At 42.9% G+C, this 144,179-nt stretch overlaps 1 protein-coding gene and 1 long non-coding RNA gene across 3 annotated transcripts; one reads left to right on the top strand and one right to left on the bottom strand.

Moving 5' to 3' along the window:
- The first annotated feature begins 56,308 nt into the window (after positions 1-56,308).
- Positions 56,309-104,368, top strand: LOC101160340 (polypeptide N-acetylgalactosaminyltransferase 10). Of its 2 annotated transcripts, none has more exons than XM_020709176.2 (14): positions 56,309-56,575; positions 66,870-66,966; positions 68,965-69,103; positions 70,461-70,627; positions 85,319-85,504; positions 88,230-88,413; positions 92,259-92,376; positions 97,262-97,369; positions 97,587-97,808; positions 99,710-99,826; positions 100,412-100,561; positions 101,187-101,401; positions 103,539-103,696; positions 103,796-104,368. In XM_020709176.2, the coding sequence occupies exons 1-12, from the start codon at positions 56,417-56,419 to the stop codon at positions 101,349-101,351; spliced, it is 1,812 nt and encodes a 603-aa protein (XP_020564835.1). In that variant the 5' UTR covers positions 56,309-56,416; the 3' UTR covers positions 101,352-101,401; positions 103,539-103,696; positions 103,796-104,368. The 2 variants fall into 2 exon arrangements, with proteins under 2 accessions (XP_020564835.1, XP_011482285.1); XM_011483983.3 differs by having other exon boundaries at positions 56,310-56,575; positions 101,187-101,417.
- A 5,932-nt stretch (positions 104,369-110,300) lies between these two features.
- Positions 110,301-125,201, bottom strand: LOC110016434. The gene is made up of 3 exons (XR_002291751.2): positions 123,971-125,201; positions 119,143-119,317; positions 110,301-113,861 (listed from the first exon to the last, which is right to left on the bottom strand). It is a non-coding gene; the product is annotated as an uncharacterized LOC110016434 (long non-coding RNA).
- Between the last annotated feature and the right edge of the window lie 18,978 nt (positions 125,202-144,179).

The raw sequence follows: 144,179 nt of genomic DNA, 5'->3' as shown, positions 1-144,179 counted from the left end.
ACAGTTTTTGCAGCTAAAAATTGTTATTTTAGCAACTTTAGGCACTGAATAGATATGAGAAGAACCATTTGCTGCAGTAAATACAAACTAATGATGGACTTACTGATGATTTGAGCTCTTACAGCTGAATTATTTGGAACAATGTGATGGTCTGAAGGTCAAAACCAGATCATTTACCCTACCTCCATAAACCTGCCATGACCGCTTTCCTCTTTGACACAAGGACATCTGATGTCAGAGGAATGGGGCACATATGTGTGAAATACGTCATTTGGCCTGCAGATTTCACTTCACTTTTTTTTTTAACATGGAATCATTCAAATTTAGCTTTCTGAGCACTCCAGCAACAATAAAGCTTTAATAAAGGTATGTAGATTTTTTTGTAAAACCCATAAAAAACACGGATGTGGAAGCCATGAACACGTGACGCAGTGAGCAAATGACTGAACTTCCGCTCGATTACCAAAAGTTGCCCAACACTTTCTGCCTGAAGCAGCAAAAACACGGAAAAACACCTAAAAGAGGAGCAACTGAACCTGTTCGCACCCGATTACACCCTCCCCTAAACACAAAAAAAGACAAAATACTTAAGATACTTAACTTACCAAGGTGACAACCCCCCGGACTATGTGGCGCCATCCAACTGCCTGGGAATTTAAAAAACACTGGATAGTGGAAACCGAGCAGCAAAAGAGCCTTGGCAGTCCAGGTTTAGAGATTTGACTGAATCGCCAACATGTAGAGCAGCTCTTTGTAAATGAAGGATAAAGTCTGCAGCTCGTATTTCAAACGGCGGTAAGTATCCCGCGGATGGAAAGCCCACAGGTCCATCTCGTGTGGCGCTGTCAGAATTTTACCATTGATCAGGGCATGTGGCGTCTTTTCTAGCCCGTCACCAAAATTGTCAGTTCAAGCGTTCGGATCTGTTCACCGTACAAGGACACGACCCTCTGATGTTTTAATTAGACGTGAACATTCATGAAAAACTGCTGTTTAGCAGAAGCTCTGATCTGTTTGTCAGTTCAAAGGTGATTCATGTGCAGCCCATCAAAACGGTACCAACGACACACACGCACTCATGAGAAGGTCTGCGATGGACCAGAACAGGAACCAGTTTGTTCAGAGCCTAGAGGGATTTTAAAATCAGCTTTTTCTCAGGCATTTTCAAACATTTCTTAAATGTAACCCCAAACATTTGCATGAAGTCTGAAGTTTCAGGAATGTCTTCAAAGAACTATTTCACCTCATGGAGCGATTCCTTCAGTCATCCAGAGTGTCATGAATGTTTGTTTCTGTGTCAGAAGCCTCCAAACCCACGGAGCTTACAGCATCTGCTCTTATTGGAAAGTCCATCTGTGTTTTAATACTGACTTTAACCATCTATGACATGTAAAAATGATTTTGATATAGTATGAAATGGTTTTTAAAGGATTTCCTGTTTGCAGCAGGACAGGTGAGGTCAGCAGGTCAGTCTGATGAAAAGATGCTAGAAGCAGGACGCGCTCCGTTTGCGTTCTCCGCCTGAAAAGGTTCTGCTTTCTGCTCAGATCCGCTCTGCCAACACGGCCTTTTCTCCCGTATCTGATGGGAGACATTTATCATCATCTGACCTGTTCTTGAGCTTTGTGGGATGTAGCCCGATGAAAATGTAACAGCCCCCTCTCCAAGGGTCTGCAAGGACTTTCATAAGAAATAATTGGGGAGGAATGGCTTACAGTCACATCAGCAGCAGCAATGATGACCCCAACCTAACTGAAGTGACAGCAGCCCCTGCAGCAGCGAGCGTGACGGTGGGCATATGGTCTCCTGGCTTTTGTTTACCTCAGAAATGCAAAAGCGCTGAGCGTTCTCAGGATTACAAGCTGCTGCTTACAGTCCCTTTACCTCGACGCTCACTCACAAACAATAAAAACAATCACTGTTTAATACGATCACATGCATCAGGACACACGTTTGACGCTGAAGGACCGAGGACAGTTATGTTTTCATCATCAAATCCCCAACCAACTGGAGAGAAAACAAAGGCAGAAGCAGTCAGGCTGCAGAATGGAGGGATGGTTGGCGGAGTGTGTAGAACGATGCAAGACTCTGGAGATTAAAATGACAACGCTGCAGGTTTTTTCTTTTTTTTACAGATGCTGCACGACAGGCAACTCCTGCCTTTCCAGAGATTCCTGTCAGGACGGCGACGGAAACATTCTAGTTTTTATGGCTAAAGTCAGTTTCAGTGGAGAATCACTGAACGCGTCAAACTGATGAGGCTCAAAGAGCAGAATGCTGAGATTAGGAGTAATCCTTTACCTTCATTCAGTTTCAATGATCCTGTAGACCCAACACCTGCTAGAAAGACCATGGCTGTTATTTGACTGCTCTGACATCATTTGCATATAGTTTAGGTTATTTGTCTATTATATTATTGATGTGGAGCAACCCCACTGCCACTTCCCATGACTCAGAACTCTCTGCATACAGTCTCTCCCGCTAGCTGACAGCCCCTCCAGTGGCGGTTCTACCCTGAATTACTCCCCGGGCTTGACCCTCCTCTGGCGCCCCCCCCCCCCCCCCCCAATAGAGTCACTTTGTCCATTTATTGTAACTGAAGCTAAGAAATTTATATAAAAAAAAGATGTTTATCAGAATTCTGCACTGCATTATAACAGTTATCGGAACATAAAAATTAAAAGACTATCAGCATGGCAAAAATACAGTTAGGAAATATTTAATCAAACACAAATAAATAATCTAAAATAAATATTATAAACTACAAGTCACACTAATAACACACTAGAATAAATGTAACTGCAGCACTAAGAACAGACAACACTAACTAAAACCTAACCTTTGTGGCCTTCCTGATGCAAGCTTGTCAATAACGTCATATGAAATCTCCCCCCCCCCCCCCCCCCCTGCATGATTGATATTAACAACAGCAGGTTAGTGAGTCGCTCCTGAGACATTGGTGATCTCAGGTATGACTTGATCAACTGGAGTTTTGAAAAGGTAACAGCAGCAGCAGCAGCAGCAGCAGCAGCAGCAGCAGCAGCAGCAGCAGCAGCAGCAGCAGCAGCAGCAGCAGCAGCAGCAGCAGCAGCAGCAGCAGCAGCAGCAGCAGCAGCAACATGCTACCATCACAGCTTATTTAACATTATGAACTAATATACAACAGTAAAACACAACAAAAACTTTGTGATAAGCAGAGCAGACAGACACACGAATCATAACTAATGTTACAAGTTAAGACAGAGCAAACATTTAAGAAGAAAATCTTAAAAATGACGTTATTTGCAATATTTGGGCCTACTTCAGTTTTGGTCATGATAGACCAAACAAGAGATTTTTCCTCTGCAACGTTGTTGTTGTTGGAGGGCAGATAGCATTCGAATTTAGAAAACGTGCATCTAGCTATTCGAAAATACCCTTTTCTTTGTCTCTTTTCTCCTCTTCTTCTCTTCTTTTCTTTCTAAATTGGGCACCAGCTTTGACCTTTTTTCTTCATATTTCAGATGTTTTTGCATTTAGCATAAATGTCCTCACAAAGGCATCAAGTCTGTCGACTAAACCAACTGTCACCTTAGTGAAAACATTGTTTTGTTTTCCCATTTTTTATTTGGGCATTTCACACAAAAATAACCAAAAAAACATGATTTTTTATACCTTTTTTATACCCGAAGCGCCCCCCCCCCCCCCCCCTCGTCACACATTTACAGCGGGAGCGCGTGCAGCTGCACTCAGGGGCGCCAATTCGCTACATGGCGGCGCAGTTTTTATTTTTTCATCAAGCACTGAGCCCTGGCCTGTGACCGTCGCCCCCCTGGAAGAAGATCCAGCCAGGTTTGCGCATGCGTTTTGCACTCCGTGCTCGCCTCTCAACCTGCACCCTTCACCCCGCGCCCCCTCCCTTCTCCTTCTTCACCCCGCGCCCCCTCCCTTCTCCTTCTCACACACATTTGCGTCTACTTCTCAAAGACAGGAGGGAGCGCAGGGCGGGGCGGGGGCGCCACCAGGTTTCAGGCTGTTACAAACTCTGTGATATAAAAAAACCAATAGTGCTGCACAAAGTATTTTACAAGGGCTGAGCCGCTGGCGCCGCCCCTCCGTCATTTTTCCGCCCCGAGCGATCGCCCGTATGGCCCGTGCCTAAAACCGCTACTGAGCCCCTCACATCCATAACCCAAGAGTCTGCATGATCCACCATGTTTGTTTTGATACTCGAGTTCCTTAGAACATCACCTGCTCAAACATTCGGTCAGATATGGTGCTGCTGAAAAAACATGCAGAAATGCATGCGCTGTTTGGAGGATTTGGGAGGTTGAAGAAAGAAAAGATGTGTGTGTCAACTACTTCCTCTTACATGTTGGATATGTGTTCACTATGACCTGTCGCCTGCAGCATGGATGTAGAAAAACATGTTCATGAACAGTTCGTCTCTGGGTTCACTGAGCGCTCTACCACCTTGATATTTCATGTGGGACGCTCGGCAGTTTAGACCATTTTTCACCTGCAGACAGCCTGCATCCACAGCTGGGACTTTCAAGCAAACAGCAAACGTTGTGGGTGTCCATCTGAGGACCTTGTGGTCAGCCTGCACCCTCACATCCGTTGTGTGTTCTTTCAGATTGTTAGTTAGGATGTGAAATGATGTGCCGTACCACAAAAACCTTCAGACGCATGCAGCCAGATGTCTTCCTTTGAGGTGGATGGGGTCAAAATGTCATTTCAAATGACTGGCTTCTGACTAAGTGTTTTAAATTATTTCAGTTGTTAATTTAGCTTTTTGTTGTCGTTCACTCGTGTAATGTCCAATGTTATTTGTCTGAATGTAATTTATTTAATTCCACTTGTAATTTAAACGTGCCTTTATCTCCTTTTGTAAACATTTCCATTACCTTAATTTGATAAACAGGTTGGAATGCTCCTGCATGGCGGCGTACATAAAGAACCACAAACGAGAGATTCAGTCTGTTGTTTTTAGGCACAATGATTTGGAGAAAGATTCTGTCTTTAATTAAATCAGAAGCTTGTGGTGAAGCTTCAGACGTGCAGAGGAAACCCCTGCAGTCAGGATGACTCTCTAGAATGAGTCACGACTGCAGATGTCTCCTGTGGCCTTCGCCACGTTGGCAGTCAGCTGATTGGCTTTTCCCATCAAACCCCTTTGTTACAGAAATCAACCAGTCCGTCTGTTTGAAACTGGACCTGAACTGGTGCCAGACCCCGCCTCAGCTTTTTGCTTTTTTGCTTGGATTCGATATAAATCCTGTTAGAATTGCAGTGTGATCCACATCTGAGCTGCTCATGAAATGTTTGTATACTTCAGTTGATGTTATATTTATTGCAGACTGGTAACACTGTACGAGGTTTGTATTCAGGCCTGGAAGCCGGCGGCGCTCAGAGCCAGAAAACCTGGACAGAAGCAGAATTTAAAAAAAAGAACCTTTGTCAGACGGGACAGATCCAGAGCTGAACAAGGATTGGAAAGGAAATGGAAACTTCCTGCAGGACTTATAAGCTTTTAGCTCCATTTAAATTTTGAATCTCGGAGCATGAAAAGCAACTATTACGGGAGATGTTTTTTAAGCAGCACACTGAGACGCCCTGCAGGTTTACGGTACATTTACAGTAATCATGACTGCAGCAGGAAGAACTTGGCATGCAGTTCTTTAGAATTAAGTTAGACTTTTTTCAGGCTTTGATGCAATAAAACAGTTTAGAATATAAAGGTGAAATTCTTTTTTTAAGTGACAGAATTATGTAAAAACTAGTGTAACTGTCACAAAATCTTTGGAAAATATTAAACGTCTCTCTGAGATGCTTCACTGGCTAGAATTCCTGGGATTCTGTGATATTGTGAAATGTAATCATCCGCCATGTTAAATCATGAGTGAACCTTTCAAAATGTTTTTTTTTTTACATTGATGTCATTTGTCCAGACTTGATTAAAATATAAAACATCAACCGGGTGAAAGAATGAAGAGAAGAAAAACATGGAAAGTTGCTGCTTTAGGAGGATTGTTAGGTTCAGCGTGAGTCTTTAACACATGCAGGCAACATTAGAAAACCTTCATGACCAACCGACAAGCACAACAAAAAGAAAGAAGAAGAACAGTTGTGACAGGAAGTGAAGCAAACATGCAGATGGTGGTGGTGTAGTGGTTGGGGGCTGTCTGAAGCTTCAACACCTGCTTATCACAAGAACGCCGTCCTCCATTGGAGCAGTTCAAATGTGAAGAACGACGTTCCTCCACAGACAGAGGATTAAAAATAAATTTGATTTGAAAACTGTAAACTGGAACAATGAAAAGTGTAACGCCATCTAAGGCTGGACACTTGGAGTATTTGTCCCAGGGAGGCCAATATGTTTGAACAAACGCAGCCAGACTTTAATTATATATCATCAAGCAACAGACATAATTCAAATTAATCTGATTTTAAAGCACCTTTGATGAAGAAAGAACAGCTCAAGGTGCTGTACATAAAGACAAAGAAGAACACAAAAACACCAATCCCCACTCATGCGATAAAATAATAAAATGAGCCTTTTATAATGAAATACATAAAAACAAACAAACACAAATAAAAGAGAAATGATTAAAAAAAAGCTAACGAAGGGAGAACACAGATGACTTGTTTTCTATTGTCTAAAGTTTCAGACTGACGTGAGGTTTCCAGAGTTCAGTGGTAAAGTTCAGTTCAGTTCAGTATTCAGAGTCTGCACAGTTCAGTCGGCAGCTCGCCGTCCGACGTGGTTAGAGAGGTAATGAAAGAGGTCAGTGAATCCAAAAGGGGACAGACAAAACAAAAGAACGGACTCACAAAATCAGAATCACAGTTGTCTCCTGGTTGATAAACAAATAAAAATCATTCATGTTTCAACAAAAATAATGTTTTCATGCACTACGTCAAAAATTCATCTTTACCGGGTAAACTTTGGTGCTTCTGAGTTTGTGGTGGGGATGAAATGTTTGCTCAAAGGTGCAGGAAGAAAGAATTAAAAGGATCCGGTGCTTCAGTCCAGGACGGCTGCTGCTGCGGGACAGCAGGCTAAAAAATGCATCACCTGTTCGCTCAACCTCTGACCTTTGTGAGGCCACCACGTGGAATGACCTCATTGAAAGGATCAAACTTTTTTCCACATCTTCCTGGAGAATCCCGCCCCCAGGTTGACGCTGAAGCTTTTTTATATTTCCAACAAAAACCACCTAAAGGTCAAAATCTGTGTCCAAGAATCCAATGAGCTGCAGGAACAGCTTCGCCCTTCTCCCTGTTCTTTTCTATTTTGTTGGTAAAAAATTAGCTGCTTGTTGCCATGGTGACGGCTGAAACACATACCTATTAACCGTGCATTATCACAGAGACAAAGGGGGTCATTTTGTTTCATCAAACGGAGTGGAGGAATGTTTCAAAGCCTGAATCTTCTGTTAGAGGAGATAGAAGGAGCATCTGTTTGTCAAACATCTTCTTCAGTAGCCTAATGAACACCTGAATGTGGCCCTTCATGTTGGACAGCTGTAACGACCGCATCAGCAGTTAAGTCAACTGCTTATTGGATTCTGCAGGGGTAGAATTGTACAAACCTCTTTAATTCCAAAGCTGCAAACGTTCATTTCTTTTCATTTATGCTTTTTTTCCCCTGCACATACCTAGCTGCTAATTGTGTTAGTCAATAAAACACAGTCGACCATAAAAAAATGAAAGATCTCCATGTCTGCCACCCGGTGAAGGATGGGGCACTGACTGAGCAAAGTGAAACTGTCACCACAAACAAAACATCATCTGTTTTGTCCTACATTTGCTAATTAGAGCTACATGAATGATAACAGCAGGGGAGAAGAACAAATTGTTCAGGGTTGTCCCGTAAGGCGGCACTTTGGATTATTTATCTGTCCGGTCCCCAGTTTATGCCCCGCTGGACCAAACCCAACACACTGATTAAATTCAGCCCAGTTCTGTTTATTTATGTAGAGAAGTCATTCACGGGAAATGGACCTGAAAGTATTTCACACTGAAGGAGAGCAAGTGATGCTCGGGTCTGACGGCTGCAGTCATTTTAGGGGAACAATAAAAAAGATTAAGTCGTTTGAAGCTGATTATTTTCTAACTAAGGACATACCAATTCAGCAGATTTCAGCAACTAAGTAGAAGGAGCTGAATTTCCATAAGAAAACGCAGCATTGAATGGTAAATAGGTGAATGAAAATTAAACCTAACGGGTGATGATTGGCACAAAAAAAATTAAAAAATAAAGAAATGATCAAAGTTGACCATACATAAAGTGAAAACAGCACAATAACAACAAAAATATGCCAGAGTCGGGTATCGAACCAGCGAGCTTCTGCACCAAGGATTCCCCATGTATTTCAATGGAGGCAAACATCCTGGAAATCCTGGAATATCTGGAAATTTCAAGGATTTGAAGGAGCAAAAGTCACAGCTGGAAAAAGCTGAAAGAGCAGAACATTTGAATAGATGAATGGTTAAAATAGATGAAAGATTGTAGGAGGAGTTAAGCAGCAAAAGATGGTGGCAAATACTAGAATAAAGAAAGAGAAACAGGAAAACAATGGTTGAAGGATTCAACCAATTAACAAGATGCTTGTTAACAAAGGAGACCAGCAGACTACTACTACTACTGAAGCCTTGGTTCCAACTGCCCCTGCAAGTGGATACGGGAGAAAAATGGTCAAACGCATGTAACCCCCAGGAAATATCAAGGTTGTACACCGCTCAGCTGTGGGCGACGGGTCGTAGAAAACACTTGGATAGAGTACTTTATTAATCCCAAAGAAACTTGGAAGCCCATCCACCTCTCTAAATAAACACAATAAATGCAACGCGTTAGGGTCAGCAAAGGTGAAATAAGTGAGACGTAGACGTCTTTCATTTTTAACATAAATGTGGTAACTTCCAATAGCCTTATGAGTACTTCTAGATACACTTACCACAGACGACAATGGCAGGGGTTGACATAGCCCAGAAATTTGCACTGGCCCACAGGGCCAGTAGTTTTTGAAAGTTACTGGCCCGACACCGCGCATAGCGGGACCCGCCGCTCCGCAGGTGCTTGCAACTTTAGGGGGGTCCGGGGGCATGCCCCCCCGGAAACTTTTAATATGGTACAATTTGGTGCATTCTGGTGACATCACTTATTTCTACACTTTTCAATGACTGAAAATAGACCATATCAAACTTAAATCTGCTCTAGTCTGTTTCAGATGTTTTGAAGAGAGCACTGCAGTGTAGTAGGTAACACTAGTTCAGAAGTTTTCATGGTGCTTCTAACGGCAAATGTCGCAATAAATCATAAACCTTAAATGTGTTAAAAAAAAATCTAATGGCAGCTTGAACCATTTAACGAATCAAATAAATCCCTTAATGCATTTGACCAATCGGATGGACGCCTTCACATTGTTGACCAATCAGATGGAGCCCTGTTATGTTAGATGTTTGTAACCTATGTCAACGTGGGTCATTTGGAGTATAATTTTTAAACTGGGAATGGTTATTTGGTTATTTTGCTGTTTGTTTATATACCGCAAATTATATCGTTATCGGAATTTTAATCTCTGATATCGCATATCGCGAGTTTTCCTCATATTGTGCAGGTCTAACTGAGATCATTCAGCTAACTAGAAATACTTACTGCTTACAGTGTTGTAAAGAAAAACAAAATTAAGTAGTTTAACATTCTACTGCATTTGAGTCTGAGATTCAGGTATTTGGAGTTGCCTTTGATTCTTTGACATTCAGCTTAAAGCTTAGTGCATACAGTTTCATCTTCAATGCATTCATTAAATATCTTGCTGTCCATACTACTAATTATACCCACTACTCCATCCAACATATTCCTATCTATTCCTGCCATGTCTTCCACATCTCTGACATGCTTCAGTCTCTCTTCAGTGACGGTGTCGGATTTATAATCAAATGTAATAATAACCCACTGGCTTGTGCCTTCGTTGTTGCTGTTTAACATTGTTTTGTATTGAATTGTTACATTCAATAAAGTTTGAAAAAAAAAAGTAGTGAGCGCGTGCCGCGTGGTGCTCGGCAGTGAAAGCCGCGCGCGCAGGCGGGAGAGAAGGGGAAGTGATCAAAGGTTTCCCATAGAAACCCTTGAAGTCTGAACACAGGACTAGCAGAAAAACTACATTATGAAGACGAGGTAAATCTACACGTTTTCGCAAAATTTACTTTATTGAAAAAGGTGAAGAATATATAAACCGTTAGATATTTTAGTGGCCTGAGCGGACAAGTGAAAAGTAAAGTCTTGTGGTCCGCACTGCTCGAAAAACAGGACCGGGCCAGCGGACAAATGGCTATGTCGAGCCCTGCAATGGTACGTTCCATTGTCATGCCTTACCTTGAGGTGGCTGTACAAGCCTCAAGGAAACTGCAAGACACACCTGTGCTCCCCTTAAGATGCGTTCCACGATCCTCCACTGACCCAGACAACCCAAAAACCTGTGCACAGGTACGGGTCAACCCCCCATACAGGCACACGTGTCCTGAAAATGGAGAGGATGAAATTCCTTCCAACAGTAGATTTTAGGAGAACCCCTAAAGGACACATTCCTCTGCAGTGAAAGTCCTGTGAGCACTCAGAGTGTCGTGAGAAGAGCTGCTCATTTATCACGTCCTGCTGACGGGGCCCTCAGCAGAATACATATCAGGCTGGGTCAGGGTCCCTTCAACCAACATACACCTAATCAAAAACGAATGTTTTCAGTTGAATCTCCTCCTAAACCCAAAACGCTGAGCTACAGGTGAAAAAAATAAATCCATTCCACATTCTGCATCAGGTGCAACAATAACTCTCAGACAACAAAGTGAGTGTGACGCCAATAAACAGTCCTCAGTTAATGCCAAGCAGACACATTTCTAAAGACATTTTCATTCCCACGAGGAATTAGGCTCATTTTGACGTGGAGCGCCTCTTTCCCCTCGACAGAGGAAACGTGGAGTACAGGTGTTGTTTACAGAATACACTGATTGCCAAGTGCTCCCACAAGAGAACATTAAATCACTGCGCCATTCATCACTAATGCAGAGCGGAGCTGGTTAAGATACCCAGAATCAATCATCTAAATGGGGCCATGAAAGCCAGGATTGTGCGATTAAACAAGCTGTTGCGGCGGCAAGGTGCACGACACACCTCTGAGTGTAATTAGCTGCATGGCGGGAAGGAGAGGAGCCGCTGAACACGCCACAATTGTCTAATCACTAAACTGGAAACAAGGTTTTACACAATGAGATGAAGCCGATTTTTATCCAATTTCCTGAAAATACATCAGCTCCATCTCCACTTCTGTCAATCAACCAGTCATGAATGAGTGTGTTTATGTGGCGCCCTGGTTTCCGCGCGCCAGATCGCTGCCATTCATTTGTGCACTAATAGGGTTCAACTCCTCCTTGTTTGTAATGGAACATTGAAGATTTGTCTTTGACATGTTGGTGCAGGACTCATCAGGAGGGGGTTTGAGCAGAAAGGGAAGTCTGTGCTGCTCAGAACCGTCATCTGCTTCTGCTTCAGATGGTTCCCTCTTCCTGAAAGCTGAAGCAGCTGGTTCTCAAAGGTTTCATGAAAGCAGTTTTCTGTCATGTCTCTTCCGTTTCTGGGCGGATTTCGGGACATTTGATCTGGATTTCTGTTTTTTTCTCATGTTAGTTCCTTGGCTTTCTGCCTCCTCCTGATGACTTTTCACGCCAGGATCCAGGTCGGATTCGTCTCAGCTGCTTGGTGTCTTAGTTTCTCAGGGATTTATCCTCTTTGGTTCAGTCACCATTCAGTGTTGTGTCAAACATTTGTACTAAACTTGGATGTTTCAGTGAATCCAGACGGTATTTCTGTTATCAGGTGTCTTCCGGATTCTCCTTCATCAACATTCCTGACAATTCTTCAGATTGATCTAAGAATATTCTTGTCCTTGATGTTAAAACATGTTGACAAATGCAGAATTTTAGCTTCATCCGCTCAGAATGTGCTTTTAAATGAAGCTGCTGACATGTTTGATAGCTCTTCATAATGAATTTTGCCTTTGACTCTGATGCATTATAATTCAATTCAATTCAATTCAATTTTATTTGTAAAGCCCAAAATCACAACAACAGTCGTCTCGATGGGCTTCGAAGTAAAACATGAAATCAAAAGGATCACGAATACAAAGAGTTCAATAGAAAAATACTAAAATGAACTAACAAACTGACTAAGCTATACTGGCATCCCTGCCCTTAGACCCCCCTTCGCGGTAATGTAATGTTTTCTGCTTTTTCCGGGCAGCAGGTCGACCTTCTTACCTTACAACACGTGGAAGCAGAAATCAGAACCTCCTTCCCGTGAAAAGAAATCTGCAAATGTTTTTCTTTACGTTGAATTATGCAGGATTTCTATCAAGTCTTTCTGTGCTGATCGGTGAGGATTGAAGGCTTTCCCGTGGGTTTTCAGTGGTGTTCTCGGTTCTGTTTGCTGTGGTCCCCGTCAGTCACAGCAGGTCTGTGTGGACAATCACCTGCAGCTGTTTGGATTCATCTTAATGATGCTCAGTTTATTTATGGGTCTTCGTTTTCAAGTCATCTAACCTTTTTGGTTCTCTGTGGGTTTATTAATGTCTTAAGTTTATTTATTAAATGTTCAAGCTTCCTTAAATCTGTTGCTTCACAGAAATCATCTCTTCAAACATATTTTTCTGTTTCTGCTTTTTGGGAAATGTGGTACACATGGTTCCAATAAACACAAAGAAACCATCAAGATCAAAGACCACAAGAGTGAAACAGCAAAAGCATCCCAATTAATATTCTCAGTTTCTTTGTCAGCCACTTTGATTGCATCACTTAAATGATTAAAGTTGAATAAATGTGGTCTGTGGAGCAGAAAGCAGCTTCTTGTTCATGCAGGCATGAAAATTGATTGAATTTGCCTTGCGGCGTGTTGCACCAACAAAAGCGTCCGAAAGGCAGCGGGGCGGCGGGCGCGTTAACAGGGATGTACACACAGGAGTAATTCATCTGGTGAGGAAGATAAATGACTCCCCAAGCAAAGATAAAGCTGGTCAGACCACGTTTATGATGAAATAAACACAATCCAGGCCTGACATGAACTGCTCATTAACTTGGGTTGAACGTGTTTCGGAGAACATAAAGGCAGAAACGTTCTAGTTTGGTGGTTTATGAAAGGAGCCGTGTTGGTCGGACTCAGATTTGATTTTAGATAGAAATGGAAGAGAGGGAAGAAAAAGCTGTGGAATGCCTGAAACCATGATGGCATCTCCATTTAACGCGGCTGAGTGGAACAGAAGACCAGGCAACATCTTAAACATCAGAGTTTATCAGGTGAAGTAGGATGAAAACAGAATCCTCACATCATGGATAATTTTTGTCTTTTGGCACCTGCTCCTGTTCAATCGCTGCAATCACTTGCTGTTTTCTCCACACTGACTCTCCCGCTCCTGCCTCCTCCTTAAAAGCAGAAGAATCTCTCCATCTTCCCACAGGGCTGCTAATGGAAGGAAGGAGAAAAAGCTTTCAGATAGCTGCCATTTTCTGCTGTGGCTCTGCACAATGCAAATACAGGGAGTGTGCTGTTTTTCTGTTGATTTTTTACAGCAGTTCTTTTTAAAAAAAATCTATGTTGTCGTCTGTCTATACAGTACATTCAACTTCCTTGTTGAAGCCCCTCAGAATAAAGAAAGCAGGGTGAAAAGTATAACATGGAAAAAGTCAAAGCAGCATCAGATTTTGGAAGAATTACCAAGAACAGATTTCTTTGAAACTCCTCGGTTTTACCTAAACATTCTTGTTGCTGTTCTGGAGCTGATGCTGCATTTCTTAGCCCTCATTTGTCCAAAGTCTGAGTGCAGGGATGCAGGACCTCATGGAGGTTTCGTGGAGGGGTACGATCCAGCCATTAAAAGCAAACAGCTCAGGATTGATGCTAAGGTGTGTCTGCAGAAGAGAGAACCGAACTAACAGCGAGACTCAAACAGCAGTTTTATTCATAACTAGAAGGAGCTGCAATAACGTTGTGTTGGCGAGGAGAACAGGCGCTTTCAAAATAAGTGGACAAATGCTTACTTTGTTGAACATTAAGGGCTGGATATAGTCCTGTTAACAATTAACTGGTTAATTGTACAAATGACACTTGGTCATTAAAGTTATCAAAAACAACTTTTTATGATTATCCATTTTTTTTCACCAAAATTGGCCCCCAGTCTAATGTTGAGTTCCTAATTTGGCCCTCCGCTACAAAAACTTTGAGATCCCCTGCTTTATAGCATTTAACCCATTGTTTTATTTGCCCTCCCAGACCAGGATATTCAAGAATGTACGCCATGACACGATCATGCTGTGGCTGACAGGTTGTATTGAACACGTATACAACACCTTTAGGGGAAGTAGGCGAGACGCAGGCGTGTCGTACAGATTTGTCATTTTTTCAACCTCCAAATCCTGCAGACTTAACGAGAAGCTCGTTAGAGCTGGTCACGTGGTACGTGCACGCTCCTTGCTGCAACCTGACTGTTGGAAATGAGGAAATTAGCCAATCAGAGAGTAGTTTGTGTGGACGTCCTACAGACACTGAAGTATCACGGTCAGTAAGGATCCAGAACATGTGTAAGGATGCCGTACGAGTCACCCGTGTGACATAAGTGCGTGTGACTCTATACTTACAGTCAACCACACTCTTTTCTACAACCTTCCACAGACCTGAAAACTGCAGCCCCCGTATGGGTCAAACCTCCATGAAGGTGCATGTGACCAACGCTTTAGATACAACTACAACCAAACATTGCGATGCACTAAATCAGTAAAGGCTGAACTCATCAGGACAACATCGCTGGCATAATTACCCCTTGTGCTATCTTAGATGACCCCCCCTTCCATTGACGTGTTCTCCCTACCATGACAAAGGTGGATAAAGGTGGAAAGATTTCATGTAATCCACGGACACCAGTGAAGATCACAAATCATTGAAGAAAAAAGGTTCAGAGCACTGTCTACTGGGTCTAGATGACCCAACCCCCAGTGTTAAAGTGCCTAGGATAGCACAAGGGTTACACCACCAAATTAAAGAAGTTCAGATTTATTTAGGCCTCAGTGGCCCCCAGCCGCTCAGGTAATCTGTTGTTTGACAAGAACCTTCTTGAAACGTACATTATAATTTGTCCTTTGAGAACACATGGCGGTTAGTTTATCAGACTGTACAGACTGGCCAACCGATCTCTCTAGAGGTCACGTTCAGGTCGTCTATGTTCACAAATGGATCCATTATTTCGTTTAAAAGAACTGAAGTGGCTTTAGTGTGTAACGTTTTGTTTTTCACAGATGAATAATTGCACCAAACAAACAACAGCTGACTGCAACGGAGGAGGAGGGAAAACAACAACTCTCCCCGTTTTTAAAAAATCTGTTGACCTCTATGCTGCTTAACTGCACACTGATAATTGATGGACGGCATCTGTAACAAGATCTGACATCCATCAGCAAAAGTTGTGCGTTCCCTGTAAACACAGCCCACCAGCACTTCATTATCTTTAAACTGTTTCCAGCTATGAAACGCCGAGCGTTGGTGACAAGAGAATTCATTAAACCGGAGCTAAATATGGAACATGATTGACAGACGAGACGATTCTAAAAGAAAAAGAACCACAATGAAATAAGCAGACGCAGAAATTCAAAACCTCAAGTTTTTCTTCTCCTTTTTGCTTTTGCCTCTGATTGTTTCCAGTTGTATTTAGGTTTTCCTCTCCTGAATTTTCTCCAGATTTTTTTTCCTGTTCACGTTTCATAAACTCTGTGTTTACATCATGTTTGCAGATGGACAGGCATCATTTTCCATTTGTGCTGCATGTAAATAACCAGCTGGTGACCGGACCTTCTGTTAGGCGATGTGAGCTGAAACTTTGTAAAACACCATTTAATGTGAAATTGTTTTTCTCTCTGAGCCTCATGACAATGTGTGTCGGGGGGGTCTCACACCATCACTTGACTGGCACTTGAGAGCAGATGTTGCTAGGAGACCATAACTAACCTTCCAGTTGCCGTAGTGACTGGAACTACTTTGTGTTATCACTGATAACAAACTTTTCTCATCATGTGGTTCTGGAGATTGTGCACCGTCTCTGAGCCATCAACACGGTGGACTGCAGCTCTTCATCTGCTCAGCTTTTCCAGCAAAAACCTCCCTCAGTGTTGACGCCTCATGCCAGTCATCTTCTGGGTCAGATTAAAACCTATGGAGATGACACTCCTGTGCGCCTGCATCCTCAACATTTACCAGCTTCGCGCCCATGACTGATGGGTGGTTTCAACACACTTCGGTGTCCATCATGGTTCCAGAATGACACCTGCTCTCAGAGCTGATGGAGAGGACTGACATCTTTACATCTAGTCATGTTGGTGGGTCTTCCAGCACCTGCTGTAAAGCTTTTACAGATGACGCAGGTTGTAGTGCTTCATCTGCTTTGATCTGGACCAAAGAGGATCTCCATTACACAGGAACCATCAAAAATGTCCTTCAGACACCTGGAGTTACACTTTCATCCACTGCATTAGCTAGTTTTTAAAGAATGTCTTTTTCTGTGCTGTTTCTAAGGGAAAGGGATTATTGATCTGAATGGTTTTGACAGAAAGACGTTAGAGAAAAAGCATCCATTGTCAGGTGGGGAAGGCTGGTGACCACGAAGGACCCAAAATGCAGAGACGGGAGGCACACGGTTCCAGGGCAAGGGATTTATTCAACTAACAAAAGTGCTGCAGAGCAGGAAACCAAAACTAAACTTACTGTGGACAGAACATGAACACATGGCAGAAGGGAGTCAGAGAAGAGACGTTAATGGACCAGCCCAAGACTTAATTACAAACAGCACTGACAAGACACAGGTGAACATGATCAGGAGAGACTGGACTAAGGAAGTAAAACTCAAAAAGCATGACAAAACAGGAAACCTTTCAAAATAAAACAGGTAGCAGAACTCAAATCCTGACGGAGAGATAATGGAAGCAAAAAACTAAAACTAAACTTTACATTATAAAGTAAATGTTAGTCCCGCTCCAATCATTTTCTGATCTGTTTTCAAGGTGCACTTTTCATTGTGATGATGTCGTTTTTAGCCAAAATCCACAAACCTGTGTCATTTTCTAGGACTTAGTTTCTGCAGAGCAGCAGGAGTTCATTAGACATTCACCTCTGAGTTGTGGGCGGGACTGTTGGAGCAAAGTAAGGCTGATTCCATTTCCCATCATCCCTTTGTTTACTCTCTCCCGCTCGCTTACAGCCCCTCACGCCCCAAGCTGCCATTACAGGAGGAACAGAAGTGTTGCAATATCGTAGCTATCCATGCGTCCAGTTCTGATCCAGATTCCAGCTCAGACCAGGAAAACAAAGACCTTCATGGATCTGTTGGTCTGCAGGTGGATGATCAGAAAGGGGCGGAGCAGGGAGCTTGTGGCTCCACCCACTGTTATTTTCTACGTAACAAATATGATTTCTTTCCAACTGCATTTTTTCATTTACTGCTGATTCACAACGATTTGAATAAAGAAATCCTCACATGACATTTTGAGTTTAATTTTCTTCATTATCATCAGAAAAATGCTACAAAAACATGTTAAAAACACCAAAAAGACTGTTTTCATTGGAGTGGATTTTAAAAGTTGCCTAAATGATTATCAGACAACATCATGCTTTGGTTTGTGACTTTTTCAAATCTCTAACTTTAGTTTTGTTAAGAACTTTTGTTTCATAAAGAAACGTAGAAACATAAACCTGAGTGAAGTTTTTCTGTGTTTAGTGTCTTTTTCCCTGTTTGTCAGGAAAAGCTCATTTCACTGAGGGGTTGAGAGCAAAGTCAAGGTTTGTCTTTCAGTTCATATTTGACTTTGATTGAAGTTCCATTCAAAGCGGGAACTGGACCAACTTCCCTCCCTGTAATGGGCTAAAGATGTCCGAGGCGTTTGAGTTGTTAGAACCACTGCTCTCACTGTGAAGGATGTTGGACTCGCTCCACTCACCTCTGATTCTCCTTGTTCCTCCGTCATCTTGTTCTAACTCTCCCTCCTCCTGGCCTCCGGTCACCTCCATCCATCTGTTCTGGTACAGTAACATTGGAGAAACTCTGTTCTCGCCACCACCATGACCCAAAATAAATCTGGAACACGCAGGACAGACAAGAATATCTGCACACGAATGAAGTTCATTCATCGTCTTTACAAAAACAACAGATGATGACTTTGAGGAAGAGATAAGTAAACGCAGTAAACATATTTTCTTCAATAAAATAAAACATATAGAAGCACAAACTGCATCTCCTGCATGTGAAATGTTTTCACTCCTCCTTTAGTTAAGCAGTCTTTCATGAGGTCCACCTGCAGCTTCAGGCTAATCATTTCAGACCGGATCCTTCCCACATGCGGTTCTGCAGCAGGCAGCTTAAACGGGGCTTTCTGCTCATTTCACAGAGCTCCACACAGGAAGGACTTTTGTTCTGCTTCGATTGGTCCTTTGTTCTGCTGGAAACACCACAGGTAGATTCCTCTCTGGAGCCGGGCAGACCTTTAATGGGAGGCGAAGGTCGTTCGGTCTGAGCCTTGAACCGTTTGGCGCTCCATCAGTGGGTTCTGATGCCACTGGAAGGTTATTTGCTGGTGTCTAAATACATTTGCTGAGTAATGAAGGTCATATTCTGTCGCTGTTTTGAAAGAGGCTTTGAATTTTATCTCTGAATTGCAAATGTGGATGACTGTGGAATTGAGGTCATCCTCTGGGTCCAAAATAGCGAGCAGCTACAATAAAATGAATATTTAAGGACTTTCCCGAAGAGCCGGATGGATTTGGAATTTCAAATAGATGAAGTCTTTTGGAATAATTTCAGCAGAAATGTTCTAAATTGTTCCATAAATGCAGGCAAAATTCAAATGTTTATGTTTTTAGTTTAACATTTGAATAATGTGAGGAGGCCCCACAATATGAAAATACGGAATAAAATGAAATAGAAACAATCCAAACCGCAGGCCTGAATTTCTGGCTCATGTCATAGTTGAATAGTTTTATGAAGGATGGAAGGATGTTTGGTGTCCAGAGTGTTCATTAACTGTCTCACAGAAATAATGTCAATGTTAAAAAAGAGGAGACTGATAAAAAAAATGGTGTTTTAGTTTACAGTCAATTTAAGAAATCAGAAACTAAAATGGAGAAAGTGAAACACAAGGTAAAAAAAAGTTTATAAACAGAAAACAGTTTATGTTTTTTTCTTCATGTATTGACATTTTTCCTTCTTTACTTCTCACCCAGAACATTTTTCTCGTTTCAGATTTTCGGCTCACATCCAGTTTATCTCATAAAATATCCTAAAGTAAAACTTTGTTTCCTGATTATCTTCATGAATAAAGTCAAGTGTGTCAGACGTGTCCTGAGGAGAACGCCAGAAATGATGTACATAGAAAGTCTTTCTTGTTTCTAATGTTTGCAATGAAAGACGTGTGTAGCTTTTTCTTCATTTTTCTGAAAAGACTCGTTTTGCGATCTGCAAAATGCCACGTCTGAAATCCAATCTCACAGAAACAAAATCCTTCGTTCGACAACAATGAGGTTCTGAAAGGAAACTCGAAGGTAATTAAAACCAGAAAAAAACAAAACAAATTCAAAGCTGCCCATTTGGAAATGACTCAAAACCAAAATGACAAAGGGTGCAGATTCAGGAGGAAATACTCTGAAAAAGTCTGCAAACCCGTCGCTCTATGGATGTTTTTATTCCACCACAGCGGAGCTAAACATACAGAGTTCCCACATAACACTCTACAAGGCTTCAAATGATTACATCAGGTTGTTCCATCACCCTTCATAAAAAAAAAACCCCACAAAAAAAAAACATTTTTAAAACTCTTAAGCTGATGCAGCACAAAATTCACAAACAAATCTGTTGACTAATCCCTCCAAACACAAGAACAAGAGTTAACGTTTCATTTTCTGGTTGGTGCCTTCTACTCTAAAATAATGCAGAGTAAACAGAGAAGTAGTTTGAGGGGCGTTTAGTTAAACCTGTGAAGCTTCAGAGCAACATTTCCACCTGCAGTTTTTGAACTGAAAACATGCAATAAATGCCAAACGTATCAGTTATATTTGTTGTAAAGGCATAACGACTCTTCAACTGCTGTTTCCTTCAGATGTTATTCATAATAAAATAATGTAATTTTTAACGGTATTTGAATGTATTTAAAGAACAGGTAGCAAACTGAAACACAAAAACTCCACAAAAGATTTTCATTTGCTGGTTTTAGAAAAAATAACAACCAAGAAATGTAGATATTTTAGTGGATTATTCATGAAACACCAATCTCGTTAGCTGTCAAAGTAAAAGCCAAAAAAAGGCATAAATTTGTGCCTTTGCTGTATAAACTGAACAGAACGGTGCATTTTTGTGGAGCGAGGATCTTCTCTTCTGGACTGGAGTCATCGCCGCTGCCGGAGCTCATCCTGTTTCCTCTACAAACAATAAAAGGAATTACCAGAAGAGCCTGCATTGGCCTGAAAATGTGTAGTTTTAACTGAACTGTAACCATAGCAACAAAAGCCCCCCCAGTCCTTTATCGATGTGGCTCTAATGGCCTGGAGTTCCTGCAGGAGTTCACATGTTGGGAAAAGGCAGAGTTGAAGCTTTCCACGGAAAATCAGCCTCATTTCTCCAACAGAATAATTGCTACTCCAGTAATCTGACATTGAAAGCGATGAATGAACTGGTCTGCTTGCTTTAATGATCATGAATTTAACCCCCCCATTGAGCTCGTTGGAAGGGGGGATTTGGTGTCACACCAGCAGCGTTTTGTGCATTTGCTTTGTTACGGTTGTCATTCATTATGTTGTTGGTAACCAAGCACTTATAATAAAGAAAAAAACACCATGAATTCTGGGAAAAAGATCACCTTTAAGGGCATTCAATTTAAAAAGTGAATTTCTCTTTATTTAGTCATTACACATGGTTCAAACCATTTCATGTCTTCATTTTTAATAATCATAGCTCCTGATTCAGTGACTCAGTAAATGAGAACTTCACACAAGAACAGCCAAAAATGTTTTAACATGAATGAGTTTCTGCATCAGAGCTCTTTGACAGAATGGTCACCCATCCAGGATGAACTCTGCCTTTAAACCAACTGTAGACGGGATAGGCTCCAGCAACGTCATGGCACCAGACAGGATTCAGCGGTTTCAGAAGGTTGGATGAATGGATAGATGGATGACTAGATGGATGAATGAATAGATGGATGAATGGATGGATAAATAGATGGATGAATAAATTGATGAATGGATGGATGATTGGATGGATGGATGGATGGATGACTAGATGGATGAATGGGTGGATGATTGGATGGATGGATGGATGGACTGATGGATGCACTTTGACATGGGGACCATCGGCCTGTTTCTCCGCAGACGTGTGGTAGAAGCCCAGGTGTCTTCAGGCCGTCTGCATTGTTCGGTTTGGAGTCTCTTGTCTCCTCTTCATGGGCGGGGAAGCAGCTTTTGGAGACGCTGACCTTGTTTTTAGCAGGACTTTGACCTTCCCACTCTGACAGAGGTCCCCTACAGCTGGTTTGATGGCATCCTCCTTGAAATCAGCCTAATGTGTCGTTTTTGTACACTCACTGGTGTAGAAAACAACAAAAATAGTACCTTAAAAGGACTTCTTGTGGAAGGAACCCTGCTCACTGTGGTGAGGTGCATTGTGGGACTTTATGTTCTCTTCCCAGTTGTGTAGTTTCCTATGTGGGGGAGTGTAAATATGATGAATGTTTGCGGGTTTATCGGGCTGTGACGCTCAGCTTGGAACAACTAGAATCTGCTCCACACTGTCGACTCAGTTTGTTGTTTTGAGCTTTTTAAAATATTTCAGTCAGACAACTCTTGCAGTAAGAAATATTTATTTGACATTTTCCACATTCTTTTAGTTGGCATTCACATATTTTCGTTTGTCCGTTCAATTCCATGAGAAATTTCCATAACACTTTTGGGTAACAAAACCCCCCCTTTACGGAGCCCACAGGTGGAAGCAGGGGAGGAGGGTGGGGCGAAGAATGAGCGCTGAAGGTAAGAAAGAGAATGAACGACTGCGCACCTGGGCTTAAATAGGACGCTGAGCAGGTGAGTTAATTGACTGAACCGCCCTAGGGTATTTACCTGTAAAACACTGCAGCGAGTATCTGCCCGAAATACGATAAATTGTCATTAAATACACTTCCAGCAGAAACTAATTTTAGTTCCATTTTAAGTTCCAAATGTCCAAATTTTATCGTCTGCAGTCTCTGAATAACTGATCGTGAAAAAACCTTTGATGGTTTCTTTCTGCGGCCTGATGAAAGCCAGCACTTCCTCTCAGTTCTTGTGAAAATACCTGCAGAACATCCCACCATCATCCCCCCGTTATTATTACTGTTATTACCCAGAGAACAGGAAGCAGCGCGGCGTGACAGCGGCGGAACAATGATGCATTGCAGACGCTGCGATTCAATACAAAGTTTCAGCATAAACACTGAGAAAGCAAATTACAATCACGAGTGTCTCCTATGTAAAAAAAAATCACTTTTGAAGCTTTAACCTTCACTGGAAGATTTATATTATGTTTTGATTTGATTTGTTATTTCTCAAAAAAACATAACCTTTTATTATAAGTTAGCTCTTATAATAAAACCTATAAGTCAGTTCCAGAAACCATCGAAGAGGAATGTGGGACGACTGTGAGCGAACGGCGACATTAACACGTCGGTCAGGAATCTAAATCATGTCAATGTTCAGAGCCACAGATATTCATTCAATAGAGTTATCACTGCATGGAGGTCTGTTGCACGTTGCCATTCAGGCCTCTAACAGACGACTATCCCACAATTCATTGCGTTGCAGTCCCATCATGCCTTCCCCGTTGGAGCCGCCATTTTATCATGAAGAATTCTATACTGTAAATTCCAAACAATCTTCTTCGTCAAAAAGCATCCTGTAAATACAGAAGAGTGGAAATGTGTAGTTACCAATACTGTCATTACCACAAACTACATTACATTACTACAACTTACATTAACATGTACGACTTGATCTACTTTACATTAACATGTAAAGTAGATCAAGTCGTTTTAAATGCAGAAATTCCAAATCCCTTAAAATCATGCAGACTAAAGTCTAACTTCCTAGTAAATACTTAAAATTATTATTTTTCATGAAATTACATAAAGAATCATTTAAAAGTGCGTTCATGGAGGCTTTGTGGGATTTAGAGGCCATGTTTCAGACTTTCTATGACACAGTGAAGGACAACAACTGCAGAGCTTAAGGACGATCTGATGGTGTCTAAAAACTGGATCACTTTGGTGAAAAAGACTGTTGAACAGCCTGTTTCTGTTTCTATCTGTGTTGTTATTTTGTGTTTGTCCCAAATTGTGTTTCGATTTGTAAGATTGTTGAAAAAGTAATAGTAGTACTGTTCTGATTCTTCTGAATGAGTATGCTGAAACTACACATATGTGTTGGATCGTTGTTTTGATGAAAGTTTTATGAGGCCTTTGAAGCCCAGCTATTAGGATTTTGTTATTATTACTTGTCTTTGAACAAAATTGAAAATAAAGCTGATTGTAATTATTTCAGCACACACTACAGCGTACGCTAATATGAGTATCCACAGATTAGATGTAGGAGACCTCTGTATGCAGAATCCATCTCCAGTTTTTAGTTACTGTGATTCATTCTTTTATCCCGTTGGATTGGTGACTAAAGGGATAAAAACAACAACCCTGTGAACTCTTGTTGTGACCAGACAAGTGACATATTTTTCTGACAGTGGAGGCGGTGGCAGAGCAGAGGATGCTGTCCAAACTGGAACAGCGATCACTCCCTACATGGAGTCATCTATCTATTCGTCTGTCCATCCCTTCATCCATCCCTGTCTGTCTGTCTTAAGTGATCAGACCTCCAGCAGAGTTGTGGGATCATCTCCACCTCTCTTTTCATGGACTGTGACCGTTCATTTGGGACAGTTGGGCCTTTTTCTTCAAACACGTCTCTCTGGTTTGGATTTGGCTCCATCTTTAAGCACTTCTCCTCCACCGGCAGCAGCTCTGCCGCTGCAGGCTGCTTCCATATTCTGGGCAATCTGCAGGCCTTTTCATGCCAGCAATCAAAATTAATTAGGCAATATTGTGTTGACAGCCTTGGATGTGCAGCTTTTAAATTCATACGTTTAGCATTTGCAGAATGATGATAAACTAGAGGAGATCTTTCCATTTGGAGCCTCTGAGTTCGGCTCCTGCTCTCCCTACAGTTTTGCTGATGCTGCAATAACTCAATGACTGTCAGTTACTTTCCTGCTTCTCCATATTTATGTCTTTAGTGGGTTTTGGCAAAGATTAGTGTCTATTTTCTCAGAGCTTTGGCTTCAGTCACTTTTCTGCAAACCAGACCTGCAGTTTGCTTAGTTTGGCTGCAGTCTGCAGAGTGCTGAGGCGGCAGCTGGCCCTTTGTTGTTGCACTCTCACACACCTTCAAAATGCACATCCACACTGATGTAGATCAACATAAACCGCCTGTCCTTCAGATCCTGAAGGAAACGTCACAGACTGATAGTTTTTACATCCTGAAACCGACTCAAAGCCTGGTTCTGTCATTCTCCTCCTCCATCAGCGGTCCTCTTTCTCTGAAAAATCTGAGCTGGCTCCATCTGTCCATCTGGGCTTCTTTCCTTCAAATTCTATCCATCCATCCCCTGGAGGGGGCAGCAATTTAAGAGCTGCATCTCTTTTTCTTCCTCTGCATCTTTGAAAGGTCACCATCAATTGCTTAGCAACCATCAGAAAACTTTGGGAAGAGCCGTCCAGCTTTTTGCACAGACGTCCAACTGTTTTCAACAACCTGCTAGTGCAGAGATGGACTTTGTTCTAAAAGGAATAATCATTCAGAAACATTCAGAATAAAGACTTTTGCATCGCCAGCATCTATGGTCCGAATGTTGACGACTCTTCCTTCTTTCACAGATTCTTCACCTCACTCTCAGCTCACTCTGACTCCACAATCATTATAGGAGGAGACGTCAACCTTGTTATGGACCCTGAACTTGACAGACTCAGCACAGCAGCAAACCAGCGTACATGGCAGTCTGCAAGTATTCTAAAGCAGTACATGAATGATCTGGGTCTCTGCGACGCTTGGCGCTCTTGTCATCCAAACACTAAGGGGTTCACCTTTTTCTCTCCAGTTCATCATTCACACTCTCGTTTAGATTATTTATTAGTCAGTAACTCCCTTTTGAAAGAAATTAAAAGTTCCAACATTCATCCAATTATTATCAGTGACCATGCACCAGTTTCTGTTACTATTTCAAGGGAAGTACCCACACCCTCAGGTTCAACCTGGAGATTTAATACGTCTCTGTTAAAAGACCAGGAATTTATTGAATTCTTTAAAAAACAGTGGGCAACCTTCTTAGAATTCAACAATACTTCTGAAATATCACCAAGTATTCTTTGGGAAACAGCAAAAGCAGTCATGAGAGGGAAAATCATCTCTTATTCAACGCATAAAAAACGCAAAGAGAAAGCAGATTTATTAGAATTAGAAAATAAAATCAAAACCCTGGAGACTGCTTATGCTGCTTCTGCACAGGAACACATACTGGGCGACCTGAAAAATTTAAAGCTGCAGTTTAATGACATCATCAATAAACAAACACAATTCCAGATACAAAGGCTTCGACTGGAAAGATATGAAAACTCGAATAAATCTGGCAAATTTCTAGCTAATCAGCTTAAAATTAATAAAGAAAAATCAACAATCGCTTCTATTATGGACAAAACAGGGAATGTCACCCATGACCCGGTAAAAATTAATAATGCGTTTAAAGACTTTTATCAAAACTTATACACTCCACAGATCAATCCATCAGAACAAAGCATCAACTCATTTCTTAACAATATAAACCTGCCCAAGTTAAACGAAGATCAAATCACAAATTTAGACTCTCCGCTCTCGTTGTCTGAGCTTCATGAAGCTCTGTTACTTATGCCTAACAGCAAAGCACCAGGACCCGACGGCTTTCCAGCAGAGTTTTATAAGGAATTCTGGGAACAACTGGCACCAACGTTTTATAAAACGGTAAAATTTATCAATGAAAGCCAATCTCTACCACCTAACATGAACTCTGCCAACATTATCCTTCTTCTAAAACCAGACAAAGACCCCACGAGTCCTTCAAGCTATCGCCCCATTTCTTTAATTAATGCAGATGTAAAAATTATCTGCAAAGCACTAGCACAGAGAATAGAAAAAGTCACTCCTCACATAATTCACCTTGATCAAACTGGATTCATCAAAGGCAGACACTCGGATGACAATGTCCGCAGACTCGTTAACATAATAGACTTTGCCACCATCAAAAACCAGGAAATGACTATACTATCACTGGATGCTGAAAAAGCCTTTGATAGAGTAAATTGGAAGTTCCTCATTGCTGCCCTCCATAAGTTTGGGTTTGGAGAATCATTCATCAATTGGATCAAAATATTATATCACAACCCCAATGCATCAGTTAGAACTAATAAACAGACTTCCAACAGGTTTTTTCTTGGAAGAGGAACTAGACAGGGTTGCCCACTCTCCCCCTCTCTTTTTGCAATATTTATCGAGCCTCTAGCTGCAGCAATAAGACAGAATGAGAGTATCAAAGGAATTAAAACCAAACACAGCCATCATAAAATTAGTCTCTATGCAGATGACATATTACTGTTTTTAAGTAATATACATTCTGTAAATGAAACGGCAACAATCATTAATGAATTCTCTTCTATATCAGACTATTCCATTAATTGGAATAAATCTGTTTTATTACCACTGAACAGTAATGCGGAGCAAGGACCCACAATACCAGTTAAATCAGGCAATATAAAATATCTAGGTATTTATTTTCCCCCCAAAATATCAGAACTGGTGCAGCTAAACTACACCCCATTACTGAAAAACATACAGGACGATCTAACACGCTGGACCAACCTGCCTCTGTCCCTTATGGGCAAGGTAGCCACGGTAAAAATGAAAATCTTACCCAAAGTTAATTATCTATTCTCAATGATTCCCACACAGCCGCCATTAAAATGGTTCAAAACATTAGACTCATCCATATCAAGCTTTCTATGGAACAATAAACCTGCAAGAATTAGTCTAAAAACTTTAAAATCTGCAAAAAGCTGTGGAGGATTAGAATTACCTAATTTCCACAATTACTTTCTTGCAAATAGACTACAATACATCTTAAAATGGTTAAAAAATAATCCAGAAACCAACTCATGGTTAGACTTGGAACAGGCGTTATGTGGAAAGATCAACCTGTCAGATCTTCCATTTATCAGCCAAATAGTTAAAAGACAGGATTGTTTCAAAAGTACCAATATAAATGCCACCTTAACAGCCTGGTGGGAATTTCTCAAAATATCAAAATCATCAATTCAACCGTGCAAAATGACACCCATCTGGAACAACCCAGACATCCTCATAAACAAAAAGATTATCCACTTCCCAGCTTGGCAAGCAGGGGGCATAAAACAACTAGAGCACATAATTATTGATAGAAGATTCATAACTCCCCAGGAACTTCAAGACAAACATGGAATATATAACTTCTTGGAATATCAGCAACTTAAATCAATTATTACTAAAAAGTTTAAATACAGAGACAACGATTTAAAGCTACCAGATGTAGTTACCACTCTGATCAATTTCACAATGAATAAAACTCTCTCCAAAATATACAAACTTTTATGTAATTTAGATAATAATATTTCACTTCCGACAACAAAATGGGATGCGGATTTGAGCATCAGCACAGATGAAAGCTTTTGGTCAGAACTTTGTCTAAACACCTTTAAACTGACAAAAAGTCCAAATCTGCAGCTAATCCATTTCAAAACTCTTCACAGAATTTACTACACTGGACAGAGGATGTTCAAGATGGGTCTCAGTAACTCAGACATTTGTCAGCACTGTGACAGTAATCTACCCGACAATTACATGCATGCACTGTGGTTCTGCACGCCTGTCCAGGCTCTCTGGCAGCAGGTATGTGCCGATCTATCAGTCTGGCTTAAGGTTTCAATCACAGCTTCACCGTCACTTTGTGTGCTTGGTGACATGAGTGCCATCGATGTAGAAGGAGGATTAGGCTCTATCATTTTCATAACTCTTTGCATTGCTAAAAAAACTATTTTAATAAATTGGAAAAGCAAGAAAAATATAAATATAAGTCAACACAGAAATCTGCTGCTTGATCATATCAGCTTGGAAAAAATGTCAGCCCAAGGTTCAAGTAACTTTGAAAGAGCTCAGTCTCTCTGGTCTCCCATAGCTAACTCCGTGACTTAGGGGGTGGGGGGGGGCCTGGTCGTCGCCGCTCCTTGCCCTTCTGCCGTGGGCTGGGGTGGGGGTCGGGGCCTCCGGTGCCTGGCGGGGGGTGGTGGGGGCTCCGTTGGTCGGGGGGTCGGGTCCGGCGCCTGGGTTGGGCGGGCTGGGGCGCTGCGTGGTCCTCTGGGCTTGGGTGTGGGGGTGCGTGGTGGGGGGGTGGGGTGGTGGTCTGGCTTGGCTTGGGGGGGTGGTCCCTTTGCCTGTGCTGGGGGGGGTTTGCGGGGGGCGCTGCTCGGGGGGGGGCCCAGCGGCGCTGGATGGGCTTCCCACCTACACCTGGCGCTGGGATCGGCCCTTCCCTGGCTCTGGGGCGGGACGGGACAGCCCTCTTGGGGCCCCCGGTCGCTCTGGGTGTCATCCGCTTTGGCTGCGGGGTCTGGGGGGTGGTGGGGTGGGGGGTCTTGTCGGCCCTGCCTTGTGGGGGGGCGTTCTGGGGGAGGGGGGGGGGGGCACCATTGGTACGGGGCAGGGGGGGTTGACGGGTCGGGGTCTCCGCTGAGGCCATCGGCGGTTTCCCCGGCCGGTCGGCTGCCTCGGTCCCGTCGAGGCCTGACCAGAGCTCTTCCAGGGCCGGCGTTTGGGGGTGGGGGCCTGGGCTTGCTCCTGGGGGGGGCCGACGCTTTCTGGCTCCTCTCTCTCTGTGTGGGGGGGGGTGGTGCTGGGCCTGGGGTGTCGGCGCCTCCGGGGGTGGGGCCCCTGGGCTGGGTGGGCCATATTTCCAACTGTGGCCGAGCCTGGTCGGGCCATATTTACAACACCCCTTGTGGGCCCTCTTTTTTTCCCCGGGGTTCCCCCCCTCTTGGGCGGGGGCGGCGGGCCCCTGCCCCGCTCCTCCCTGGACCAGCCGCGGGCCGGGCGGATGGCTGCCTGGAGCGCGGAGCGGGTCTCCCTTGGGGGGTCCTGGCTCGTACCTGGGGTTGGGGCGGGGGGATGCCCGGAACTCCTGGGTGGTGGTGGGGTGCTCGTCTGGGGCTGTGGGCGTCCGTCTCCGGTGGGGCCCTGCGTTGGGTTCTCCCGGCGCGGCGGGGGGGCTGCTCTCCTGGTTGGGCTGGGGCGGCGCTCTCTCTCCCTCCGTGCTTCCCTGCTCTCTGGCTCTGGGGGCCTTGCGGCGGTCCTGCTGGCCCTGGCCTGGGTGGCGGGCTTGGTCGCCCGGGCGGCGGTTGTTCCCTGCCGGTTCCCGTGTGGCGTTGGGGGGATTCCGGCTGCCGCTGCTGCTGCGGTGGGGGTCTTGGGGTGGGGATGGCTGGGCACTCTCCCTCCTTCTTTCCACGTTCCACCATCCATTTTAGAAGAACATAAACACTCACCTGAGCACAGGTGTTAGCTCACCTTTGCACTTACAGTTTGCATGACTGAATGACTGAAATATTTCACACTAGTTGGTTTTAAGGCATAAGTATGCGTGTGAACACTATCTGTTTTGTATATATGTCGACAGGTGGACATTTTTTGCAGCTAGCAGGTGTGTTTATAACATTTTGAGTGTGTGTGTGGACAGGCTCCGCCCTTATTGTACTACATTTGAACGTTACCATAATGATTAACAACCAGTAAACTTGTTGCTTTATGCTGCTTCATGGTCTTATCCCCCTTCCCCTCCTATTATCACCCCCTACCCCCCCTCTCTCTATCGTCCCTCTCTCTTCTTCCCCTCTTTCCTTTTCCGTCCGGTCCAACACCAAAGATTTTCAGACATGATTGAAATTAATAAAGTTTGGCCTCAATTACAAAAGGGGTTTATCCAGACATACCTTTGGTTTGTCTGAAGATTAATAACCCCTCTTGTTAAAGTAAAATCTGTCCAACACAAGAGACCCTCAGCTCTCATCTGTCTGCCCAGCTGTTGGACAGGACAAGTTAGAAAAAAGAAAAAAAAAAAAAAATAAAAAAAAAAAAAATAAAAAATAAAAAAAAAATAAAAGGAATAATCATTTGTTGTAATTCGTGGGCTACACGTGAAGCTGTTTTTAAAATGCAGCTGAGGCAATCTGGATTAATCAGACTGATCTGGATTGGATTATAACTATCGCTTGGTTTGATGTTTGCTTTTTTTGGAGAGTTTTCGATGCATTGGTTCTGAACTAGTGCTTAAATAACATACGTTGAAATGAATTTGTGATAATATCAATTCTTTGATCCATCCATGAATTAAGGACATCATTTTTTGTTTTTTCTTCATATCTTCTGCACAAATTCAGCCACAGGAGAGAGTAAACCTGCAGCTTCAGGTTTGGGAAATCTTGATGGAAACCTTCAACTGGAGCTCATCAAGAACCAACACAGAGATTTTATCATTCTGCCAGATTTCACAGGGAAATTCAGTGGAGAGGAGGCATCTCAGAACCCATGAATCCCTTCAGAAAACATCCCCGTGTTTCTGGCTCATTCACTTGAGATTCTGCACTGGTTCAGTCCGGACTAATCAGCTGTAATGGATGAGTCCAGAACCGAATCACCCAGGAGTCTCATTTATTATCAGTTTCTTGATTTCTGCTGTTGTGGTCGCAGGCGTCGATGCGGTGAGGGCTGACGGCGAGAGCGTCTCCGTGCAGATGATCAATATGTCTCAGCTAGAGGTTACAGCTGCAGATGTATAACAGTGTGCAGGAGCGTCTCATTAATCAGGCCTGTTGATCCACTGTTGGGAGGCGTTTGCTGGTGGCCCCGACGCCATTTGTGCTGCTGTGACAGACATGAAGGCCACATGTTTACTTTGGACCTTTACCATAAGACATACACCCCCTACTTTAAAGGTAAGAAAAACTGAAGTTTGAAAAAGTGCTTCTTTTTCCCTTTTTCCTTCTTCTAATGAGAATAGTTGTGGATTCAGATCATCGACCTGTTACCTGTTTGGAGCAGGTTAGGATTTTATTTTACAAAATTCCATCAGCTGCTGCTAAAAAGGAACAATAAAGATCAGAAACAGAAGTTCTGACCTGGTTTGCTGTTGCAGGTGTGTGCAGGTAAGCTGGGGGCGGGTCCATAAACGCACTGACTGACAGACACACCATCACGCCAGGTCAGGTATTTCTGTCAGGTATTCCCGGTGTGATCAGGAAAGGGTTGAGCAACTGTCATGGTACAAAGCCAGCAGGGCTCAGGTGTCGGAGAAGGCTCAGACTCTCAGCGGGCGGTGGAGGGGTGTGGAGCGGTTCTTCTCCGCTTGCTAATTCCACCAGGGACATTTGAGAAGAAGATTCGATCCTGTCACCTCACCAAAACCTGTGAGATCACAGATTCATCTGAAGGTGTCCACAAGCGTTTGTCTTCGCTTATTCAAAGACTTTAAAGGTGAATTTGCAAGGTTCAGGAGTTCTGTTTGAGCACATCAGAACGCTCTCCAAGGTTCTTGATTGCAGGTAAAACCATACAGATTGAAGCTACAGCAGACTTGTAGGATGAATGGACTTTTCCCAGACAGAATGGTTCAGGATACTCTCCACACCTACTGCACCTCTCAAGGTTTGAAGGTCGTCTTGCTCTGAACTTCATCTCTCATCCTCAAATAAATTCCTAGACTTCAAGCAGTTAGATTGTCAGCACCATCTGCCAAACTCATTAAGCCAGCATTGTTTGTTTCCAGGCTGATGAGGAAATAAGGCAGCAGCGGGGAGAAGATCTATTAGAAAATGGGAGGAAAAGTGAGCTTTTTTAAGGGGGAGGGGGTTGGAGGTTTTGGCTGAACCCAGAGCAGATCATGAAGCATCAGAAACACTCCAGCGCAGAAGACGGAGACGAACAAACACAAGCAGAGAGATGAACAAACAAAGATCAAAGCTCTGGAGAGGGAAGTGCTCTGTTTTCATCTTTGTCATTTGTAAAATTGGAAGGGTGGGTTGAAGTGAATTAGCATTTAGAGGAAGACAGCAGAGCTGCAGAGCGACGTTAGGCCTCATAAATGCAGGAAAACACTCAGGCACGTCAAAATAAAAGCTCAATTGTGTCCGGGGTTATATACGTAGCTGCAGATCACAGCGACAGCCGCTCGTATGGACTCGTATCATCTGCCTCTCTGTGGAAAACATCACATCCACTTCTGATCTCTGTCATTTTACTGGATGCTGTACACAGCTTCCAATTTACAAGAAATAATTTCAAGGCTAAAAGGACTCAGATCATAAAACCTATCATATTATTTCAACATGTAACAAACATACGAGGTAGAAAACCTGTTAAAGGCTGCAAAGATGCTAAAGTAAAAATGAAACTCAGGCCACCTAGCAATAAACTGCAGTACTCGATCAAAGCAGAAATTTGGCTATTTTAAGTTCTGGCTAAAGTCCAGTTGATGATCATGTGAGTTTATTTGGAAGCTGCTTCCATCAGAACAGCTGGAAATACCTTTGTTCTGTTTGGTTCCTATGATTCCATCATTTCTCTGCTATTTCTAACTTTTGTTTTTTATAAATCAGCTCTTCAGTTACCTTTTTTTCGTTCCGTCTGTCCAAAATCAAAGATTCTGGTGTCGTTGTTGAATTGAAGGAAGTTTGACAGGAGTTTTGCAGCTGTAAGCAGCAGCAGAGCGTCTGCCTGGTGTTTGTGACGGACCACCAATAACTGCAGATGTGTGACATAAAAATCCTTAGTCTGCAGGTTCTGACCCAAAGGGAACTGCAGAGGTCCAAATAGCAAACCCTGAGGCTCTCCACGTGACATGAGGACATGCAGAGTTTTGATCACCATGGAAACGGTGGTCAATAAATACTGAGAAAAAAGGGAATTTTTATTTTAGCCTAATTTCACTTTATGTTTCTTTTTCTGTGATTTTCTTATGATTTATTCAAACTTTTACTTGATTTTAGTTGAGCTCAATAAATATTGATGCTGTCTTTAAAGAACCTTATGTCACAGTTCAGTTATTCTCTTTAAGTGAAAGCCTTCAGAAGGATGTTATTTTTGTTCTCTGGTTTTGATGGCTTTGAGTCGATTCTTAGCCTTTTTTTTCCCAGCTTTCTGACTTCTCTTTCTGATAATTATTGATTTTCCCAGCTGAACCTGCACACCTGCAAATAAAAGCTGAAAAATGATGGGAAAGCAGAACCGGCTGGAACTGAACACTCACATGAAGCAACGTGACAACCTCTTTTTTTCTGTCACCTCATCTCATAAACTCCACAGATGGATAAGGAAAACACTGATAGGGGTTCAAGTATAATTCCATTTTTTTTACTGTTTATGTTGTTTTTGTTTGATGGCACAAAGAAATGTGCTGAAAACCACCAGGAGGCCTCATCTGGTTGTGCTGTTTGGTTCTTAAATTATGAAGTCATAGATAATTTGCTATTAAAATGGATAGTAAAAAAAACAAAACAAAAAAAAACATCTGAACGATGATTTAAAAACATGAAGCATTATTTTATTATTTCTGATTTTCCAAATGATAGTTTCAAACCTTCTGTGGCTGTTTTTAAAGACGTCTTTGATTTAAACCAGTTTAATTATGAATCAGATTCAGGTCCTCGGCTGTAATCCTTGAACCAAGGACAGTTTCTGAAAATAGAGATTCATAATGAATCTGAAGGAAAATAGTCTGCAGGAAAACCAAACCTTGAACAGAAGTAACTGACCAGGAGGAAGAAGGTAACCGTGAATGTTGAGCCACATTTGCTTAACAACTGTCATTAGTTTGTCCAAAGAAATTAGGTAACGATTCGATCTACATGTCGATCTACATGTTTACTAAATAGCCTCTTTCTTTATATTTTATTTGAAGAGGAAGCAGAAAAAAACTGCAGAGGAAAATAAGAAAGTGTACACTGTGAAACTATTGTGAAACTTTCCACAAACAACAGAGTTTTCCATCACTGTGATTGTTGAGCACAAACAGGAAAAGCTCGGGTTTCTTTCAGGTTCCGATTTTCTCCAGGTCTGAGAAAACTATGAATGTAGCCGTCAAAAACCGTCAGGAGAGGATGATGATCCACACCAATGTTAAACTTAAAGACTTTTGGCAAAGTCAGTAATTACAGTAAATCATTTGAGCAAAGTACAGTTTTGTTAGATGGACATTTGGCTTTGCTCTACATGCAAAGTCTTACCTCAGGTAATTGGTTTTCCCACGCTCCGTGAACACATCAGTTCTTGTTCTCTGGTTGCCTTATGTAGTCTTTCAAAACAAAACTTTTTTTTTTTACTTGTTTTTCCCCCCCACCAGGTTTTGACCCTCAATGGGGACATTACATGGTTGTAAACAACGTTGATATTCGCCTTTCGGCTCCCGTCAGGAGCCACCTGAGCCACCTGACGCAACCTTGTATTTTATCCAGGCTGGGGACGGGCATAGAGAGACCCAGACCTGTCATGGCCTCTCATGGCCACATAGTTAGGCTTTAGTGTTAGGGGTCTTGCCCACGGACACAGACTGGATGAAGTTCATTGAACCTCCTGGGAACCGAACCCTGGTTTCCCATGCGCCAGTCCTACACGCTGCCACTTGAGCCATCCAGCCACTTTATGACCTTACATAAAGTAAAATGTAAAAAAATCTTTTTAAAAAGATATAACATAGGTGTAAAGTCAGACAGATTAGGATAAAGATAATCCTGGGGATTATTGGATGGAAAGTGAGATCATTAGATGTCTACTGTAGAGCTGCAAATAAATAATAAAACCCAATTACCTTCAGTTATTTCCTCAATCTAGCCACAGGGGTTGCAAGCCAGTTACTTCTGTGCCGGTCCCAAGCCCGGATAAATAGAGAGGGTTGCGTCAGGAAGGGCATCCGGCGTAAAAATTGCCAAAATAACCATGCGAATCATCCACAACACTTTAGACATACCGGATCGGTCGAGGCCCGGGTTAACAACGACCGCCACCGATGCTGTTAACCTACAGGGTGTCGGTGGAAATTTGACTACTGTTGGTGGAAGAAAGAGGGGAGGCAGAAGGGTCCGTGGCCAGAGAGAGAAGGGAAAAGGCAGGAACATAGGTTTGAGAATAGGGACTCTTAACGTTGGCACAATGACAGGGAAAGGCAGAGAGCTGGCAGACATGATGGAGAGAAGGAAGGTAGATGTACTGTGTGTGCAGGAGACAAGGTGGAAGGGCAGCAAGGCACGTAGTATTGGAGGAGGATACAAACCGTTCTATCATGGTGTTGATAGGAAGAGAAACGGGGTAGGAGTGATTCTGAAGGGGGAGTTTGTAAACAGGGTTCTAGAGGTGAAAAGAGTCTCAGACAGGATGATGAGCCTAAAGTTAGAAATTGAAGGGGTGATGGTGAATGTAGTCAGTGGGTATGCGCCACAGGTTGGCTGTGAGTTAGAAGTGAAGGAGAGATTCTGGAGTGAGTTGGATGAGGTCATAGAGAGTTTTCCCAGAGGAGAGAGAGTTGTTATTGGAGCAGACTTTAATGGACATGTTGGTGAGGGCAACAGAGGTGATGAGGAGGTGATGGGCAGGTTTGGTGTGAAGGAAAGGAATCTGGAGGGACAGATGGTGGTGGACTTTGCGAAGAGGATGGAAATGGCTGTAGTCAACGCTTACTTCCAGAAGAGAGAGGAACAAAGAGTGACATACAGAAGTGGAGGTAGGAGTACTCAGGTGGACTACATCCTATGTAGACGAGGTCATTTGAGAGAGGTTAATGACTGCAAAGTGGTGGTAGGAGAGAGTGTAGCCAGACAGCACCGCATGGTGGTGTGTAAGATGACTCTGGAGGTCAGGAAGAAGAAGATAGGGAAAACAGAAAAGAAGACCAAGTGGTGGAAGCTACAGAATGAAGAAACTTGTGAGGAATTTAGGCAGAAGTTGAGACAGGTCCTGGGTGGTCAGGATAAGCTTCCAGATAACTGGGAAACTACAGCAGAAATTATCAGGGAAACAGGTAGGAAGGTGCTACGTGTGTCATCTGGAAAGAGGAAAGACGGTAAAGACACTTGGTGGTGGAATGAAAAAGTACAGGACTGCGTCCAGAGGAAGAGGTTGGCTAAAAGGAAGTGGGATGTAGAAAGGACTGAGGAAGGTAGACAGGAGTACAAGGAAGCGCAGCGTAGAGTGAAGAGAGAGGTGGCAAAGGCCAAACAGAAAGCTTACGATGAGCTTTATGACAGGTTAGACACAAAGGAAGGAGAGAAGGACTTGTACAGGCTAGCCAGACAGAGAGACAGAGATGGGAAGGACGTGCAACAGATAAGGGTGATTAAGGACAGAGATGGAAAGGTGCTAACAACCCAGGAGAGTGTACAGAAAAGATGGAAGGAGTATTTTGAGGAGCTGATGAACGAGGAAAATGACAGGGAAAGAAGGGAGGAAGATGTGGTTGTTGTGGAGCAGGAAGTAGCAGAGATTGGAAAGGATGAGGTTAGGAAGGCTCTGAAAAGGATGAAGAGCGGAAAGGCCGTTGGTCCTGATGACGTACCTGTGGAGGTATGGAAGTGCTTAGGAGAGACAGCAGTGGAATTTCTAACGAGTTTGTTCAATAGGATTTTAGAGAGTGAGAAGATGCCTGAGGAATGGAGGAGAAGCGTTCTGGTCCCGATCTTTAAGAACAAGGGTGACACGCAGAACTGCAGCAACTATAGAGGAATAAAGTTGATGAGCCACACAATGAAGCTGTGGGAAAGAGTAGTGGAAGCCAGGCTTAGGAAGAAGGTGGAGATTTGTGAGCAGCAGTATGGTTTCATGCCCCGTAAGAGCACCACTGATGCCATTTTTGCTTTGAGAATGTTGATGGAAAAGTACAGAGATGGTCAGAAGGAGCTGCATTGTGTGTTGGTAGATTTAGAGAAGGCGTATGACAGGGTGCCGAGGGAGGAGCTGTGATACTGTATGAGGTCGTCTGGAGTGGCAGAGAAGTATGTCAGAGTAGTTCAGGACATGTATGAGAGAAGTATGACGGTGGTGAGATGTGCTGTAGGTCAGACAGAGGAGTTCAAGGTGGAGGTGGGACTACACCAAGGATCAGCTTTGAGTCCCTTTTTGTTTGCTATGCTGATGGACAGGCTGACAGACGAGGTAAGACAGGAATCTCCCTGGACAATGATGTTTGCGGATGACATTGTAATTTGCAGTGAGAGTAGAGAGCAGGTGGAGGAACAGCTAGAGAGGTGGAGGTTTGCTCTGGAACGAAGAGGCATGAAGGTCAGTCATAGTAAGACAGAATACATGTGTCTGAACGAGAGGGACCAAGGTAGAAGCTTTAGGTTACAGGGGGCTGAGGTGAAGAAGGTGCAGGAGTTTAAGTACTTGGGGTCAACAGTTCAGTGTGATGGAGAGTGTGGAAAAGAGGTGAAGAGGCGAGTGCAGGCAGGTTGGAGCGGGTGGAGGAAAGTGTCAGGAGTGTTGTGTGACAGAAGAGTGTCAGCAAGACTCAAAGGAAAGGTGTACAAGACAGTGGTGAGACCAGCTCTGCTCTATGGGTTAGAGACGGTAGCAGTGAGACCGAGACAAGAGGCTGAGATGGAGGTAGCGGAGATGAAGATGTTGAGGTTCTCCTTAGGAGTGACCAGGTTAGACAGGATAAGGAACGAGTACATCAGAGGGACGGCTCATGTTGCCTGTGTTAGCGACAAAGTCAGAGAAGCCAGACTGAGATGGTTTGGACATGTTCAGAGGAGGGATAGTGGATATATTGGTAGAAGGATGTTGGAGATGGAGCTGCCTGGCAGGAGGACAAGAGGACGGCCAAAGAGGAGATATATGGATGTCTTAACAGAGGACATGAAGTTGGCTAATGTTAGGGTAGAAGATGTTCATGATAGAGTGAGGTGGAAAATGATGATTCGCTGTGGCGACCCCTGATGGGAAAAGCGAAGAGAAAAAAGAGAAAGAAGACCTTCAGTTATGTCCTCAACAAGTTCATTTGCATTTTCTTTTCGTGAAATTGCAAATCCTTAAGTTTAAACCAACTGTTAGAGTTATGTAATTATCATTTGCTTTTACGCTATAATCACCATAATATGATTGTCTCAGTTCAATCTTTCAGTAAGAAAACAGTGACCTGAAAAGTTCTGATTATACAATAATATGATGTTCCTGTACTGCTTAATTGAATGACCTACTTTTATGTTATCAACCCCGGCCACCAATAAAACCAGACTGGATACACTGGGAAGGCAGAACTCCTCTGTGACAGTCCCCACTGTCACAGAGGAGTTCTCCTTCTGCAGAAGTCTAGCAAAAGTTCTCATCTCCTGTGTGCTTCTTCTCTTTATTAAGGAAAAAGTCAGAACCCTGACACCAACCCTGACTGAAAGGGTTTTTGTCTATGAATAATCAACAAAGCATCGTCTGCATACATCATTACACTTAACCAGTTTGACATAGTTTCAGTGATTACCTTAATTTACATGAGTGGTCCTAACATTGAGCCCTGGGTTTCTCCCTTGTTTGATTTTGTTCTAATGAAATTGATCACTGCAATTTTATATTTTATCTTTAACCGATTTTCCTACTTTTATTTAGTTTTAAAATTGTACTTTTAACTGTGTGATGCTTAATGTTGAACAAATGTCTTCAGCTTTTGCTGATAAATGTAAAGTGAAAAGTTTTTCCTCCCCAAAGTTGTGTTTTGTGAACATCGAGACCCAGAAGAACTTGACGGATCAGCAGAAACAGCTCCACCTTCTGGTCCTGACTGTAGGTCATCAGGGGTTAACAGATCATAAGCTGATTAGTGTTTGTCTTGCTTCTGGAGCCCTGGCTGAGAGCAGATATAAAAAGCATAAAGTTTCACATTAGGTATCTCATTTAAAGCATGTGGAGGCTTCATGGCTCCTCTGAGATGAATCCTGAACTCTCCTTTGCTTGTCCGTGTGATAGATTGCTGGACTGCTCAGATATAGGCAGAAAAGCTCAGCAATTATATAGGAAGCCTCTGATGAGAATTGTAAATTGGACCCATAAAACATTTCTGCCAGAGCTCCACGCCTCCTCTGGAGATCTTTTGCCTCACCATCAGTAATGTCTGAGCCATCAGCTCCCCAAAGCTTTAATTTTGAAATGTCAAGTTGAGGGTTTTTTTTCAGAGAAGCAGCTTTTGTTGTCATCAACATCTTTCTGGCTTGTAAATGTTAAGATAGTTAAAAAAAACCCACAATATGTTTGATTTTACTGCGATGGTAGTCTGGAGGATTTCTGTGAGAGAAAACAGATTTATGGTTTGTATTTTCATTTATTTGTGCTTTTATTTGACAGAGAAAGTATTTTCCATCCTAATCATATAATCTCCTGTCTGACAGGAAGCTCAGGTGGGTGTTTGTTCTCTCCGCATACCTGTGCAGACATTTGAGGCTTTTCTGGAGCAGATGAGATTATCCTCAAACATTTTACTGAAGCTGCAACAAAATTCACTCAATCTGATGAAAAGGAAGTTAATAATCTGCCGCACATTCAGATTACAGTCACTGTTGGGTTTTTTTCTCATACTTTCAGTGTAAAATTGTAATCTTTCTTTAAATCTAACAACAATTTTTTTCTACTTTCTTTTAACTTTTTTGTTTCTTTGAAACTTAGTAAAATCTATGTTTATTGAGGAGATACTGCAGCTCCACCCACTCGTCTGACTCCATCCTTTCAATCTCCAGAGTGATCTGAGTTCACTGAGATTTACTGCATTATTAATACTTATTACTGTAACACAGATATTACATTGTTTTGAAATATTATTTAGTGGTTTCTAAAAAAAATTACTAATCTCAATTGGGTTAAAAAGGTTTGAGAATAAAATTCCTCGGAATAAAAACCACAGTAAATCTGCAGCATTTTTTTGTTATGTAGCTTTGCTGTTTGGTTTATTCTTGTTGTTTTTTTGTTCTTCTTTCTGTCATATTTTGTATTCTGGGTCTGTTTAGTGGATTCTGTTCTTCCCCTCATTTCTAAACCTTCCAGCTTTAATGATCACAGCTCAGGAATTAGTCCTCAGAATGTAAATCTGCTTTTCTGCTGTTCAGTGTGAGCTCCTCTGTTTCATTGAAATTTTACTGACAGTTTGGCCTTGCACCAAAGTACATCTCTGACATGTTAGCACCATATGGACCATCTTAGACTCTGAGGACCACAGGGACCGGCCTCCTGCAGAGGACTCACAAAATTCCTGTTTGGCCATGTATATAACTGAAGGGTCCTGGCTGACACAGATTTTCATGTTCTTTTCTCTTTCCTTTTTTTTAAAGTAAAGTTTATGAGTATGTATGTTTTTAATCTTTGAACTCTTTTATTTACTTTGATTTTAATGCATTTTCCTGTTTTGTGAAGCACTTTGAATTACTTTCTGTACAAATTGTGCCATACAATTATTATCATTTTTTCACTTAAAACATTGAAAATATTACAAACGGTTGTTTTTTCTTGAAAGATTTTGCTTCTTGAAGTGAAACCTGTTCCTTTTCCTGAAGTCAAAATAATATTCATACAAACGTTTTCTTTATTATAACCAAGAATAAGTTTCGAGCAGATCTTGGTCCTGGAAACATGTCCTTAATAAAGACAAATATTTAGCTTAGGATAGGTAACACAATGTCATTTGCAAACTCATATTTTATGGCTGACACAAATTTTAATGTGAAAAACTGTAGAGTAAATGTTGTGTAGATGATGTGGGAAGCTGGCCCTGCAATGGACCAAAAATGCAGCTTTTTAGCTTTTCCTGCAGAGCGTAAAAGTGAAACACTTCCAGCTTCTGCTTTGGAGCCAGAGAGCAACGAAGGGTCCCACTGCAGATGGGGGAAAGGGCTGGGGGCAAATTCTGAAGAAAACCTGAGTCACCGAGGGCTTCAGCTAATTTCTAACTCTTGAAGAATGTCCGACTCCTGATGGAAAGTTTTGCATATTTGACCCAAAAGATGGTGAAGAGCATTTTAAACCCCAGCAAGGAGACGTTTGGAGGCTGGGAATGCTGAAGGAAACCTAGAGAACAGAGAACGCGCTGATCCTGGAGCGATTCATGACTGAAGGCTGAGAGAACGCCGCTCTGAGCAAAAAGGCTTTTGATCTAAACGAAAAACAAAGACAAAATGTTCCTGGAAAAGAAAAGACCTGAGCAGCTAAAACATTTCATGTTTCCTAACCCAGAGTTTCAGTTATTAATATTGCCAGTCTACAATTTAACTTATTATCACCTTAAAACAAAAGCTATATTTTTGTCCCCTGGCAGTTCTGATGAATGAGTGAACAGAACTTTAATTTAAAGTCAAGTCACTGATAAAAGCCGTTTTCATTCAGAGCATTTCTGCTCATGGAGAAGAAGCCGGCTGGTTCTGGCTCGCAGAGAACACACCCTCATTTCTGAAGCATCTCACTAATCTCCTCTAACTCTGCATTCCACAGGCCTGCACACACAGAGTGGGTTGGGGGGGTTAACCGAGGATTTTCTGCATTGTTTGACAGAGTGGACTTAAAGCAGCAACGTGTCCACGGCGCCTTTTCTGGGCAAGAAGAACAAAACGTCTGATTCCTCCCTCCATCAGGCAGACTTACGACAGTTCAATCTGTTCTGCATCTCCCTGCTTGAATTATGGATGAACCCTCCAACCTCTCAATGTGGGGGGAATTAAGGTTTTATATGCTCCTGTCACATCCTCATTGTGGGTTTGATAAAGTCATGGTAATTTGGACAGCATCAAAGCTGAGGAGATGCCAGAATGATCCTCCTCTGATGGCGAGCCCCTGATCGGCTCCTCCTCGTTGAAAGTCATTGGCGGAGCCTCCGCTCAAGCGTTTGGGCCGTGGCTTCCATGATGAGCAATTACTGAGGCGTGGTTTCATCCTGATGAGCCGAGATGTGGGAACTGCAGGTCAAACGAGCAGAAAAACAGAATTCATGAGGAAAAGTGACACAAACTCACAGATGTGTGGATTAAAGCTGGAGCCTATCCCAGTCCCCGTTGGACAAATGCAGGTCACCCCCTGGATGGTCCACTCGTCTATTGCAGGGCCCATTAATCCACATTGCTTTCAAATGTTTTCTGTCCCACGTCATGAAGCTGCCACCTCCATCCGTTTTCCATCCTCTTTAGCTTTTGAATAAAAATTAAGACAACCTTTCTCTTCTTTTCTTTTTTTTTTTAACCAGGAAACAGTTTAATAAAACTTAATTTAGAGTTTTCCACTAAAATATTGCCAGCCATCAAAAGGTGTATTTCTGATCAAACTAGTTCTGAATGATATTCAAAAAAATAAAAAACGTTTTTTACTGACCTGCGACAGGCAGGCAGCCGTGTGACCCCAAAAGGAATAAAGCGGAATATTGCTAAGATCAGAAAAATACTTTCTAAGATTAATGCTAAAAAACTCATCCGTGCGTTTCTTACGTCTAGACTGGATTACTGTCAAGATCCTCCTGTTAACCTATAAGGCCTTACATGGCCTACATCAAAGACCTCATAGTCCCTTACCATCCAATGAGAACACTTCACTCACTAAATGCAGGACTGCTTGTGGTTCCTAGAATTAGTAAAAGTACGGTTGGAGGTAGAGCGTTTAGCCACCAAGCCCCTGTCTTATGGAATAAACTCCCAGCTCATGGAAGAGAGGCCGACTCAGTTTCTACATTCAAAGTTAGACTGAAAACATTCCTCTGTGGACAGGCTTATTGTCAGACTAGCTAGTGTAAGGACTGGAGGTTTGGCTATGGATGGAAAAGGAAATATTTGATTATTATTATGAGCTAAGAAGACGGAGTGGGTGAGAGAACATGTAATGCTACCAGAGAGGACCAGACCCTTGGACAATACAAACACAACAAAATAGTAAATAAAACATATGAACGACCTCTGAGATACTTGATTAAAATACTACTAAAAGAGACATAGAAAGTTCTAAGAGTCCTGGGTAAGAGTTAAAACACAGGATATGAGGAAGCTTGAATTTAGAGAGTCAAAAATGTCTAGAACAGAGGCCAGCCAGACCCTGCCCCAGAGCCGGCTCCTCTAGGAGACTGCCAGGGATCCCTCCAGTCACACGCATCAGGACTTGTAGACAAAAGCAAGTGCCAGTAACTGAAGTAACTATGACTGCCCTAGGCTATCCTGATGGAGTGTGGCTACCCTTCTGTTTACTCACACGCAGGCAGAGTCCCTGTCCTGTCCTGCCCTGTCCTCCCTTGTCCTGCCCTCTCCTGTTTTGCTGTTACGGCCCCCGACAGGTAAACCTGTCGCAGTCTAGGGGAATTCACAAAGGGGCTAAAACATATGAACGATGGACACCAAATAAGTTTAGGAACACAGTTTATTAGGTGGAAGGAAGAACCTGTGTCCTGTAAAACAAAAATAAATAAATAATTACCGTGCTGGTCCCAACAAAAGACAAAACAGAGGGATTGGAGCCTTGGCAAAACATAAAATAAGTCAGGGAGACAACTGACCCAGCCACGTTTTACCGTCCTGCCTTGTCCTGTCCTGCCCTGCCCTGCACCTGGACCACACCTGTGTGTGGATCACGTTGCAGATCTGGTGGTCCCGGAGGTACAACCGTTCCTGGTGCACGCTTTGCTGCCAGAGCAGGATCCCTTGTATTTATTCTTAATCAGACCAGATGCTGTTAATCGGGGAACGTGCATCAAGGGGGTGTGTGGACTCGCAGCCTGCAAAATGTTTGTAAAAGGTAACACAGAAAAAATGCAAAAACACTCATAAAATCATGCAACTTATTGCTCCCCCTACCTCACCTATCTCTTATTGTAATTAAACTTTCTAACATGTTTGTTGAAGCACAGAAGCAGATTTGACGTTTTTCTCTCCTTTTTGTCTCTGTCAGTTCAAGTACCGTGTTTATTGAAACATTTAAATATATAAACAAAAAATCCACGTCATTTTTTTAGTCGAATCTCAAATGTTTGTAGCTTTAGCCTTCAGAAGAAGCTGCTAACGAGGATGAAAAAAACAATAATTCTTAAAAAAAAACAGCAATTAGGTCATTCACATGTGACCATAACGGCTGACATCACCACAGCTGTTGACAGACAGAGAGTGATGTCACCAGAGGTCTTTGATCTCCAGACACATTACAGAAGGATGACGTCAAATGATGTCATCTCCAGACACATTACAGAAGGATGACGTCAAATGATGTCATCTCCAGACACATTACAGAAGGATGACGTCAAATGATGTCATCTCCAGACACATTACAGAAGGATGACGTCAAATGATGTCATCTCCAGACACATTACAGAAGGATGACGTCAAATGATGTCATCTCCAGACACATTACAGAAGGATGAAGTCAAGAGATGTCATCTCCAAAGTTGCTATATACTCCATCTTTCTGAGAGATTTCAGACCAAATCTTGGAGCACTTTAAAAGATATCAAGAGCGATTTCCAAGCAGATTCAGAAAGCCGTGTTTCCAGAAACTTCACCTACAAATAAAGACGTTGTTTGCAGTTCCATAAACAGCCATGTTTTGCAACAAGATGTTTAAAGGTCATGGAGCTACCAGCTCTTCAATTGAATCCCTCTGTGATCCAGACAGCCAGACACTGGACGACTCCAGAAAGCAGGAGCACAGATTTAAAAGATTCACTCAGAGAGCAAAGCAAAGTGTTAGGAAATGGTTCAAATGTGGAAACAAAATCCGCAGGGATCAGATGTCCTGGGAGGACCTGTACAAGGAAAAACAGCAGGAACTGGATTATTTTGTGGAGCAGAACAATTCTCTCCAAACAGCTCTCCAAAACCTGCAGATGCACGTTTGGGAAGCTGAACAGCTGAGAAACGATTCCATCTCAGCTGACCTCACTGCCAAACCTCTGAACTTCACGTATCTGACACGTGAGGCTGAAGGAGTTCAGGAAGATCAGCCTGGATTTCAAGCAGAAAGTCAACACCAACAAGATCAAACCAGCATATTGGACTTAGAGCAGCAAAATGAGGAAATGGCCCAGGAACTTGAAAAGCTTCAAGACAAACTTCTTGTTTTGTCAGACAGAGAAGCCAAGTATGAGCCTGCAGGAGACCACCTCAAAGCTGCCCAGGACCAGAACTCAGTCCTCAAAGAAAAGCTTCTGCAACTTCAATCAAAGATCCAACAAGAGGAAGCACTCCTGATGATGACTCCGGACATTTCTCCTGAGGATCTGCAGGAAGATTACCGAGATCAGATCCAGGCCTTAGAGCAGGAAAATGCAGTTCTCCAGAAGGACTTGGAAGATCTCAAGAAAAAACGCAGTAAAGAAGCAGCAATGAGGATCGATTTGATATGCCTTGAAGCCCAAAAAGGCAACTTGGAGGACCAATGCCAGCACATCCGGGAGGTCATTCAGATCCACAGTGAACAGCAGGATGGAGAACTCGTCTATCCTGAACAGATCCAGGAGTTAAAATGTCAAATAAATTCCCTTAAAAAAGAAAAGGAAGACCTTCTGGAAGAACAAAGGAAGGTGGAAAATTCAAAATCAGACACTAAAATGCTGCTAAAAGAATTCCATCAGGTGGTAAAAAATGTAGATGAATTGAAAAAGGAAAACTACCACCTGAAATGGGAATTCATGGAGCTTAACGTGGATTTCTTTGAGAGACAACGAATACCGGCCAAGCTTGAGGCTTCAAAAAAAGAACAGGAGTCTTTGAGGAAGGAAAATGCAGTTCTGGCTGAGCAGGTTTCAGAATGTAGATCCAAGATCCACCAGCAGACATCTGTTCAGAACCAGCCTCAGAGTCCTGCTAGAAACCGGCCAACTCTGATCCCCAGACCCGTGTCTGTGAGAAAACCAGAACCAAAGCAGGTTTCCATGGATACTAGAAAGACCCAACAGCCTCAGAGTCCCGCTAGAAACCGGCTAAGTTTGAGACCCAAACCCGTGTCTGTGAGAAAATCAGAAACAAAGCAGGTTTCCATGGATACTAGAAAGACCCAACAGCCGAAAGCTGATGTGAACAAGTCTCAGTGTCCCGCTGGAAACCGGCCACATTTGAGATTCAAACCTGTGTTTGTGAAAAAATCAGAACCAACAAAGGTTCCCAAGGGTCCTAAAAAGAACATATCTAAGGCAAAACAGAGTGTCAGAGAGCTAGAAAGAGGTTGGAGATAGACAAAGACAGAAGTTCACTGTTTACTCAGTGACCCTAGAAATCTTTGTTTAGTGTGTGTTATGGTCTGGGATTGGATTCAGATGACCTAGTGATGTTTCATCTTTTTTTAGTATTTATTTGTTTGCTTTTTTAGTTTATTTATTTATATAGATTGCTATTGTAATTATGGTAGGACTGATTATTTAAAAAAAAAATATATTTTCTTTCAAATTCTTTTTCAAATTCACTCTTAATGCAAAAAAAAGTTTCTGTTCTGTAAAATAAAAGTCTGGAAATCTGTTCAAATTTGTTCATGCGACTATTCTAAATTAATTGTTTTAGGGTTGTAATTATAATCAAAATAAAGTATGATGTAGACTGTCTGTGATAAAATACACAACAGCAAGTTAAAAGCTGTGACTTATGGTTGTTAAAGTAATATAGAAATTTTGGGCTTGGAGTTTAAGTTTAGGGTTAGTATTGTTAAAGTTCAAATGTCGGTTTTTCTTGTGGAAAATGGGTAACTAAAATAAACTAGAAAAAATGGGCCGGCATGTTGGTTTGTTGGGACAAATCTGTTGCCCAAAGGACCCGTGTCTGCGTGGGTTTCCTCCGAGTGCTTCGGTTCCCCCCACTTGTCCAAATTAGCTTATGTTGTGTAGATAATTTAGAGTTTTCAAAGTGTTAGCAGCATTATCTCACTGTTTCCCAAACCAGCATGTATCTGCACCTGACAAGGGACTCAGTCCCTTGTATAAAATGGGTTTTTGTATAAAATGGGTTCCCAAAATAAGCTAGAAAAAATGGGGCGGCACGTTGCTATGTTAGGTCAGTTCTGGTGCCTGACGGACCCGTGTCTGCGTGGGTTTCCTCCGAGGGCTTCAGTTGCCCCCACCTGTTTAGAAGAACCATTCTGTGATTCCTGATAGTTTAGGATCTACTAGAAGAGTCACAGACGACGACTGCCAGCTTTTTGTTGTGCAGGACGACTACCCAAAAATGACAACTAAAACAAAAAAACTAAGTTTAAATTTGGACCCAAAAAAAAAAATCAGTCCCACTAAATTCTTTGTTCCAAATAATTGAACGGCCTGTGGGTTTCCTCAGAGTACTTCCGTTTCCCACCCTGATTGTTAGTGATTGGCTTGTGACTGAAAAATTCCCCCTCCCTGAATCGCTACCTTATCGTGGTGGAGGGGTTTGAGTGCCTGAATTTACCCCCAGGAGCAAGTTTGTAAAAGGCATCTGCCCTGCTCCTAACAGGGGCAGGGCAGATCAGATGAAGGTTTGGACTTACAGTGGGTCCAAACCATCATCTGATGGTGTAGCTCCTGGAGGGGTCAGGCAGGACTAAGGGCGATTTAAAGAAACCTTATGAATACAGAAACAGCTTAGATCCAATTTCTGGGTCTTAAACTAAAGTTACAGATGACTGAAAAGTCTAGTTTCTTGTTTATTTTTCCAAAAGTACAAGTTCAAATAAAACACCTCTAAAATAAAAATATGCATCAAAATATGGGACCCAATTGGGTTCAACCTGGAGGAAAACCATGGGATTAATCTGCCTTGGGCCCACCACCTGCAGGAGAGCTCAGAAGGGGCCGGTGCAATGTGGTTTGGATGCCAGTTGACGTCTCGACAACTCAAACCCTGGTCACAGAACTTGGGTTTTAGGACGTGGAAGATCACCCCACTTGGAGGGACGGAGCCTGAGGTTGTGAGAGAGGTTGAAAGGTAACAGTCAAGGTTATAATAGTTTCGGATTTTTTATTAGTTTTTCGTTTTTATTTCGTTTTGAATTTTTGTTTTTAAATTTATTTAGTTTTAATTAGTTTTTAGAGGCAGCTTTACTAGTTTTTATTCGTTTTTATTTTTTGAAATTGCTTTGTTTTAGTTTAGTTTTTATTAGGTTTAGTGTTAGTTTTAGTTTTTTCCTTTTTTTTTTGTAAATTAGGATATTTGTCAGGTGCATGATTCAAAATCACCAGAATAAGTGTTGTATAATAAAAACTCAATCAAAGATACATTTGTCATGGTTAGGCCTGCCTTTTGTTCTTTTCCTGCTGTGATCTCTCCTGTGAGAATCACAGGTGTTTTTCATTAGTTGATTATGATTCTGTTCTATTTAAGGCTCAAGTTTCTGTGTTTCTGTGTCGGATCGTCCTACCTATGTTTCTGTTTCGAGCTGGTTTGCTCTTGGCATTAAAGCCTACTAGTTGGATTTTGGATCTGTGTCATTTCTTCCTGCTCCTGGGTTGTCTCCCCTGACCCGCCGTGACATTACGATCCGACCATGATTAACCCAGCAGGAAGAACGTGCATGAGGGACATACCTGGTCATTCCACCGAAGGAGACCCAGCCGTTGGCGAGGAGCTGTCGGATCTGGCGCAGGAGTTGCGTGGATCTAGGCTCGTCATGCAAAAACTCAAGGAGCGTCTCTTTAGGCTGGAGCAAGTTCCCTCGTTTCCAACCCGTCAAACCCGACTGGGTCATCCAGAGCCGTTTGATGGCACGCCTAAGGACTGCCGGGCGTTTCTCGCCTCCTGTCGTCTACATTTCGATTTTAATCCGAGTGAGTTCCCCTCTGAAAAGAGCAAGGTGGCATTTGCTCTTAGCTACTTGACTGGACGAGCCAAGCGTTGGGGTCTGGCAGAGTGGGAGCGCGAAGCGGAGCTGTGTCGCTGTGTCGCTTTTCCGTCCAACTCCTCACGGTGTTCGATCCCGCGACGTCTCACAGAGCAGCCGCTTCGGAACTCCTCCGCCTTCAACAAGGGGCTCGTAGCGTCTCGGACTTCGCCGTGGATTTCCGGATTCTGGCTGCCAGCACCCACTGGTCCGACGGAGCCTTGGTGGACGTTTTTCTCCTGGGACTCTTGGACGTTCTCAAAGATGAACTGGCAGCGAGGGAGATTCCGGAGCATCTGGAGGGGCTGATCAGTCTCGCGGTGCGTATCGACCGTAGGATGAGGGAACGAGGGCGTGAACAACGCTGCGACTCGGGCTCTCGCCCTTCGCGTCATGAAGGGGTTTCCCCGACTCTTTCCGGAACTCCACGATGGGGTTTCCCCTGTCCCCGGGAACCCCTGCTGCTGGGAACCGGCCGTCTCACACCTGCTGAACGACAGCGCCGCATGGAGGAGGGGCTTTGTTTATACTGTGGACAGTCAGGACACTTCGTGGGCAGCCTCCCAGGTAAACGTCAGGTTGCTCCAATTAGGGAGCTGGTGTGCTTCAAGACTTCCTTTTCTTCTCCTTCACGGCCTTCTACCAAGGTCTTAGTGACTCATGCAGGAGCACAAGAGGAGATTGAGACTCTGATTGACTCTGGTTCGGACGGAGATCTGATCTCCCAGGAGGTGGTTGACAGACTTAAAATCCCTGTGGAGCCCCTGTCTCCCGTTTTAGTAATCCATGCTATAAATGGGTCCATCATTCACAAAGTGTCTTCACGTACTGCTAATATCTCTGTTTCTGTTTCCGGAAACCATACTGAATGCATGCGTTTTTATGTTGTGGAGTCTTTGAGTCCACAAGTAATTTTGGGTTTCCCTTGGCTGAGCAGACATGCCCCTCACATTGACTGGTCTACGGGACGGATATTATCATGGAGTTCTTATTGTTTGCTGAACTGTCTCTCTTCTGCTTCCGTTCGAAACACAGTTGGAGTACAGCAGTCTCCAGAGCCGCCTAACCTCAGTAATGTGCCGTCTGTGTATCATGATTTCAGTAATGTGTTTTGTAAGGTCCGAGCTAAGTCACTTCCTCCCCATCGTCCCTATGATTGTGCTATTGACCTCTTGCCAGGAACCCAACCACCCAAGGGTCACATTTACCCCCTGTCACCACCGGAACGAGAGGCTATGGACAATTACCTGCAGGAGTGTCTACAGGCTGGGATCATCCGTCCATCCTCCTCGCCTGCTGGAGCAGGTTTCTTTTTTGTGGGGAAGCGAGATTGGAGGACTGCGGCCTTGTATAGACTACAGGGGTTTGAACAGCATTACGGTTCGTAATACTTATCCCCTTCCGCTGCTGCAGTCCGCTTTTGACCTGTTGAGCGGGGCCCAAGTCTTTTCCAAACTGGACCTGAGGAGCGCATACCATCTGGTTCGGGTAAGGGAGGGGGATGAGTGGAAGACGGCGTTCAATACGCCAAGTGGACATTTTGAATATCTGGTGATGCCTTTTGGACTCACTAATGCCCCGGCTGTCTTCCAGTGTCTCATCAATGATGTCCTGAAAGATATGATAAACAGATTTGTGTTTGTCTATCTAGATGACATTTTGATCTTTTCTCCAGATCTCGACACTCATGTGCAGCACGTCAGAGCCGTACTCCAGCGCCTGCTCGAGAACCAGCTCTACTGTAAAGCAGAGAAATGCGAGTTCCACACTAAGCAAACCCTGTTCTTAGGTCATGTGGTTACCCCTGGGGGTGTCCAGATGGACAACTCTAAAGTCAAGGCCGTTCTAGAATGGCCTGTTCCATCTGGACGCAAACATCTCCAACGTTTTCTCGGGTTCGCCAATTTTTACCGGCGCTTCATCAGAGGCTTCAGTGGCGTTGCTGTACCCCTCCATAGACTCACATCAGCAAAGGTACGTTTTATCTGGAATAAGGAGGCTGATAAGGCGTTTTCCGAGCTGAGGAGACGTTTCTCTACGGCCCCTATTTTGACTCAGCCTGACCCCTCCAAACAATTTATTGTGGAGGTCGATGCGTCTGAGTCTGGGGTAGGGGCTGTTTTGTCACAGAGAGCGTCCGACAATAAAGTTCATCCCTGCGCGTATTTCTCCTGCAAGCTCACTCCTGCAGAGAGGAACTACGATATAGGGAACAGAGAACTGCTAGCAGTTAAACTGGCCTTGGAGGAGTGGCGTCACTGGTTGGAGGGGGCTGAGCAGCCGTTCTTGGTGTGGACTGACCATAAGAACTTGGAGTACATCCGGACTGCTAAGCGTCTAAACCCTCGCCAAGCCAGATGGGCTCTGTTCTTCGACAGATTCAACTTTTCTCTGTCCTACCGTCCAGGGAGTAAGAACGTCAAGCCCGACGCTCTCTCACGGCAGTTCCAGCCAGAGGAGTCTGAGATGCCAGCTGCAGCAACCACCATTATCCCTCCTCACCTGGTGGTAGGAACCACTCGCTGGTCACTGGAGCGCAAGGTTAAGGCATCTGTTCCCGATCCTGCCACCATACCTGCCGGCTGCCCAGATGGGTGTTTGTTTGTGCCTCCATTTTTACGGACCCTAGTACTGAAGTGGGGGCATTCTTCTCGACTGGCTTGTCATCCCGGGGTGACCAGGACCAGTTTTTTGGTGGCCCAGCGGTTCTGGTGGCCCTCCATGTCCTCTGACATTAGGGCCTTTGTGGCTGCTTGTCCCGTGTGTGCCAGTGCCAAGACCCCCAGGACCCCGCCTGCTGGTTTGCTCCACCCTCTACCTGTGCCGTCTAGACCTTGGTCCCACGTTGCCATGGACTTCATTACTGGTCTACCTAACTCGAGAGGTAAGACGGTCATTCTCACAATCATTGACCGTTTCTCTAAATTGGTTCTTGCCATACCACTGCGAAAACTTCCATCAGCCAAAGAACTAGGCGTACTTGTCTCTCAGCATCTGTTTCGCTTACATGGACTACCTCAGAACATCACATCAGATCGTGGTCCTCAATTCATCGCTGCCTTTTGGAGAGAGTTTTGCAACCTCCTTGGGATCAAGGTTAGTCTGAGTTCTGGGTTTCATCCTCAGACTAACGGCCAGGTAGAGAGGTACAACCAGAACCTGGAGACGACTCTACGTGCCATGTGCAGCAAAAATCCCAGGACATGGTCGTCTCAGCTCCCATGGGCTGAATACTCGCACAACTCCCTGGTCAACTCTTCGGGATACTCACCTTTCCAAGCAGCCTATGGTTTTCAACCCCCTCTGTTTCCTCACCAGGAACAATTGGCTTCTTCATCTGGACCTGCGGCTTTTGTGAGGCGCTGTCGTCGTGCTTGGAGCAAATACAAACTTGAACTTCTGAAGAACCAGGAGCGCCTCACTGCTGTGGCCAATCGTCGAAGGTCTGCCGCTCCTGCGTACAAGGTGGGAGACAGGGTGTGGTTGTCCTCCGCAGATATTCCGTTAAAGGGGGGATCCAGGAAGCTGCTTCCCCGCTACATTGGTCCGTATCCCATTTCTCAAATAATCAACCCTGTGGCCGTGAAACTGGAACTGCCTCGTTCTCTTAAAGTCCATCCTGTGTTTCACGTGTGCAAGATAAAACCCGCCAGAGACTCCTCCCTTCAACCTGCCCCAGCACCTCCTCCAGCCCCCCGTATCGTGGGTGGTGGTCCGGTGTACTCTGTCAAAACTCTCCTTGCTTCCAGAAGAGTGGGGCAGGGTTTACAATACCTGGTCGACTGGGAGGGTTACGGTCCAGCGGATCGCCAGTGGGTCCCGGATCGTTTCATCGTCGACCGAGCTCTTGTTTCTCGTTTCCATCGAGTCCACCCTGATCAGCCTAGTCGTCGTCCGTCTGGCAGCCGGACGTAGAGGGGGGGGTTATGTCATGGTTAGGCTTGCCTTTTGTTCTTTTCCTGCTGTGATCTCTCCTGTGAGAATCACAGGTGTTTTTCATTAGTTGATTATGATTCTGTTCTATTTAAGGCTCAAGTTTCTGTGTTTCTGTGTCGGATCGTTCTACCTATGTTTCTGTTTCGAGCTGGTTTGCTCTTGGCATTAAAGCCTACTAGTTGGATTTTGGATCTGTGTCATTTCTTCCTGCTCCTGGGTTGTCTCCCCTGACCCGCCGTGACAACATTTTGAAACACTTATTATTCAGAGGACACAAGGACAACCATCCTTAAATTAAAATACAACAGCCGATAACAGCATTACGTTACCTGCTCTCGCTTCTTTTTCGGGGGAGGGCGGGCGACAGGCTAGCTTGTTAGGTCCTGTTGATTTGCGTTGTTGTGTGCGCTTTTTAAATGTATTTTTAGATTCGTAGGGTTTTTCCCTTTGAGCAGCCTTCCACAAATTTTGTCTCCTGCTTCGACTACAAGGCACTTACTTTTGTTTTCGACGCTGTTATATTCAAAAAAGTCCCAAATAAGACTCCCCCGATTTCTCCCAACTTTTAATGCAGCCATCACGCTCATGTAAATGTCTATGACCACGCTAGCCGGCAGTGTCTGACAGACATCATGTGACGTCACAGACAACGTGATGCCGTAGGGGTCAAATACACAGTAAAACTAGCAGCGTGAAATAAATAGATTTTATTTCAACCCAAAAGACTTATGTATTAGCAAAAACGAAAACTAAGTATTTTTTGGGGTTAATATTATTTAGTTTCAGTTCGTTTTATTCACACAACAAACAGTTTTAGTTAGTTTTCGTTTTTTTTAAAAACTCTCGTTTTTAATTTTATTTCAGTTAACGAAAATGTTTTTTCAGTTCTAGTTTTAGTTTTTTTCGTTCGTTTTCGTTAACTATAATAACCTTGGTAACAGTAAGATATAGTTGGGCTCATCCTAGTGCACAGCCTGGGCAACCAAACTTAGTCCCTTGAGAGGAAACCATTCGACAGTTGCTCATGGAACAAGGCAGCATGAACCCCCCCGCTCAGCTGCCAAGTGTTTGAGTTCACCCTGAAGGGCGAGAGGGTTATGTTAGCCTTCAGGTGGGCGACCGGTCTCTGACTGTGGTTTCGGCTTTTGGGCAGAGCGGCAGTTCTGAATACCCAGCCTTCTTGGTGTCTCTCGGAGGGAGACTGGAAAGTACCCCAACAAAGTGTTGTGTTGGGACACTTTAGGTTCACAACACAACACAACACAACACAAAATGACACATTACAATGATAAAAAAATTAACTCACAACACGAAACAATTAACTCACAAAACAACAAAATCAACTCACAGCAACACACCTTAACTCAAAAGGGAAGTATACCTGCAACGGAAACTGCTGTGCTTTTATTCTGAAATTTCCACTTAGCTATTCATAAGATCGTTTAAAGATTTTTCCGTCAACGGCAGCTTCTCTCCCGCTCTGTCTGAGATTTCCACAGTGCTTCTGTGTCTCTGTGACCCTCTTTGAAGGCTCACTGACCCACAATAACCCGAGAGGGGAAAATAAACACAATAATACAAATAGGGGACTTTTTTGTTATTTTTCTTGTCGCTATAAAAAATAAGAAATTCCTGATTGTAGTTGGCTCGTATCTGCTCCTGTCCATGGCTGTGGATCCGTCCTCTGGCTCGTCTCGCACCCCCAGTCGTCCCCTAATTCCATCTGGATGAAGCCGATCTGTTGCACTATTTAAACATGGACCGTATTTTTACGACGTAAGGCGCACTGGGTTATAGGGTGCAGTTTCGGTAATAGGTGTTTTTTTTTCTATTTCACATAAACAAAAGGCACACCAGGTTTTAAGGCGCGGGCACGTTAAAATATCCCATTAAAACATACGTGCTGGTGTGTGTTTTAAAAAGGCAGCGGGTTGGTTGTGATTTATTTTTCATTTGTTTCAGCCATCAATCAGCATCTAAAAATCATCAAAGTCCTCGTCTTCTGTATCTGAAATGAACAGCTGGGCTACATTTCTATTAAACACGCCAGCTTCCCTTCCGTCATTGTCAGAGTCCGTCTCGTTGCAGTGCGGCTCCTCATCAATGATGAGAAACAACACATCAGCAACGCACCATAGGGCGCTCCGTACATTTTGGAGAAAATGCACAACTTTTAAGTGCGCTTTATGGTCGTGAAAATACGGTAGTTGTAGAGTTAGATAAGTTAATTCTTCTCTAAGAGTTCTGGTACATCACCTGTCCGTCCTGGGGGAGGATCTCTCCTTCATGTGGACACCCCTGAGGTTTCTTCTTCTTCTTTTTTTTTTTTAGGAGTTTTCCCTTACCAAGAAGGAGGGTCTAAGGGTAGGGATGCCCAGTTTAGCCTAGTTAGTTTAACAATCAACTATTGTATTTTATGGCTGATTTCATGCTCTTATACAATTACCGGTATGAAGCCCATTGAGACGACTGTTGAATTGAATTGAATTGAATGGACGTTATTTTCTCTCAACAAACAGTGGAACAGCATACATATAAAAACCATCCATCATTTAACACTTTCTCTGTGACAAGTATGGATCACCTGACTGACAGCAGAGATGACTAATAACACAGCCATCAACAAGAAGAAAACTATAAATCTTTTCAAAATAAAAGCAGCTCTTGAAATTTAGTGCTGTGTCTTTGGTGGTTTATGTCCCAAAACTAAAAAATATGTAGAATTGGTGATACTGACATTTTAAACAAAATAATAATAAAAAAATACAAATAAAAATAATGTGACACTGTATCTTTCACTGTCTTTCGAAACAATATTTTTTATACAGCAAATTTAAAAAAATAGCATCTGATGGGTAAGAGAAATAAAAAAAAATAAATAAGAATTTACAGCTTTGGTGCTTAGCCAGCTCAGGTGTATTTACACAAGTGTGAAAACATAAAAATGTTCCAAGATTTACACACATATGGGGATTTTAATATTTTACTAACCCTTTTGTTTGTTCAGCTTTTAATTTAAAAGCTTGGTGATGCCATCATTTATGCTCACACAACGTCCATTCATTCAATCAACTCAGTTGCTTTGTGTGAATTAATCAGTCTGTGTAGTAACAGCTCGGTTTTTCAGAGGCGCCTCCAGATCTTGGCTTCTTCTTGTTTTGGCTTTGTCGTTTTCTGGATTTCACTGCTTCCTAGCTTCTGTATTTGGGTCCACAACCAAGATCCAGACATCATCACTGGATGAAGGAAAAGAACAGTGGCTGTTTTTCTTCTTTTAAAGAACCCAAGAAAACCGAGGTTGATTTTATTTTGAAACTCCGCGGCCGGATACTACGTGCAGACCACCGTCGTAGCAGCTTTAAAGCTGCGCGTGCTCCTCAGTCGGAGTGAAAGTTGTCTCCGGTTGGAGCTGCAGTCTGTCGGTCGGTCCCTCGCGCCGCCGGGACTCGGTGTTTCGCTCCGCCGCAGCGGCTCGTTTCCGGAAACATGAGGCGGAGGGAGAAGAGGCTGCTGCAGGTCGCGGGGCTGCTCGTGGCCGCGGTGCTCTTTCTCCCGAACGTCGGGCTGTGGTCTCTGTACCGGGACCGGGTGCTCGAAAACTCCCCGGACGCGGCGGACGGGTCGGGCGTCTTCTCCACCAAGCAGGTAACGGAGGAGCCCGGGAAAACCCGGTTACTCTTTACTCATCGGTGAGTTTGTGCCGGCTGACATTTTAAGAAGATAGGTGGCTTTTTTCTATATTTTTTACGTGAATAAAACAATATGACTTTGTAGCATTAAAATAAATAAATACACAAACTAAACCCGAAATCTAAACCGTTAAAAATCCAATGGGAGCCCCTCAGTTCTAAATCAGCACCACGAACAGCGACCGATGCGCAGTTTCAGTACCATGGACAGCGATGAAAACTTGATTCGAACAAAAACTGTAATTTTTTCCTCTCTGCACTCAAGATCAGCTTAGATCATCAGGTTAGACTGAAGATCTGCTGCAGAAAATCTCCTTATTATTCAAGTGAGAAATTCATCAGAAGTCTTCGCTTTTATTCCAAAAGACCCAGAGAATATTTTTATGAATTTGTCAGAAAGTGGTAGATTTAAAAAAAAGCGAACGGGAGCTTGTTTTTTTTTAATCCTATAAAAGCTGGACAGCGGTGAATGAACTGCCTGTTAGGAGCCTCTTGACATTAATGCTCCATCATGCTGAAGTAATGAGGGCTGAAGGTACAGTGTGTGAGAAGCAGATGATGACAGAACGGCTCCGCTTACAGTCTGTCATCCGCTCACGCGGCTGGGCTGGAAGAACACGGCTGCTCCAGATCCGGACCTCAGGCATACCGAACCAGAACCAGAATCCAGAATCCGACTTGTACCATTCATACAGAGAACTTGCTCTGATGTGTGGTGCAAACACAAACATAGACTGCTAATAGGTTGAAGAAGAATACAAAAGAAAGTTTCAGATCTAATGGAGATTCAGAGACAAAATTATTTATTTAAAAAAAACCTTCAGAACCAAAACTATTCTCAAACAAAATCTGATAATCCTAAAAATGTTGAAAAGAATTCACTGATGGTTATTTTTAATGTTTTCAGCAAAACGGTGAAAGCAGCCTAAAGAATATGAAACAGAATGAAGAACACGAGGATATGATTAAACAGGAAGAAGATTTTCTCTCTCAATATTTGGAAAATGTTCAAAAAAATGTTTGAGGTGAATTTTGTTCAGCTTGGCTTCTCCATCATGTCTGCAACAGTATGAACCAGGTAGAGACGGGATTTTCCTCCATTTCTGTCCACGCAATCCCTTTCAGGGTCAGGATGTTGCTGGAGCCTATCCCAGTTCACCCGGCCAGTCGGACCTCAGCTTGTTATGGTTTCCGAAATTACATTTGTAACAGGGGCGGAGTCATAGATTTGACTGAGTTTTGCTCTTTTCTTGTTTGTTTTTTCTAGGTTTGGTGATTTTAATGAATGTTATGAATTCTTTTGAAGATAAATGATGTCAAATGTGACGTAGCTTTCCACCACATTCTTCCTGAAAGCTCAGGCCAACATGTTAGCGTCAGGAATAGCATCAGAACTGCAGGAATGTCCTTTACATGAGACGCTGCAGAAACTGACGGCAGCAGAGAGGCTAGAAGTGGTCCTTCTGATGATTCAATCTGTGACAGGCGAAGAACTGACTTCCTGTCTGTGTCTCCTCACACCTTCCTTTGTGGACAGATATAGGAGCTGCTAAGAGTAAAACCAGGTTTTTAGTGAACCTTCTCCAGTTTTGGTTCAGCGATCTTGTTTTCATTGCATGGTTTAGTCCTGACATATTTGCTTTTTCCTTCTTTAGCTTTGGATCTCCTTTCAGTAAGTGTGATGTGTGTCAGTGTTGCATTGATTCCTCCTTTCTAACCGAGCAGACGGGAAAAGACGCCAGAAGGTGATTAGAATCGATCTCCTGCTGATTGACTGACTTGTTTGCTTTTTACAGAAGGCAAATGGAGCCAAACTGAACTGAAACTCAATCCAACTCAGTTCAAATGTTTAAATTTTTGCGTTCATTTTGGAAGAAAAAAGAAGAAGTATATGACGGTTTCTGTGTTAAACATCTGCAGAAAGTTAGATTTGTTTCCTCTCAATTCCTGTTCTATTTGTATTTTCGCCGTGAAAGCCCCGCAGCGTTTCGCCCCGAGAATCCCTCCGTGGCAGCTCTTTGTAGAACATGGGATGTATGGCCGCTTTGATTCAGCTCACGACTGTTTTATGGCTTTAAAAATTTTTGTGACATATTTTGCCCTCAGAGAAAACATGAATATTTCAGCAGCTCGTGTTTCTATTAACCTATTTTTCCCGAGTTCATGTGAGAAATGACTGAACGGAAATGCTTCTCTAACAGCTGATCTATTGCTGCGGCTTTTCGGAGCTGAGAGATCAATCTGAGTCTGGATCATTCTTGACTTTAAACAGGAAGAACCACCACTAGTGTTTGGTTTATTCTGATCCTTCTTCATAAAAACTCACAACTTAAGGAAATAATTCATCTTTAGTGCTCTGGTTCTCTTTCTTGAAACTTTTAATTGTAAAAAAGAAGACAACAGAAGGGAAGCGGTGTGTCTGCGTTCTCCCAGAGGGCTCGCTTCACTGAAGTAGATCAAAATCAATACCTTAATCCCATTCAGGCTTTTTCCCACATCATTCTTGTTCGAGACATTTGGAGCTGATCTTCTCTTCCCTGCCGGCTTAAACCATCAGAAAAAGATCAGAGGCGATTAAAAAGAACCAGGATGTGCTGCAGATTCACGCCTGCTAGACCTCTGAAGGATTTAATACAACAGAATAGAAATCATCAAGATTTGTAAAAAATTAATAAATAAATAAACAGCCTTTTTGACATGTGCGGCCTTCTGCCTTAATTTGTTTCCTTTCAGGTTTTTGCAGGTCGCCTGCAAATCTGAAAAAATTAACAAGCTAAAATTGGACAAAGTTGATGCTGCTTAACTGCAAAAATGCTAATAGATGAAATTATGACTAAATCAATGATCCAGTCAGTTGACAAAAACAAGACTAGTTATGTTTTAAAAACAGAATCTTGTGTTTCTGACTTTTATCAGTTTGATTTTATTTACATGACATCAACTTAACTTTGCACTTCAACAGTAAATGTTGCCACAAATCCATGTTTCCTACACACGTGTGTTGATTTCCAACACGTCAAATTGATTCACAGAGCAGAGAAAAATGTCATCAAAGGGGTTTAAAAGTAGGAAAAGATTCTACTGTCCAAACAGGAAGTGAAAAGGAAGTAACAGATGAAAGTAGAACACAAAAATGAATTATTGACAGATTTTTGTTGATAAAAAGTTTTATAAAATCAAGTCTGCAAACTGAAGTCTTTGTTCTTGGACACTTTAGGACCTCCCAGCTTTTTGTGGAAACCAGGTTTTCCTAGAACGATGTTGCAGAAGAAGATCTGTCCGATCAAAACTGTCAAAGTGAGAAAAAAAATTACATTTCAGCCGATGTCAAAGGGAACCGGTGCGGAATAATAGATCAGGAAAACTTTAAACCGAACAAACCAGAACTTTGCTGCAGAACTTATGAAACAAGTTCTAAGGTATTCGGTTCTGGAACAGAATCACAAATATCGATTCTAGAAGAGATGATCGTGTAAATAAATTTCAGGGTTACTTTATATTTTATTTTTTTGGGTGAGATGTGGATATTGGTGGTTCATTTTCTGGGAGACAGTCCTGCCTTGGATTTGAACCCTTGACCAAACAGTTTTCTCAAGAGAAGGTTTCTTACAGCACTGAAGCATGGTGGTGACAGTGTCATGGTTGGGACTGGGCATGCTAGAATGGTTTTTATAATTATAGGATATATAATATGTTTATGATGTTCAAAAAAATATCCAAATGAGTATTACATTGAAAAAAAGACATTTGATCAACTTTTTCAAAATTAATCTGCATAAAAACGACTCCAAAGTTTATTAAAAGTTGTCAAAATCTCTTCCTCCTCGCTTCGCCCAGGTATTAAGGAGTTATTTTCCTGAATAACAACTACTAAGTAAAGATGTTTGTCTCGTTTGACTTCAGAACGTTATAAATGATTCATAAATTCCCAGGAAAGGCTTGAAAAGAAAGGAAAGTTCTGCTGCAGGTTTCTTGTGCTGGCTCATTGAAATCCACATTACTGTGTGTCTCTGAACAGGGATGCTAGCAGGACTCTCCTTTAGCAGAAAGGCTGCACGTTGTGTGCTTTGTCTCTGAGTCTGCTTACAGTTCAGGAGCAGCCACCACATCACACATCCAGCCAGGAACAAAAAGCTGCTTCTTCTCCTTTAATTTCACTCTAATTTTGCCTTTGGGAGGACGGACGATCTTTGCAGCGCAGCTTCACAGCAGCTCATGGTCAGCTCTTTCTGTTAAAACCCATTGATTAGCTCCTCTTATCCACCCTAAGCATTGATCTGTGGGCAGGAGGGAAGAAACGATCAACAAAACACATCGTGGCTCAGATCTGGCAGAGCGAGGTCAATGTGCTCCAGACAGCAGAGGCTCCTCTTTGACATTTTAGTGGCAGCTTCAGGTCAAGAAAATCCCTGAAAATCCTGAAACAGCAAATTAAACCAAGTCAAGCTTTACTTACAAAACACTTTTCATTCCTCAGAAACACAAAGTGGACACAAAAGAGCAGAGTTAGTGAGCAGACGAGAGTAGATCCAGAACTTAGAAGGTATTACCGCTGTAGAGCTCTTCATTCATCTTGGAAAGGTGATGGTTTAGTTGTTTTTTGCATCACCAGCTAAACCACCTGTAGGTTTCATTGAGGTTTGTTGTTGATTCACTGTAATAGGGTTGTGCGATTAATCGATTTAATTGATTATTTCCAAAACTTGATATTCCGTGTGGGTCACCTGCGTGTCGTATAGAAGTTTGACCATTTTTCACCTGTAGACAGCACATATCCACCTGTAAGGACTTTAGACTTTCAATTCAAGCTAAATAAATACTCTGATTACTTCACCGTTGTTGGGTCGACCACTAAGTGACCTGGTAAAGGCATGAGTTTGATTGTGGTTTTTACGAGGTGAAGTTTCCTTTAGCCGTGCGTCAGACTGGCGACCTGCCCATGATGTCCCCTGCCTTCGCCCATGAATGGCTGGGATAGGCTCCAGCAGCCCTGTAACCCCGAAAGGGACGACATCCGTCTTAGAAAATGAATGAATGAAAGTTTCCATCTTGGGAGAAAAGGCAGAAGTTCTTGCATCAGTTGCTATGGTGACAGATCCTAGAACTCAGGGATGTTGACTCGTGTTGACCACAGTCTTTGTCTGTTATCCAAAGTTATCCAAAAGCGTTTTGCTCAGAAATCTTCAGGCCCTTCAGCGTTACGCTGTGAGCTGCCGGTCAGCCGCTGCCCGTGGCTCATAGGGGCTTTAAGCTGGAGGTGAAGCTGTTTGTGGATTTCTGAACAAATAAAGTCTTTTTTACATTTGTGTAATCTTACTGAAGACTTCTTAAATGTACGTCTAGTTTATGGTGCGAGTCTGCTGCCAACCAGTCTGCAGGGAGTTCTCCTGCTCTGAGAGGCGCGTTTCTGTGGAACCATGAAGGAACCCACAGTCTGTTCCTCCTTCAGGAGCCTCCAGAAAAGAAAAGAGACGCAGACAGATGTAATCTGGGTTTAAAGAAAAATGGCAGGCAGTGGAAGCTTTTTGTCAGAGCGGGACTCATACCATCGATATCTGAGGGGGAATTCGGAGAGGGAAGGCAGTGTGAGGGGGGCCCCCTGAGTGGGGCCCCCCTCACCGGTCCTCTGCCCGTTCTGCTTCTCAGCAGGATTCTGGGTAATGACTCCTTCTGGGGGATGATGGACTGTGCAGCAGCCTCGCCATGCTCCTCTTGGATCTCTGTTTGGAGTTCCTCAGTGCGGGCCCCCCCCGATGCGTAGCTCTCGTGCAGCAGAGTGCCCCTCCCCAGAGGGACGAGCATGCGTATCACAACAGAGCTGCACTCCGTTTGCCAGCCGTCTCTGCAAAAAGTCTGCGTGTTTGGACAGAACTTGGCATTTGATGCATATTTGCATGTTTTTCTGTGCGTTTGATGAAATCTCTGGTACAAAGTTGAAACAGAATTCTATAAAGCCTGTTTGTGATGTGCTACAGGCTCTATACGCTTAGCTTTCGGGTAAAATATCATTTTGTGATGAGCCTTGAGGCAAACATGCAACAGTTTACACTTCCAACTTTGTCGTAATTTGTTGTTTGCAAAAGTGAACCCAAACATATGTGAAGTAAACAAGATCAACACGTCAAACTCCACCGCCTCATGAGGAATCCCTTCAGCTTCTGTCTTCAGACTTTTCAAGAGGACCAAACGCTGACAGCACTAATGAAGCTCATCTGGAATGGAGTTCATGAATAAATGCAAAAAGTTGAATGTTGTTGTTTCTAAAAACTCCGACTGGATACAATCAGACGATCCTGACCAGGAAAAACCTTCTGTGTTTGAGCTGCAGCAGCAGCTGTTAGATTTGAGATGTTGTGTCTGTTGTGTCTTCAAAGAGTGAACTGGCTGAAGATGCTGGAGGAGGAGGAGAGGCAGGAGGTGAGGTGAACACAGGAAAGCCAGGTAATTGTGTCTCTGGGGGAGTCGTGATCTGACAGGAGGAGAAAGGAGACAGAAAACAGAGACGCTCTCCTCTTACTCCAATCTTCTGTGGGCTTCCAGGATGAACAGAGACGAAGGTGTCGACCCGGGGTGGCCTGATTTGTCGTCCCCGGCTCTGTTCTTATCACACTTGCTGCTCTTGTCCTTTAGCAGAACAAGAATCAAAGGAATGTGAGCCTTTAACTGTGCTGCGGATTCAATCAGAAATGTTTGATTTCATTCCAGTTTTCCATACAGATGGGAAACATGTTATCGCCGTGCTGATTCAGGTGATATTACAATTCAATTCAATTCAATTTTATTTACGCTGCGCAATATTACAACACAGTCGTCTCAATGGGTTTCATACCAGTTATTGTATAAGACCTGAAATCAGTCATAGAAGTCAATAGGTAATGGCTAAACTAAACTGTTCATCTCTGCCCTTAGACCCTCCTTCACCATAAGGAAAACCTCCTAAACAAAACCTCAGGGGGTCCAGATGGAGGAGGGATCCTCCCCCAGGACGGACAGGCCATGTACCTGAACCTTAGAGAGAATTAGCTAATCTAACTCTACCACTACATGTTGAAATAGTCCAGCAGATGAGCTTCATCATATTTAAAACCAAAGATTTTGGAATAATGTGTTATTTAACCTTTTTAAAGATTGTTTCTTAATATTTGTGTCAAATCAGGATTTTTCAGGGACTGGTTTGGAATTGGGGAAATGGGGATCAGTGTTGGAACGTAGCTCCAAATGTCAATAGAACTGCAAGAACATTCATGTTCTAAAGTCATTTCATCTTCCAAAGTGTTCAAACATTATGCTCCTCTAATAAACAGATGGTTATTAAAGGTCAGTATGTCAGGAGATTCTGCACATCCCTCCCTCCTCCAGAACCCTTGTCCTCTGATGTAAAATAAAAACTTTTGAGGGTCCAAGTGAGACCTCAGAGGGTCACTGCCGTTTGGTTCTGGTGATGCTGTCATGTGTTGTTTCGCTGGCGAAAGCTTTCTGGGAAATGTGAGGCCAGGAAGCAAAATGCAGCAAGTCTGCGTGGGAAAAGGTTAATGTGGCATTTCCACTCGCTCTGCGCTGACTTTTTGTGTTTTTGCCAATGAACAGCTTTTCATGTCAGACGGCTAATGTTTGGGAACGATGTTAAGCGCGAGTCCTGCTGGTTCTGAGTTGGCTTCCTCTCTGTGTACATGACACACCGAGTGGAAAGAAAAAAGGATTCTCAGTCTCTATTCAGCTTGGGCTTCATGTTGGAGAGGGATCTTATCCAATTATTGGATTCATTTATGTCTTCATTTCATCTTTGTGGTTGGAAGAAAATATAAAACTTTAGAGAAAATGTGGGATAAATAGTGGAGCAAAGCTTGATGGGAACAGTCTGCAGCCATTTAGAGGAAACAGAGCAATGCAGTCATTCATTCAAACTCTGCAGTTTCATTTATCCTCATGAGAAAAACTGCTTCTCTGATTACCCCTCTGACCTTAGAAGAAAACACAAAGGGAGTAAAGTGGATCACATTCACCTTTATTTGTCCGATCTCTCAGGATAAAAGCAAAAAATAAATACATTAAAAAAAGCCGATTGCCATCCTGGCAACCTGGAAAACACTCATAAATGAGCAGATAAAGTTTTATTCTTGTGAAGAGTGACAAAAACGTCTCCCTTTCAAATAACGAAATGGTCATTTCAGGGAATCAGGTCCCATTTTTCCTCACACAGCAGTGATGCTGTAATGAGCAGCATCATTTCCTCTGCGCTACAGACGGGCAGATGCTTCAGAAGTTCTGTGTTTTCTCTGAACCTGCCACCAATATAAAAACAGAAAGTTACTAAACTGCTGCTGACTTCCATCTTTTCTGGTGGCAACGGCGTGCTCTGCGCCGGTCCTACGGGAGGGGGATTACAAGATTATGCAAGAGCCATTCAGCCCCGCTGCAGCTCTCATTTGCATTTTAAAAAGCAGCTCTCCCTTTACCAGCTACATTCTCTGTGGGAACTGAGTGACCTGCAGCCTGGATTCAACAGAAGGCGCCCCAGCCGCTCAGGCAGCACCTCATCCATGTTCAACGCTGAACCAAACGGAGCCGGATGCAGCTGAAGCAGAGGTTATAGCATGAGCCTCTGCAGTGGTGGGACAAATGGATGCTCCACTGGAATTCTGGGTTAATGTGCTGTCCAGCTTCATTTCCTGCATATTAGAGTTGAGTGATTAAGACAGCTTTGCTGGGAGTTCAATTCCCTTGGCTGTTTGTTCTCTGTGAAGGCCTCTGCTTGTGTGGGATGATGATCCTGGACGTATGTGAGGAGTGGCTCCAGTGTTTAATATAGTGAATTTCCACTGAAACGAAAACACATGCAAATGTTTTAGGAAAAAGCCTCTGCGAACATCTGAACTCCTTCCTGCTCCTGGTTTGTTCCTAGAGGAGGTTAGAGCGCAACGTGGCGCTGAATGCGTCCTCTATGCCGGAGGAAATGGTAATGGAGCAGCTGCAGCATCGCCGCTGTTTTCATGCAAAGCGAGCAGAGTCCCTCTTTTCATGTGCAGGCTGCAGTCGGTCTGGGTAGGAGTTGGTGTGGAATCATGGAGTGCAACTATCACGACTATCGTCTCATCTGCAAGTTAATGAGAAATGTATGTGTGAAGGAGAAATTCTGTCTTTACTCCTCGGTTTTGGAGTATTGTTATAAACTGAGGATTATCAAAAAGATGTTATTAAAGGTATCAGATCCAGGATAGTTCTTCTGACCAATAGAATGACTGAGGAACAGCTGTTTATTTCTCTATAGACAGTCTATGGGATTTTTGGTTATAGAAGCAAAAAACCTGTAAGAAAATACACTTTACGGCTCAGACGTGCTGAGGATTCTGGGATTTTCCTTTTCACTTTTCTTCTCTGGCTTGTCAAGAATCATACAAAGGAACTTTTCTTGGTGAGGTTTTCTATCTCTCCCTCTTTATTTTGCCAATCAGTTGGTTGGGGGTTCGAATCCAAATCTTGGCAGTTACAGTGTCTTTGGGCAAGACACTGAGCCCTGAATGGCTTCTTGGAGCCAGCGGGTACTTCCTGTTTGAAACGCCAGGGGGAGGAGTCACTCAGTCCAGTGGTTTAGATCTCAGTGTTAAAGCTCCGTCATCCTGCCTGCCTCTTCACTTGAACCCGCGTCCATCCGCTCACACATCTGGACGTGTTTGCATTGAACAGTGTGTAGAGGCTCCCACAAAGACCCGCCCCCTCCGTGCCATCACGGGTGTTTGTGGTGGGTGCCGTGCGATCAGCTAACAGCCTGATTAATAACCATCCACGTCGTCAGACGTGTCTTTTGTATTAACATTATTACTCTAATTGCATCCTCCTGTGGAGCTAATTAATTTAGCATTGTGCTGGGATCCTGTAATATCTGGAGTCACTGGAAGTCATTTGTGAAGCAGAGAGAATTTCATAAATGGCTGCTTGTGCATTTTAATGTGGGGTGGAGAAGAATAGCTTATGGTGATGAGGCTGAATGTCATTTTCTGTGAGCTGCACCCCACCCTCCACCCCCCAGCACTGGAGGAGCTCCTGGGTGTCGGCCAGCAGTAGGAATTTCGGCGGTTTAGAGCTTTTTTTTTTTTTTGCAGAGATGTCTGTGTTTGCTGAAAGAATGAGCTCCAGAAAAACACAAATACAGGCTGCACCTGTACGGTCCACAGATTTGTGATGGCGCCTCTCAGTGAGGCTCTGATGACATCAGTCTGAGCGTCAAAGGTTTCGCTGTTCTGCTTCTGCAGGGGCTACACCAGAAGGTCGCTCAGGTGGGATCCGACGGCGTGCGGCGGATAGACTGGCACGACTACAAAGCCATGAGGAGAGATGCCGCTCGTGCCGGTAGGTCCACGCCCTGTGGCAGAAGTTTTCAACCAACCAGTGACTTTAGAAAAGGACACAATAGAGCTCCCAAACAGTCCTTTTCTTGGTTTTGGTTTTCCAGATCAATACTGTTTGTTGCGTCACAATTAAACACTCTTAATCAGCATTGATTGGACCTCGGGTACTGAGATGAAAAAACTTTTTTATCCTTTGTTGAAAGGTTTAATTTGTCTTTTCATAAACCTTAAAGAGAAATGAAGGTGAGGAATGACTGTGAGGACCAGAGGTTTTGACGGTGTTCATGGTTGAATCAATACTTTGATTTGTTTAAGCATTTCAGACGAGGCACAAAAGGCTGAGACTTTATTTTAGGGCCTGCAGCTCCTGAAGTCAATGTGCTATTTATTCTCTCTGTAGGCAGTTCTAAATGTCTCCCAGCTGGTGCACTCTGCGAGCTCGGGCGGAAAAAAGTTGTAGAAGGAAGTTAACTCCAATTATGACTGAGCTCACATTTGCCACTAATAAGGATCAGATTCTAAAGGCAAAGGAGAACAGCTCCTTTAAATCCTGACGCTTACGTTTTCTTTGAAAAAGTTTGACACGTTTTGAGGTGGAATGAGAAGCAAAACATGTGGGTGTGAGATCGCTTAAAGTTTATTCAGAACAGTTCCTGAGCCGGCTGCTTTTATCTCACTTGAGAAGATTGAAACTTTAGGTTAAAGCAGCGAAAAACCTGTGAGAAAATAAACTTTACATGCCTGAGGATTCTGGGATTTTCCTTCTCTGGCTTGTCACAAACCTTAAAAAGGGTTTAAGCCTCCGTTGATGTGATGTTGTGATGAAAGCATCCGTGTTGGTGAGTGAAGACGTGATGAGCGGCATGTCGTTGGCTACCAGCCTTCAGGGTTTGCCTCCCAGGTTTACAGGCTGTTCAATGGAAGGGAATGGAACCATTTGGCTTCATTTTTCCCAAAAGAGGAACTTTTCATGGTGAGGTTTTCCATCTCTGCCTCTTTATGTTTGCCAATTAGTTGGTTGGGGGTTCAAATCCGAATCTTAGAACTTACTGTATCTTTGGCCCAGACACTGACCCCTGAAGTGGCTTTAAATAAACTCCTGTGTAATATGAAAAAAAGGAAACAGGTTTTTTTCTAACTTTTTTATGAATGATAACGAATCTCTGAAGCGTTCTGACCTTCCCCCCCCCCCAAACAATTTTAAATTCACCAGTTTGGGGCTTCAAAACGGTCCAGCTTAAGAATACTCACAAATATGCATAGAATCTCTCGGTTTGAGTGTTTAGAACGGCAAAAGCTGAATATCTGATGGAAAACAAACATAAACGTTATTATCAAGATGATGTGAATAATAAATAAACCAAACATGAGGGAATGAAGGAGCTTCTGCTCTGATGGATATCCAGAACCCGCCGGATGATAACGTGTTCTCCTCTAGCTCAGTTTCACACAAATCATTCATAATTGACCCAGGATAAATCAGGATAATTACCTATCAATTATGTCAGGAGAGGTGTCTGTAAATAATTATCACGCTGATTTTCCACCATTAATTAAACAGAAAAATCCAATGAGGATTTGAAGCTGTTGGTCCAACTGGTCAGATTCTCCTCAACAAGAACCTCTGTGCAGCTGGATTTTCATGGCCTGATGGAATGATCAGGCTTTGTATTCCCTCCACAAATGTTTGTATCTGAGTATAGTAACGAGTTGTTGCTGATGGTAATGAAACCAGGCACTAGATGAGTCAGATTTTCACCAAAATGAGCTAAAGTTGATTAAAAATGGCAAAAGGAGATTTAGACTCCTGCTCCAAGTCCTGCACTTTATTTAGTGTGGTTGCCTTTCACACTGCGCTGTCGAGGGTGGACTAGCCTGAGAAGGTCATGCAGTAACGATTGGCTTCTCTTTGGGGGGCAGTATTGTCTACCTAAAGCTTTGACCTGGAAAGTCAGCGGTTTGAGCGTCTGCCGGTCGTCATGATGGTTGTGTTTGACAGGAAATGGAGAGCAGGGGAAACCGTTTCCTGTGACGGAGACCGACCGGGTCGATCAGGCCTACAGGGAGAACGGCTTCAACATTTACGTCAGCAACCGGATCTCTCTGAACCGCTCGCTTCCCGACATCCGCCATGAAAAGTGAGTCCAGCAGATGCTGTTTGTCTTCACAGGAATGATCACTTTTAAAAAGGGAGAATGCTCTACATAAGTGTCAAAAATAGGAAGGATTTTCCTGAAAACCACTGTTTTCTCTGGAACCGTTCCTTCACGTTCATGCACAAAACAGCAGGGAACTCTATCAGTTCTTTGTGTTCAGACAGATCCAAATGGATGTTTGCCTTGATCTGTTGCTTCTGCAGTTTTTTGTTTCAAACCGTTTCAGTATCTCTGAGCATGCAGCTGCAGATCTAAAGCAGCTAGAAAAGACGACGGGAAAAAAGGAAAACTGCTGTTTCAAAAGGTCTGGCTTGAAGGCCTTTTCACAGAGGTGGAGGATTTTTCCAAACTCACGTTTACAGGGGGTGGTTGTGTTTTTAGAAATGTTCAAATGTTTGGTCTGGAACTTCAGTTTTATATGTAAACAGTCAGAACTAATTCAGCTAAATGCTTTGCATTATATTTGTTGATATAGTTATAATTTACAATCAAGAAGGTTCGAGTTTTTAGGGGCTTTGTTTGAAATGTGATTATTGTTGCTTCATTTTCTCGACTGTCTCTTTTTCAATACATTTCTAGAAAAGTTTTCTGCTAAAAGTGTTTGATTTTTGGTTGAATTGGTTTGACTAGGATTAGTGAGCATGACTGTAATGTTCTAACCCTTCTAAATGGTAAATGGCGTATACTTATATAGCGCCTTTCTTCCTACAAGGACAAAGCGCTTTACAGTCACAGACCCATTCACACAGTCACACACACATTCACACACTGATGGCGGCTCCGCTGCCAAACACAGGCACCTGCCTACCACCAGAGGCAAGGTGGGGTTCAGTGTCTTGCCCAAGGACACTTCGACTCATGGGCGTGCAAGGCGGGTATCAAACCTGCAATCTTATGATCATGGGTCGACCGCCCTACCGCTGCACCACGGCCGCCCCAAGGATGAAGACACAGACTAACGTTTGGCTCTTTTAGTGTTTCTGCTTCAGAATGAGGACATACTGAGTCAGCAGAGACTGTTTAAAAACCAGAATCTGTATATAAGCAGAAAAGAAAGCAAAGCAAAGACTTTTATTGTGAAAGTCTTCCTTCTCCTGGTTCTTCAGGAAATAGTTTCTGTTTTTTCTAAAACAGTGAATGATAGAAAAAGGATTCAGTGTTGGGTTGGGAGAAGATTGCTGCTGGAATTGAGTCCAGAGATCAGAACTGCTGTCTGCGAGTCTTCGTCCATCGCCTCCGTGTCCCCAGACCTGCTGCAGAGAACAACAAAGAGCAGCTGCTGGCTGAACGCGGCGCCACGTGAACACCGCCGGCGTAAAACGTGTCCCTGTGTTTGCAGCTGCAGGCAGAAGCTGTACGCAGAGAAGCTCCCCAACACCACCATCATCATCCCGTTCCACAACGAGGGCTGGTCCTCCCTGCTGAGGACCGTCCACAGCGTGATCAACCGCTCGCCCCCTCGGCTGGTGGCTGAGATCATCCTGGTGGACGACTTCAGCGACAAAGGTACAGCGGACTCTAACTCTGCCGTTGGTCTCAAACCAGAAAACAGAAGTGTTCTCGGCACTTTGCCAAGTGAGAGAGTTTTTAACCTGAAATAACCAATTTATTCATGTGATCCCTCAATGACCTTCAGATATTTTTTCATTTTTATTTTCCTATACGGAGAAGGATTTTGTCTTTTATTGCAGTTTCACTGAACCTGGAAGCAACATTCAGGCAGCTCTCACAGCATCAGCTGCCAAAAACATTAAAGTGTCTTGGTGCTCTGAAACATACACGGTCATTAAGTGTAGAATTTATATTTGTCAAAGCAGTAAAATGTTGTTCTAGTAGTCCTTGCAGGATAAAAACCTCAAATTTATCTAAACACCAATTTCCTAAATGTGACAGAAGCCTTCGTTTCTGCCCTGAAGGGCGACGGGCCGCTCTGGACCAGAATAAAGTCAGACTTAACGTCCCAATGAAATGGCCAAGGACAAGCATGACGAGGAGGAGAGGGAAATGTTTGGGGGCATGGTGGAACCCGGGGCCAGCCGCTGCAGTCAGGCTCAAACCGCATCCTTCAGCGCTCCTCAACCACAGCCCGCCTGCTTGTTGATTATCGCTCGCTGCCACCGGAGCTCTGTTAAAGATTTGTCTAGCTCTCGCCTTCACTGTAATGACACGTTCTGCGTTTGGAGGTCGACTCTGATCAAAAGCCACGACTCTCAACCTCCCTCTGCCAACTGCAGTGAAACAAAGCTGGCATCTGCATCTGAGAGGGTCTAGTGTTTTATTTGTGTCACATTATAGAGACAGAGAAAAGGTTTTCATCTATGTCAAGTGTTAATTTTTGGCTCATAAACGCCCCAAACACTAGATGGCAATGTATTTCTTTTTGGCAAACCATTTTTAAATAACAGAACACTTTTGTGCAGCTCGGTTTTTAACCTTCTTTGCAATTTATTTTTTTCTTTTTTCGTCTTCCTCACTTTTTTACTGTTACACTTTCCATCTTTAGATTTCATGCTGAAAAATATGCATCATTTACGATTATTGATGTCTAACTGTTTGATAGGGACGATGCGCATTAAAAGAGTCGTAGATGTAAATATACCGTAGTTTAGCAATGATGCTAATTTGCCTCCATAGTCTCCCGCATCTATAGAATCACACACATAACACAATTACATTATAATACAGAAGTACTAGAAAATACACTAGTTAGTTATGAAACTAAACCAGCGATTGATTTACATTCAGTGAAAGTAGCATTAGTCATTCCCTAACAGAGGGAGGGAAGTGTTCAAAAAATCCACTGGCCTTCACACAAAGAGCATCACTGCCACCTCTAGAGGCAGCTCTGCTCTTCAGACCACTGGGACTTATTTTCTTAAAGAAATCAGACGTTGGAGGTAAGACGAGTCCGTGTAACTCTTTGTTCGATAGACCACAAGACCTCAAAAGTCTCAAATTCTCCAAAGGTTCTACTTTTTAAAATCATTGCAAGAATGAAATGAGGGTATAGTGATTGATTGATTTCAAGCCTTTTCAGCATTGAAAACAAATGAAAAGACAATCAAAATTAAAGTACAATGTTCTAAAATATTATTAATGATTAACATGCTTTGTTTTAAAGTATTTTTGTAGTAATCGGTTATCTTTTCTTAAAATCTGTGTTTTGTTTTATCCACTCACTCACTCACTCACTCACTCACTCACTCACTCACTCAGGAATGCACCGTGACACTATAGCTAAAAATAATCCTTAGAAAAAAGGTTTTTGCATTTTTCTTCTGAGTTTTATTATTTAATGAAGAGGTTTTGTTGCTGTGCACAAACATGAGCTGAGAAGACTCCTATGAAAATAGATGGGGATGATGTCATCAAACTGCAGCCGACAAACGCAGTTTATCGGATCAAACTCCTGCGGATTCTGCGGCATCGCAGCAGCCAGGAGGAAAACTCCCTGTTGCTTTTCCCTGCAGATTAATTAGTCAAACTGTTCCAGCTGTTTTCTGAGAATAATCTGTAAATTTAGCTAAGTAATTATTCCAGAATACTTTACCTCAAACTTGAGGTTCTGATTTTAACCTCTCCACTGTTAAGTCAAACGTCGTCCGCTGAGAGGAAAGTTTACGTTGAAAAACATTTGTCTGCTGAGAGCGGCGTACCCCGACAGGGAGCTTGGCAGAAGCAGAATGATTGTAATGTGATTGTTTCAGTATTACAGCAGTAAAGTGATGCTCAGAGTTTTCTCCCGCGCTGCGCGGAACGGTCATGCTGAGTGAACAGCTGAGTGTGTTCCTCGCCGTTTGGCATTTGCTTTGAAGCAGGACTGATGCTTGGGCCCCGAGTCATTTCACGGCTTTTTGGCCAGAAGCGGTTAGGAAAGTAGCTGGAACTTTCCACATATAGGAGGAGAAAGGAAAAGAGAAGTGCAGCCCTGTTCTCGCTGCACAGAGATCCACTGGAGAGGAACAGGCTTTTCTGCTGGCATGTTCTGCTGTTTGGAGCTGCACACTCAAACATGTCAGCTTACTTCTGGATCTGATAGACTGAGGTTCTATGATCAATGACACTTACAATACGTACAATGACATTTAAAAGTGCATCATTCATTAAAAATACAAAAGTAAATAATTTACAATGAATCAATAAAAAATGCATCATTTGGTCTTAAAAAACAATAAAATGCAACTAATTAATACATATATAATACATAAAAATGTATCATCATTTTGTCAATAACAAAAAAAACAACAACCAAAAAGTGCATCAGTTGTTAAGATAAAGAAGTTGCATTTAGAACGTATTAAACATGTCAAAACAAGCCTTATAATAATAATTATACTTAAAATAAATCTCCTTACCTTTGGTGTCATCCCTCCATTTATAGTTTTAAATCTATATAGTGCCATGTCTCAGCATCAGACACTTTCAAAGGAAGCTAAAAATACAATCAGCTCAGGTTATTTTAATTAAAAAAGTCACATATGAGCTTTAATGAGTGATTAAAGATATTTAATAAGAAAACATGTAATTATAAAAAGAACCAGGAGGTTTCATAAACCTCTTTTAACGGTCTCTTATTGTAAGGTGGTGGGGGTTTAAACTACTTCTTACCATTGACAGTGAATAAGAACTGGACTGAGTGACTCCTCCCCCCATGGCGTTCCAAACAGGAAGTGGTTCCAAGAAGCCAAAGTCCCATAGAATTCTATAGGGAAACAAACAGCTGTTACTCATTCTATTGGTCAGAAGGTGGGGGGGTTACTAGTGGGTGTCACCTATAATTTCCAGAATTGATTTGATTCACCAGAGCCTGGATAGATCAACTCATTATCCAATTCTTTGGATCCACTCAATTTAGTTCAATTTTGAATGTACGCATTTAGACATATTTTTATAGAAATCCAAAAATAATCTATAAATGTTTGGAATCTGATACAATTCACATACTGTTAAATGTATTAGTGACATAATAAACCAATGAGATTGTTAACACCATCCAGTGGTTCCTCAAACAGAGAAGCTCCAACAAACATGTGCAGATCATTAACATTATTAACAGATCATTAACATTGTAAACTACCTCATATTACAAAAATAAATGTTCTGTTTCTCCTGGAGGCGGTTCAGTTTGGCCACTAGGTGGAGCTCACGCTATAGCTGTGCACTTTATTCCAGAAGATTTGAACAAAACAAAAAAAAAATGGTGCTTAAGAAGTCTCCAGCTTGTTCAGAATGCAGCAGCAAGATTGGTAGCAGGAACTAGCTATTATGCGTTATAAGTCACTGGAAAAGGAGAGGATCTCTACTTCTATGGACCGATTATTAAGCTTGGATCGATTCAGAACGATTAATCGAGTTTATCAACCCAGCCCTATAGGGGTCGCATCTGTTATTTTAGTAAGGGTGAGAAAAAAAGATGTTACTGGATGTGAGAATAATGATGCAGGGATTGGATGTTTACGATAAATGATGTGGAACAGCAGCCTAATTTATCTGCTTTTTGGTTGGGTTAACTTTAATCTTTAAGATTCTGTTCATGGTTCACCATACGGAATACACACACTTCCACCAACTACACCCCACTCTGACTGTTTACAAATGCTAAATAACTGACTACTACGCATGTGTGCAATAACAGACAATATTTATTATGCTGCGCTCACGGCAACTCAACTCATTCCATTCTATTTTGTTCATACGTATTTAATTTTAATTGTTATTGTACATATTGTACATTTTTTATTAGAGATGTGAGTTACAGTATTTTTATTTATTTATTTAATTTATTTATTTATTTTATTTATTTTATTTATTTTATTTATTTTATTTATTTTATTTATTTTATTTTATCTTCACTACTCCAAGGTTGCTGCAATTTCATGGGATCACCATGTACAATGACAATAAAAGGATTCTGATTCTGGTAAAACTCCTCTGTGTTTCTGAGCATGGAGACAATGAATGGCCCCACCTCTGAACCATACGCCAATCAAAGTCTGACCTCACAAAGTGAGGGGTCCAGTTAGGGATGTACTAGTCACAGTAACCAATCAGAAGGGAGCTTTCATCGCTGGCAATGGGGCAATACCCAAACTCTCTTGTGACAGAACGAAGCAGAAAAGGAAAATCGAAACACCTAAAATCTGTCAGGCAAATACATTTTTCCTGGTTTTAAACTGCATCGTTTTCCTGAAACCTAACAACCTGTGAGAAACAGCAATCATGTGTATAAATGGAAGAGGACATTAGAATAGATGTGTGTTTTTCCACACATTCAACACATTTCCAGCATTATTTCACACACAAATGTTCACTGGGGAGCTTATTAACCGTCAAAATAAAAACTCATTATTTATCATTGTAGCTGCAGGTGACAGTTGTCTATAGTGAAACCCCCCACGGCCGGCTGGCAGCCAGCATGACCCCCGCCCCCCCATGACTTTTTTGGTACTAAAACAGTAGAAACTGAGAAGTTTGTTCAGTATTTAATGATGCAAGAAAAAGTCCTATTCATTCATCTCCTTTGGCCATGTCGCTGTGGGGACGTTTCTCCTTGTCTAGGTGTGTGTGTGTGTGTGTGTGAGTGTGTGTGTAGGAGGGGGGGGGCACTCAGTTAACTGTTATATAAAATGAAGTCAAGATTTTTCCCTTCTGACCCTGAAGAAGCAGAACAGCTGACGTTTCTACAGATTTCTTTGAACAAGAACTTTTGATTTTATGCAGACTTTAATGTGAGAAGACCCCCCCCCCCCCCCCCAGACACTTTTACAGATGCTCCCAAATAAATAAAACCTCTGATTTTAGCGCTTAGCATGATCTAGAACTCAAACACTCGCCCAGCTGAGATTCTGCTATTTGATTTTGTTTTTATCTCACTTTTAAGTCAGTTCGCCTCCTGCCCAACGACAGAATGCGAAAATATTCCAGTTTTGATAAGTTCTGACATTTTTTTACTCGTAATCACATTAAACTGATGTTCCAGTGCAGTTCGGGGCTCAGAAATACATCAACGTTTGTGAGCTCAGAGTGTCAGATACGCATTTTTGCCTCCAGCTCACAAAGCTGCTCCATAATTCTCACTCTTTCTGATGGAGCTAGAATGGTCAGAAAAACAACAAAAAGTCAGGAAACACAACAAAAACGGTTGGAAAAATAAAACGAGAACACTTAGGAAACCAAAGACTGTTTTTGGAGAAAATCCTCTAGGGACACAAATATTTAAGTTTAGGAAGTTATTTAAAAAATTGAAGCTACCATCAAAGGCCGTTAGCTTAAAGCATTTTGTATTACTTGTCTTTTGCAATTGTTTTTCCAATTGAAGCGACAGGTCTTAGCAAACATACTGATACTGTCGTATGGTATCCTTACGCCTTAATTTTGCCATCATTGATGCACGCACACTAGCTCCTTACCGACTGTGCGCAAATGCTCTAGGCATAGGTGTGCACGTGATACTGTAGGACATCCACAGTAAGTACACTCTGATTATCTGACAGTCAGGCTGAACTCAAAGACTAAGCACCGTCCCTTGAACATCACAACAGGCCCCCTGCACAGTCTGAAGGATTTGGGGATTCGAAAAAAAGAAAAATCTGTACGACACGCCGGCGTCTTACCTAATTCACCTTGACTTACCCTTACGTGTCGTATAAGTGTTCACTAAGACCTGTCGCCCGCAGCATGCCTGTAGAGAAAAACGGGCTCACTGGGTGGTCTACCATCTTAAAAATTGCTGCGGGCGACATAAATGCATGTGACAAAAGCTTTACAACCCTCATTGTTACTTTCTCACTTTAACGTGGTTCCCCAAATTATGAAATTATGACTGATTTATAATCTCTATGATGTAGATTTTCGGTTTGTAGTCCTTTATGCTTCAACTATAAGAGGACATCATGTTTACCTATAGTATCAGCACATGTGTACTAACTACTGGGTAAAAAATGGGATGTCTTCCAAAGTTTTTGTCTTTGTTGGTATCAGTTCCTATTTTGTTTATTGCCTAACATGTTTTGTTCATGGACATGTCAGTTTATGCTGCACCTCTGCTTTTCCTACCTTTAGCATTACGTCCGTTTTCTTATTAAACTTTATGTCTTTACCTGGCTGCTCCCCCTCTGCACACCTGCTTCCAGCTTCCTTTGAAAACCTCACGACTCACTGATTCTTATTCAGGAGTGAAAAAGTGACTTGTCACGTCTTCACAGCCAGAAACAAAAACCTGTGTTTGTTCTGCGAGAGCGCGCTGGCACGCGCCTCCATCGGCACCGTGTGATGGAAACCTGCCATTGGCAGATAGATCGTACAATTACTTTCCCACTTTCTGCTCCCTGATGGGATCTGTTGAGCAAACGGCTGCAATACTTCATTTCAAATCAGGAGCGCTGGGCTCTTATGCAGAGCGCCGTTTGATGTATTTGCAGTCAAACGCAGAAAGGCTGCCGGCGGGAATGAGTTCAATCCTGCAGCCACCAGCGAGCTGCTTGCAGGACGTCCACCACGAGAGCGAAAATATTTCAGCCCCAGCTTTTTATTGTATGCTGAAAGGAAAATAAACCCCCACCCCTGCAGGTTTACTGCCCCGCTGATGTCAGCTGCGTTGCATGTGAAATAAATTCAGCAGAGAAGAAATGAGAAGCATTCCCAAACTGAGAGCTGTCATGTGCTATGGCCACATCAATACGACAGAAGCTGTTGAATGCTTTTCTTTCAAAGCACATTTGAGAATCCCAGATAAGAGGTGAAGTGACACTAATGGAGTCTGAGCGCTGACAGATTTCTGCCATTCCTCAGGCACTTCTCCTCTGAGAGCCAGTTTTCATTTCAGATTCAAAATGCAAGAAGCTTTAAAAATTCTTTTTTGTCAGCTTTTGTTTACGTCTGTTCATGCAAATGAGGCGTTTTTTAGGAAAACCTCCTTTGTCATTTTCTACTCTTTGATTCCTGTTCACGGTTGAGGATTTACTGAAACTTTTTCCTGATACTGTTCCTCTGGGATCCTCCAGGAAATCATTAGAAGAAAGATGTAAACTTAGATTAGTATTTCATTAGTATTTTAACATGATTTTGACCAGCATTTGAACTGATTCTCACTATGAAACCTTGTGCTATCCAACGCACTTTAACATTGGGAGTTGGGTCATCTAGACCCACTAGACAGTGCTCTGAACCTTTTTTCTTCAATGATTTGCGATCTTCACTGGTGTCCATGGATTACATGAAATCTTTCCACCTTTATCCACCTTTGTCATGGTAGGGAGAACACCTCAATGGAAGGGGGGGGGTCATCTAAGATAGCACAAGGGATAAGAAGGAAAGAGCTAATTTTCCAAAGAAAACTGTTTGTTTTTTAGAGGAGTTGCACTCGTCTTCTGCTTCGCTGCAGTTAATTTGTTGTCTCTGTCTTTACACGGTCCTGAGAAAGACGGTTACCTGCCCCAATGGGAGTTCAAGGCCGTGCCCCACAGCCACTTCATTTTACAAACTGTATGTGTGTGATAAAGATCATTCATACGTGTTTTTTGTGTTCGTCATTCATCGATGTGTGCAGACGTCCATGGAGGGTGTCAGAGACGGATCTTTACGTGAGTTCGGGTTTGAGCTGTTCAAAAATTTTGATCGGTTGAGAATTACGCAGTTTACGTATGTTTTACATATTTTATACGCAATTATTACGTAAATCCTACGCAGCTGTGGGTGATTTTTGAGAGATGCATACGTAAATTTGTGTCTTTCCGTGACCGTTCCACGGTAGTCTAACCGTCGTTTTGCGCTTGTACCAAAGATGTATGACTTTTAGATCGCGTATACGTTAAAATAATGTAATTGATGCACAAATCACTAATGAATTGCATATAAACAGCGCAATAATTACACACGGTTCATGTTCTAGTTGTTGTTCTAGTCATGTTCTAGTTCTGGTTTACGTGTTCTTTGCGTGGTTTATTTGTATTTCTTCTGTGGTTTTACCGTGGCTCATTAGTTATGCATTCGTGAAAATTTTACATAAAGACCACAACTTTTCTCACTTTTTCCACATTTATTCTTGTATGACCAATTTCTATTCATGTATTATGCACAAAACGTACATAGAGGCTGTGAAACACGGCCTTTAGAGGTCGAATGTGTCTAGTTGTGGTTGAGGCTTAAGGCTTGTTCACACCAGGACGAATTTCGCGCGCCATATTCGCCGACGTTTAACGCCTCATGACTAAACAAAGGGCACCAATGTGAGTGTGCACACCCACGCGAAAAACGCCACGCGTAAAAGCGTCATTTTTTAAAAAATGCCTCGGGTTCGTTTTTTTGGTTTGACGCACCGCGTCAAAAACTATACGACCAATCAGAATGGCGCTTTTGCACACGTGTCTGGAGCTGCTGAAGTTACAGTAAAACACAACTTGGGGCGCTCAAACACAAAACTGTCTTGGTGAGCACACATACGTAACGGCGAAAAAGATAGACGCCAAGTAGCGTCTACACTGCCGCGAAGAAATAAGACGAAGAAGTCGAACTCACTGACGGACATTATGAAATATCCCCGAAAACGCTCATGATACATTTTCAGCTCTTGTACCAGTCGATAAACTCCCCATGTTCTTCTCTTCTCGTAACTATGGGATGTACCCTATGGGATGTACCTTTTCCGGCGTCTTTCATCATTCTACAGAACAATAATTTCTTCATCGCTAAAACTGGAGCTGGAGCTTCTGGTGCTGGAAATATTCATGTTTTCTTTGTATGATTCTGACAAGCGCGTAAATACTTGCTCTCTTCTTCTGAGTGAAAAGCGACTTTAAGACGCGTAAAGTTGCGCAGCGCCACCTTGTGTACAGGGGTATTTCTGTTTTACATTAAGCGCCATCTAATGTCAGGGAATGAAATTGCATGTTGGCTCGGCTCATCGTCAGCGAAAATCGCCTGGGTGTGAACACAAAAAACGTGTTGAAAAACGCTGGCGAATAACGTGCGCCGATATTCGTCCCGGTGTGTACGGCCCTTTAGATCCAGGTAGTTTTTGACCATCTTGGGGAATATTGGAGCAGCAATTTCTCTTCCAAAGATGCCAGAAGCTGTAGAATTTCACATCTGTGATTATTCAATCTGGAGGATTTCCATTTTATACATGACAATATTACATCTTTGCAGATGATGCAGTTCTATTCCAGTAATTTGTATCTTCAGAAACACAGCTTAACTAATGTGAAGTTCTGGTCCTCTTGTGAAAAAGGCAGGTTGATCTATCTAGTTATAAAATTATGAAAAGAAATGTTTTGAATGACAGTTGGTTGTTTTTTTATTTGAATAAAAAGGCAATCAGGAGACTTTTCTACTGTTTCTTTTCTGGGATTCAGCTGATAATTCCAACTAACTCACAACTAACGAAAGACGTTACTTTAGGAAAGATTCTCTGTCTAGGATGTTAAACCTGCAAAACACATTGGAAATTAGGTAAAGCAGAGTTTTTCTCTTGAGCTTGACTTCACCCACTTGTAAACATCTCCCAGGAATCTGTCATAGTATGGTCAGAGAAAAGGAAACAGTGTGATGTGCAAAGTTACAAGCACATACATTTATAAAGCTTGCTGTGCACATTTATGACAATTTCAAGGCAAACTTTTCTTTCAGACATTGTTTTTCCAACTTTGGGACAGTTTTATCAATTATTTAGCAACATGGGCTGCTTGGAGAAGCTGCTGTCAGCACTGCAGGGCAACTTTGAAGAGCCTTATCAACAGTGGCAGCTGCAGCATCTGGATGATGGAGTGGTGGGGAGAGGCAGCCGTGCTGATGAGGAGATAAGGGATGATTGGTGAGACAGGCAGTGATGCAGACGAGTTCGAAGGGGGAGAGGAAGCAATGCAGAAATACTGAACAAAGTTTGGCGTGTCTGCTCTTTTAAGCCTGTGTGTGCGTGTGCATGTGCACAGGAAGATAATGAGTTAATGGTGCTCTGTGAAGTGTGACGGACAGTGGGGGTTATGAAGAGGGAGACGGATGACAGAGGACAATAACAGCTAATTGAGACTTGCCATTTGGAAGCAGCTCTCAGTGGGAGGTGATCGATTCATACATCTCCTTGTGGAGGAGAAGAGTGGATGAGTCATGTTGGCGTGGCGAGGATGGAGCAAATGGCCTCCGCTGTAGCGTCTCTGATGCATTTGTCCGAGTCAGACAAAGAAGTCGTGCTCTTCTGTTAAAAACCACTTAGCCCAGGGGTGGGCAATTCCAGGCCTTGAGGGCCGGTGTGTCTGCATGATTTCCAGATAGTCTTGCCCTACTCATGGCTGATTACCTGCTTCAGGTGTGTCCAGCCAATTAGAACATGCCAGAGCAGGGTATGCTGGAAAACATGCAGGAATGCGGCCCTCAGTGCCCACGTCTGACTTAGCCTGTCACTCCGAGCCAACCTTCAGCATCTCACAGCTCCACCTTTCACCTCATGGGCTAACAGGAAATTCCATGAAGGTGGGAAAATATTTGGAGTTTTAATTATCATTTTCTGTCATTATTCCAATTTCATTTTTATTTGCATATCTAATAAAGTAAATCAGATATGTTTTATAAACTTCAGGATGTTTCTGTAAACTCTCTTGCTCCCAGAAGATCCACAGTTTGAATCTTCTATGGGACATGGATGCCTGTCTGGCTTATCTCCACTTTCTACCAACACAGCCCTTTTTAACTTTTAGCTCAAAACCAACCACCCTCATGTTTCTCTCAACCTCTTTTGAGTCCAAGGGAAACTTTTCCTTTGACAAAAATCACAAAGCACACCAGCAACCAAAAATGTCAAAAACCAGAGAAACTCTGTGGTCTGTATTGATAAACAGATGTGATTGACCCAATTCAGACTGAAATTGGCTGCTGGAGATTGAGTTTAGAACCACTCAGATCACCCTGACCTTCACCCATTGACTTTACATGAGAGCTGGACTGAAAACCAGGAGAAAAGACCTGGAAGTGACACATTTGGAGTAAAAGCTGAGAACTAATGTAGTTTGATCAGAAATCTGGGATTAAATCTTCAGACAAACTAAATTAAAATCAACTTAATTAAAAGACAAAATGACAAAAAAAAAGAGCTGAAGTCAGAGCCTGATCAACAGGCAGACTTGAGTCATTACTCAAACTGTTAGTTATATATCTGAGCTTGAACCCTGACGGTGACTGAACGCTTGCTGCCAGCAGAGAAAAGGCAGAATTAGGGATCTTAGTTCATAGAAGCATTTTTATGAAGAAAAACAACAACGGATGCATGGAACGGTGGTTTTAGGAGGATTTTCCAATTCCCATCATAAGTCCATCACAAATGCTGAGCGCTTTAAAACTTCTCACTGTTAAATGACCCCCCCCCCAGTGCAGCTTCAGCCCAACAATGTCCTCTTTCCACTTTCTAATAAAGACTAATGTGTTCGCCGACATCGCCTCACTCTCATTAGAGTGATTAATTACCTCCTTGCTTTTGGTAAACAGTATGAGCCAGTCTCCAATTTATTCAGGCAAAATTAACCAATCACAATTAACCCCCCCCCCCCCCCCCACATAAGGGTGAAGGTGCTTTGATTCATTTTTTCCAGGCCTCTTGTTAGTGCAGTGATGTAAACGTCACTTTATGTGGGGGATTAGCATTCATGAGCACAGTCAGCCTTGAAGTGGCTGCTGCTCAATGTCTTGAGTTATTACAGATGTGTGTGTGTGTGTGGGGGGGGTCAAGAGGCATCCCATTCAATAGTTTCTACATCAAGTGGTATCAAATTTAGTTAACAAAACAGCAGCAACGTTGGGGGAAGAAAACCTTCAGCTTTGCATTTTTAACGGTTAAAACAAAGTCTGGACTGTTTGGGTCTGAAAATGTTTGCAGAAGTTGAGTTAGGAGGGAGTTCAGAGGAACCCAAAGTTCAGTTCAGTTTGAATTATTTAGCCCAATATTACAACACAGCTGTCTTAATGGGCTTCTCTAATTGTACAGAACATAAAATCAGCTGTTAAGGTTGACGATGATGCGTTTGAACTTGAGCCCCGTTCAAGTCACTCAAGGACAGTTTAAGCCTCTGTCACATGCATCCATATGGGGGGTTGACCCGTACGGGTTCTGTGGTTCTTTGGGTTGTCCGGGCCCGTGGAGGGCCGTAGAGAGGAGCGGCTGCATCCTAAGGGGAACGCAGACATGTCTTGCGATTCCCTTAAGGCTATTCCGTCATGACAATGGAACATACCACTGTTGTACGTGTGGTTAGTGTATGAAGAAGTATTTGTAAGGATAATGGAGGTTACATCCATTTATAACTACGGGTGATGCTGTCGTATCACATGAACAGCACTGACGGGCTCCGTCTGCAGGTTTTCAGCGGTTGAAAAACTAAAAAATCCGCACAATATGTCTACATGTCAGCTACTTTCACCCTTACTTACCATTACATGTTGTGTAAGTGTTCTCTTCGACCTATGGCTCCCATCATGGGCACCGAGCGGTCTACGATCTTGATATTTCGTGCGGGTCACCAGCCTGCCCCGTACAGGTTTGACAATTTTACACCTGCAGACAGCCTGCATCCACCCATAAGGGCATTTGGGACTAAGGCGCAACAGTTAAAAGCAGCATTAAAGTTCAGTAAAAGACAATGTAAATAAGGAACAACAAATAAAACGGGGAAGTAGGTTGCTGTAAGCAGATTCTGGGTTTGGGTTGAGGAGTGAGTAAAAAAAGATCCTAATGTGGTTCAAACAGAAGAAACCAAATGCAACTCTGATCTAAGAGAAGGAAACACTGGTTCCAGTCCTGCCTTACTGCCTTATGGTCAGACTGTTGATCTGACATGAAGATCAGAAGCCGAGAGCCTTCACGTGTTAATTGGCCCATTTTTTTACTGAAATTGTTGGAGACATGGTGATAAAAATGAGAAATTCTATGTTTTCTTGATCAACCCCATTCAGGCAAGACATTCTTCTGAGAACTGCTGAAAAATATCAACAGTATATAGAAATAGCATGAAATAAACGAAGTCATTGCTTAAACGATGACCGAGAAAAATGCTGCGGTCTGAATACATGATTCTTTTTACAATATCTCTCAATGATAAAAAGCGTTTCCTTCCTTCAGCCTCAGATAGCAGTGTGGAGGGGGGAACCAAGGACTACGGGTTATTTTAAGTACGAAGAACACTCATTATGTTTAGCTTTCATTTCGCTTTCATTATTTTCACTCTGTTACAGTTGTTCTGTCTTTATTCTCAGCTATGCAATATGAAAAATAGAAGCAATTACCGTTGACGGTTTCCCCCGTATGGCTGCAGGTCACGTCCCGCTTTTTAAAGGAAAGCCTTTCAAAGCTCCTTCTCTCAAATTCTGTCAAAGAAGACTCTGCAGGAAATTAAATCTAGCATCTAAAGGATGAAGGGAAAAGGTCGGTCAATCTCTGCTCGTCTTCACACAGGCAGCATTGTGTCTGTTTGTAAAGAAACTGTCTCAGTCGTATGTCATCTTTGGAAAGCCCTGACAGCTCCGGCGATTTCATTTTACTCTAAAGAAAAATGGGGCTCTGTTGCAAAGTGTTCCTGGACTTGGACAGTTTCCACCTGCTGTTCTGACAAAAGCAGCAGGTGAATATCATCCACTTTCACTCTGCTTTACCATGTGGAAGAGGAATTTCCTAAACTAACTGGACTGAAAAATAGGATTTTTGTTCACCACAGCTTCAAATGCCCCTCTAGTTGGAGCAAAAGGGAGGAGCCAGAGGGGCAGGGAAAGAATTCACATTTGGTCTTTTAGGGGTTAGAGAATGGTGAGAGAATGTGGACTTTGCTATACATCTGACCACTTGTGCCTCCAAGTTTTTCCTTTTTTTTTCTGTTATGAGCCTTTGACTAATGTTAGTTGCTAAGGAGTTTGGGAAACAAAAAAGACCCGGACCTGAAGACCTGTTGGGGTTTGAACTTCCTGTATACCTTCAGAGTCTCCAGAGGTTCTCATAGAGCTCACTTCAGGGACAGCAGGTTGTCCAGCTTCAGTAGCTACGATCCCAAATCATCACACACCCACTGCCATGTTTGAGGTGGTATAAGTGCTGTATTGGCTGACATTTTGCTGCTTTGAACATTGTCACCAAACATGCTATGATTGGTGTTTTTGTGCAGCTAATCGGGTGGTCAAGTCCACGATGCTCTTCAGACTCTGACAGAAAGTCTGACATCTTTTCAGAACACCTGAAGGTGGCGCTGGAGGAGTACATGAAGCGCTTTCCGAAGGTTCGGATCCTGAGGACCAAGAAGAGGGAGGGGCTGATAAGGACACGCCTGCTGGGCGCTGGGGCCGCCAAAGGAGAGGTCATCACCTTCTTGGACTCTCACTGTGAGGCTAATGTCAACTGGCTGCCCCCCCTGCTGGGTAAGGACCACACACTCATATAAAGAGGCTAAAACCAAATAAACTGGCGTCTATCAGGCCTGTCGTTCATGCGGGTCACGTTTTTGCAGAAGTTATTGTCTGAAGATGTTTCCTTTGAGCTTTAAAGACCTTCCACAGATTGATTTTTTGAAGAAGACAAACGTTGGGAACCATTTTTATGCTTTCTCTACCCGTCTTTTCTTAGAAAAATGATGAGCATCTCGTGCTCATGCTGGAGAGGTGGATTTTTTTTCTCTGCACCTTAGCATCCGAGATAGAAAACCAGACACCCACAAAGAAAGACAAGGTTTGAGTTTTTCCTGAAAGATGTTCACCTTCTCTATCTTGTCTTTACTTTCCTTACTGATGTGATGCATTCACAAGAACAGCTTCCAAAGAAAGTTTTTGAAATTGAAGTTAAATCCGTTCGGCGTCCTCAAGCCCTCTGAGCGCTCCACTTCAGCACAGAAAACCCAAAATCGACTGAACACAGACATGCAGGTCAGCCGTCTGAACCAGCCTTTCATTCTAGCTGCAGCTTAGAAAGGAGCCAAGTCCATCCACATCTCTGGGATTTCTGAGTGTTCAGGGAGATGTGGAGAACTGGTTCTGCATAGGACATCCAAGACCTTTCAGAGTATAAAACGGCCTCTGAGGACCAGACTTGTACTGTCCTGCATCTATTCCAACCACCCTTATCAAACGATGCACAGCATGGTAAAAACAACATTTCAGAAGGGATTATATGCAATCTATTTAATGATAAAAAGCACAATGTGTCAATATTGTTTAAAAATAATATATCGTATTCACAAATACGGTGAAAACCGTGTGGTTTCCAAATACTCTGAGGACAAAAGGATGTTACTTTTTTATAAAAATAATTCTTATCATTATTAAGACAATATATAGACATACCAAACATTTCACATTCATTAAAATGAAAGCGTTGGTCCCAACTGTTCTTATAGGTGGATACAGGCTGTCTGCGGGTGAAAAATGGCCAAACAGGTGACCCGCTTGAGATGTCAAGGTCGTAGACCACTCAGTGCACCCATATATGGTCATGGACCTCATCCCGCCCATGTGACTGAAGCTTTAACAATCACCTTTGTGTAAAATGTTACTCGTTACTTCAGTAGTGTTTTAACTGTTTTTTAACTCTTACTTAAAATGACAATTTATGTATTTATTATTCATAAAATCAAATACTTTTCATACAAAATATAATACATATATATAATAAAACAGTAAATATAATATAAAGTCTTTGCTACCTGAATAGAAGTTTCAGTTAGTGTTGGAATATTCTGATCCAGCTGTGTCAAAGATCTGTTTAGCAGATGAAATGGAAAAATGAAGTGGTATCTACAGTATTTCAGACGTCTGTGTGTTTCTTTGGACTCCATGGACCATATCTTTATCACAGTTGGTGTGAGGATTCTGTGGCTTATTTTGGTGTTAAAGTTGTGTTTGTGGTCATGTTCTGAGTTGTCCCTTGTCAATCACCCACAGCGGTCGTCATCTGCTCTGCCCTTCCCCCGGTTGCTCCATGGTTTTGTCATCTTAGGTCCGACACCAGCAGTTCCTGACAGTTGGGAAAAAGATGTCCAGAAGGTTCTGCTTTTCAAAAGGTGTTCCTGTTGCAGTTGGAGCAAAACTTTCTTCATGTTTCTTTTAAATTGCTTTTTCCACAAGAGCACCAACAGCCCTGAAGCATCAAGCAGTCTGCCCCCCCACTGTGAGCTTGAGCGCCTCCTCTTCAAGCCTGTGAACTTTCTCATAGACACATTTCCACTTCCTCACTCGCCTCCTTTCCATAAGCGCTCGGTGCTCGGCCCAGCTCCGCCACAGGGCGCCGTCGCTCTTTTGACATTAAATGGAGCGACCTGTGTTACCGCCTTTTGACCTCTTCATACATTAAGAGGGAAAAGGTTGTTTGTAAGATAACAGAGTCAGTGAAAATCTTGGCATCACTGAAGAGGAGCTTTGATAAAAGGATGCCAGAGATAACTGAGACAATTTTTATCCAAAGTTTGTCTGACACTCTTACCATAAAACCAAAGTATAACATCCAAACCTCCAGAAAATTCTGCCTCACCTTTGACCTCTTTTTAATGAGCCACATTAGTCTGATCATAACCTCTTTCTTTTGGAGGAAGGATTTCCTTCTCTGAGTCACTACCGACAAGTCACGACCTTCAATGGAGGTTCAGAGACTACAAACATAGAGTCTCCCGAACTACAGTAGATACAGTCTTTAGGAATACTCTGTGTGTGTCTGTGTGTGTTTGTCTTAAAGTCAAACAGCGTACAGCAGCGTACACTGCTGCTGCTGTGTCCGCTACAGTTTCATAAATGAATCTCAGAGTCCTAATCCCAACAGAAGTCCATTTTATGAGGCAGCAGTAAAATCTAGTGTCTCCATTGGATTTGCTCATCTTTCTGCTGGAATTGAGAGAATTAAATGTCTGGAAAAGCTGGAATTTATACTATAGTTCTTACTGTCAATAATAACAGAAAGACCAAGAAGTGGATTGACTTCTGTACCAGACTCTCCACTCCAATGACTGAACCATTGATGGACTCCAAAATGTTTTGCTGTGGGACATATTTTCCTTCAGGCATCTACCAAGTTGGCCAACCTCTGTGTCTGTGATGAAGCATCACATTGACTGTAAAACAGCCTGCAAACATCTACCATCAGCCCACATATCTTCTTTAGATCGGATTGTCCAGAACAGGAAGACCATCGTGTGTCCCATGATTGACGTCATCGACCATGACAACTTTGGCTACGACACACAGGCGGGGGACGCCATGCGAGGGGCATTTGACTGGGAAATGTACTACAAACGGATCCCAATCCCTGCAGAGATGAGGACAGACGACCCAACTGAACCGTTTGAGTGAGTGACCACACATCCCATTTCTGATAGTCAAGTGTTGCATATCGGTGCAAAGCTGTCATTTCCTGTGTCAGAATCAGCGGATTCATGTTGATTGATGTTGAATATGTCACAGATCGTGTGTCATTTAAGTCTTGCTGGTGACACTTCTGGTGTTAAAGGGTTAAAAAAAAGGTTTCCATGGAAAATGGACAGAATTTTAGTTCCTTTGAATACATAAACACATGAATAGAAGCAGCTTTTAGTTTGGTTTTAGTTTGCTGGGAAGTTGACCCTTTTTTAGGATCCAGGTTTTGTTGTGAGCTCAGAAAAACGCGCTACAGATCTGCTGATTTGGTTAGAATACCACTTTGAATTACATACAGGTGCGGCTCAGGTGTTTAAGATGCAAAACCTTTTTCATTTTAAATAGTAAAAAATTGAAATGTATGCTTGAATTTAAATAAACAGATGGTTCCAGGTTAACACAGTTTCTTTTCGTTTTAAAAATGACAGCCTGCTTTGGTGATGAGTGTGTGTTGGAGAAAGCTGAAGTTGTCAGTCTGTTTAAGCCGCAGTGACCCTGCGGCTTTTCCCAGCCGTCGCACACAGCTCACGAGGCGCCCAAAGCTTTCAGAGCAGGGGTGGGTAAACTACGGCCCGTGGGCTGGATCAGGCCCGCCTCCATGTTTGGTCTGACCCACTGAACATTATCAGAGACCCATGTTTTTTAGTTTATCTGGCCACACGATCAAGACGTGACATTTTCTTCCCCCTCTTCTGCAGTCTGTGCTCCAACCTGAAACCCTCCAAAGTCTCTGTCAAACAGAACAGAAGACAGTCTTCCCTTTCTACGTCACAGTTCATCTTTCCCACTTTAGATCATTCTTTTAGAGAAATTATTCTGTTTTTTTTAAAACAGCACACCCTGTTCTGTGTCCTGATTGGCTGCAGACCCTGTCAATCAATCTCCTCTGTGTCTCTTGTACAGAAACGTGGAGCTCTTCAGATCAGAAATCTGTGATCGATCAGATCTTTGTTTTCATTCTAAGATCCTGGACTTAATTTCTATGAAGGTTTGATAATTTAAACAAGAGAAAAGGTGAAAATGTTCATGTCTGTGTGAGAAAAGTGTATTCATGCAGTGAGGAGTTTTACTGCCATAAACGTCTGGAATCAGACTCCGTGGATTTCACCGATCAGGGTTATTTTTAGAACGTAACTCCTGCAATAAACGAGGAAACTCTGTTCTGGTGAGAAGCTAACGCAGATATATGCGTAGCTGCAGCAGAAGACATAGAAATGAGCTTTTTACTGGATGAGAAACAGACGTGCAGAACACAGCTGCTCAGTTTTAGTGCAAACTGTGAGACGTGAGGAGCTGCTGCTTCAAAGTCTCAGCGGGAAAATGACGGCAGAGGATCCACTATTTAATGTTTTCTTCTTAATGTATCAGTATATTTTTTCCTGACTTTTTGTCTTTTAAAATCACAGTTATTTGGTCATTTTTTTCATAAATAGTGTTATTTATTTTATTAAAAGGATCATAAATTAATAAATAAATTAATAAATAAAAAATTAATAAAACTTGATTATAGAGTTTTACAATAAAAAGATCAAAGAAGTTTAGAGAAAGAGTTATTGTGGCCTAACAGAAAAAGTTTGGGGCCTCCGCTCTAGCATCCGTGTGGTGTTTGAAGATCTGTTGTTTTTCATTCTTCCCATCATTCAAACACCACATGAATGCAGCATTTCTCCAAGTTTTACAGAGATACATGAAGCCATTGGTGCAATTGGCTCTAAAACAAAATTTTAACCTAAAACATCTCAAATGTTCTGTTTTAAAATATCATTTTCAATCCAAATCTTTTCATCCAGATTCCATGTTATTTCTTTCTCACTCCACGCATCTGCTCCTGGTCCGGCCCTTCTATCCAGTTTTAGGACCCTATGTGGGACGCCAGTCAAAATATTTGCCCGCCCCTTTCTGTCCAACGATGATCATTTTTAACTGATCCTCCTCAGGGACCACTGCAGCAGACCACCTGCCTCGCTGCCTCGCCTTCTTGCAGGCTTTGAGAACTCGTCCACCTTCTCACTAAATCCATATGTGAAGGTATTTTTGCCCCGGAGGAGATGGGGAGAGGGAACCTGCCGTAGTGAGGTGATAATTGGCTTTGCTTTCAAAACAGCTTCATCAGAAATGTGACATGAACATGCGTTTGCGTGTTTCCACCTGCTGCCCCAGTTTGTCTGCCTCAGGTGTGCAGCAGCAGTGATGTAGATCAGCAGCATAACAAGTCCTGCCTGCAACAGGACAGGTCAGCGCACACACAGTCTCTGCGGTGGGTTGATGGAAAATATGAGGAACAACCTGCAATCTGAGCGTTTAGCCCCTCCTCTCTGCTTTGATACATTTCTAAATGCCTAAGTATGTTCTTTTTTATCTGAAGATTCCAGATCAAACTCTAGATCTATGTATACATTTTACATATCGTATCGTATGCAATAACTGGTATGAAGCCCATTGAGACTATTGTTGTAATATTGGGCTATAGATCTTCGTCTTTTTAATTCTTTCTTTGGTTTGTTTGCTTGTTCACTGCTTTACTTTGAATGCCACAACAACATTTAAATTCTGTGTTTTTTTGTTTTTGTTTAGAGCAGTGGCCCCCAGGCCGTCTCACAGACCGGTACCAGTCTCTGGCTCACTTACCGGGCTGCAAGCCCAAAAAAAAAACCCTCCATAACTTGCGTATTTTACGGGCTCGGGTTTAAGATCTTACCTCTATTCTCCATATCAGTCGTTCACCTCGGTCACATGTCTTAGAAATATTCAATACCTTCTTAGAGCAGCTAAATTAAAAGCCAAAGCTATTAAAGATAATAAAAAGACAAAGGTCTTTGAGGAGATAAGAGGAAACAGCAGAAAAGTCATCAACTTAAAAGAAAAGTGAATCTGCTATTTACAGACAAAAGCAGGAGTTTTACCCTAAAATGCAGATTCATTGTTACAGTTGTTCCTACGTATCAAGTCACCCTGCACAATATGCGTCGACTGACTCTTTAATGTTTCAGATACACTGCTATTAAAGTCACAGGATTATCATTATATTAAAAAAATACCAGTTTTATGATGGTTGTGTGATTTAGTTTTGTTTTATTTATCTGTCGCACTTTAAAGTTGGACGTGGGCGGAGTTGGTGTCCGTTTTTAACATCCACTTTGACGTTTGAGGAAAAATCAAAATCACGTTTGAGTGGGTCCTAAAGAAAACGTATGAGTACAAACAAAGTTTAAACTGCAATCTGCCGTTTGAAACTACATTTCATGTTCAGATTTTCCAGAAACCAGAAGTTTAAACAAAAATAAAAGGCAGCTTTAGCCCAGTACTGACCGGTGTGTGAAAATACTGTGACATCAAACCTGTGGCCTAAAAAAAAGGATTGGGACCACTGTTAAGAAGGCATCCTTTGAAAAAAAGAACTAAACTAATTCAAAGAAGGCCATAGAAAGGACTATTTACACTAAATGTTGGGTCTTATTCCTCCTTTTTCTGTCCATTTTTTTCTGAATCACCTGGTTTTATCTTAAAGTCTGACTCCCGCTGGCAGCATTGACAGAGAACCAGCCGACATTTTTCATGAATTCAATGACGGATCATTTTGAAGTGCTGTTTAAAAACACTTCAAGAATATTTTTTAAAAGCTTCAGAGCTGACAGGAGTGAACAGGATTTACTCTACCCATGTGGAGAGCAAATCCTCCACTTGGTTCTCACAGTCCTCAGATTCTGAACCCTGTGTTGCTCCTGCTGACACTTGGCTGCCCACTGACTTCTTTGTTTTTGATTAATTGTGTCACCAGGTCGCCTGTGATGGCTGGTGGGCTGTTTGCCGTGGACAGGAAGTGGTTCTGGGAGCTGGGGGGTTACGATACCGGTCTGGAGATCTGGGGAGGCGAACAGTACGAGATCTCCTTCAAGGTAAGCAGACGGTTTTAGTCCTTTCTGCTTTCCTATTGGTTCAGGGGTGTCAGGAAGGACAAGAGGACTTGATTCTTTGTGGCTTCCTCCATTATTGCTGTGTCTCCTGATAAAATTGTTTTTAAGACCAAGAAACAATTGAAGGTCTTTCTCTATCTGCTGTAATGTGCGGGTGTTGGGGGGTCCCGGCTGCCACTGCTGCTGTGGTGGGGGCAAACAGATGAGGCTTACAGCTAAGCAGTTTGCTTAGCCGTTGGACAGGACAAGTTAGAAAAAAGAAAAAATAAGAAACAATTGAAGCTGTGAGCGGCGTTGTAGATTGTACGCCCTGTGACTTGAAGGTCGTGAGTTCAAATCCACGCCAAGTCATACCAAAGACTCTAAAAATGGGACTCAATGCCTCAGTGCACTCACCATTTAAAAAAGGGTTGGATTGGGGGGTTAATCCACAAAATGGTTCCCGAGCACGGCTGTGTCTGCGGCTCGCCGCTCCCCCAGGAGATGGGTCAAATGCGTGGGACAGATTTCACTCACCTAGGTGCGTGACAGACAGTGGGACTCTAACTTGTTAAGCAGTCACTACGCACCCCTGACTCCCCCTTCTCCTTCTGTGAGGCTCTCTAAGCAGCATGTGACTGCATGTGGTGAAAATTGCTCGCAGTGTAATCAGTATCCTCAGCTGTCTTGGAAAAACACATTGCTGAAATCTATACAGCCTGACTTTTGAATTTTTGGAGAAAAAAACAATTTCACCCCATTTTTGGGTAACTTTTGACTCCCTAATATAACATCAGTCATAAAATTGATCACCACTCTCCCCTTCAACTCGTTGTTGGTTTTTTGCTTCAAGGCAAAGAGGGTGGTAAAAACACCAGATAATCATCAATTGTATTGTATTCCATTTGAATTTTACAATACAGCAAACATAAAGTAACAAATAAACAGCAAATAAACCATGTAAACATTTCATGGAACATCAAAACAACAAATGATTTCCAAAAACCTTCCTTTATTTATTTCTTATGGGTTCAAAGTCTTTAGTGATGTGGAATTTCAGGAAGCAGTTGCAAAGTAAACAGAAGTGTAAATTGCATATTCTGCTCAAAAAAAGGAAAAAAATACAAGAGATAAATAATTGCATTTAGGACCAGAAGTTAGGACATGATTAACGAAAAGGACGAGTTTTCATTTGTAGCTGGTGCTAATAACATTAAATTCCATATTCTGGTGCTTCAAACGCATGCAGGGAACTATTTTAAGAAGCATGCATGCATACTGTGTTTAAGCATTGTTTTTAAGAAATATTCCCTTTTCACAACTCCCCTCTCCACATTGGCCTCACTGTCTCTGAAAGAACAAGACATTTTACTAAGATAAGATAAGATAGGACTTTATTGATCCCCAGGGGGAAATTGGGTTGTCACAGCAGCCAAAAACAAGAAAAAATAGGTGGAAGTAAAAGTACTAAATTTACTATTGAACAGTGGACTCAAACAGGGGCCTCAGGGGAAATGAACATACCGTCCTCGTTTGCCTCACACCAGCCAAGAGGTTTGGGTTCTTCTGGTATGAGGAGCAATTCCAGTCTGGTCCCCAAATTGTTCAGCCGGATCAAGTTCAGGACTGCTGCCAGCCCAGTCCGTCCTCTGGAGGTGTGTCATCCCAGAGGACTGGGTTTGGTCCCAGACTGGAGATCTGGGACCATCTCTGGATTTTCTTAGTGAAATAATGAAATCATTTGTCTGGTGAAGAATATGCTTGGACAGTGGATTTTTTTTAATCTATCGGCCAATTCGGCTGGTGTGTCAATACTAACATGTTGCCCACTGAGGTTGTGACTTCAGACTTCAATCCATGTCTGAAGTCTGTAGCTACCAAAAGTGGCAGTACGACAACTGAAACAAAGACACTCAGAGTGCAAGAAGTGTTTCTCTGCACACGATGCTGGAGCTCACAAAGCACCTGCTGCATCGTTCTGCAAACAATTTCACCGCCTGTACGTAGTTTCTCTTTGTTTCTGAGCCAGTAACCAAGGAAGTTAAAGCCGTTTTGTTAAATGTATCCTATCATTTGTATTAAACAACGCAAAAGGAGGGAGAAAAAACATCGGAAATTGAATTAAATTTTATTTATTGGCCTTATTGTCCAGCCCTAGTGACTCAAACTCAAGATGAAGCCACTCGGACAAATGACAACCTTCACCATTACATCTCAAACGTTATTCAGAGAAAAGGACAAAGTTTGAACATTTTTGGCAGTAACTGAGAGGAAAAGGCTGTGGGATTATAAAACAGATAAGGTTCCTCATGACTCGTGGCTGAGCCTGGTGAGAAAAACTCTCATGATTTTAATGCTGCTTTGAAGCTTTCATCTTTTGAAGTAATTATTCCCCTAATATCCCAAACCAAAGTTATTATTTCAGCCTAGATTATCAAACCTGTGAAAGTACAGCTATCACTACATGCCTAGCTGTGCCTCTTAGGTCTGCTTCATGAGCTCAGATATTCAATTTGGTTCCCTCTTTATTAAGATCCCCATTAGCAGATACAGCCCAGTCTCCTGAGGAGAGAAGATTAACGACTCCCCTTCTAATCCCCAGAAGCGGGCGGCTGGTCCCACCGGCGCCCGGGCTGCTCCCACATGTGAAACACAATTATTTTGTTCACTGAAACAGTTAATCTGAAGCCTGGTCCTGGTGTTGCCGGAATGGGAGCACCAACAGTTTCCAACTCTCACAGCAAGACGATGGCAGGGCGTGACGGCGGAAGGAGCGGCGAGGAAGCCGAGCGTCCATGCAGGATGAGAGGATGTGCAAACATTTCACAGGCACAGAGCTGCTCCTGAGGCAGGAAAAATGAAACCTCAATACATGTCTGCAAAGCATGATGGGAAATTTCTGAAACAAAGGGAAACTTTTCTCTAAGTTTCACATGTATTAATAAGTAGTCACACATCTTCTTTCTCTTTGGGCTTTTCCCATCAGGGGTCGCCACAGCGAATCATCCTTTTCCACCTCACTCTATCATGAACATCTTCTACCCTAACATTAGCCAACTTCAATAAGTAGTCACACATACTGCTACCAAAACCTGCAAATGTTTAAACCCTGCTAATTATTGCTGTAAAGATTTTGTGTCCCAGAGCTGGCACTACACACATAAATAACAGCAAACAAGAAAGACATAATATACTGATATCCAATCATACTAACAGAATCAGAGTTTGATCATTTGAAGTGATAGAAAACCTACAAGTACTGTCTAAACTGATACAATGGGATGAAATTTACTTTCAGCTATTCAACTGTAAATGAGTTTTATTCAAAGAATGTTTCTACATTTGTCACAATTTTTCATTTTCACAGGCTTTTTTTTTTCTTGAAGCCCAAGAAGAATTTTCAGATTTGAGGTGAAATCCCATTATTGACTTTCAATGACTTTCAAAATAATTTGTTTTTTTAAATTTTGTTTCCTGGAAATTACTAGCTCTATTAAATGAGAACTTCTTACTAACTTTAATTTAATTCTGTTTTTTTTAAGTGGTGGTTTGTTCTGTCAAGGTGAAAAAAAAGGCTAAAATCCCCTAAACGTGTTACATTCCATGTAACTCCAAAAAACCCAGATCAAAAGAATCCAATTCTGTCAAGACAATGCAAATGAGGCCAAACCGTCAGAACTGCAGATTATTGACCCCCCCATGTAGGTGACCAACATGGATATTACCATTCAAAAGGTGTCGGTGGAGAGGAAACCTCCAGCAGAACCAGACTCAGTCGAGGTGACGTTCTATTCTGGACAAATACAAGAAAGAAAACCCACAGGAACATCCGGTAGAAAATGACAGACGGTTCTGCCATACCCAGCATTTGGATTACATTTTGGTGATTACTTTAAAAAACAACTCTTGATCAATGTCATCTCGACCAATCAGCATAATTATCGACAACTGAAGGTTGCAAATGGATTTGTTTGTGTGGAGGTTCTGGTTCCTGCAGCCCAGGATTCTCCACCACTATAGTGCTCCATGTGTTTAGCCTTTTCATAAACCAGTTCTGACACCTCACTTTTTATAGTTTCTCCTTTTCTATTTTATGTGTGTGTGTGTGTGTGTGGGGGGGGGGGGGGTGTTTTGTTTTTTGTACCCCACAGCCAGTCTGGACTGAAGAACCAGATTATTAAAGCTTTTTTAAGGTCTTTCCTTACCCGTCATGTAACCATTTAACATTTCATTTAGTGTTTTCACATTCTCTAAAGTATTGATGTTATTGTTCTCTGGATTTTCAAAGAGACTCATCTTGTTCTAGTATAAAAGTACAGTTTTAATAGACAAAAGTCTTTCAATATCTATAAGCCGTGTTCTTGCTTTGCTGAGCCTCTCTTTGTTTTTTGGTAATTAGTTTTTTTAACCTACAGATTTGGTGTAGAAACAGTCTCAGGCGTCTTTGTTGCAGCTGGAGGATTAAAATGAGGAATGTTTAATGTCTGTGTTATGTCAGGGGAAACAATAGTAAGGAAATGAAATGAGAAAGATGCTGTAAAGCAGGGTTTGTTTTAGTTGGAAAAGCACATCAGGATACTTCACATGTACTCAAACCTGCAGGAAGATTTTTCAGCATAATTCAAAGAGACAAGACGGCGTTTTTCCTGGAAAGCTTCTGCAGATACTTTGCATAATTTTTCCTTGTGATGGCTAAATTTAAACAGTCATTCCAGCTCCTTTGGCAGGTCAGTCTCTTATCCTGCTGCTTGCCATCTCATCTCCGTGGATTCCTAATCCTGTTATAGCCGCTGCGCTCGTACCTTCTCTCCTGTGCCGGCATCAGCTGCCATCTCCTTCCCCTTCACAGCTCTGCGTCTGTGCTCTCTGTCACTTTCAATCTCTGTAGGTGTGGATGTGTGGTGGTCGGATGGAGGACATCCCGTGCTCCAGGGTGGGACACATCTACCGGAAGTACGTCCCCTACAAGGTTCCTGGTGGGATCAGCCTGGCAAAGGTGACGGCACACTGAGAGCCCTCACGACAAAATGCAACCAAGCAGATCGGTCATGGATGTTCTGCAGACTGCAAGCTTATTTGACAGTGGTTCCGCCTCGGCCCAGGACTGTTTCATCATTTCTGCTGTATTAAACCACGGCATGTTAGCGTAGCAGCACTCAATCCTCATAACACACTCAATCCTCCATTTTGTTAAATTCTGTCATCCAATACAGAACCTGAAGCGTGTGGCGGAGGTGTGGATGGATGAGTACGCAGAGTACGTCTACCAGCGCCGGCCCGAGTACCGGCACCTGTCTGCGGGAGACATGTCGGCCCAGAAGGAGCTGCGCAGCCACCTCAACTGCAAGAACTTCAGGTGGTTCATGGAGGAGGTGGCCTGGGATCTGCCCAAACACTACCCACCAGTGGAGCCCCCTGCTGCCGCCTGGGGAGAGGTGAGAACATGAAGGGAAAGCAGTGACAGACACTGAAATGCAACACAAATACCATACGTGACACAGTTGTGTTAGGGATCAAAACATTCTATTTCAACTGTAGAAGAATAAAGACCCAAAAAGTTTGCATTTTGACTGTTCTGAGAGTAGATTTTTATACTATTTCCTCTCCAAATTACCACTATTTAGAGCAGTGTTTTTCAACCAGTGTGCCGCGGCACACTAGTGTGCCGTGGGAAATCACCCTCATTAACTGATTGATATAAAAGCATTTCCCATCTCCAGGATTTCAGCACTCTGTTCATCCAAACAGGCCCTGATAAAACACTGAGTAGTTAGGAATATAAAAGATCGTAAAATACTTTTTCTTTGCGTTCATTTTATTTTATTAAAGACATTTTGATAAGAATGACTGTACAGTACCGCGATTCAGCTGCAGCTCCGGCTGTATTTTAGAAAAGTCCCGGCCCTCTAACTGTCTCCACCAATCATTCTTGGGGAGCTTAATCACATGTCATCAGTCTGACCAATCAGAAGTGGTTAAAGTCTTCACTTCCTTGTCCCGATTTAGCTCGTAAACTCGCTCAGTTTTAACAAAAATACCAGCTAAATCTCGTCTTTATCGGTGTAGCTTTCCACAGAATCCGGTATCAGACCGTGGAACAAGTGAACAACACAATGAAGCTCCGAAAAGCGATCTCCGCCGGCCGTTTTATGCACTACATCTCCCATGATGCATTGGGTTGTGAGAGTGACAGCGCACAAGATCTGTTGTTAAACGTCTTGAAACCAACGAACACACATCAAACTGTTTTTAAATCTTCTAACTTAACTTTTATTGCATCTTTTAGAAAAAAACAGCTGCAGTTTCGAGCTTTTTTCTGCAACAATTATCTCAAAAATGCATGTGCAATTGTGGAGGGAGGGGCTGTAGATCAATACAGACTGAGTTTCTCCGTTTGTTTGTTTTTTAATTTTTGGATCCTGGTGTGCCGCGGGATTTTTTTTAAGGTTAAAGTGTGCCGTGGCTCAGAAAAGGTTGAAAAACACTGATTTAGATGACATAAATGTAAAAAAAAAACGAATTGAGTCTCACAGAAAGTTTCTTTAAATTAAACAAACAAAAAAATGTAAAAAAGTTTTTTTTTTTTTAATAAATTTCTAAAAAGATTTTTGGTCTGGAGTTCTCCAAGAAGACGCTAAATAATTAAACAAATATATATGAAAGACTCACAAACTAAGTTGAATGAAAACGTTGAAAGTGTTTGAACAAATTAAGATGTGAGATGAGATGTGAAATAGCTAAATCAGAGGTAAAAATGTTTATTCCCATGAAAGTAGTTGAATGGTATTAAAATGTTCAGTCAAAAATTTTACTTTAAGAATTTACATTATCAACAGTCTTTAAAATGCAATAAATAGCAGCTAAAATAGTAAATATATTTCTAGAAGCTGCACCCCAAAGGACTTTATTAAAAATTCAATTTTACAAGTTCTTCTAAAGATTTTTGGCATATTTTTAACAATTTGAATAAATATAGTTCCGAACTGAGGAAACATGGGATGATCTGCTATGGATGCAAACGCTGCACCTACAGGCTTCAAAAAGGAAAAGCGTGAGTCATCCTTTGACCCACAACTAAAGAAAGACTTGTGGGAAGTGTCAAAGACAGCAGGACCTGCACTGAGTCACAGATATCTAAGCTCCAGCTCAGGATGGAAACAAAGAAAAGTGATGAAACATGTTTGCAACATTTCTGACCCATCGCTCTGAAAAAATCTGCCCCCACCTGGGAAACCTGGAACCCCCCTGCAGGCAAACCGTCCTGTGAGCCTCCCCACGAGTGCAAAAAGCTTCCTTCTGTGTCCACAACCGCGTTGTTCTTGTTTTCCCTGTGCAGATACGCAGCGTGGGCAGCGGCATGTGCATGGAGATCAAGCACTTTGTGTCCGGGAGCCCCATCCGGCTGGAGAGCTGCGTGAAGGGACGGGGGGACGTGAGCTGGAGCCACGGACAGGTACCCCACACCCATGAACGGCTTTTCCAACCATCTGACAGACGGAGACTAGGATGCTCACTGCTTTTATTGGTTCTATTTGCTCCTTGATATGACGACGATGAAGATTTAGGAATTTAAAAAAATCTGTAACGATTCGGTTCTGCAGTCAAACCCAAGGCCATGAAAAACCAGAAACACTTGTCTGTTAGGTCAAACTTTACATTATTTTTACCCCCCCCCCCCCCCCTTGTAGGCATTGAAATCCTTTTAAAAAGGTTGATGACTTGATGTTAACATTGATTCATCAGTTACAGAACATTGTCCTTTTTGATGATGTTTTCTGGCATTTTTATTAAATGTTTGTGAAAAATGTGGTTAAAATACAACCAAAAAGGTTTCAAACTTTCACTTTTCAGTCTGTACGTTTACGGCTAGAAACCCCAGACCCAGACAGACTTAAAACGGGAAACACCAACGGGTTTGATGTGTAAGGTGTTGATTTTTGGTGCATGCAAAGACTTCTAGCATCCACAGATCTGCAGGTGTGGAACTGGAAGCAACATCACAAACCAAACAGGAGAGAATCCGCTGCTTTCCCTGCAGGTGCTGACATTTGGTTGGAGGGAGGACATCCGGGTGGGGGACCCCATGCACACGAGGAAGGTCTGCTTTGATGCCGTCTCCCACCACAGCCCCGTCACGCTGTACGACTGTCACGGCATGAAGGGCAACCAGCTGTGGCGCTACAGGAAGGTAGCGTGGAAGAAAACACGGCCTGACAATTCCCAACTGTGCTGCTCTGACTGCTGTGGTCAGCAAAGCGTTATCTGTGTCAGACACTGAGCTCCTCTGATGTTTAATGTCTATGCAAATGAGGAAAAAATGGAGAGTACCAAAGCAGGGTGGACTGTTCTACTTAAAAAATTAACCCAAATTTAAAGTATTTGAGCATTGAGACCATCGTAATAGTGGAAACTTCTCAGTTCATTTAATTTATTAAGTACTTTTAATCGTTTTAAATGTCATTTTGCAGTTTTGCAAAGACTGTTGTTTTTAGTTTTTGCAAATGAACGTCTTAAATTGCCAATTTGTTTAGATAAAGTTGATTTCATTAATTGAGCTTGAACCAGAACATTTTTGAAACACCAGTTTGACTGTTAACAGAAATACTTCTAGAAAATCTCTTTCTTACTTTTGCAACATAAACTTATTTTTTTCTCAGCATTTCAACTTACTTTATGGCCCTGCTGTGTTCTACAACGTCCAGTTCCCGTTTTTATCCAACGCAGCAGAGTTTAGTTGATGCTGAAGCCTTGACTTCTCCGATTATGGAACTAAAAGAAGGACGCCGCCGCCTTCTTCCTCTCCTTTCCTGCAGGATAAGAGTCTGTTTCACCCGGTCAGCAACAGCTGCATCGACAGCAGCGCGAGCGAGCGGCGAGTCTTCATGAACACCTGTGACCCCACCTCCCTGAGCCAGCAATGGCTGTTTGAGCGAACCAACGACACCGTCCTGGAGCGCTTCAACCGAGGCGCCAAATGAAGTCCAAGCTGGGAGACCCGAGGTCTTCTGAGGAACCATCCAGGAACAAGGTTCTCCTTTGTTCTCGTGAGTCATACATGAAGTTCCATTTGAATGGCAGGAATTGAAATTGTTAAAGAACATTCAGATATGGATTAAAAGCATCATCAATGGCACCTCTGCATTAAGAGGAATACATTACCTGGCTTTAGGTACATTAAATTCTGGTTCAGGAAGAACCCAAATGTCGGAGACCAGGAAGGTGGTTTTTATGTTAAAACTGGAGGAATCAGAGAGATCAGGAACTCAATCTGAGTTCAAGAATCTCCTAACATTTGACAAGAGATCCACACACACACACACATAATTACAATTATAGTTATCCCTTTTTTTATGGTTGATACAGATACTGGTTGTTAGTAGTCAAGAAGGCTAATGACAGATATTTGGAGCCAATATTCATTTGCAGTAAAAGTGAAAGTATCAGAATCAAAATTTAGAATAATACAAACACCAACAACTCAATTTGGTTTATTGGTGTTATTTACTCGTTAAAAGATAAGTAAAATAAGGAATCAATAATTCCTAGAAGTGATGGCTTTTTAAAGATAAAGAAAAACTTCATTAACCCTTGTTCTATCCTAGATGACCCCCCCCCCCCCCCCTTCCATTGAGGTGTTCTCCCTACCATGACAAAGGTGGATAAAGGTGGAAAGATTTCATGTCATCCATGGACACCAGTGAAGATCACAAATCATTGAAGAAAAAAGGGTTCAGAGCACTGTCTAGTGCAGGGGTGGGCAATTCCAAGCCTCGAGGGCCGGTGTGTCTGCATGATTTCCAGATAGTCTTGCCCTACATGGCTGATTACCTGGTTCAGGTGTGTCCAGCCAATTAGAACATGCCAGAGCAGGGTATGCTGGAAAACATGCAGGAATGCGGCCCTCAGTGCCCACCTCTGGTCTAGTGGGTCTAGATGACCCAACTCCCAACGTTAAAGTGTCTAGGATAGAACAGGTTACATGTTTCTAGTAAATAGAACTTCAAAATTAAGGAATTTCACACTATAGCATATCATAAAAGGTCAGTAAATAAAAAAATAAACAATAATTTGAGAAAATGTGACTGTAGTCCCAGTTAATCTTTTAACTGCCCAACAGGACAAAGCCAAAAGAAAAAGTTTTCTTTGCCTTGGGGAACACGAAAGTAAAACACATTTTAATAATCTGTACTCTAATGTTTGGTCTAAAGAGATTTTGGTCCAAAAAGCAACATTGATATGCGTGTTCTCCAACCAAACGGCTTGTCTTGGGCTCATAAATCGCAGAGACCTCACTAAAGATGAGTTGTTTTCTAACGCGCGATTAAAAGTGCTAGAAGTGATTTAATGTGTTTGAAGTGACCGCCCCTAGCCGCTAGTAGCGTTACGTGCTGAATGCAGCTCCAGACAGCAGAGAGAAAAACTGGAAGGAAAACCAGGAGTGAGACTTTCCAGTAACACATCTAATCGTAAGTCTGTCAGCAGAGGAACCATGCAGATTTGCATCGGACGGTTGCTTCCGTGAAGTGCGTTAATGCTGATAATGCACTCTTTGAAGGCCATGAACCCACTTATACCACGGTCACTTACAAAAGAAATTAATATTCAACCAGTTCCTAGTACTTTATTCTTGTTATTATTTTTGTTTGGATCGCTTTTTTCCCACAAAGGGGACTATTTGTTGGGTGGTGTGTTGCCCTTTGCCGGCTCAGCCACCGCTGACCTTGAGTGCAGCGGAAAGGAAAGCTATATTTATGCCGATGGTCTCGATGGGTTAAATACAGCCTCAGTTTAGAGAGAAAGTTCTCCTCTTACCGCTTGTTTTTGTACAGATGATGAAGATAAAGTTTGATTTGAAGAAGCCAGCGCTTTGATACAGAACATTTAAGCTAAGTGACAGGAAATTCTTTTTTAGGCGTGCATTATCCCTTTTTAATGAACACCCAGCTGCCAATCAGAATCAAGAATTCACCCGGACTGTGGTATAATCTCTGTTAAACCAAAAGCTTTTCTTTAGTCCTGAATGCTCTGCAGTTAGAGCTCCTTCATGACTACCAGACAGACCAACCTGCAGGTCTGAATGACCTAAACCAACAGGAAATAATGACTTCATCTTCACAGTTTCTGCAAATATCTGAAACCTTTCATGTTCTTTTATTTTTTTCCAGATAAAGCAGCTTTCAAGTGAGTAAAGTGCTGCTGTGCAAACATCCTCCGCGGGACGGCAGTGATCCGGTACGCCAGCCAAGGCTGAGGAGCTGTTAGGACCACAGGCATCCACATCCAGAGTCCAATCATCCCACTCCAGTTTGTGATGAAGGAGGAGGTAACGGAAAGTCACGCTGCTGTGAACAGCAGCAGCCGCCGGCTAAAAAACAATTTCTCAGAAATACAGATAAAAATCGCAGTGCTCTCTGTCCTGCAGGGGGGAGAAGAAAGGACGCGTGACAAACCTGAAAAGCTTTCCGAGACCTTAGGATTTTTTCAGAAACCTCTGGAAGGAAGCGGCTTCCTGTGAGGGCTGCTGTTGAGCTGAAGCAGGAACGTGTGTTCTCCATCATCCTGCAGAGACTCCACCATGAGGGGGAGGAAGCAGCAGAAATGGACTCTGCTTCATTCACAGAGTACTTATGTTTGCAGATGAAACCGTCTTTTTCTGTGCTGATCACAGGGAAGAGAAGAGGAAAACCAGGCAGAAGAAAGGAGGAACAAGGCAGCAGACGCAGGAGGAAGCTGCTGCAGGTGCAGAAACTGCTGGAGTCTCAGAGACCGTTCTGCCCCATCAAACCAGCACGTGTGCTCCAGGCACAACCCAAGTGGATGGTTTTGATCCGAATGTTTGCAGGAAAAACACTCAAGCATCTCAGGAAAGAAGGACTTTCAAAATAAGACTAAAAACCACAGATGCTGCAATCAAAGAGCTGCAGATGTGGGAATAGATGTGATGTTACAGCCGGACAGATGTTTGTGGTGACAAATAAATGTGTTCAGAATTATATCTGGTCCGAGAATGGATCCATTTTGTTATTACACGATTACTATGTCCGCTAATGGAGGGGGCGGGGCTGTCTGAACAATGAAACAAGGGAGGGGCTTAACATTTTATCACAACAAAGCAGTTATGACATTTTCTTGTAAATAGTTGGATTTTTGTTTTTTTGATTGAGCCACAACTGGATGCTGCATTCAGATCAAATGTGATTGTATCTGAAATATTTCAACTCTGAGGTTTTAGCTGAAACTTCTGTCTCATAAAAACGGTTGGCTGATGCCCTGAAAACTGGGAAACAGTTAAATCTGGAGCTCCGTGAAGAGGATATCAAAGCCAGGAGGACAGAAGTTTCATTTTCATATCAAACTGCATGCAGGCATTTTTCATGATGAGCTTTAGAAATATCAAAAAGCATGAAATGGAATTCAGCTGGAGAAACAGAAAACACTAATTGAATTTTCATAATAAGGAGACTGCCTTTAGTGTCAGATTTCAGCTTTAGTTTTACATAAGTCAGCTCTTGACCCACATGAACAGAAAGATTCAGGTTTAATGACAAATATAATCTGATTGTCATTCATTTCTACTGATGCGGAGGTCAGAATCATGTCAGAACAGTGTGTTGAAGGAAACTAACCTGCTTAAAGCGGTTATCTCTTTCTAACGTCTCTACAATTATCACTATTCAGCCTCTTCAGTACCGCTGGTTATTCATTACACTGCTGGTGAACCTCCCTGGTCTGTTCTTTTCCAAAAGTAAGAGACTACGATAAGACCTGATAGGAGCAGAATCATTTCTGCAGCTTTTGTCCTGTTTAGGTCCTATTTCCTGATTAAGGTTTGAATCCTCCACAGTGAACTCATGGTGTCCTGCAGGGTTCTTTGTTGGGACCACCTGTCTTTGAAGACTTTCTTTGGCCAGCAGGAAGCATGACAGAAAAACAAAGGTGCCACATTTATGTTGTTTTTCAGATTGTTGCTATCGTTATGCTTATATTTGTTTGTGGGTTTTTTTGCGTGGCATGTATTTGTGTGTTTTATCTGTTTGTGTGTCTGTGTATGTTTTTGTGTGTGTGTTATTTTGTGTATTTTTGTCTGCTGGGGATTTTTTTTATCTGTTTGTGTGTCTTTTGTGTGTGGCATGTGTTTGTGTGTTTTTTTCTGTTTGTGTGTCTGTGTATGTTTTTGTGTGTGTCATTAACCAGCAGATCTCCTCAGAGTGTCATTTAGTCGTTTCAAGTGAAGTGTGGACCCCCCCATCCCTGACCCCCCACCCCCACTCCCCGTGGATCTTCTTGATGCACTTCAGATTCTCGCAGATGAATTTTAATTTGCTTCAAATCGGTCGTGTTCAGTCAACGGGGTGAAATCTGGCCGCTGGTCCAGACGCGCCGACACCGACGCCGTGACGGTTCAGACACTTGAAGGCCCCCCCGGGGGCCGTGCTCTCAATAACCGCATTTGCATTGAAGGAGTTTCTGCAGAAAGAGCAATTTCCTCTCCTCCTTCTGCTTCAGTAATGGCCTGGAATTGATTTTGGGTGGAAGGAAAACTGAGACAGATGAAAGTTGAATTTCCCAAGAGAACCGAGAAAACATGAAAACAACTTTTTCTACTTTTTCCTCTCCATGCCTGTAAACAAAAGAATAGGCGACACCTTAACCGCTGCAGGACGCTGCACCTGAAAAGTTCCACTCTTCTAAAAGTGCTTCATGCAGTTCTGCCCGGTCACTTGGGGGTTCGATCATCCAGTCTCTGCTTCAGCTGGTCCCAGTCGTGCTCCATGGGGTTCAGGTCAGAGTTTTTGCTGGCCATACAGGATGAGGCCACGCCCACTTCCTTAAGTCCAGCTGTGACAGTTCTGGCATCCTGTGGTGGGGCATTATCATCCCTGAACGGGAAGTTGGGGGTGTTCTGGTGGAAGATGATGGTTCTATGATGTCCATGAGGTCAGAACCTGCAGTGACTGGACCATCCACAAGAACCAAAGGTTTTTTTTTTCTGATTGGTGATGCCTGCCCAGACTGTTGCAGCTCCTCCACCAAAGCCAACCCTGGGGAAACTCTGCCAGTAGTTCTGTGTCTTGATGCAAGTCTGCTGTCGACACTCACCAAGTTCACCTGCAACACCTGACTGTCGACCACCGAGCTGAAGACGCCATGGTCAGCTGGTGCTGCTCGTCTGTTAAGCGCTGTCATGTGTTCGCGGCTGTTTGCATGATGAACTTTGAATGACTTGGGGACTAAATCAGATTTTTAGACTGACAGAATGATGGCATTGAAATCATACTGAAAATGTTTTTATTATTATGTTTTTTAGAATTTCTAATTCCCTGCTTGACACTCAGCATTAAGGGGGTTGGATTGGGGGGTTAAAAATGGTGTGTGACAGATAATGACACTTTAACTTTACAGAAAACATCTATTTTTTTTAAACAAACTTAGTTTAATATTCTGAGTTTAAATCTGAGGATTTTTTGTGCTGTTTCGACATAAAATAACCTAAAATTATAGACACAGAGTTTCTAACTTTAGCCATTGTCAGATAAATGCATCTAGACATTAAAGAAAAACACAATTATAAACAACAAACCACAACAAGAATCAAGTTTCTCATGCACGAGGGAGAAGAAGCCAGTGTGACAGAAGACAACCAACACGCTGCTCTTCTCAAAGGTTCTGCCTCTCCCTGTGCACCTTTTATTAAGAACACAAGAAGGAGGTAACAGTTTCAAAACAAAGAGGAAAAGTTCATTAGGGGGTGTTGTATAATGACCCATTTGGTGGATTCTAACTTCAAACAGTATCCCTTATCAGCTCAGGACAGTGTGTCGTAAACCCCCCTCTCTTCCTTGCTGGGATGAGAAGCAGATGAACAAACACACAACTGTTTTGAGAAGAGGTAAAAAGGTCAATCTAAGTTAACATTTAAAGAAATACATTTAAACAATGATAATAATAAAACAAATTCCTTCACATACTCCCACCTGTTTATCATTGATAAATGTCAAAATCTCACATCCAATATCACATCTCTTTTCAGTTTTCTGTGACATCTTCATTTTCATAACACTTTCAATTTACACTCAGATGAGAAGTTTTTTTTTTTTTTTTTTTCTCAAGTCATTTCAATTTCAAAATCATTACAGTCATCTTGTTCTCCCTTTAATAACAAGTTGTATTCTTGAATCAGAAGAACACTCTGTACTCCACCATTCACTGCTCTGGAAATCATAGATTGAATACAAGGAAAAATGCACATAGTGAACACACAACATATGATCAGTACCATAAGAATAGGTGTCACTATTTTTAACAAAAGTTGCCACCAGGAACCAAAAGCAAACCAGGAGAAGAAATCCCAAGATTGGGGTTTCCTGTCATCCTGCATTGCCTGCTGAACCTTTTCAAGTTGATGTAATGCTTCAGTGACGCTGTGACCTTCATCGGTGTTGTCAGGAATAAATGTACAACAGGTATCATTTAACATTTTACAAACACCTCCTTCCTGAGCAACCAATAAGTCCAAAACCAATCTGTTCTGTAGAACCATAAGTCTCATGCTTGACATTTCTTCACTATAGCCTTTAAATGCTTTAATTGTAGCGTTCAAAAATAAACCTAATCGATAATCAATGGTCTCAATTCTGAGAGCGTTTTTAGCAGTTCCTACCCAGGGAAACAATGCCATAGTTACCTTTTGCCCAGTATTCCAGAGTTTATGGTCTTCAGGTACATCTGATCCCCAAATGGAATCATGTGGCTTGACATCAATAAGGTTATGTCTATGGTTCAGGTGAGGCTCATGGACTGCAGAAACTATGAAAGTGTGATCTGTGACCTTTACGGGAGCACAAATCCCACTCCAGTCTCTAGGCAGACTGAGGTAGAGGGCCTGCCCACATAACCAAAACATTTGATCAACCACACAAGTACCATTGTTACCTAGCATCAAATCTGGATTAGATCCAACACAACGTCCTCCAGGGCAGGGAACTGCATAACCATGGGAAACTCTGTCATTGATTATCTGGACTGTGAAGGGAACAAGAAGTTCATGACACATCTTTGTCGGCAAAGTTCCTAAAAATTCTGTGCCGTTGTTAGTTACACAATGTGGAAACACAGTTCCTGGTTCCACACTAGCATATGGAGCTAATGATTTTGTCAATTTCAGTTTTTTAAACTGATACAAACTCTTGCAACTCGGTCTTACAAGCGTACCATTTGAAGTGGTGACGGCTCCAGTACTAATATACCCTCTGGTACTATATTCAATAACACAGTCGCTTTTCCACTCAGAAAATTGCTTTGCCTGCAAATTAGGATGTAGGGATGAAGCTGGAATTACAGAACAAACATAGCAATCAGATCTATTCCTTTCTTTAGCCAGTAACATAACATACCTATACCAAGAATTTGTCATATACAGGTGAGTTATGTTCATTTTTGGACTATTCAAAACATCATGTTCATCAATACTCAGCCATCGTCGAGAAACATTTAGTCTTTCCTCGTTGGTGGTTCTTCTTGCAGGTGGATAATGATTCCAAAAGAACCTAATCCATGTGGTTGCTCCTGTCAGGAATGGCAGGAACAGTAAACAAAATAAACTGTCTCTTAGCCCAGTTGGACACGCCATGGTGGATATGTACCTATCTTCGGGAGGGAGAGGTTACTAGCACATCACCTCCTCAAGTCCTCTAACAGTGTAGGATCCGTGTAGTGCAAAAGAGATCTGGTGTGCTTTCTTCCCTAAGACTAGGTGGATTCCCCTGCTTCGCTGACGTTGAGACAAGCAGCTTCTATACAGCTGCCTCCCTTTGTAGTCAGACTTCCCCACCTAGCAGTTGGAATTAGCCTCACCCAGATGCTTTTTTTTGCAGTGTGACAGGTGGATCCAAGACGTCCTTTCAGCAATCTTGACAGCTGTTGGTGTAGTCAGCAGGACTTGGAATGGCCCTTCCCACCGTGGGCTGGACCAACACTTCCTTTTTATGGCCTTCACAAACACCCAGTCACCAACCTGCACTGGTGAAGTGTCCTGTGGAGATAAAAAGGAATCTGGCACTTGATTTGTCCTTTGCACATCTTTAGTGGTAAACATTTTTCTCAAATAATCCACTAAATTTGCATCATCATCTGGAGAATGTTGCTGTGTAGGATCAAGGTCTGGTAACCTATAAGAACGTCCATACAACATTTCAAAAGGCGTTAAAGGTTGACCTGCTGTGCGTGTGATACGCATGCTTAGTTGAACTAAGTCTATGCAGTCAGGCCACTGTCTGTTTGTCTCTTCCATGCATTTCTTTAACTTTGATTTGATAGTGCCATTAGTTCTCTCAACTAATCCTGCACTCTGTGGGTGATAACTACAATGTCTCTTTAGATCAATGCAAAGATGTTGAACCATTTTGTCTATCACTTGATTTACAAAATGTGTACCATTATCACTTCTTATCACTTGTGGTATGCCAAAAGTTGGGATTATTCTTTTACAAATAGCTTTAGCTACTGTAATAGCATCTTGTGTTGCACATGGAAAAATTTCAACCCATTTGGAAAATGCATCAATAATCACTAAACAATATTTCAATCCCTTGCTTTTATTCAATTCAATAAAATCCATATGGATTGTATGGAAAGGAAAAGGTGGTTCAGGAAATTTTCCTCTCTTAGGTCTAACATTGCCTTGGGGATTATGACGCATACATGTTACACATTGTTTACAAAAATTTTTTGAATAGAGAATAAATCCATAAGTTGTATAATATTTCTCTAATAAGTTCATCATCCCCCCTGTTGAGACATGGCAAGGCCCATGACTCAAAATTGCTGCCCATTTGTACATGGATTTTGGTAAAATAGGTTTACCTTCTGTGCTGATATAAAGACCTTGTTCCAACTTTGCTCCCTTTTTCAACCATATTTTTTTCTTGTTTCGGTGCGCTGTGTTGCATTTCCTTTAAAACATCAGCGGTTGCATCTGCAGTCACATCCTCATTTGTGCATATTTCTACATCTTTTGTTGCAGCTTGCTTTGCTGTTACATCTGCAAAGGCATTCCCTTTAGAAATATGATCTGTTCTTCGTGTGTGTGTCTCCCATTTACATATTGCTACTTTAGATGGTAACATTACAGCAGTCAATAATTCTTTCAGTAAGTTTACATGCGTTACTGGTTTTCCTGTTGATGTCTTAACCCTGAGTTCTTCCACTGTTGACAAAATAAATGCACTGTAGGCTATATTGGCTATCAGTATAGATCGTAACTGGCTTATCTTTAAACAGTTTGCATGCTTCAGTTAAAGCTGTCAACTCTGCTGATTGTGCTGAGTAATTTCCACACAGGGGTCCTACCTTCAGAACCTTGTCTTGAGTTACAACAGCAAAACCCACTTTGTTTCTACCTGTTCAAAGTATAAGTCACTTCCTGCACATGTTCTTTCATTTCTTCCCATTTTTGTCGTGAACCTTTAGAACAAGAAATAAATGGAACTGCATCTGCCATTTGTTTCCAACTTGTCACTCTTTCTGTACACATTAAGTTTTTTGCTTCTGGTGGAACTGTCACAGTACAGAAACTAGTTTCATCTTTCCAATAAAAATCATTTATTGTACATTTTTTGAAATCCTAGTTTACTCACTGCTTCATCATATCTCCTGTCAGGGCTAGGATACTTTTTGCATCTTAACATGACATACAGAATGTCTGAAGACATAAAATCTGCATGGGGTGACACTCTGGCTTTTGCTTTCTCCATTAAGTTTTTTGCAGTCTGTCCAAGATCAGTTTTAGGTAGATCTAAAGTCCAATAATAGTGTGGTTCACCTCTGCCTTCTAGCACACAGATGTCTGTATCGGGGCAACGTCGTGCTTGCATCCCCCCTTCTCTGGTGGGGTAAATTCCTAACTTTAATCTTATCATGACATCTCTCCCTAAAAGATTAAAAGGACAGTTTGGTGCTAAAACCACAGGAATGCTTGTTGTTTCATTAGTGTCAGGATTTTCAAAACAAACTGGTTTACTCAAATGTTTAGTTTCAATTTGACCATCTGCAGATCTCATTTGTATTGTTTTATTTGACTTAGGAAAATCATTGTAATGACTTTTTATCACAGTTCTACAAGCCCCTGAGTCACAAAGAAAAACAAACGGTTGTCCCTGAACATAAAGAGTTATTTCTGGCTTTTCCATAAGACAAACTTCAGTGAGATCTAAAAATTTATCACAAATTCGTTGAATTTCTGGTTCAGATTCATTGTTAATCTTGACATTACTTCTACCATCTAGTCAATCTGATTTCTTTCTTTCAGGACAATCTCTCAGCCAATGATCTCTCTGTCCACAAATCCAACATCCATCAACCTGCTCTGACCCTCTGTTGCTACTTCCTCTAAACCTTCTTCTAAAATTTCCTTTAAAATTTTCTTTTCCACAACCACAATTTCTTCCTCTGTTCACATTCCTTCCAAAAAACACATCACTACTTTCCTCCTGCCAAAATGTATGTTCACTTTGATTCCTAAATTTCTTTTTATTCACCATCACTTTTTCTGCATGAACAGCAAAATTCACAAACTGTTGTAGTGCTCCTGTAGGCAGATCTATGTAAAGTGTCCTTATCTAGTCTGCAATCTCTGGTCTCATAGCTTGCAGTAAAGCTTGTTTCAGCTGCTGTCTATAGGGACTTTTATCATTATCTCTGAGTCCACAATTAGCTTTAAAACTTCTTTAAATCTGACTCTAAAATCAGACACTAACTCTCCATTTTTTTTTAGTTTGACCAATCTTTCCATAATCAGGTCTCATTGGAAAGGCTTCTCTAATTCTTTGTCCTAAAAGTGTAAGACTTTGAATTAACTCTTAGACTGTTATGCGGAAGAGGTCTGGGTGGATCATCATCATCCATAGGATTCCTTTACTTTTGCCCAGTCTGCTTTCATAGCAGTCATACATGCTTTCTGACATTTAATGCTATTCAGATGGTAAGCTCTCTGAACTTCCATCATTTGCCCGTGAAAATCCTGTGGATTTTCCCTGTGAGAGATAACTCCCCTCACTGCCTTCCTAACATCCTCTAATGTCCAGGTGCTAAACAAAAGAAGTGTAGGCCTCTGGCCATCTTCTCCAGCTCTGGGATTGGGCACTTCAATGATTGTAAATGTCTATGCAACTTTAGATGACTCTCCAGCTTCTTCCAAACCAACCCCCATAGTTTTTTCTCCATTCAAGTTTTTTCCCTTTTCCTCCTAACATTATTTTTTCTTTTTGTGGTGTATTTAAATCAGTCACTGGTGGGTAAAAACCCGTCAACAGAGGAGCATTCGTCCCCTGGTAGGGAGGAGGTGAGAAATCAGCTGGTTTCTGCTCTCCCCCCCTTTCATCCTGCTCCTGCTCGGTCTGCAGCCTGCTGCAGCCTGCTGTTGCAGGGGTCTGAGTCTCACATCTGATTTATCTCTAGTTTTACTTTTCTGAATGCCATTCTTTATTTTTCGTTGCTTCATTTAAGCACAGTTTTGCACAAATTAATTCGTCACTATTTTTTTGTTTCTTTTTTAGTTTTTATTCTGGTTTGAATTGGTAACTGTTGAACTAATTCAGTACATTCCCCTTAAAATTGTAGTTTTATCCCATTTTATCAAGAATGTAGTTGAACCTGGATGAACCTCTTTCTATATATTTTTAATCTCATGGTAATTCAACTTTTTTATTTGAATTCCCCCATTTTTTATATTTTTTCTATTTTTTTACATTTACGTTAGTCACAGAGTGTGATCAGAACCAACAGAGAATTTCTCTCAGGACCGAATTTCACTCCCCGTGCAACAAGCTTCTAGGTCAGACCTGTTGTCTGATCCGGTCACACGTTTAGGGTCCTCCCAGGAGCAAAACCCGTTTTAGACTCTGGGTTCTTTTCACCTAAAGCCTAATGAGATGAAATCTTGTTCTACTCCAACAAGCAGCCTTGTGTTAACACCGCAAGGTTTCCAGCTGCTCACTGCTTCGAACAAGTTCACTCCTTTCACACATGCACACACATTCACACCAAAAAAAAACTTTTTTTTATTTTATTTTTGTTGTTATTCTAGGCCTTTTAGGGACTTGAACCCTCTTACGCGTTTTAGGCTGCAGGACTCGAACCTACACCTTTATTTAGAATTCTGGACTTTTCCGGGACTCCAAACCCACACGTGTTTTAGGCAACAGGACTTGAACCTGTCCCTCAGAATTCTGGGCCACTTCGGGGACTCGAACCCCTGAAAAAGCGCTGTACTTGCCTTGTCGTTGTGGTCTGACTGGTTAACGAATAACGTCAATCCGGACCCAGGGATCAGACCAGTCGATTGGCCGGCGTAGAATTCACTACGACGGACTTTCCTCCGGAGACCTAGTCTCACGGGCTGTGCACAGACTTCAATCGGCATGGTCCTCCCCCAAGGACGCAGATATGTTGTTTTCCGGCTCGAAGGACCAAAGAATGTCAGATAAATGCATCTAGACATTAAAGAAAAACACAATTATAAACAACAAACCACAACAAGAATCAAGTTTCTCATGCACGAGGGAGAAGAAGCCAGTGTGACAGAAGACAACCAACACGCTGCTCTTCTCAAAGGTTCTGCCTCTCCCTGTGCACCTTTTATTAAGAACACAAGAAGGAGGTAACAGTTTCAAAACAAAGAGGAAAAGTTCATTAGGGGGTGTTGTATAATGACCCATTTGGTGGATTCTAACTTCAAACAGTATCCCTTATCAGCTCAGGACAGTGTGTCGTAAACCCCCCTCTCTTCCTTGCTGGGATGAGAAGCAGATGAACAAACACACAACTGTTTTGAGAAGAGGTAAAAAGGTCAATCTAATGTTTTAAACAATGATAATAATAAAACAAATTCCTTCACAGCCATGAAGTATGAGGAGCCCCAGAGTGTTGTTTCGACCTCCCACTCTCATTCAGGCACGCTGACGATTACCTTGCATAAATAATAGAGCGGCGGCGCATCAACACAAGCTGCTGGTTTTTCTAAACATGAAAAGGAGTCATGAGCGCGAAGACGGTGAATAAGTAATGAAGCATGAGCAGCTTCTTGTTTTTCAGCTGGAACTGTGAGGATGCTTCTCCTTCTACGCAGTCTGGATTCGGAGCTTCATCGTGATGATGGAGTCATGCATCGCTTTCATTTTCATCTGCTGGAAGAGGAGTTTGCAGTTCATACATCCCTGGCATTTAAGAACGGCTGCAATAAGGCGCAGAGCATCACAGTCTGTTGACCTACTGAATTCAAACTCCCAAGTATCATCTTCTAATAAAAAGTGGGCATTGATTACCATGGAAACCAGCAGAACAACCTACAAAAAGGCTTATGTGCTTCTTAACCCGACTGCAAAGAAATGATTATGGAAGAAATGGAGACTGAGGAGAGGTCTGCAGAAAGTGCTATAGCCCTTAAATAAATGGGTCAGACGGTTCTCAGACCAGATTGATGGTGCAACCATTTTTCATGTTCTCCTCAATCATGTCTTTGTGTCTTCATCCCCCTTTTCTTTTCCACAGCCCAAAACATGAACATTTGATTTAATTCTTCAAGAATTTAAGAGCAGACTTTGAGTTCTACAAGCTCTTTCTTTCCCTTCATGAACTGCTGACCCGATCAGACGGTTCCACTCATCGACTGCATCTGAGAACCGGACTGAGTGAGGGTGACGTCATCCACAGGAAACGGTTTAGTCCCTACTCCAACCAAAAGAAGTCAAGTCAGTCACCATCTTTTTGTAATATAGACGCCGCCATGTTGGAGCCAGACGTCAATCAGGAGTGAGCTTGCTAGAAGGCCACACCCACTTAAAAGCGGGTCACACGAATTCTGTCAAACAAACGTTATGAATGTTGGACGTGGGGGCCAGCAGGCTCCACCTACTTTATTTGAGGAATGGTCAGTTCATAACTTGAATAACTACTTGAACTACAGAAAAAATATTATGGAAATATTGAGGATTATCAAGAAGAAGTTAAAAAAAGTATCAGAGCCCGAACGGTTTTTCTGACCAGTAGATACTATTTATTTTTCTATAGAAGTCTGTGGACTTTGGAGACTAACGTTGGCCAGTTTTACTTGGTACTGTCCACGATAACGTAGGCAAACTCGTGAAAGGTATTTATACTCTTCAAACCTGATGACTTGCTTGTCTCCAGCATTTCATTCGTTTGGTATTTTATTGATGGGGAACTTCGAGATTCAGTATTTTTTATGTATATAAGGCTTTTTTTCCCAATGCAAAGTCTTTGTGAAGATGCTTACATCTATATAATACATTTGTGGTCTGTGGTGAAAGGCAGGTAAAGCCCCCTAAAACCCTCAACAAGATAAACAACTATATTGCATATTGCTCCATTTCTTAATAGAATATGGCTTTATTTTTGCTTTAGAAAGTTAAAATGGAGTAAAAACGTTGTATTTTTCAGACTGAAGTATTGTATTTGTATTTGGACTGCAGTAATCGCTGCTCTGGCTTAGAATCCGCAGACGTGGAAACGACAATTTTCTGGATTGAGTTTACTCACCGCCGTCGCCTCCTTAAATAGCTATAAATAGTTTCTGGGTAAATGGGGTGAAATGCAAATGACTGTATTGGGGCGATTCCCTTGCAATGGCATTGTGACCAATGCTGAGCGATTACAAATGGCCATGAAGTATCAGCGGGGTGTCAGACCACTCCTTTTCCTGTTCTACATGAACATTACATTTAATTCAATTCAATTTATATGACCAAAATGCGGCAAAACAAAAACACCTGATCACACCTTTCTGTGCAAAAATTCCTTTAATTTGTTTTTAAAAGAAGGTTTTTGGTTCTTCATGTTCGTGTTTGTCACACCAGGTTCTGGTTTCTCATCATCTACAGCTGTCTTCATTTAGTTAATTAACCTCAGTATATTTAAGAGTCTGGTTTCAGTCAGGTCATCTGCTTTGTGACCTTTCTGCTGCTCTTTACTGCAATGTTTGTCGTGTCTTTAGTCTATTTATTAATGAAATTTCCTCCTCCTAACACGTGATGTTGTTTATCCAGCCTCAAAAATCATTGTTTTAAAAAACAAAGATTCAGTTCCACCAGTAAAAACACCCCCCCCCCCCCCCCAGCTGTGTCCCACTCAGAATCAGATAATTGATGAACTTGTCTGATAAAAAACTGCAGATGTTTCATTCAGAAACTTCCATCTCTGTGTTTTTCCAATGTTTATGGAAATGCTGCTGTTTAACCCCCAATGAACCTGCAGGTTTTTGTCTTTTATTTTATTAAACTAAATGGAAACAACTTTGATTTAACAAAACAAAATGAATTTAGCTATGCAGAACAAAAAACCACAAATGTGTGTTTTTGGGGGGGTCAAGCATCTCTAAGGTTGTTACTCTCACAACCATCTCTGCTCCCAACAACAACCAAACCTAAAATATCCATTCAAAGACGTCCAAGAATGAGTTTGAATGCATTTTTTTTGCTTATGATCTGCACTCCGACCTGGATGCAGGTGACGTTGATCTTCCTTTTTATTTTTTTTTATTTTTTTAACTTTGTTCTGTCCAACAACTGAGCGAACAGATGAGAGCTGATGGCCTTTTGTGGTGGACAGGTGACGTTGATCTTTCTGTCAGAGCCAGTTTGGTTTCAGCAACATTTTTGATCAGAATTTGCTTTCAGATGAAGAAAGATGTTCCAACAGGATTCATTTTGAAGAAAAAAAAACAGCAGATTTTAGGGATGATGAAGAAGATGATGATGATGCAGCAGCAGTCTCAGATTCTTGCTGTCTGTGAAGGAGACAGAAAGGTCAGAGGTCAGACTGTCAGAGCTGTGGTCATCAGCGGCCATCATGGACCGCATGGGGTCAGCAGGAGACGAGACTTAAAGGATGGGAACCTTTCAGAGAACCAAGAGGAAGTTTGAGATGAAGAAACGTCATGATTTCCTGAAGACCACGTCTTCGCAGGACCTGCTGGTCCTCGCAGCACCTGTTGGTCCCCTCAGGACCTGCAGGCCCTTGCAGGACCTGCTGGTCCCCGCAGGACCTGCTGGCCCCCGCAGGACCTGCTGGTCCCCGCAGCACCTGCTGGTCCCTGCAGGACCTGCTGGTCCTCGCAGCACCTGCTGGTCCCTGCAGGACCTGCTGGTCCTCGCAGGACCTGCTGGTCCCCGCAGCACCTGTGGTCCTCGCAGGACCTGCTGGTCCTCGCAGGACCTGCTGGTCCTCGCAGCACCTGCTGGTCCCTGCAGGACCTGCTGGTCCTCGCAGCACCTGCTGGTCCCTGCAGGACCTGCTGGTCCTCGCAGGACCTGCTGGTCCCCGCAGGACCTGTTGGTCCCCGCAGGACCTGTTGGTCCCCCCAGGACCTGCTGGTCCTCGCAGGACCTGCTGGTCCTCGCAGCACCTGCTGGTCCCTGCAGGACCTGCTGGTCCTCGCAGCACCTGCTGGTCCCTGCAGGACCTGCTGGTCCTCGCAGGACCTGCTGGTCCCCGCAGGACCTGTTGGTCCCCGCAGGACCTGTTGGTCCCCCCAGGACCTGCTGGTCCTCGCAGGACCTGCTGGTCCTCGCAGCACCTGCTGGTCCCTGCAGGACCTGCTGGTCCTCGCAGGACCTGCTGGTCCCTGCAGGACCTGCTGGTCCTCGCAGGACCTGCTGGTCCCCGCAGGACCTGTTGGTCCCCGCAGGACCTGTTGGTCCCCCCAGGACCTGCTGGTCCTCGCAGGACCTGCTGGTCCTCGCAGCACCTGCTGGTCCCTGCAGGACCTGCTGGTCCTCGCAGGACCTGTTGGTCCCCGCAGGACCTGTTGGTCCCCCCAGGACCTGCTGGTCCTCGCAGGACCTGCTGGTCCCCGCAGGACCTGTTGGTCCCCCCAGGACCTGCTGGTCCTCGCAGGACCTGTTGGTCCCCGCAGGACCTGTTGGTCCCCCCAGGACCTGCTGGTCCTCGCAGGACCTGTTGGTCCCCGCAGGACCTGTTGGTCCCCCCAGGACCTGCTGGTCCTCGCAGCACCTGCTGGTCCCTGCAGAACCTGCTGGTCCTCGCAGGACCTGCTGGTCCTCGCAGGACCTGCTGGTCCCCGCAGGACCTGTTGGTCCCCGCAGGACCTGTTGGTCCCCCCAGGACCTGCTGGTCCCTGCAGGACCTGCTGGTGGAGGAGCCTCAGGCTTCTCTTTCAGCAGGAAGCTGCTGATGCTCAGTAAACATAAGGAATCAAAAACCCATTAAAGATTCTAGCAGCACTGAAAAGCCCTCAGCTCCGGCGCCACAGGTGTCCCCCCCTGCTGCCCTTTTCCATAGATGTGCTCTGCGCCTCCACAGCGATGGTCGCTCACCAGGTGGTCATCTCATTCAACCAGGACCTCTGTGAAGGGGCAGGCCCCTGCATGCTTTCCCATGCATGCCATTAAAGGTTTTTGGGGACTCCACCACAGAGACCAATCTTCCTAGCTACTACTTTGACACAATCTAAAGTTCCTTTTGTTTTTTTTTCTTCTTGAAGTTCATGAGAACCCACAGATCTCATGCCTTGGATTCTCTATTCAGACCAAACAACAGAAAAATGGAAGGTCACCTTCTTCTGCCTCTGTCAATCAGTTTGGGTTTCTCTGAGAACGCCCTTTGAGCTCATCTGCATGTGACCAAACAGATTCAGTTAGCCCACAGACATCCATCTGAGCACAGAGCTGCTGGTTCTACTCCGTTCATGAACCTCCTCTGTCCAGAAAACAGTGTTGTCAGCACAAGAATGGTCACCTGAAGAGAAGCGGCAGCTCCCAGAGGAGGAGTGGTGGTGGTGAGAAGTCCTGCTCTTCTGCTCCTCAGGAGCCTGATTGGCTTGATGATGTCCTTCCAACTGGGGCAGTGGTCCCTGAGGTATCTCGCTATGGTCTTCAGGGCTCGGTCCCGTTTCCAGCCTCCAGACGTTCACCTGCAGAGCAGAGGGACCTGGCTGGAGCGTCACCTGTTCCTTACATGCAGAGGTTTAATCAGCCACACCTCCAACCATCACACTGAACTCTTTAAACAGAAACTTAAGAAGTAACAGGTTACTTTGTAATCCAGTCAAAAGTAGGTATACACAGAAGTCTATCAGGAATTTTCTTTTTAGACCACATTTTCCTGCAGGTTCATCAGATTACAGAAAACCAAAGGATAAAATAAACACCAATAAACACTATCAGCTCTCAGCGTTTTTTAGCGTCAAATCTGTTATTTGTTTAAAGCAGATAAAACAGTATTTTAAACGCTTCACTTTTATTTTTATAGTCATTGAATGCACCCTGTGGTTAAGTGTATCTTCGGTTGAGTCAACCAAAGAAAACTGATGACAGAAATATCAAATCAGATCTCCAAAAGCTTTCTTTAAAGTTCAAATGTTTGATATAAAGGATGATTTATGATTCATTACCTTCCAGTAAATAGCCTGCGTGTTTGGAGGGTAGAAGTAAATGTTCTGCTCTTTTTTAGGACATGCGTGGGGATCTTTCCCCTCTCCAAGCTGCAGGCAGTCTGCTTTTATTTTCCAATTCTTTGCCTCATTTCCCAAACTTTGATTTAGTGCAGAGAGAATTGAAACAAGTCCCGCTCGCTCATCTGGTTCCTCAGCCTCACAAATGAGGTCCATTAACCAACGTTCCTCCAGGTGCTGCTGGAGCTTTTATTCAACTTTCATCCATTAACCAGGAATAATTGAAGAAAAATTAACGATAGAAGTGTTTAATTGGCCGAGAAACTATCAACACACAACGTTTGACTAAATTAGGACATCCTGAAGACATTAGACACCAGAGAGGAACATTTAAAATGTTTTTTTTTCAGCTCAGGTGACCTGAATAGAATTCATCTGAGCTCGTCAGCAGGTCGGTTTGGTCTGAAGCACTGATCTGTGCTCCACAGTTTGCATTATAACTTGCGCCGCTTAAATCCTGTTTTCTTTTGTACAAATAAAAAGTGTTTGGAAAAACGTTAAAGCACCAAATGATTGGAACAAACACTGGGAACATGTAGAAAAGCTCTTCATCTAAATCTGAAAAATATTCCTAATTTAACCTATTTTCAGTTTGAATGGTATGTTGAATCCTCCGTCCTGGGGGAGGATCCCTCCTTCATGTGGACACCCCTGAGGTTTCTTCGTTTTTTCCGGAATCTGTTTTTTTAGGAGTTTTTCCTTACAGAGAAGGGGGGTCGAAGGGCAGGGATAACCAGTTTAGTTTAAACCGTTTGTGAGTTCAATTTAGTGTTTTCCTATTGAATTCTATGTATTTACGATCCCTTTGAGTTCATGTTGAACTTTTTCAATTACTGATACGAAGCCCATCGAGACGACTGTTGTTGTGAATTTGGGCTACAAATATAAAATTGAATTGAATTGGATTGGAGCCTTGATTGGTGTCCCGTTGGATGACAATTTGATTTTGAGTGGAAACGCTCACCTGAATAAACCATTCAAAACCAGACCGGACCACTCAGTGGAAACGAGGCTTAATCGTCGTTTTTTAAAATCTTTTTTATAGATATGAAATTGGTCTGAGTAATTTCTGCTGCTGTAGTTTCGATTTCTACATACAATAAAAAAAGCAGACATCAGTTCATGTCGTGCTGTAAAAACTTTTAGTCACATTGCTGTGACGCTGCTCTTCTGGGGTTTATTTGCTTTCAAATACTACTGTATTCATCATTCTTCGTACTGGTCACAGGGAACAGAAACTTGTCCAATGCTCAAAAATCACCAGTGACCTCTGCAGCGCTGGAGCCTATCATCAAAAGATGACCATGAAGCTCCAGCTGTTGACTGCAGTCGCCAGAAGGTAGAGTCGCATTTTTAGTTTTTGGATTTAACATGCTGTGATTTGCAAGACACCTTTATTACCAAAAAGGGGAATTGAACCTGTGACCTTGCAACAAGAGGTTAACCATCGTTCCTCTGCTCTACCTTAGTGTTTGAGCTTTAATTCTATGTGACCACACACAAAACTTTCCGATAATCTGTCATAAAATATTACAGTTTGCTGAGAGTTTGTAAATAAAAAAAACATTTCAGTTTTTAACGCGTTACTAAAAGCACAAAAAGGGAACAAAGCTCTTAAAAAAATCAAAAACGGACAAAAAGGTCAGTAGTCTGAAATCAGTAATCTCTTGTCTTGGGTTTGCTGTTTGACTTTCATTTGGAATGGTTGTCAGTGTCTCACCAAATGCCAGTACAAGCTGTTTCTCTTAATTAGTTCTGGGCAATAAATTTCCCATTTGTTCATCTGGGTGAAATTGAATACAGCAGCATCAGAAATGAACAGAAGGAAATTAGCATTTTTCACCCATTTTCCTGTGAGGAAAAGGCTGTGGCTGCAGAAGGTGAACCGCGGAGCCTGAGATGCTCTGTCTCTTCTGCAGGATGAAGGTATCAGAGGAAACCTGATTGACTCAGTTTTCAGCCAGCAGCCCCTCTGAAAACAAGGTGCACATTAATCAAGCGATGGCGCTCGGCTAATACGTAGAGAGCTGTCTGACCCCGCCTCTTCTCTGCACCTCGCTCCTCTGAAAATGAATCTGAGCGCTCAGTGGAGCATACCAAAGGCTTTTCATCCATCACCTCATTGTTTTAGTAAAGGAAGCCTCTATTGTCTGAAGTTAAACCTTGGTTCTTGCAGGAAAGTTTCAGAAATCTTCCTTACAGGACGAAAAAGGATGGAATCAAACCGTTTTCCTCTTGAATTTGTTGAGCGTGAGCTCGGCCAAGAAGAGCCATTGCTGTTGCTCGTGAATGTCTGGCCCCGCCTTCGTACATCTGTGAGTCCATCTGCTCAGCACACCAGCCAAGAAAGTTCCTCCAATCCAACTAGCAGAAATCATTCAGAAATCGCGTTACATCAAACGAAAACGTCGGGCGGGGGGGGACAAATCTGAGTCTAAGGAGGCGTGTCCTTCTCACAGCTGAACCGTCTACCTTTCTGCTTTTGATTCTGCACTTTGACTGTTTTTTTTCTTTTTGTTTCCTCAAATTTGCTGCTGTCTTTGAGATGGAAGACCAGGACAGATCCTCACTTCCTGATGCAGGTATGTGAGCCTCTGTGGCCATAGAAGGAGAGTTAGTTACATTTCACGCTATGGTTCTATGAATCCCTGATGACCACCAAAGTTCTGGGTCCCTCGGGTTCCTTGCGTTCTTGAGAAAAGAGTCTGGAAGCGTACTCCCGGTGCCACATGACTTTATAGCCTCTCAGGGGTCACCGGGAGGTCACAGGTGACTTAACTGTCAGTGAATTCTCAAACTGCACATGTCCAAGAAGGATCACTCCCCACCCCTGGCGGTCAGGAGGGATGAAAAAGAACTCACTAAAGCATTTTTTGATCTCGCAATTTACAGAAATCTGTAAAGAGATAGCTCTGGATCTTCACTGAATCTTTTCTGGATCTTCTTTCCAGCCAGGTTTTTCTTTATAATTTCAATTCAATTCAATTTTATCCGTGTAGCCCAAATTCACAACAACAGTGGTCTCAATGGGCTTGGTACCAGTAATTTAAAATGCCAAACACCGTAATTGTTCCAGAAACCTTGTGACCCTGACAGGGATTCAGGGGTTTCTGAAGATTTGCTTCGATTGTTTGTTTAACATAATCAGTTTTTTTTTCTTGTCTCTGGACTTCTGCATGTTCCTCCTTGGTGTTTGAAAGTTCATCTCCTAAGACTTTTATTGCTCCAACCATTGATCTTTGCTGGTACATAAGGGATCACAGACTGAATTATTCCTGCATCAATAAACAAATCACTTAGCTGCTCTTACTAAACTTTGGTTTTTGCAAAACCTACCTGACTTTTTTAAGGTATTTCAACAATTCATTAATGGTCTTTATCTTTGACTTTTATTGTTTTGGTGTTTTGTGCCCCAGGAAGTCGTGTTCTTACGTTCTGCACAGTTGGTTGAGCAGCAAACTTCCTTCAGAAAGATCTTCCAGAATTTAAACAGGACTGGTGTATCTGTAAAACCGAGCCGTGACCATCCATCCATCCAGATTTTTCTTCACTCTGTTGGGTCGTGGGCTGATATCACCTTCAGGGTCAAACCTGAGAGAGAAGAGGCTGCCGACATCCCACGGCTAACACGAGAACACCAGCAGAAGATCCACCCAGGAAAATGTGAACCTCGGAGCGGAGACATGATTGACTTTAATTCTATGCTTTTACACACGCATGAAAATTTGCCTTTAACACTTTGATTAATACTTTAACAAACCAGCAATTTCTGCTGTCATGTTGTGAGGCTTCATGACTCTGGTAACTATGGTAACCGTTCTCTTTCCTGTCTTTTTTTCGGCTGCCATTGTTCCTGTTTTGTTCACTTCTTGCTCAGAACAAAGAGGCGTGCTGACAAATATTTACCGCAGCCACGCCGTGGCATTCATACGCCTTTCATTACCGATTACCATGCAGTGAAAGTCCCTGGCGCAGCGCTCATTAATCATGCGTTTGTGGATCCTTCTGTCTCCTTCCATCACCTTTTAATTCGCAGCACACATGCGTCTCACCGTCTGATTGTTTGCAAATAGACTCTTCCATCAATTTGTTGCTGAGATTTTGCAAAATTACCTCTAATTTTCTGATGCCACTCCATCGTCCAGCATTCCTTCATCATTTCCTGCTCAGATGGAGCCTCGGTCCTGATGGCAGAAGGAGAGAGGATCCCAGTGGCTCTGGGAAATCTCTCAGAGAAATCCCACTGTTCCTCCAGTTCTGTTTAGCAGATGCATTTCTAAAACCTAGCCAAAGGTTTCCTTCTCAGAGCAGTGCATTGTGGGATGTGGGGGGAGCAGACCAGCTCCTCGTGTATGTCAGTGTGCTGCCCTCTTGGGCTGTTAGAACATTTTCTCCCCACAAATTTGCCAAATCTTTGAGTTGTTTATGGATGTATAATGAAAAAAGATGTTTGGATTTTAAAAAACAAAAAACAAAAATGAAGGATGGGTAATCATCTTCATTTTTGTTCTGGTTCCTTATAAAACTGAGGATGGATGCAAAGACCTTTCGCCATCCTCCTGCAGCTGCCTGAGGTGGAAGACAGGATCATTCTGTTGATGTTTGTCCTTCTCTTCTTCCACTCAGATGTCTTGCGTCACAAACTGGATCTTCTCCTTTCTCTCAGGAAACAAAAACAGGAAGTTGGCGCTCTCTGACAGGTAGCTTCTGTGACACCCAGAGGCTCAGCGCCGCTCAGGAGCTCCACATTTCCTAACAAAACAAAATGCTGTGTCATCAGGTAAAGAGCAAAATCAATGAGCTTCTTCAAAGTGAGGTTGGAAAACTCACTTTACTTTGGAAAAGTGATGATTGCAGCAGGTATTCTCCTCCACATTTGCTGCACATTCTTGTCAGGGATTCTGTTTTCCTGCAGAGAGCAAAAAATGTTCCCATCAGTGATGCAGAGCGAGCGGCTGAAGGTATCGTCAAAGGCCCGAGAGCGTCTCGAGAGGTTCAGCACCTGAGCTCGGTCCAAATAAAGCATCTCCGAATCCAACAGGCGCACACGCATGTACGCTGCAGAGTCCAGGGGGACAGCCGGTGCAGAATGGAAATTAATATTCTGAATGTAGGCCAGGGCTGCAGCACCGCAGAAAAGCATCAGTTCAGCTTCAGGATTTTGTTGATCAAATTCTTTGTGTTGTTTTCTGCTTTGAAGTTCGCAAAAAAAAAAAAAAATACCCAAAGAAAATCCCAAGAAAAGGTTTTCTCCGGCTCTGAAGGGTAAATCTGTTCCTCTCTGGTCCTGAGAGACGATCTCAGAGTTCAGTGAAAGGAAAGACACGTTTGGTGTCGGCACGAAGCCGCCCGCCTGCAGCAGACCGGTCCGCTGTGACCTTTCACTCTTCTCACTTCAGGAGCTCGACACTTAAAAAAAGTTCATTCTGATGTGAACGGAAGTGTTTTCCAGTTTGAAAATGTTAGACAATTTTAAAAATAAATTTGATTTTATATCTTTATTTAACAAATCCATCAATACAGAGCAAACCATTTCCATGTTTATGTTTTTATGATCCAGTGAAGTCCACTCAGACATGTATGATCTTTTTCTTTAAAAGATGCTCAGAGAACTGAATCTTAAAGGCAGAGGCAGGAGGAAAACTGTTCTGCTCTCTGGGAATCAAACAAATGATCAACAAAACGCATTTAGAAACACAAACACATGAGCTGCAAACACTGCAGGTGAAAACATTGTTGGTTGATATCCTAAATAGATGCTGTATTTTGTATATATTTTTTTCTTTTTCCTTTGTTTTTAACACTGCAATGGCTCAAAATGAACCAAATCAATCGTAAAGCACAAACAGGGTTAAATGTAAAAGCGATGCTCATCGTTGTATGAAAGTCGCAGTATCAGCATTAAAAACTGGGCCTCGGAACAGATAAAAAATGAAAAAATGATATAAAAGATGACAGTGAATGACTGGAAGACTCACTTGATCATTTTTGTTTTCTTGGTTCATGTTCTGTCGCACACTTACCGGGTTTTAAATGCTAAATATCCTTCAGGGAAGACTTTTCTCTGGGTTTCAGCTTTAGTTCAGTTTTTTTAGGGTCATCTATGTTTGTCGCAGTTTGTTTTATTTTGTCCTGGATCCATAGTTTGTTTATATCTATTTATTATTCCTTGAGTTTACAAGTTTCTGCATTCTTGGTTCCTGACACACTCACAGACCAAAATATCTGAAAGACAAAACTGAAACTCTTAGATTAAACCCTGGAATCCAGAAGAACCTTTATAGAAAAAAAAGCTTTGAAGAAAAGACCCAAAGAACAGGTAAAAAACAAGCTGAAACACAAAACATGATGTCTATAATTTTATACAGCAAAATATCACAAATATTAGTTTTTTGGTTTATCTTTTAAAATCTCCACATCTCCAATCCAAAGGAAAGTGAGAAAAGAAGAGAGAAGAAGTGACTAAAGATAACCAACACAACTAAACTTAATTCCTTTTGATTTACTGTATAAAAAATCTCTGCACAAGTGGGTTTTAATTGACGCATTTTTTACATTTTGGTAAACAAAATTCTCATTTAAATGTTATGAGTCTGTAAGTTTCTGTTTGTCCTGCAGACATCCCGGAGCGATCCGGCTGCTCTCCGACTTCACTTCCTGTCATTCCTGCGGCCGTCTTTCCCTGGCGATGCCTCTGCAGAGACCTCATGCATCTCCTTCCAGGGTTTGAGGGGGTCAGACCCAAAAACAGAAGCCCTGTGGCTCGCTCTCAGATGGTACCTCATTACAGCTAAAATGGGTCACTGGAGGCGCTGACCCCCCCAGTTCTCCTCCTGCTCAGCTGTAATCACAGCAGGAAAGCCTCACACCTGCAAATCCAGGCTTTGGCTAAAAACACAGCTTCAACTGTCCAAGATTTTCAGAAAACTAACAGCTTCACTCTAAAAAGAAAAAAAGTTGATCCAACTTAATTGATTTACTTAGATTGGTAACTCCTAACTGAATTAAGTTTATTTAATTTATTTTTAATGACTATCTAACTTAATTTGATAAGTTGATCTAACTTAAAAAAATGTTTATGCAATTTTGTTTGAACAATTTAAATTGACACATTTCTAAAGTTCAACCAATGGGCGTGGTAATGACCCAGCAATGTCTTGACAGGGGTTCACATGTCATGAACTCTGTCTTTAATATTGGATCATACGGTGTTTTACCGCACAAGGGGTCTTGTCTTGTCTGGTGTGGTAGATCTACACCTTGGGTCTTGTCTGGTGTGGAAGATCTACACCTTGGGTCTTGTCTGGTGTGGTAGATCTACACCTTGGGTCTTGTCTGGTGTGGAAGATCTACACCTTGGGTCTTGTCTGGTGTGGTAGATCTACACCTTGGGTCTTGTCTGGTGTGGTAGATCTACACCTTGGGTCTTGTCTGGTGTGGTAGATCTACACCTTGGGTCTTGTCTGGTGTGGTAGATCTACACCTTGGGTCTTGTCTGGTGTGGAAGATCTACACCTTGGGTCTTGTCTGGTGTGGTAGATCTACACCTTGGGTCTTGTCTGGTGTGGTAGATCTACACCTTGGGTCTTGTCTGGTGTGGTAGATCTACACCTTGGGTCTTGTCTGGTGTGGTAGATCTACACCTTGGGTCTTGTCTGGTGTGGAAGATCTACACCTTGGGTCTTGTCTGGTGTGGTAGATCTACACCTTGGGTCTTGTCTGGTGTGGTAGATCTACACCTTGGGTCTTGTCTGGTGTGGTAGATCTACACCTTGGGTCTTGTCTGGTGTGGTAGATCTACACCTTGGGTCTTGTCTGGTGTGGAAGATCTACACCTTGGGTCTTGTCTGGTGTGGTAGATCTACACCTTGGGTCTTGTCTGGTGTGGTAGATCTACACCTTGGGTTTTGTCTGGTGTGGTAGATCTACACCTTGGGTCTTGTCTGGTGTGGTAGATCTACACCTTGGGTCTTGTCTGGTGTGGTAGATCTACACCTTGGGTCTTGTCTGGTGTGGTAGATCTACACCTTGGGTCTTGTCTGGTGTGGTAGATCTACACCTTGGGTCTTGTCTGGTGTGGTAGATCTACACCTTGGGTCTTGTCTGGTGTGGTAGATCTGAGCCTCTATGGCTCTGGTGCTCAGGGCTTTTTCCTGAGCTGCCAGGATGAGTGCTTCAGTGCTGTCCTGTAGGCCAGCCCTTTCTAGCCATTGGTAGGACTTCTTGATATCAGCCACTTCAGTTATGGTCCGGTGGTACATCCCATGCAGGGGTTTGTCCTCCCATGAGGATCTGTCCTCCAGCACTGTGTCCTTTGCTCTCCATTGCCTGAGACATTCACTGAGCACACTGTCAGTTGGGGCCTTGAGCTTGATGTACTCATGCATCTTGGATGTTTCATCCTGGATAGTGGCTTCTACACTCACTAGTCCTCGGCCTCCTTCATTGCGGCTAGCATACAGTCTCAGGGTGCTGGATTTGGGATGGAAGCCTCCATGCATGGTGAGGAGCTTTCTTGTTTTAACATCCGTGGTCTGTATCTCTTCCTTTGGCCATCTTATTATTCCTGCAGGGTATCTGATAACTGGCAGTGCGTAGCTGTTTATTGGTCTTATTTTTGCCATTGAGCTGGCTTCTCAGGACTTGCCTTACTCATTGGAGGTATTTAGCTGTGGCAGCTTTCCTTGTTGCCTGCTCAAGGTTGCCATTTGCCTGCAGAATTCCTAGGTACTTGTAACTGTCCTCAATGTCTGCTATTGTTCCTTCTGGGAGTGAGACCCCTCCTGTGTGGACTACCTTGCCTCTCCTTGTCACCATCCGGCTGCATTTCTGGAGCCCGAATGACATCCCAATGTCAGTACTGTACATCCTGGTGGTGTGGATCAGGGAGTCAATGTCACGCTCGCTCTTAGCATATAGCTTGATGTCATCCATGTAGAGGAGGTGACTGATGTTGGCCCCATTTCTGAGTCGGTATCCATAGCCAGTCTTGTTGATTATTTGGCTGAGGGGGTTCAGACCTATGCAGAACAGCAGTGGGTACAGAGCATCACCTTGGTATATCCCACATTTGATGGACACTTGTGCAAGTGGCTTCCCATTGGCTTCAAGGGTGGTTTTCCACAGCTTCATTGAGTTTCCTATGAAGGCTCTTAGAGTCCTGTTGATGTTGTACAGCTCCAAGCATTCAGTGATCCATGTGTGTGGCATTGAGTCATAGGCTTTCTTGTATTCAATCCAGGCTGTGCACAGGTTGGTGTGTCGTGACCTACAGTCTTGAGCGACTGTTCTGTCAACCAGGAGTTGGTGTTTGGCTCCTCTGGAGTCTCTACCAATGCCCTTCTGTGTGTTGCTCATGAATTGATTCATCTGCCTATTTATCTTGGTTCCAATGATGCCTGACATGAGCTTGCTCGTAAATAAAATCCTCAAATGGTTGTTTCTGCAAACCTCAAAGGCTGCTGCTGCATCGCCTCCTGCAGACACTGAACAGAAGAATCTGGACCAAAAAAAGAAAAGGCTGTAAGGTAAACGGGGTCAAAGTCAAAGTACATTTGACAGTCGGAGGACTTGTGACGTTTGTTCTGCTCTCTGTGGGCAGAGACGTCCAGGACCTGCTGCAGAATACAACATTAGTTGTATTCTGCAGCGTTATGTGTTCCTATATTTCAGCAGTGACCTGCTCTTGGCTGCCTCACCTCCTCTGGGCTGCAGGAAACTCACAGCAGAATCCAAAATAAAGTCTGTGACTTTGTGTGCTTCTGGTCAAAAGTGCCCTCAAACAACCTGAGCCTGATGGAGCTCCTGGTTTACTGGGGCCTACAAGCCCAGTTGGTTCATTAACACCAGTGCTTTTGATTAAAAAACAATCAAGTCTGTGCTGACTGAGGGTTTTGCTGGGATCTGATTGGGTTATTTTCTCGGAGGATGCTGTGCTCAGTCGATCAAGAATCAGTGACTGCAGAGGCTCACAGGGACTCTGAGCGCAGCAGCGCAGAAATAATGAATGACTGATTCGACGTGTCTGCAAGGCAGCTGCCGCCTGACTCGACGAGCCAGGAGACGCTCATCCCGGATTCTGATGCTCCAAGGATGTGAGTCTGGTGCCGTGGTGAAAATGGTGAAACTGATGCTTCAGGGCGTGGAGGCGGGGCTTCCGTGTCCGTTCCTCATGTTCCCTTTGCTCCCTATTTAGCCGTCATCTCTGCATGTTTTGATCTGAAACAGATCACCATGAAGGTGAGCCCCCACCCCCCAGCACCACCACTGCATGTGAAGGTAGAGAAGAAACACAGCAGAAGACATCATGACAAAGCGTGGGTGGAGACACGGACAGATAGCAGGACGAGTCATGTTTTGGAAATGTATGTTCAATAAAGTGATGGAGGGAAATGGACAGCAGCGTGGGCTCCTTCAGGACTCAGAGAGGTTGGATGGCTGCAGCCTGCTTTCAGAGAAGGCCTTTCCGTGACATGACCGTTTATTCCAACAGATCTTCAGGATCTGCTGCAGCATTTCCACTCTGAAGGTTTTCTCATTAAGCTCTTCGGTCCTTCTGCTCTGCCTCCCATCCGTCTTCTTTGGTTCAGATAAGCTTCGGTTTTCAACTTCACTTTTACCCAGAGAATCATCTGAGGAGCTCATGACTGATCCCATCAGGGTAAAACTTTGGGTTTGAAGGCTGCAGAAACAGCCTGAAACCTCCAAGCTGCTTTTGGATTTCACTCGATGGTATTTACAAAGAGTCTGCTGGAGCAACACTGAGTCCTTTATAATCAAAGTCCTTCCAAACATTCCAGACTAACGGAATCCACCTCATTGCAGCCGTTTCAATTCAATTCAATTCAATTTTATTTGTATAGCCCAAAATCACAACAACAGTCGTCTCGATGGGCTTCGAAGTAAAACATGAAATCAAAAGGATCACGAATACAAAGAGTTCAATAGAAAAATACTAAAATGAACTAACAAACTGACTAAGCTATACTGGCATCCCTGCCCTTAGACCCCCCTTCGCGGTAAGGAAAAACTCCCAAAAAAACCGGATTCCGGAAAAAACGAAGAAACCTCAGGGGTGCCCACATGAAGGAGGGATTCTCCCCCAGGACGGACAGGCGATTTACCAGAAATCTTAGAGAAGAATTAACTTATCTAAATCTACAACTACATATATAAAAGTCCAGCAGACGAGCTTCATCCAGCCGTGGTTGTGGGGACAGTCAAAGGCGCGAGTCGAGCCGGAGACAGGAACCACAGCCAGGTGTAGGAGCAGGAGCAGAGACGAGGTACTCGGTCAGATACAGAGCAGAGACGAGCCAGAGATGAGCCAGAGGCAGGATCCACAGCCAGGTGTAGGAGCAGGAGCAGAGACGAGGTACTCGGTCAGATACAGAGCAGAGACGAGCCAGAGATGAGCCAGAGGCAGGATCCACAGCCAGGTGTAGGAGCAGGAGCAAAGGCGAGGTACTCGGTCAGGAACTGGAGCACGGATGAAACAACTGGAGTCTGGAAGCACTCCCACTCCCCAGGAGGGGAAAGGAAAAGAGGGACAATACATGAATCGCACTGCACCAAACAGAGGCATGGAGAACTAAATAATAAATTATGATCAAGAATAGAGGAGAGGAAGGGTAGAAGTAAAAACAGGAAAGAGGACAGAACCCCAGTGTACCATAGTTACCCCAGCTTCAACTTCTAGCAGCCTTTTAAAAGAAATAGTTATTATTAAGTTTAATTTAAACAAACTAACATTAAGTTAAATAATCTCTGAATACTAACTAGTCTGACAATAAGCCTGTCCAAAGAGGAACGTTTTCAGTCTAGCTTTGAATGTAGAAACTGTGTCGGCCTCTCTTACATGAGCTGGGAGTTTATTCCATAAAACAGGGGCTTGGTGGCTAAACGCTCTACCTCCAACCGTACTTTTACTAATTCTAGGAACCACAAGCAGTCCTGCATTTAGTGAGTGAAGTGTTCTGATTGGTTGGTAAGGGACTATGAGGTCCTTAATATAGGACGGGGCCATTCCATGTAAGGCCTTATAGGTTAACAGGAGGATCTTGAACTTAATTCTAGAATCAACTGGGAGCCAATGGAGCGAAACTAACACAGGAGTGATGTGATCTCTTCTGCTGGTTCCAGCTAACAATCTAGCAGCTGCGTTCTGAACAAGCTGGAGACTTCTTAAGGAACTCTTAGGACACGCTGCTAACAAGGAGTTACAGTAATCCAGCCTCGACGTAACAAATGCATGGATGAGTTTTTCAGCATCACTCTTAGAAAGTATATTTCTGATCTTAGCAATATTCCGCAGGTGAAAAAAGGCAGTTCTACATGCCTGAGATATGTGAGCCTTAAATGATAAATCCTGGTCAAATAAAACCCCAAGGTTTCTAACTGTGGAATTGGGGGCTATACTTATACCATCCAGGGAGACTATCTGAGCAGACAGAGCATCTCTGAGGTTTTTAGGACCAAGTATAATGACCTCAGTTTTTTCTGGGTTCAAGAGGACTCACACAGACGTTTGCTGTCTGTGTGAGTCAGATGTGAGTAACTGAAGACAATGTCATTTTCATCAGGATGAAGCCTTCACTTTGGTTTGTTCTCCAGGTCTCCGTCTGGCTGCCAATCATCCACACCTGTTCTACTTTGACTTAATGACCCTCAGTGTATTTCAGTGTCTGGTTTTCAGCTGCTCTGCTTTGGTGTCTTTTGGTTCTACTTTTGGTTTATTACCTTTAATGTTTCTGTCAAAGTAAATCAAGTTTTAAGCTCCTGTCAAAAGCCCAGTAATGTCGGGTTTTCCCTATATTTGCTGACATCTTGTAAAAACTGGCAATGTTTTGTAGACATTTGTGTTCAAGAGCAACAACTAGAGACGTTTGTGTCGCCATTGTAGCTTTGGACAATAAAGTGTCATCTGTGAATCTGAATGTAAACATTATGAAGGAAGCTGCAGGTTTCACTCAAAAAGAGAAACTTCTGAAACACTTTTTTCCCTTAAAGTCATCTCAATTTTCTTCTTTTTTTTTAGATTTGCAAACTGAAACAAAAAATGAAAGTCTGACAATTACCTCATTTTTCTAAATCAATCGGAAGATCTGTTTTCATTTCTGACATTTTTTTTAATTACAGGGAATATTTTTGGCCAAAGTCAACCAGAAGAAATGTTTTGTTCATAAACCAAAGTTTCAAATGAATTTGTCACTGATGTCATCAGTAAAATGTAATCTTTGTTTTGTTTTTTCCTTAGTCTAAAATCTGGAAAACTGTGTGACGATTGAAAGAAATATTTCTAATTCCAGCTCTGCAGTGGAAGCAGAATGATGAATTCTTTTCACATGTAGAGATGCTGTTCTGTTTAAACCCTGAGAAGCGTCGCATGGGGTTAAACTGTGAAATCACATGGATGCTGTATGTTACACGAGGGGGGGGGGGGGGGGGGGCATTTGACATGCAGCACAGAAAACACTTGCACATTTTAATCCATGTCAGAATCCCACACAGTTTCCTGCTGCACTGCTCCAGAAATAACAAATGTTCGCCCTGGAATGATTTAAATGTGTAATTCTGCTCAGTGGGATTTCCTGTTGGGATTTGAAGCTGGAATGTGCTCCTCATCCTCACACGCTCCTGTTTGTTTTGTCAGAACCAACCCCCTGTGGCTACCCACCATGTGTTTGAATGGAGGAGATATGAGCGAGGTGCAGCAGTCGGCATCTTTTCACATTCATGTCATTTGAACCGACAGCCAGAGGACGGCCCACCAACGCGCCCCACGCCGCTCCTCTGCCCGTGAAGACCCCCGCACAAAGGAGGCTCCATTCAGCCACGGAGGGACCGTGGAAACGAAAACACGTTTCACATTCAGTGCAGATCTCGTTTCAGGGCCTAAACGCCACAAAAATCAGTTCGACTCAATGGCTTTTCAGGATTTTTGTTCTTAATACTTTTCACATTAACATATCATGGAGTCAGAGTGGGCACATGTGGAGGCGCAGCTCCCTATTTAAGCTTTATGGGTCATGTGGAAACAGAACATGAGATAATTCACATCCGTGTGGAAGTCGAGCTCAACGGAAACCAGAAAACTTTAAAGTCTCATTCATTTGATTTTTACCTTTAAGATGATAAAGTAACACGAGTGTGCGCTGATTTCCGTTTGTGTTTAGGTTTAAAACCGCCATCATGGAGCTTTGGTCCATAAATCATGGTATCAAATCTTTGCCATCTTCAGTTTTCTTCCATGTTTTACAATCAGAGAACTAAGGCGGAAATGATTCCAGTTAGTTTTTTACCAACAAAACCGATGAAATGCAGCCAAACGGCATCTGCTCTGATAGAAATAGCTCCTATAGATGAGCAAAATGCTAAACAATGTAGAAGATCAAAGCAGCTACGCTTGTTTCTGATGCGTTTCCTTTCACATTCATGCCTGTGTCCTGTGTGCATTGATGCCTTTTCCCTGCATTGTTGTGGCTGTTGTGTTTCTGTTTCAGTGAAGGGAAGAGTCTGTGTTTCAGTGTCTTTGCTTTTTGTTTCCCTTCTGTTTTATTCTCATGTTGATTTTCTTTGTCGTGTTTCAGTGAAATGATTGTAATGTTTGTTTCCTGCATCTGTTTTGCTAATATGACCAAAGGATTTGTCCAAATTCCCTCACTATTGTACTTCCTCCTCGCTGCTGTACTTCCTTCTTTCTCATCTTTTTAAAAATAATTTCATGAGTTAATATCTCAAAAAGTTGTGATATTTGTTGTCTTTTTTCCGCTTGTCTTCAGAAACTGCTTCAGAAAAACAGATTAATTGTTTTTTTGGGTTAGTGTGAAACTTTCCAGTGTCCTGAATTTCAGCATAATTCGGATCCATCCTCACTATGTTTTTTAATGCTAAATATGAAATAATCCATTTTCCAAAGTAAAACAATGTAACAAATATGAAGATTAATTTTGTAGAGACGTCTGGGAAATTTTGGAATTGTAGATTCCTACACCCAGAAAAAGTAGCAAATGCCCTTTAAAGTGCACTATCAGCAGTGAGGAATCTAGACGCATGTTTGAGATGCAGTAATGAAAGCCTGCAGCTACTTACCCATAACGCCACGTCTTATTTGAAAAAAGAAGGACTTTTCTTCCAAAATAATTTAAAAAGTTTAATAGTGCATTCTAATGTAAAGAAATATGGTTCTTATAGCGATAACAGAAGGTTCTCCTCCCTGGATAGTGTTGCCATGGCAGCATATTCAACGTGAAAACCCTATGAGGAGGATGCAATATGTGGAGTTGTTGCTCAGATAAACCTGACCTCCACCTTTTGAGCGTGACACCATCCACAATCAAAATGTGATTATGTTTACTGCCGTTAGCATTTTGATGATTCATGCTACAGAGGTAAACCTACAGACTGGCATGTTGGTTTAGACAGGAGGATATCGAACCCTCTTGAACCTCGGCCTGTTTCTGTGAGGCTTCAGTGGGAGACTGTGGGTGTGGTGGACAGATGTCCTGCTAAATAAAAGCCTCATTTTTAACTTGGAAACGAGCATTTCTGCACATTTATGTGAAAAAGTTTGCTCCAAAGGAATAATTCAAATCAACCCCATAAACTGTGCAGCACAGAATCCCAACTGTTGACTTTCAAATTGATGCGAACCAAATATAAAAGAAGATAAAAATGTAAGGCCTTTATTTTATGAAACTTTAGGAGAATAAAATTTTATTCCCACATTGTTTTGAAGGAGTATTTGAACCAAGAAGATATTTTATTGTACAAAAATATTGATCCTAAAACAACACCGAAAGCACGAAAAGAAGAGCATTTATTTTGTTGATCAATTTCAGGCACTCAGAGCCGTTTTTAAATGACCATGAATGTCTTTTATTGACCGGGTTTTCCTCGTTAGCTTACGGATGCTCTGCCAGATGTGATTTACCGACTGCTTCCATAGTAACTAAAGCTTCCTGTTGTTTCAAAACTTATAAATTAACTCCAACAAATAGAAAATATCAATATGAGGTTGATAAGAAAAGACAGAGGGGTGATTGCTGTGCCGTCCTTGCTTCTTTCTCCTCCAGAGTCTTGTTATCTCCGCCTTTGGTCAGCGGAGGATGTCGGAGGCCCGGCGCGAGACAAAACACGTCTCCCATTAACCCGACTTCAAAACAAAATAACAAGAGAGTGTGAGTGAGATCTGAGAGCCGCTCTGGAAATGTAATGGCAGCGCTCAAGTGAGCCCTCTGTTAATGAACACAGAGAGCTGGAAACCAGCACAGGCGGGAATATGGATTTGTATCGCCACCGCTAATAATTGGAGAAACAATTAAAGCTGCAGTAAAAGTGCCGGGATTAAAGCGGATGGAATCGTATCTATGCAGCATCTTCTCTGTTGTCACTCTTCATTAACCGTTTAGAGCAGACGCTGGGTAACACCTTCTGACCTTTAAGAGCAGCTCGGATCCCCACACACACCTGAACCATCCACAGCTTAATTAAACGCTGCCGCATCCGATCATTATCGGGATGTGGGAGCTTGGCTGCCATGTAATGAGGAATTAGATAAAGGCTAAAGACACAAAGGAAGGGTTTGTACAGAGGCACCAAAGCTCGTGGTGATAATGATATTCCTGCGGGAATAAACTCTGAATTGTCTGCATAGCTCGGATCACAGGAGGGAAACGGCACAAATCCTGACTTTCTGTACCAAACTCAAGCAGAAATCTCCTGAACTAAGTGTTGAAAAGAAGGAAATCCTGTCTGAAGCAGTGATCTGTGATCTTTAGTGTGGCTCCCAGGAACCAAACTGGAGAATAATTATTTGGTAACTTTTTGGCCTTTAAAGTTTGAATGTTTCTCTGGATTATTGGTTTCCACTTCAGTTTGTGAAAAAGTAATTAAATAAATAAATAATTTAAATAAGTAAATAATTTTTATATGCTGAAGAAACAAGTATAGTCTGTACAGAGGAGAACCTCAGGGTAATAATAAAATAAACAGTAAACACAGAGTTAGGAAAACTAAAAATAAACTCTCAGTGTTAACAAAACGAAATTAAGCTTTTTTGGAAATTGTCACATTCCTGCAGATTTAGAAATAGAAGTTGTTATTGATCATCATATTTTGGACAGAGTGACTGAAATTGAGTTCCTCAGAGTAAATATGGACGAAAAAATAAGCTGGAAGCCACAAATAAAGCTGTCAGAGCTAAACTGGCTAAAAGTATAGCAGTGTTGGGAAAAACGCGTCATACGCTCACAAAGCACGTTTACTATATTCATCCATAATACTACCACATTTACAGTATAGTGTAGAAGTTTGGGGAAATACTTATCTAACAAATCTACAGTGTTTGTACGTCTGACAAAAAGAAGCTGTTAGAATAGTTCATGGAGTGGATTATGGGACACAGACAAACCCACTATTTTAAAGTCGGGTTTATTGAAATTATAGGAACTAGTGAAACTTAAAACAGCAATCATAAAACTGAGGTTTAGAGAGAAACAGCTAACAGTGGAGATAAAGAGAAGAGAAAAACAGTAAAAAAACAAGAAAACATCCTGAGGTTTAATGCTATTAATGTCAGAAACGATGCAGATTTAAAGCAGAGCCTTTGTATTGGTTGTTAGATTTACTTTCGTGGATGTTGCAGTCTCAAGAACTTAGTAAAAATTCTTTATAAAGGGAAGTCATACTGGTGGATTAGATTACATTTTCACAGATATACCTAGTGTAAATTTCAAAATCATTTTTGTGGAAACATTATCCAGCACACAGAAAGTTTCTGTCACAGTCCAACAACCAGAATACCATCGCAAACCAGAACCTATTCAATCAAGTTTTTAGGAAAATCATTACGGCTTTGTTAAGAAAGGTTTCAACATCATCCTCCAGGAAAGGATTTGGTTTAATATTTGTTTGTCAAAGTCTTAAAAACTCCTTTTCTTGTAAATCTCATTTGAAAAGAATCCCAATTCCGTCTAAACGGTTTAAATGAAAATCCAGGTTTGAGACCACAAGACTCCAGGTAAAAGTGCAGGCTGTTGGTGAATTGCTTCACAGGAGTCCTAATACAACTAATTACTTTTATCAAAATAAAGGCAAATTTACGCTACAAAATGTGTGGAGTTGAAGAAAAGAAGATCCAGTTTCTCCGTAATAAAAGCATGTTGTCTGTTTAAAATGAAATAAAAAGAGTCATTAAACAAGATTTCAGTTTATTTTGAATCATTTCTCATTTCTAACTTGTTTGGCATCAACTGGTGAGAAGGGCTTGTCACTAACAGCTGAGACCCTTATCAATTAAATCCCAAATAAATCAGCTGCTTCAAATGTATTCATCCAGTAATTGGGAGCAATCATTTTCCTTAAAACATCTTGTCATCACTGCTCTAATCAGCCTTGATGAACACGTTCTCTTTGCAGGAATAAGCACTGACATGACGACTCAAGCATGGAAACATCTAATACCACGGCAGAACAGTCGCAGCAACTCTTCCCAGGATCGCACTTCAAATCGACTCATTCGTATGCAAAGCCCCACTTTTCTTTCCAATTACACACTTGCACTGGTGCAAAGGAAAGCTGGGAAGGTTTTGGAAATGACTTATTAGAATATGATGAGCAAAGTTCAGCCGAGAGGCTTAAATCTCTGAAATGCAGGAGCAGGAGCTTTGAATCCTCCTCCTGCGGCATGATGGGAGTTTCTACTGTACATACTCATGAAGGGGCAAACTTCAAATGTAAGAGTTTTGTTTAAGTCATTACTCCATTTCATAGACCCCACCTGACATATAGTCAGATCAAAGTCTGTGTCAGATCAATGTGGATTCAACTAACAGGAGCCAGAAAATCCGAGAACACAGAAGCAATAACCGTATTTCTATCATTTCCCTGACGGTGAACTGTTGCCTCAGCAGTTCAGTCAAACTTTCCACCCTCAGAGAGACTTTTTGTTCCTCCACTCTGACAGACAGCAGGTCTGTGGCCCCCGACTGCCACCAGAGGAACTATTTTAGACCTTTTGGATGTTTGATGTGGCTTTGCTACTAGTTTAAAGTGCATTGTGGCTCCACAAGGACTGGCTGCTTTTATTGTGATGAGTTTTATGAGTTTCTATTGGTTATCCAGTAGCCAGAGATATGACATGTGAGGTAAAGAGACTGTAAGCCGAGTGTGAACGCGACGGAATAGAGCCTGGAATAGAGGTGAGAGAACCTCCAGCGACCCCTGAGAACCTTATCAAGACAAAGTGACGTGAAGACTCTTATATGTGATCTTAATCCCTGAATATTTGATAAATGAACCCAATACTTGTGCTGTATCTACAGCTGGAAGAGTCTTGGTGTGAAAGGTCACAGCGGTGTAAATCTGGTGAATCTCGCTCCGGGCTTTTTCTTTCACATTTCTATTCTGATATATGAAAGACTTGGTGTTTTTCAATTTTCTGACGGTTGGCACTTCTGTGTTTTGAAAAGGATGCCATCCATACATCCGAGTCTCTGATTGGTCAAAGTTTATTTGGTTTAACCTATAAAACGTGTTCAATGGCCACACATTTTGTACGTAGAGCCCAAAAATGGAGATAAAAACAAGAGTTTTAGAATGTAAAAGCCTGAAAGGCGGGTTTTTGTGTGTTTACATAGACTTTCATTGGAAGTGGTCACTTAAACTCATCCCTGCAGACGATGTGGTGTTCTCTTACCCCCCCCCCCCCCCCCATCCTTTCCTCATGAACAGTACACCCACTGAAGCTGCTCCACCTGGGGGAGGCTGGGGGGGGGGGGGGGGGGGGGGACTCGGAAGGAAGCACTTCATGCTTTCCCGGCTGACAACCATGACCTGAGACTTGAAAATGCTGATTTTCTCCCCATTTGTTTGACATTCATGCAAATGGTGTTCTTTAAGGTTTGGGGAACCTTAAAGAACGCTGTGGTCTGCAGTGAAGTCTGCTTTTATTGGGATGAGTTTCTGTTGGTAGTCTATAGATGTGATCTGTGAATTAGAACGGCATCATTATCAGTGGAAAATACAGCTTCCAGCTTATTGCTGTTCCAGCAGAGGAAGTGAATCTCTCAGACATCTGGGTTCAGGTTTTCTTTTCTATCACAACTCACTCAGTTTCTTATTTCCTTCTCAAATGACTTCTCCAACACTTTTATCAACCTTCCTGTCTTCATGCTGCTCTCTGCCATTTCATTCCGTACTCTCAATTTATATTTCACTTTCTGTGGAGTGCTGCGGTCATGATTTCAGCAGCTTTTAAACAGCTTTAACTCATTCAGACCTGAGGCGCCTTCCGAGTGTGGGAACTGCAGCGGCATTCTTCTGTTTCATCAGCGTTTCCTGCTTTATTGATTGCAGCAGGTGTTGCTGTTATGTGAAATATTTCTTCCCGTTTCTGCCCCGCTAACTTCATATTTGTCAAAATCTTACATTCAAAAGTTCACCCAGACCAATTTATGTAGAAATCTGTGTAAGCCACATCCTCTCAGGTTTATCATATTGTAGACAATCGTATCTGTAAACATTTAAAAAGAAGTTTTGAGGCACAGGTATTTCTCAAGACAGGTGTGACAACATGTTTGGAGAAGCTGCCACCTTAAGTTGATTTGACCTGCTGATGCTTTGCATAAAACAGTCCACTCATAAAGCCTTGTTCACCTGCTCCTGTATGTGGTGGTTGATCCGTACTGATGCTGCGGGTTTCTGGGTTGTCCGGGTCCCTGGGGGGCCATGGAGAGGCGTGGCTGCATCTTAAGGGTAGCACAGGTGTGTCTTGCAGTTCCCTTGAGGCTCAAAGGAGCGTACCATCGTCGTGCATGTGGTAAGTATATCGTAAAAAATTCAGAATGGAGGTTACCGCACTTATGATGCACGGGCGAAGCTGTCGTTCAGTGTCCTTGCACCACACTATTCATTGGTAAGGTGCGAGTACCGGTTCCTTACCGACTGCGCGACTCCTTACTCGCCGTTCCGTGTTGTATAAATGTTCAGTGCAACCTGTTGCCCGCAGCATGCCCATGGAAAAGAAAGAGATTCTTTGAATCTTTGAAAAGAAAGAGCTGTACAGGACCTTGATGTTTTCTTTTTTTTATTTATTTATTTTTTTTCTCTTTTAACTTGTTCTGTCCAACAGCTGAGCAAACAGATTAGAGCTGAAGGCTTTTTGTGTTGGACAGGTTTTACTATCACAAAAAGAGGTTATATAGCTTCAAGAAACTAGAGTGTAGATTTGTATAAACCCCTTTTTGTCGTATTATTTTTTATTTATTTGTTACATTTAGTGTGTGTGGGGAGGGAGAGGGGAAGAATGTGAGGGGAGGGTGGAAGAGAGTAAAAGGAAGAAAGGTGAAAAGGTGGGGGATACAAGCACTGATTTGACTAAGTTATTAATTTAAGCTGTAACAATCATACCAGATCTGCTGGAAAGACAAATATTACATCAAAGGTGAAAATCTGACACTAAGATGAGCGAGAAAAAAAAACTGTCCATCAATACACTGTAGGTAAGGAGGAGGGATGAAGCAGACAGGGAGCAGTGTGGAGTGTGCACGTGCATGTGGGGGTGGAGATACATGCATGCTGCCGACGTGAACCGTGTGTTCATAAAGGGAGCCAGATCCTACCCAGCCAGACCAGCCAGACCAGGAGAGGGGAGGAGAGCCCCCCAGGCCAGAAGCCCCCCCAGCATCCGGACCCAGGCAGCCCGGGAGGGGAGGACGAGGGGACCGCCCACCCCACCAGCCAGGCACAGAGAGGGCCCCCCTACAGGGGCCCCCCCAATGCCCAGAGGCACAAGCGAACCCAGTGTCCGGCCCCCAGGCCACAAGACAGGAGCGCTTAGCCGTACCAGGCGGCAGCCATGGGGGCCACCGGGCGCCGGACACCGAGACAAAGGCCAGGGACGAAGCCAGGGCCCCCGGAACCCAAGAGCCGGCCACCACCCGACCGGCGCCCCGTCCCCGCAAGCCAGCCCAGGCCCGCGACCTTAGCAACCCAGGGATCGCCACGCACCCACAGCCACAGCCACCCCCCTAAAACCCTACGCACTACCACCCCCCCCGCCATAATATCTGACCCCCCCTCCCCAACCCTCTCAGTGCCCTCCCCTCTCTGTGATGGGGAGGGAAAGCCCCAGAGGGTCCCAGCGAGCCAGCCCCCAGGTCGGTCCTACCCATGCACTCACACACACATACTCACAATCATCTGGTTACCCTCCCTACCCCCGCCGCCAAGCAGCAACCCCCCCCCCAGCCGGCCGACCCCCAGCGCCGCATGCCCGACCCCTCCCGCAGCCGACAGGACACCCATAAGCCCGGCCGCCCTGAGAGGACCAGGCGGGTGAAGACCGGCCGCCCCCCCCCGACCCCACCCATGTATGGAGGTGTGGGAGTGCTGTGTGTGTGCTGCAGGTAAAATAGGAGGTCACCAGTGTGGGGGGATCCACTGCTGCCAAGCCGCAAAGCCCCCCACTCCGGAGTCCCTCTGTGAGTGGTGTGTATTTGCTGTGTGTGTGCTGCTAGCATGCAGTGTGTGTGTCTACAGAGGAAGTTAAAATTGTGGGGGGGCCAGCGAAAGGTGAGCACGGATGTTTCACCGTGCCCCCCTCCACCAGACCCTCTCCACAAGGCCCTAGATGAATCAGAGTGTCTAATATGCAAGTAAAAAGCGGGGAGGAGGGCGGGTGCCAACGAGAACCCAGAGAGGGGCATCCCCAGTGAGCCCCGCCAGCATACCCCTCCCATCCAGATCCCGGGGCCCTATGTGCCTGTGTGCAATATTTGTTTGGGTGAGAGCGGGGAGGAGCGGGCGGATGGGCACAACCGGGGGAGAAGGCTCCCCCGAGCGACCGGCCCCCCAGCCGGCCGCGGTAGGCGCCCCCCCTCCCAGAGCGGCCCGGGCAGCCAGAAACGCCAAGCCAGCCGCAGTCGGAGGCCAGAGCCTCGCGGCGCCGAGAGACAGCCAGCAAGGAAGGGTCCCGGCGCCATTTATCGCGACGCTGACACCGCCCTGATGGAATCAGACGTTGTCAGTAAGCAGTGATTGGTCCGTGTCAGTCTGAGTCATCGTTTCCAAGGCAACCACTCTCTCCAACCAAGAGTGAGCTTGTTGGAAGGCCACACCCCTTCCACTTTAAAGCAGGCTACACGGAACCTGTCTAACATTTTGGACGTGGAGGCCAGCAGGCTCCGCCTACTGTTATTGAGGCATCTTATTGGTACTTTATAACTTGAATAACTTGAACTACTGAAAAAAACAAGAAAAAAATGGATTATAAAGATGATGTTTAAAGAAAGGTATCAGAGCAAGAATGGTTCTACATACCAAGAGAATGACTGAGTTTGTTTCTCCATGGAGTCAGTCTATGGGATTTTGGCATCTTGGAGCCAGCAGGTACTTCCTGTTTGAAAAACCAGGTGGGAGTGGTCAGTCCAGGGTTGTGATGAAGGTTTTAATTTGACTCGCATTGACTTGTTGGTCCTTTGCACTAAGCCGTGAAGTTTAACGCTTTACAGGAGTCTGGACAGGTTCCTGAACAACCAAACATGCTGTTCTGAGATCATTGTGAGTCTGTGCTTCATAAAAGCTGCTTTATTTAGGTTGAGTCCCTAAACACCAGCATTAAAAACCCTAAAAAGTCATAGATGATGGTGTCATTTTCTCTCCTTCCAGACTAAATCCGGTATTCTGCAGCTCAGAAGCTTCTACTGCCTCTTCTTTCCATCTATTTACTAGAATTATTATGCATAAACATCAGAGGAAATGATGAAACGTTTGCTCACACGTTCAGCTGTTTGGGCAGAAACTGTTTTTCTGACTAAAGTTTCAGCGCCGCAGCAGTTTGAGTCATGTGAGGTCGTCAAGTTTGCCAGCGGCTTCAATGTGTGGAAAATGATGCAGGAATCGTGTTTCTTCCTGCAGCTAAACTCTTCTCATCTCTTATGCTCTTTTCTGCCGGTGCTGAGGCCCAGAATCGGGGAGTTCCCTGGGAGATTTTTCCGTGGGCTTTCAGACTATGTCAACAGCAGTCTGAAGTGCTTAATTATGCCGGGCGCAAAGAGATAAAGGAAGGGCAGAAGGAAACCAAGAAGACTAGATTTGGGATCACATAGAGGGGAGTCTGGAGTCTCCTTGACCCGGTTCTCCTGTGGTGCACGCTTGTCTTTACAATAGGAAGACGTTTAAATAATTGAAGTCAAATAGAAGGCTGTATTAACTCAGCTTTCATATATTATTCATCAAAGCCAAAAGGTGTACATTCATCGGAATAGATGCCCCCGGGAACAAAAGCTCTTAGGAGGGTTTGTGTTGGTGAACTTGTTCACGT

The sequence above is a fragment of the Oryzias latipes genome, chromosome 14 (assembly GCF_002234675.1).
Source record: "Oryzias latipes chromosome 14, ASM223467v1".
Taxonomy (NCBI): Eukaryota; Metazoa; Chordata; class Actinopteri; order Beloniformes; family Adrianichthyidae; genus Oryzias; species Oryzias latipes.
The sequence above is the reverse complement of the archived record's forward strand: the minus strand, read 5'-3'. Positions and strand labels throughout refer to the sequence as shown.

Excerpts from the sequence above, each read along its gene's own strand:
- LOC101160340 (XM_020709176.2), top strand. The coding sequence starts at position 56,417 with ATGAGGCGGAGGGAGAAGAGGCTGCTGCAGGTCGCGGGGCTGCTCGTG. Across the intron at positions 97,370-97,586 it reads GTGGGATCAGCCTGGCAAAG|AACCTGAAGCGTGTGGCGGA; the intron begins GTGACGGCACAC and ends CATCCAATACAG. Across the intron at positions 97,809-99,709 it reads CTGCTGCCGCCTGGGGAGAG|ATACGCAGCGTGGGCAGCGG; the intron begins GTGAGAACATGA and ends TTCCCTGTGCAG.